The sequence below is a fragment of the Mobula hypostoma genome, chromosome 29, assembly GCF_963921235.1.
Source record: "Mobula hypostoma chromosome 29, sMobHyp1.1, whole genome shotgun sequence".
NCBI lineage: Eukaryota > Metazoa > Chordata > Chondrichthyes > Myliobatiformes > Myliobatidae > Mobula > Mobula hypostoma.
The window spans coordinates 22,943,681-23,056,023 of record NC_086125.1 but is presented as its reverse complement, the minus strand read 5'-3'; the positions used below and the strand labels follow the sequence as shown (position 1 = coordinate 23,056,023).

At 44.1% G+C, this 112,343-nt stretch overlaps 1 protein-coding gene across 4 annotated transcripts; it reads right to left on the bottom strand.

Moving 5' to 3' along the window:
- Window positions 1-19,467: 19,467 nt before the first annotated feature.
- Window positions 19,468-111,498, bottom strand: LOC134339243 (adhesion G protein-coupled receptor E2-like). Of its 4 annotated transcripts, none has more exons than XM_063035587.1 (22): window positions 111,402-111,498; window positions 90,637-90,732; window positions 84,157-84,276; window positions 83,346-83,483; window positions 72,423-72,563; window positions 71,431-71,571; window positions 69,991-70,131; window positions 64,078-64,218; window positions 48,194-48,325; window positions 46,176-46,261; window positions 44,218-44,304; window positions 39,015-39,189; window positions 37,011-37,130; window positions 35,841-36,043; window positions 34,700-34,870; window positions 31,765-31,959; window positions 30,173-30,408; window positions 28,604-28,670; window positions 27,221-27,312; window positions 24,112-24,280; window positions 22,129-22,215; window positions 19,468-20,504 (listed from the first exon to the last, which is right to left on the bottom strand). In XM_063035587.1, exons 1-22 carry the CDS (start codon window positions 111,439-111,441, stop codon window positions 20,463-20,465), a joined length of 2,820 nt encoding a protein of 939 aa, XP_062891657.1. In that variant the 5' UTR covers window positions 111,442-111,498; the 3' UTR covers window positions 19,468-20,462. The 4 variants fall into 4 exon arrangements, 3 of the variants coding, with proteins under 3 accessions (XP_062891657.1, XP_062891659.1, XP_062891658.1); XM_063035589.1 differs by having other exon boundaries at window positions 31,765-31,854; XM_063035588.1 differs by lacking the exon at window positions 111,402-111,498 and adding an exon at window positions 101,464-101,539.
- Window positions 111,499-112,343: the final 845 nt, after the last annotated feature.

The following is a 112,343-nucleotide window of genomic DNA, read 5'->3' as shown; positions in this document are numbered from 1 at the left end:
ACCTATCTATCTCTGCCTTAAATACACCCAATGACTTGGCCTCTACAGTCACTCATGGCAACAAATTCCACAGATTTACCACCCTCTGATTAAAGTAATTTCTTCATTTCTCAGTCCTAAATGAACATCCTTCAATCCTGAGGTTGTGCTCTCTTAGAAACATAGAAACATAGAAAATAGGCGCAGGAGTAGGCCATTCGGCCCTTCGAGCCTGCACCGCCATTTATTATGATCATGGCTGATCATCCAACTCAGAACCCAGCCTTCCCTCCATACCCCCTGACCCCTGTAGCCACAAGGGCCATATCTAACTTCCTTTTAAACGTAGCTAATGAACTGGCCTCAACAGTTTGCTGTGGCAGAGAATTCCACAGATTCACCACTCTCTGTGTGAAGAAGTTTTTCCTAACCTCGGTCCTAAAAGGCTTCCCCTCTATCCTCAAACTGTGACCCCTCGTTCTAGACCTCCCCAACATCGGGAACAATCTTCCCGCATCTAGCCTGTCCAATCCCTTTAGGATCTTATACGTTTCAATCAGATCCCCCCTCAATCTTCTAAATTCCAACGAGTACAAGCCCAGTTCATCCAGTCTTTCTTCATATGAAAGACCTGCCATCCCAGGAATCAATCTGGTGAACCTTCTTTGTACTCCCTCTATGGCAAGGATGTCTTTCCTCAGATTAGGGGACCAAAACTGCACACAATACTCCAGGTGTGGTCTCACCAAGGCCTTGTACAACTGCAGTAGTACCTCCCTGCTCCTGTACTCGAATCCTCTCGCTATAAATGCCAGCATACCGTTCGCCTTTTTCACCGCCTGCTGTACCTGCATGCCCACTTTCAATGACTTTCAATGACTCTCTTGTCCTATACTCCCCTACCATGGGAAATAACTTTGCCATATCTGATCTGTTCAGGCCTTTTAACATTCAGAATATTTCTATGATATCCTCCCTCATTCTCCTGAACTCCAGGGGATACAGCCCAAGAGCTGCCAGACATTTCTCATATGGTAACCCTTTCATTATTGGAATCTTTCTTGTGAATCTTCTCTGAACCCTCTCCAATATCAGTATATCCTTTCTAAAATAAGGAGCCCAAAACTGTACACAATACTCCAAGTGTGGTCTCATGAGTTCCTTATAGAGCCTCAGCATCACATCCCTTTTCATATATTCTATTCCTCTAGAAATGAATGCCACCATTGCATTCGCCTTCTTCACAACCAACTCAACCTGGAAGTTAACCTTTAGGGTATCTTGCACAAGGACTCCAAAGTCCCTGTGAATCTCTGCATTTTGAATTCCCTCCCCATCTAACTAATAGTCTGCCCCTTTATTTCTTCCACCAAAGTGCATGACCATACACTTTCCAAAATTGTATTTCATTTGCCACTTCTTTGCCCATTCCCCTAAACTATCTCAGACTGTTTGCAGGCTCTCTGTTTCCTCAACACTACCAGCTCCTCCACCTATCTTTGGATCATCCGCAAATTTAGCCACAAATCCATTAATACCATAGTCCAAATCATTGACATACATCGTAAAAAGCAGCGGTCCCAACACCGACCCCTGTGGAACTCCACTGGTAACCGGCAGTCAGCCAGAATAGGATCCCTTTATTCCCACTCTGTTTTCTGCCGACCAGCCAATACTACACCCATGCTAGTAACTCCTTGTAATTCCATGGGCTCATCTTGCTAAGCAGCCTCATGTGTGGCATCTTGTCAAAGGCCTTCTGAAAATCCAAGTACATCATGTCTACTGCATCTCCTTTGTCTACCCCGCTTAAATAATTTCCTCAAACAATTGCAGTAGGTTTGTTGGGCAGGATTTTCCTTCCAGGAAACCATGCTGGCTTTGGCCTATCTTGTCATGTGCCTCCAGGTACTCCGTAATCTCATCCCTAAAAATCAATTCCAACAACTTCCTAATCATCAATGTCAGGCTAACAGGTCTATAGTTTCCTGTCTGCTGCCTCCCACCCCTCTTAAATAGCGGAGTAACATTTGCAATTTTCTAGTCATCCGGTACAATGCCAGAATCTATTGATTCTTGAAAGATCATAGTTAATGCCTCCGCAATCTCTCCAGCTACTTCCTTCAGAACCCGTGGGTGCATTCTATCCGGTCCAGGAGATTTATCCACCCTCAGACCATTAAGCTTCCTGAGCACCTTCTCAGTCGTAACTTTCACTGCACAAACTTCACTTCCCTGACTCTCTTGAATGTCTGGTATACTGTATATATCTTCCACTGTGAAGATTGATGCAAAATACACATTCAGTTCCTCTGCCATCTCTGCATCTCTCATTACAATATCTCCAGTGTCATTTTGTATTGGTCCTATATCTGCCCTCAATTCTCTTTTACCCTTTATGTACTTAAAAAAGCTTTTAGTATCTTCTTTGATATTACTCATTAGCTTCTTTTCATAATTCATCTTTTCCTTCCTAGTGACCTTCTTAGTTTCCTTCTGCAAGTTTTTAAAAGCTCCCTAATCCTCAATCTTCCCACTAGCTTTGGCTTCCTTGTATGCCCTCTCTTTTTCTTTTACCTTGGCTCTGACTTCACTTGTCAGCCACGGTAGTGTCCTTCTTCCCTCTGAAAAATTCTTCTTATTTGGAATATATCTGTCTTACACTTCCCTCATTTTTCTCAGAAACTCCAACCATTGCTGCTCTGCTGTCCTTCCTGCAAATGTCCCTTTCCAGTCAACTTTGGTCAGTTCCCCTCTCATGCCATTGTAATTTCCTTTATTCCACTGAAATACCAACACATTGGATTTTATTTATTCCCTCTCGCATTTCAATGTGAACACGATCATATTGTGATCACTGTTCCCTAAGGGTTCCTTAACCTTAAGTTCTTTTATTACCTCCAGATCATTGCACAGCACCCAATCCAGCATAGTCAATCCCCTAGTGGGCTCAACGACAAGCTGATCTAAAAAGCCATCCCTTAGATATTCTACAAATTCTCTATCGAGGTCTATTACTAACCTAATTTTCCCAATCCTCTTTCATGTTAAAATCCCCAATGATTATCATGACATTGCCCTTCTGACACGCCTTTTCTATCTCCTGCTGTAATTTGTAATCCACATCCCGGCTGCTGTTTGGAGGCCTTTGCATTTGAATAGCTCGTTCTGATAGTATCCTTAACATCAATATCTCGTTTCTTGTACCTTTGTCTTTCACAAATCCACATTGTTCTTCTCCTACTTCAGCTTGTATCTTACTTTTAGCTCTTGTCATCAAAGTTCTTAGAAGTATCTTGGTGATATGACTCATTAAACTTATGGTCCTATGTAATTCACATTCTATTGCTCCAGGTTTCTTAGGAAGAGTGATAAATACTGATTTTTTTCATCTCTTCTGGTAGTATTCCAGTCTCATAAATGTCATTAATTAAATCAGTAAGTATTTCAATTCCATAATCTTCAAGGGCAATAATTTGTTCTATTACTGATTCATCAGGGCCTGCTGCCTTTCCATACTTCATCTTATTTATTGCATTACGAACTTCAGATTTTAAAATACTTGGACCTTCAAGGTTCTTCTTAATTTCTGGCTTTTTGCTTCGACTGTCTTCAAACAATTCCTCAATATACTCAGTCCATCTGTTCATAATCTCATCTTTTTCCATGATAATGGTACCGTCCTTTGCTTTCAAACATCCACCTGAAGAACAGAGGAGCTTTTTACCAGTGATATTCTTGATTTGTTGATGTAACCTTTTTGGATCAGTAATAGGGATTCTTTCTATTTGCTCACATTCCTGGTTTAACCATTCTTCTTTGGCTTTTTGACATAAGCTTTTAACTTTTTTATCTAAGGACTTACATTCTATAAGATTTGCTTTCTTCCATCTTCTTTCTTCCATTAGATTTTTGATTTCATCTGTCATCCATTTATTCTTTGTACTTTTTTCTTTTTTAGGAATCACTGACTTTGCTGATTCTGCCAAGGCATCCTTTGGAGAGTTAAACTTCATTTCTACATGATTGCTATCATCTTCAACAGATTCTATTTCTAGACTTTGAAATCTATTCCTTACTTCAATTGTAAATTTTTGTCTTAAGTTTTCTTCTTTAATTAATTGCGGGTAGTCAGGTGATTGTTCAGGTTTTTGCTTCTTTAGTTTTAGTGACATATTACTGGGTTATGGTCACTATTACAGTCTGCACCTGGATATGTTTTGCATTGAGTCACTGAGTTTCTAAATCTTTGGTTTATAGTAATAAAGTCAATTTGATTTCTGTTGTTATCACCTGGACTTTTCCAGATCCACAAGCGTCTTGGATGGTTTTTAAAGTAGGTATTCATAATGATCTGATTATTCATCTTGCACCATTCTACCCATTTCTCGCCTCTTTCATTTCTTTCCCCAGTCCAAATTTACCAATGGTATTTCCATCCGCACCTTGTCCTACTTTAGCATTTGGATCTCCCATGACAATAACAATACCTTGAGATTTGCATCCATTCTTTGCTTGTTCAAGCTCTTCATAGAATTTAACTGTATCTTTATTTGTTCCATCTGTTGCTCGTGCATATACCTGTATAATTGCTAAATCAAATGGTTGTCTCCTGAATCTAACAAGGAGAATGCTTTCTAATATTGCCCAATGTCCTAAAATACTTTTTCCATGGTTTCATCCATAAGAATTCCTACACCATTAGTATGGGATGTTCTACAAGAATAAATTAGTGTTTTATTTTTACTTTGACATGTTCCAGCACCTGTCCAATGGAACTTCGCTAATTCCCATGATGTTAATGTTTAGTCTTTCCATTTCATTTATCACATTGTCCAATCTTCCTGCTTGATATAGGGTTCTTACATTCCAAGTGGCAAAAATTTTCTTTTGTGTTACTTGAATTTTATGAGCAGTAGCTTGATGACGGTCAGGGATCCCCTGCTGCCCAAAATCAACCTTACTGAGCGAAGCATCTTCAGAATTGTCTTTAAGATCCTCTTGACGCTGTTGTTGTGCGATACATTTTGTGAGTTTGACCATGGTTTACTTAGCAAATAGATTCTAGGAAACCTAGTATCTAGCAACGGTGGTTTGCTATTGCCTTCCGTTGGGCGAACTGAAGAAATCGCCATTTCTCTTCCCAAATGTTCATCCACCTGTACTATAGCCATTGTCATTTAAGGTCCTAGCTCATCCACCTTCTCCGTCATAAGTTCAGTTACTGAACCTGCCGGATCTGCCATTGGCTTTCGCTCGTATCCTGAGCAGGAACCCTTGCAGGTGCTACCGTTCCAGGTCAGAGCGGCCCTGGGAGCAATGAATGACTGAGGGGTAACTCCGCTTTCCCAAAGCTCTGAAGGTCCTCAATCAGATCCTCATCACTGGTTGCAGTTTAGAGTCATACCCAGGACTTGTTAAATTGTGCACAGGTTTTATTTCCTGAAGACTGGTTCTCATTTTAGCTAAACCATAATTATGCTGTCCATAACTTCAAAACCCCAGAATAATCCCTAACAAGGTGGATCCAGATGAGGAGGTGTGATAGGCAGATGGAGAAAGGATGGGTGGAGTTAGCAACAGAGACTGAGTTACCAGGCTTAAAACATCTGCTGGTGTCTGGATTTGAGCAAAGCCCTCCATGGATCAGCTGGACTCTGATTAACATGACTATGCTGTGAGTCCCAGTGTGTCTCTGACTCATTGTCTGACACAGGCACCGTGCTTATTTGAAAGGAGATTTGGGAATGATAACGAAAGACCTGCAAAATGCTGGAGGAACACAGCAGGTCAAGCAACATCTATGGAAATTAGTAAACAGTTGACCATTCGGGACTAGGCCCTTCTTCAAGATTGAGAAGGGGGGAGGAAGACACCAGAATAAAAAGGTAGAGCACGGGAAGGAGGTTATCTGGAAAGTGATAGGTGAAGCCAAATGGGTGGGAAAGATTAAGGGCTGGAGACGAAGGAATCTGAAAGGAGAGGAGAGTAGACCACAGGAGAAAGGGAAAGAGGAGGGGACTCAGGGGGAAGTGATAGGCAGGTGAGGCAAGGTAAAAGTCAGAGTGGGGAATAGAGGAAGGTGGGGTGGATTTTTTTTCACAAGAAGGAGAAATCAATATCCATGCCATCAGGTTGGAGGCTACCCAGAAGGAATATGAGGTGTCACAAGAGGAGGCCATAGCCCAATATGTCAGAATGGGAATGGGAATGGGAATTGGAGTTTAACTGTGTAGCCATTGGGAAGTTCTGCCTGTGGTGGATGGACATTGGTGCTTGACAAAGCAGTCCCCCAATTTACAACTGGTTTCCCCAATTTAAAGGAGGCTGCACCAAGAGCACCGGACACAATAGACAACCCTTGCAGGTTTGCAGGTGGAGTGTTGCCTCACCTGGAAGGACTGTTTGGGGCCCTGGATGGAACTGAGGGGGGAGGTGTATGGGCAGGTGTAACACTTAGGCCGCTTGCAGGGATAAGCGGCAGGAGGGAGATTAGTGAGGAGGGATGAATGAAGGTGAAGATATGTTGTGTGGTGGAATCCCTTTGGAGATGACCTGTTGGATATGAAGGCTGATGGGGTGGTAGGTAAGGACAAAAGAAACTCCATCACTGTTAAGCCGCGCAGGAAGATGGAGTGAGCACATGTTCGGGAAACGGAGGAGATGCGGGTGAAGACAGCATCAATAGTGGAGGGAGGGAAAGACCGTTCTTTGAAGAAGGATATCTTTGATGATATGCAATGGATTTCTGCTTCCTGGGAACAGATGTAGCAGAAGTATAGGAACTGAGAAATGGGAATAGCATTTTTACAGGAGACAGGATAGGAAGGGGTATAGTCAAGATAACTGTGGGAATCAGAAGGCTTATAAAAGATGTAAATTGGCAGTTTGTCTCCAGAAAAGGAGGCAGAGAGATGCAGAAATTGATACTAGAAACTCTCTCCACAGATTCTGTCTGAACTGCTGAGTATTTCAAGATAAATTGGTAAATTAGTTCATCATTGCCACAGGAAAAAACATTTGCATGCCATCCATAGAGATTATTTAATCCCATCAGTGCATTGAGGTGCTACATGTGAAAACCATAGCAGAGTGTAGAACAACATTTTACAGTTAAGGAGGGAATGCAGAGCAGAGAGAGAGAGATAGATTATGAGAACGATTCGATCCACATTGTACTGAGAGGCTGTCCAAGAGTCCTGTAACTATGGGAGACCTGTGATTGTCAGTGATAACAATCATCAATGAAGATAATTAGTTGGAGAAAGTCTCCACCTCCACCTTTCTCTTCCTCTACCTTCTTCAGACCTAGTCACCTGCTGACCTCCCGTGTCAATGCTCCGATCTCAGTTCATCTCAGTGTTAGTGAAATTCACTCAGATCCAGCTATGGAAACAGGTCTGAAATATTGCAACATTGGCACTCAGGAGGTGCTGAAAATGTGTAAAACATTCTGTCAAATGTGTGTGGTACAGAGCGTCTGCCTCAAGGTGCCACTGTCCCAGGTTCAATCCTAACCTCAGAACTTGGTTAGTGTGGAATTTGACCAAAGAGAGCCACAAAATAATAACCTCAGTGATGGAACCACCTCGACATGTAATCAAACACAGACCAATGTAGAAAACAAACCAAAATATAACCACACACTGAACAATGATGGTCCTACCTCCGATATATTACACACCTCTGACCAATCACGGCTCCAGCCCAACAAAACCTCGACATTTGATGGAAACACAATAACATATAATCACAGGCCTGTCCAATCATAACTCTACCCTGAAAATATAACGACACCCTGACACTTGATGGAAACACGCTAACATATAACCACACGCCTGACTAATCATAACTCCACCCCGAAAATATAACAGCACCCTGACACTTGATGGAAACATGCTAACATATAGCCACACGCGCGACCAATGATAACTCCACCCCAAAAATATAACAGCACCCTGACACTTGATGGAAACATGCCAACATACAACTACAACTTGATCAATAATTGAAATACTTCAAATTGTTACCACAGGCTGACCAATGATGGCTACATTGTAACATATACCACATAAACCCGAGAGTCCGCGGATGCTGGAAATCTAAAGTAACACATACAAACTGCTACAGGAACTCAGCAGTTCAGGCAGGTCTATGGAAATTAATAAACAGTTGAAGTTTCAAACCGAGACCCTTCTTCGGGACTTGTAAACCAGAGGCTAACCAATGTTGGACCCACGTTCAATATACACTCATGGTCACTTTGTTCGGTACACCTGTGCACTCACTAGTTAATACACATCTAATCAGCCAATCATGTTGCAGCAAATCAATGCATTAAAACATGCATACATGCTCAAGAGGTTCAGTTTTTATTCAGACCGAACATTAGAATGTGGAAGAAATGTAACCTAAGTTACCTTGACTGTTGAATGATCGTTGGTACAGATGAGGTACTGTGAATATCTCAGAAAGTGATGATGTCCTGGGATTTTCATAGATAGCAGTCTGTAGAGTTTACAGAAAATGACACAATGAGCAAACAAAAAAAAAATCTAGTGAGCGTAGTTCTGTGGGTGAAAATGCCTTGTTAATGAGAGAGGTCAGAGGAGAATGACTGGACTGGTTGAAGCTGACAGGAAAGCAATAGGAACTCAAATAACCATATGTTACAACAGTGGTGTGCAGAAGAGCGTCCCTGAATACACATCACATCGAAGCTTGAAGTGGATGGGCTACACAGCAGGAAACCACACCATGTAGCACTGTTGTACCTAATAAAGTCACCACGAAGTGTGTAACAACACACCTGGCCAATAGTGGAGAAATTGCAAAATATAACCACATGCTGACCAATAACGGGCACATCTCAACACATAACCACACCCTGGCCAATATATGAATGACTGCAATTGAAAATCACACCCCGACTAATGACAGACACACTCCCACATATCAGCAGACACTGACCATTGATGGAAACACAATAAATAACCATACACAAAACAATGATGGACACTCACCAAACTTAACTAACTTGATTAATGATAGACCCACTGCAACATATAACCACGTCTACCCAAATGATGGAGTCACACACAACACACAACTCCCTGATCAATTACGGACTCGTCCCCAACATAAAACCACATCTTGACAAATGCTGGGCACACACACATCAGACCAATGATGGACACCCCAGCATATGCCTTGAACATATAATGTCACCCGTAATAAGCCCCCAGCACACAAGTGCACCATTGACCTATAAAGGACACACCCCAAACATACAATCACTGACCAATTATAGACCTATTCCCAACATATAACCACACTACTTTATTGCAATTTATTTATATTTGCATTTACACAGTTTGTTATCTTCCGCACTCTGGTTGATCTTTCTTTCTTTTTAAATCTTTTTATTAAATTAGTACACAAAAGGTAAACCATATAGGCCTTGATACACAGTTGCAATATAACTTTACAAAAGATATTAATACACAAAAAAGTTAGTACAAACAGTGCAGTTTAGATATAAAATAACCAGGTAATATAATAGTATACTAATTTTCAAACATACCAATAAGGAAAAGGAAAAAAACCCCAAAAAAACCCACCGTGCAACTAAACTAAAAAGCAAAGCAAAGCAATGGGCTAACTAGGTATCAAGTAGCGTTAGACAACTTAAAACAATCACGTCCTCAAACCCGACCTCCACTAAAAACAGTTAAAAAGCAAGAAGGGAATGTAGATATGGCCAGAGAAAAAAAGTTACATTAAAGGAAAATGTTGAATAAAAGATCTCCAAGTCTGATCAAATTTAACAGAAGAATCATAAAGATTACTTCTAATTTTCTCCAGATTTAAACATAGTGTCGTCTGGGAAAACCAAAAGAATGTAGTTGGAGCATTAATCTCCTTCCAATGTTGTAAGATACATCTTTTCGCCATTAAAGTAAGAAATGCAATCAATCTACGGGCTGAAGAGGAAAGATCACTGGAAATTTTAGGTAATCCAAAGATAGCAGTAATAGGATGGTGAGAAATATCTATATTCAATACCTTTGAAATAATATTAAAAATATCTTTCCAAAAATATTCCAAAGAAGGACAGGCCCAAAACATATGAGTTAAGGAAGCTATCTCCCCATGACATCTGTCACACAAAGGGTTAATATGAGAATAAAAATGAGCTAATTTATCTTTAGACATATCTGCTCTATGGACAACTTTAAATTGAATTAGGGAGTGTTTAGAACAGATAGAGGAAGAATTGACTAGTTGTAAAATATGCGCCCAGTCATCCACCGGAATAATAAGACCCAATTCCTTTTCCCAATCTGACCTAATCTTATCAAATGGAGCTTTCCTAAGTTTCATAATAGTATTATAAATAATAGCCGTTACACCTTTCTGACATGGATTAAGGTTAATTATAGTGTCTAAAATATATGTAGGAGGAAGCGTCGGAAAGGAAGAGAGTATTGTCCTTAGGAAATTTCTAACTTGGAGATATCTAAAAAAATGTATTCTTGGTAAGTTACATTTGTTAGATAATTGCTCAACAGACATAAGGGAACCATCTAAAAATAAATCCAAAAACCGTGAAATACCATTAGTCTTCCAAATTTGAAAGGCACGGTCAGTGGAAGAGGGAGGGAAGAATATGTTACCTAAAATAGGAATCGCAAGCCCAAATTGATGAAGATCGAAAAATTTTCAGAATTGAAACCAAATACGTAAGGTATATTTAACTATCGGGTTACAAACCAGTTTACAGCGTTTCAAATCAAAAGGAAGAGAAGAACCTAAAATGGAGCCAAGTGCATAACCTTGAGCAGATTGTAATTCCAATACTACCCATTTAGGAATGGATAGCGTATCTTGATCAAGTAACCAAAATTTCATGTGTCGAATATTAATTGCCCAATAATAGAATCTAAAGTTAGGTAATGCGAAACCTCCATCTCTCTTAGCTTTCTGTAGATGTATTTTACCCAATCTCGGGTTTTTATTTTGCCAAATAAATGAAGAAATTTTAGAGTCAACTTTATCAAAAAAGGATTTGGGAACAAAAATCGGTAGTGCCTGAAATACATATAAAAATTAATACATATAAGGAAACTTGCTTATTAATTGAAAAGAGTTCACTCTTACCAAGATTTAACTTATAACCTGAAAAAAGACTAAATTGTGCTAATAAATCTAAAGCACCAGGGATAGATTTTTGAGGATTAGAAATATATAAAAGTAAGTCATCAGCATAGAATGATACTTTATGGGACTTTAAACCACGAGTTATCCCAATAATATTTGGAGATTCTCGAAAGGCAGTTGCAAGAGGTTCTATTGCAATATCAGATAATAAAGGACTAAGAGGATAACCTTGTCCGGTACCTCGAAAAAGAGGGAAAAAAGGTGAGCTTAAAGAACTAGTACGGACTGAGGCCGTAGGAGAACGATATAACAATTTGATCCAGGGTATAAATTTCGGGCTGAAATTGAACATTTCAAGCACCTTAAATAAGTAAGGCCATTCGACTCTATCGAAGGCTTTTTCAGCGTCTAAGGAAATGACGCACTCAGGATCATTTTGTGAGGGGGTATAAACAATGTTTAACAGTGTGCGAATGTTATAAAAAGAGTAACGACCTTTAATAAAACCTGTTTGGTCTTCTGAAATAATATAAGGACGTGCTTTTTCTAATCTGTTTGCTAATAATTTAGAAAAGATTTTAGAATCAACATTTAATAAGGATATTGGTCTATAAGATGCACATTGAGCAGGATCTTTATCCTATAACTGCACTACTGATAATGACTGACACTCCCTCAACATATAACCACACCCTTGACAAATGATGGACACATGCCCAACGTATAACCATACTACTGACAATGATGGACACTCCCTCAACATATAACCATATAGGTTTTCACAAAGATAAACCATAGCAACTCAGTTATTGAACACCAAAAACTGAACACAAAGCGTGGTAAAATTCCTTTCAATATTTACATCATAATGTCAGAACAGGCTCTTAAGATGAACCCCATTCAATGTCAGTGGTTGTGAATTATTTATGTATCCACCAATTACGTTACCTTACATAACATCCCCACCCCCACCCCAGAATTCACTAAAGCCGGAGTTGTGAGCCTGACAGGAGCTCGGGCGAGCCGCCTGACACAGGTCCCATGTTACATGGGTGGAGGAACACCAGAGGCCTCGGCTCATCCAGAGATGTGTTGACACGTTCATGGTCACTTCATAGCAGCTAGGGCGTGGTAGCAGAATCCTCCAAATCTTAGTGGGCCAGTTTAAGGTGATCTATCGAAATACATGCCTGTTTACCTCTCTTATCTTTGATAAAATTCTCTTCTCTCAGTTCCAAGATGTGGAGCAGGCCATCATAAGGGGTCCTAAGGGAATGCTGGTGTGTGTCATGCCGGATGAAAACAAGCAAAGCGGAATTTAGGTCAACAGACCAATGGCTGTCCACCATGATGAGAGGTAGGAATATGTGCAAAGGAATTGAATTTGCTGAGGAAGGTGGAACACTGTTGGGAGGCCGACCAGGGGGTCATGGCGTAAGGAATAAAGTCAACTGGTACTCATAATGGCTGCCCGTATACCAGTTCAGCCATGGTCAGCTGCGGATCCTCTTTTGGAGCTATTCTGAACCACAGCAGGACCCACGGGAAACAATCATGCCAATATCCATCCATCAGGGAAACCCTCAGAGCAGATTTTAAGGAGTGATGAAATCACTTGCAAAGTCCATTGGACTGTGTGTGATAGGCCCCGGTGTGATGCAGCCTAATGCTACACGCCTCCAACCAACTGTTCGCGCACAACATCCACAGCATAGTAATGGCTATAGGTGCGTTGGGGAGCGGGTGCGCCAGTAGGGTCGCGTTGGAAACAGCTTGTCTGGTATCATCAAATTCCCTGGTCACATCTGCTGACCAGTCAAGCATGCGATTTGAGGTATTGTCTTTAAGCACACTCTACAGGGGGTGCATAACTACAGCAGTTCACAGAATCAGGCGGAGACAGAAATTTATCATACTTAAAAACCCCTGTCGTTTATTACTAACGTGGGGGGGTGCAAAATAGCCATCCATAACAGCTGCTAATTTTGATAGGAGGGGGTTTGCACCTTCTGCAGAGATGCCTGGTTGTCAGTGGTTGTCAACCCAAACTGGCTATGCGATGGAAAAATGTGCAGAGATGAGATAAGCGTTCGGAATTTGGATGCACTGGTGACAAGTCTGTCATTCAGGTAAGCAAAAAGAAAACCTAAGTCTTTTAATACAGAGTCTGTCAGCCATTGGAAAGTCTGTGCTGCATTTTTCAGCTCAACCGGCATGTGCAGAAACTCAAAGAGGTCAAATGGGATTATCAGAGATGTTATTGGAATGTCCTCTGCGCTCACAGGCACCTGACAGTAGCTCCTAACTTGACTGACTTTGAAAAATTATTAACTTTCCTGCTAAACTTGCCGAAAAGTCCTGGATGTGTGGGACCGGGTAACGATCGGAGTTGGTGGCCCCATTAAAGCAGTGGTAATAGCCACATAGGCAGCAACCACCATCAGAATTAGGGACCATATGGAGGGGCGAAGCCTGGGGTACTTGACAAGCATACAATGCCAAGTATTTCCATGTTGGCAAACTCAGCCTTCACGGTACATTACCCTACATAGGGTTTAGCCAAGGAGCGCATGCATGGAGTGGCAGGCCAGTTGTAGAAATGTAGTGCTTGACCCCATCTTTTGTGATGGTAGTGAAGAATGGGTGCTGGGTAGAGTTTTGGAATACACCCAGCAGTCGGGTAAACTCATATGTAGTGGTGAATGTGCTTGACAGAGACGTTGCGGGAACTTACTATGGGAGCAGGGTAATGACCCAGTGTCCTTGGCATCCACAAGCCGGCAGTTCTTAAGATCGACCAACAGTCCTTGGGCACACAGGAAATCTGCACCGAGCTGACGTCTAGCCAATTCAGCCAGGACGAGGTCACATTGTAACGTCACCCTCTGAAGCAGAGCGTCACCCGTCGTGTCCGGATCCCGCTGCCATTGGCAGCCTCCAGCGAGGTTTTGTCACTCTTTGCCTGACAATCAATAGGCGATGCTGGCAGCACGCTCGCTTGAGCGCCAGTGTCACGTGTGAATCGTCGCCCTAAAAGGAAACAGCGGGAACCCATGGTGTTCACAGATCTCTGATGTCCTGATCTCCTGGCACTTTCGAAGCTGCAAGGCCGTCAGCACCTCTTGGAGTTTGTACCTAAGCGAGCGTGGTAAAATCACAGGCCCGGCGTCGTCTGATCCTCAGGACTTTCTACAGGGGCACATCCTGACTGACTGTATCACTGCCTAGTGTGGGAACTGTACTTCCCTCAATCGCAGGACTCTGCAGAGAGTAGTGTGGACAGCCCAGCACATCTGTAGATGTGAACTTCCCACTATTCAGGACATTTACAGCGACAGGTGAGTAAAAGGGGCCCGAGTGATTGTTGGGGACCCGAGTCACCCCAACTACAAACTGTTCCAGCTGCTACCATCCGGGAAACAGTACCGCAGCATAAAAGCCAGGATCAACAGGTTCCGGGACAGCTTCTTCCACCAGGCCGTCAGACTAATTAATTCATGCTGACACAATTTCATTTCTCTGCTATATTGACTGTTCTGTTGTATATCTTACTGTACATACTATTTATTACGTTACTATAATTTGCACATTGCACATTCAGACAGAGACGGTAATATAAAGAGTTTTACTCCTCATGTGCATGATGGATGTAAGAAATAGAGTCAATTCAAAGGTCTGTTTTGCAGCTGTGGACGTCCTTGAGTTCTGGTCCTTGCTGACAGGGCTTATTAAAGTAGAGAAAGGAGAAGAAATGATGCACTGCTGCCTAACTGAGTGTAGACTATCAGACATGTTATCAAACTCCCTATAGTCCTTCACGGTTGGATTAGCGAGAGTTATGCGAACTTGATCAGGCATTTGCTGCATAAACAGAAGAATATGAGAAATAAGAGCAGGAGTAGGCCATCTGATCCATCAAGCCTGTCCCTCCATTCAATAAGATCACGGCTGATCTGACCATGGACTTGTGGTGATATCATGTGTCAGAACATGATTGGACAGAGTTCGGAGCATGCACAGAAATGAGAGAATGATCTAGAACATGTCTCCGTAAGAAACATGGTTTGGTTTTGCTGTTGTAAATAAAAGTTCTAGTTTTAATTCTTCCAGAATATGGTTTGTTCTTAGTAACCCACGGTACGTATAAAGAACACAACATGGTCTCAGAAGTTGGTCTAGAAGAGTAATATGTTTCACTAACATGGAAGAAGCAATGATAATCGGGAAAAAAAGAGCACAAACTGTTTTTGTGTGCTAACAGTTTTAAAAATGGAAGGTTTGAAACCCCCATCGACACTTCAGCTGACTGGTAACATAGCTGAAAACTGGAAAAGATTTAAACAATGTTTTGAAATTTATTTATCGGCGCTCAGAGCTGATAAAAAACGGGAAGAAATGAAAGCTGCAATTCTGCTCCACATAATGGGTGACAACACAATTGAGGTATATAACCATTTTACTTTTGAAGATGGAGATAATTTAAATTTCAAAGTGATAATGGACAAACTTGACGCATTTTGTGTACCGAAACACAATGTGATGTATGAACAGTACAAATTTTTTCAAATGTCAGCAGAGAGCTGGTCAAACAATTGATCAATTTGTTACGGAGTTGAGAAACCACAGTAAAACATATGAGTTTGGAGAACTGACAGACTCTCTTATTAAAGACAGAATTGTTTGTGGCATTTTGGACAATGGTCTAAGAGAAAGACTGTTAGAACAGCATTCAGAATTGGAAAAAGCTTTGGCGCTCTGCAAAGCTTCGGAAACTGTGATGTCGCAGGCTAAAGAGCTTTTTATTGAGAACTGCAACATACAACACTGTGCGCGAACATATTAGAAAAAATAATGAAGTGACAATGAAAAGAACAGAGAGCAAGACGTCATCTGAGAGAAAAAAGTTGTGTGATCGCTGTGGGTAGCAGCATCAGGCAAAACAGTGTCCAGCGTATGGGAAAATGTGCAACGACAGTTTTCACCCTGTTGCAGAAGTAGAAGGGAAATAAAACAAGTAAATGCAGTGCTTGAAAATTGACGTGAGGAGTTTGATACAGATGTGCTTTGTGAAAACAAACAAAGTAAGAATGACTGGACTATTCCATTGCAAGTGAACCAAAACAATATTCTGTTTAAACTTGATACTGGAGCACAAGTAAACGTTCTTGCAGAATCTGAGTTTAATGCATTAAAGCCAAGACCAAAGTTACATCAGACAAATATAAAAGTGACTGGGTATTCAGGTGCAGACATTTCAGTTAAAGAAACATGTGTGGCAAAAATATCACACAAAAATAGTGTGCACATGCTTTCATTTGTGGTCATGCCAAAAAATGTGCAGTCAATACTGGGTTTATCTGCCTGTGAGAGACTAAATTTGGTGAAAATAGATTTAGTCCTGGACAGTGACAAAGAGACACAAAGATACAGTGACTTGATGAAAGAGCAAGAGAGAACAGAATTTGATTCCAATGCGGCAAAGAAACAAGAAGTCATAAGGAAAGCTCCCAGACCCATCTCCCTTTGTTACCAGCATCTGACAAAGCATTGCCGGTACAGTACAATACTGATCTGAAGCCAAAGAGTGCTCTGGGTGCTGGGTGTCCTTAATAGTGGTAGCTGCCTTTCTAAGACTCTGCTCCTTAAAGATGTCCTGGGTACTTTGTAGGCTAGTACTCAAGATGGAGCCTACTAAATTTACAACCCTCTGCATCTTCTTTCAGTCCTGTGCAGTAGCCCACCCCCATACCAGACAGTGATGCAGCCTGTCAGAATGCACTCCATGGTACATCTATACAAGTTTTTGAGTGTATTTGTTGACATACCAAATTTCTACAAACTCCTAATGAAGTACAGTCACTGTCTTGCCTTCTTTATAGCTGCATTGATATGTTGGGACCAGGTTAGGTCTACAGAGATCTTGTTACCTAGGAACTTGGTACTGCTCACTCTCTCCACTTCTGATCCCTCTATGAGGATTGGTATGTGTTCCTGAAGTGCACAATCAGCACTTTCATCTTACTGACATAGAGCAGGAGATGAATAAGTTGTTGCTATGACACCACTCCACTAGTTGGTATATCTCACTCCTGTATGCCCTTTCATCTCCATCTGTGATTCTACCAACTATGGTTGTATCATCAGGAAATTTATAGATGGCAATTGAGTTATGCCTAGCCACACAGTCTTGGGTATAGAGAGAGTAGAGCAGTGGGCTAAGCACACACCCCTAAACTGCGCTGGTGCTGATCGTCAGCGAGGAGGAGATATTATCACCAATCCACACAGGTTGTGGTCTTCTGATTAGGAAGTCGAGGATCCAATTGCAGAGGGAGGTCGAGAGGCCCAGGTTCTGTAACTTCTCAATCAGGTTTGTGGGAATGATGGTGTTAAATGCTGAGCTATAGTCAATGAACAGCATCCTGACATAGGTGTTTGTATTGTCCAGGTAGTCTAAGGCCATGTGAAGAGCCATTGAGATTATGTCTGCCATTGACCTTTTGTGGCAATAGGCAAATGGCAGGAGTGCGTGTGTCTGCAGTGCCTGGGCTGTCACATGTGGGGGGGGGGAGTGGGAGGAGACATTGGGAGCTGCAGGAATGTGACCGCTCTCTGCACCATAACTAATAGACCGATGCAGAGTGAGTCCTCTGGAGAGGAAGGAAAGTTCATATGGACGCAGCTCTCAGCTGGAGAGTCTGTAATCCAGAAGGTGTCTGAGTTTAGAGAGGAGGAGGGCCTGTGAGAATTAGACCGGGCAGGGAGACCAACCCCAAACATAGACTCGAGGACCAGAGACTTGACAATGAACTCAGCAAGGTCAGAATCAGGCTTATTACACTGACATACAGTATTTCATGAAATGAATTGTTTTGTGGCAGCAGTACAATGCAAAACATAAAAGTGACTATATGTTATAAAAATAAATAAATAGAGCAGGAGATGAATAGTGAGGTAGAATTCATGGACCACTCAAAAATCTGATGGTGGAGGAGAAAAGGCTTTCTAAAATGATCGGTGAAGGGCTTCAGGCTCCTGTACCTCCTTCCTGATGGTAGAAATGAGAAAAGAGCATGTCCCAGATGGTGAGAGTCCTTAGTGATGGACTCTCCCTTATTAAAGCACCACGTCTTGAAGATGAAGACCCACATCTAATATTTCAGGAAATGTTTCTTCTTCTCCACCATCTGATTTCTGAATGGTCTATGAATCCATGAACAGTACCTCACTATTCCTCTGTACTGCTGATTTATGCATTTATTGTAACTGAAGGCCCAAAGAACAACAATAAACTCACCAAGATCCAAGTGCCAAAGGAGGTAGATTTTCACTTTGTGGTCTCCACCGTTTCCCACTCCACCAGAGCAGAGAGGATGGAGGGGGACCGTGGATGGAGGAGGAATCTATGAAAGATGAGGTTGGGGGAAACCACCAGAGGTGAAGTTAAGATATGTTAATTGGAGTGAGAAGGTCAGGAGGATGGGGGTTGAAAGGAGAGTTAAGTAGGGGGAAGTAGGGTCTTAGGAGAGGTCAAGAATGGGTGTGTACCTCAGCAGAGTAGAGCAACTTCAGTAGAAATGAGCCAGTAGCAATGTCCTCAATAAGACACCTTCATCTTCAGTAGGAGGTCCACAATGGAAGGAGCTAGTGGACAATAATGATTGTTCCTATAATTCCTTGTAGGTGAACTTCCACTCACAGAACAGAGGGAGTATCCTTAGGGCCAGGAGCCATTGACATGGCCCAAAACAAGATCTATGAACCAACAGAGAGAGACTCCTTCTCTGATTGCCCGAGTTCCCAGTTCTACTGGGCCTCCTTCAAGAGATGTTGGCGGGATGATAGGGGAGAGGGGAGAGGATGTTTGTGGTGGAATCTGGGAATCATTCCAGGGTCATCCATTCAGAAACATTGATCCCTGCAGCCCCAGCCCCAGCCCCAGCTGGTTGTTGGGAATATTTGGGCTGAAAGGTGGCTGTGTTTGGAGACAGGGATCTGGTCTCTGTGGGCGATGAAGGTGACAGCTGCTCTAATGAGCTGTACAAAGAACACATCTCGTGGGTCTTCAGGTCAGTCGAAGACAGACCCTGAGGTGACACCTCTGGCTCTTGTTGCCACATTTATCTATTTGGTACGACAGGGGGTCATTCCCCTCAGCAAGTGATAGTCCATGTAGAACCCTCTTTCCACAGTTCAAAATCTCATTCGCTTTTAATTATTACACATTGCACTATTAGTGCAATAAGATTTATTTATTTAAGATACTTTTATTTTATGAATTTTTATCAACAGTACAGTAATTTTCAAACATGAATAAAGTGACGAAGGGTCTCGGCCTGAAACGTCGACTGCACCTCTTCCTATAGATGCTGCTTGGCCTGCTGCGTTCACTAGCAACTTTGATGTAAAGTAGTAAATAAACAGCTTTATTCTTACTCCAAAAAACATAGATATTTCTTGTGCAGATGGTTTTAAAAAGGATATAGCAAACAAGTCTGGCAACAGTTTCCATTTATAAAGACAGAAGAGAGGAAGGCATGATGGTTCTCTCATGCTGGGATGCTCAATCACAGGCTAAAATCAGCACACTAAGTTGTGTATGTCTGTGTCTGTGTGCGTATGTGTATGTGTGTGTGTGTGTGTGTGTGTGTGTGTGTGTGTGTATGTGTGTGTGTGTGTGTCTGTGTGTGTATGTGTATGTGTATGTGTGTGTGTGTGTGTGTCTCTGCTGCACATTTTTGAGTTCTGTGTGTGCGCACGTGTGCACATGTGCATTTGTGTGTATGTTTCTGCTATACATGTGCTTCAGGTCTGTGCAGTGAGTGCCTATGTGTGAACATGAACTGCGCACATATCCAAGTTCTGTACCTATCTGCTACATGGTGTGCATTCTGTACCTCATCTTTATGCTGAAGTTGTAAAGATACAACATGATAGGACAAGGTCAAGTTCAAATCTGGTATCTCACATTAACTTTAGGTAAGATCTCAACTATGTTGACACCAGAGTCATATATCTCATAAGGAATAACAATCAAAATAACAGGATAACTCAGCAAAATTTGGAAATTCAGCAAAACTCCTGAAATTTATTTACAATCACATTCATTATAACATCAGATCTCACACATATTCTTATACAGACTCACTTTCATACACACACTTTCAGACTTTTACAAGTCAAATAATTCTGCAGGTATGACCAATCCTCCAACAGAACTCTCCGTGCTTGGGAGTGGGTTTTGAACCCACGAACTTCAGAGCCAGACGCACAGCGAGAGCGAAAGAGAATGAAAGAAAGAAACTCCGCTGAGAAGAATCTTGTTATTGGGTCTTGGATCCCTCTGATTGGTTTGTTCTATAAGTCTGGATAAAACAAAATGAGATTGCCATCTGAGATTGCGAAACAAGTGCTACACATGCCTTTACACTTCCTCCCTTACCACCATTCAGGGCCCCAGACAGTCCTTCCAGGTGAGGTGACACTTCACCTGTGAGTTGGTTGGGGTGATATACTGCGTCCGGTGCTCCCGATGTGGCCTTCTATATATTGGCAAGACCTGATGCAGAGTGGGAGACGGCTTTGCTGAACACCTACGCTCTGTCCGCCAGAGAAAGCAGGATCTCCCAGTGGCCACACATTTTAATTCCACATCCCATTCCCATTCTGACATATCTATCCACGGCCTCCTCTACTGTAAAGATGAAACCACACACAGGTTGGAGGAACAACACCTTATATTCCGTCTGGGTAGCCTCCAACCTGATGGAATGAACATTGATTTCTCTAACCTCCGCTAATGCCCCACCTCCCCCGCATACCCCATCCGTTATTTATTTTTACACACACATTCTTTCTCTCACTCTCCTTTTTCTCCCTCTGTCCCTCTGACTATACCCCTTGCACATCCTCTAGGTCCCCCCCCCCCCCGTCTTTCTCCCCGGGCCTCCTGTCCCATGATCCTCTCATATCCCCTTTGCCAATCACTTGTCCAGCTCTTAGATCCACCCCACCCCTCCTGTCTTCTCCTATTATTTTGGATCTCCCCCTCCCCCTCCCACTTTCAAATCTCTTACTAACTCTTCCTTCAGTTAGTCCTGACGAAGGGTCTCAGCCTGAAACGTCGACTGTACCTCTTCCTAGAGATGCTGCCTGGCCTGCTGCGTTCACCAGCAACTTTGATGTATGTTGCTGGAGATTGCTATCTATTTTGCTCCAGACAAAATCTAGTTAAAACAACTTCGAGGAGATAAAATTCTTCTATTCACTGCCCTGGGGGTTCTGCCAGGAGAGTCAAAGCTCCTTGGGATTCATGGTCAGCAGAAGGACTTGAATGGGAATGAGAACCACAGTGTGTTCATCACCTGTGTTGGCCCACAATAGTCTGTTGGAAAGCTGGTGCCTTCTTGTGTGTGGTGGGCAGAGGATGGGGCAAGGCCAGGATACCTTGCCGAGACCCTGCAGACACCACTCCCAGCAAGGGGAGCAAACTGACTGGTTATTCAATCATCAGATCACAGGCATGGTCTGAGAAGAGGGAAATAATTCACAGACAATGACTACTTTCATCAAAAGCACATCTATCAACTTACCCCTGAGCTTCAATGATGTTGTCTAGTCCCCTTCCATCAACATCCTGGAGCTGTCACCATTAACTGATTAGTACTGACCATAAACTAAAAGTACTGACCCCCTCCTTCCTCCCGCCATACAAGCAAAACACAGAGTGCATCAGTTTTTAATCAATTGCCCATTATTTCAAATGCCAACTCTGAGGTATTTCAGGTTGATTGTAGGAACGTAGGTTCCTGAGACATTCACTCTTTCTCCTTCGACAGATGTCAAAAGAGAACCATTAACGTTTTGGATCTTTCTTTCGAGCAGTGTTGAAGGAAGATCATCGACCCAAATCACTCAGTTTATTTCAACCTCCCACAGACACAGCCTGACCTTCTGAATGTTTTTGCCCTTCTGGAGAAAGCTTCTCACCTCAGTCATGTTCACCTCCATCTGTGAGGACTCTGTGGTGATGCCCTTCTGTTTACTAGTCAACCATTTCCGTAATTCATTAACCACCTTCAATGAAATAAGAATGATACATTAGTCATACCCAATTTTAACTAATTTAATTTATGCACGATTAAATTGGTTGCTTCTTCACATTAATAATGAACTTTGCACCTTTGTTCAATTTCACTTATTTATTTTTGTAATGGTTATCTCTACTTTTTGTAATGATTATGCAAATGTCATAACATGGTTATGAATGGTGAGAGAAACCTTTACACACTAACTATTATTTTGGAGCATGCTTTAAAGAATTTGTTAATTCCTACCTAGTAGAATAAAACTATCTTTCAATCACCCTTCAGAATCCCAAGGCCAAGTAAGAATTAAAATTTATATAGTCACTGTGTCCCATTGGCATCTTCAGTGGATCACACAGACAGAGGGAAATCTCCAAGATACTCGGTCAGATAGGGTTAGACTTTCCACATTGCCTCCCATGGAAGTAGTTCATGGAACCAATACTGGGACTGGAAAGTGCCTTGGGGCTTACAAGAAACAAATTGTTCAGGTCCTCTTGCCAAACCACCAACTTCAAAAGAAGAGGATAAATTCATATATCAAAAGACTAAATGAATGTACAGAGGCATAACTAGTACATAACTCTCCATGCTATCATCTTCAAGGATTTGTGAAACTGCATGTCAAGGGCTCCTTGTCCCTCAAAATTCCCTCAGAACATATCATTCATTGTGTATGTCCTACCCTTACTCGTTCTCATCACTTCACACTTACCATCATCAAATTTCATCTGCCAGTGTTCTGCCCATTTTGCTGACTAATCAAGGTCTGTCTGTAGCCTGAGACTGTCCTCTTCACTATCAGCAACACCACCAAATTTCTTTTATCAAAGAGGAATTAAATCACAATCTTTGAAAAAATTTTACAGAGAGGTGGAGAGCTTCTGGATAAGGAGGTGAAAGTTTATCAAGGGGATAAGAAAATGAACATTAGAGGTCACGATCATATCAGCTTGATCTTATTAAATGGCAATGAAAACCTAAAGGACCATATGGCTGACTGTTGCTTCAAATTCATAGTTCAGTAAAAGACTCTCTAACCATTCATCACTATGATGATTATATGTGGAGAGTAAGATCAGGAGGAAAAATTCATAGAGTTGTGGAGTTATAGAGCAATACAGTTTGGATAGAGGCCCTTTGACCCAACAAGCTCATGCCAGCCATGGTGCCCACCCCGTTAGATCCAAATTCCTGTGTTACACCATGAGACATTGAAGCAGAATTAGTCCATTCAACCCATTGAGTCTGCTCCTTTCAATCCACGACCCTCAAATCCCCAACCCTCCATGTACATAACCAAATATTTCTTAAATTATACCACTATACCTGCCTCAACCACTTCTTCTGGCAGCTCATTCCATATACTCATCACCCTCTACCTCTCAGGTCCCCTTTAAATGTTTCCCCTCTCATCCTAAATCTATGCCCCCTAGTTCTGGTCTCCCCAACCATGTGGAAAAGACTTATCACCCATCTTATATATGTTTCTCATTCGTTTAAACATTTCTACAAGGTTGACTCTCATTCTCCTACGTTCTAAGGAATAGAGATCTAAGCTAGTCAACCTTTAATCCCGGAAACATCCTCAAGTATTTTTTGTGCTCTCTCCAGTTTAAAAACAACTTTCCTACAACAGGGTGACCAAAACTATACACAGTATTCCAAGTGCATCCTCACCAACAACTTATGAAACTGCAAAATAATGTCCGATCTCCAAGGCTCATTGCCCTGACTAATGAAGGCCCGTGTGCCAAATGCCTTTTACACCACCCTGTCCACCTCTGACCCTGCTTTCAAACTCATACTCCTGGGTTCTTCTGTTCCTTTACACCCCGAGTGCCCAACGATTCACAGTATGTGTCTGTAGGGAAGAGATTCTTACCCGGTGATTGAAAACGCAGTAAATAAGGAAAACGAACAGACCCTGGAGACTGTTGATGACTGTGAATAAGTGGGAGAACACTGCAGTGCTCTTATCAACTTGAAATATTCCAAAGCTCCATGTGCATCCCAAAACAAACATCCGTGCTGCAGCCTTAATGGTTAGGGATCTGTAGAGAAGAAGGAAAAAGAGACCAGGTGAATGAAAAACACGGGAATGATGAAATTCCTTTCATGTGGGATCTTTCATACCCTCAGGGTTTTCTCAGCAGTCAACAGCATATTCTTGTGTTTATTCGATACATTGCTGGGCACCAGGCATCACTGGACAGGATATTGCTTATTGCATCAAAACTGCCCTTGAGAAGGCGATGGTGTGCCATTGCCTAGAAATGCTGCTTTCCTTCTAGTGCAGGTGCTCCCACGAAATGGTGGGAAAATGAGTCCCAGGATTTAGACCTTGTCACAGCAGAGGAGCAGTGAAATATTGTCAATTCAGGATGCTGTGTTACATTAGACATGAAACAGGAGCAGGATTGCCCCTTTGAACCTTCCCTGTGATTTGTTACGATCATGGTTGCTCTAATCTTGGCTTCCACAGTACCTTCCTGCTCTCCACAAGCCCACTGTCTCTCTCATTGCTCAGACATTTGTCAATTGCTGTCTAAAAAATATTCAGTAACTCCAATTCTGCATCACTCTGGGGGTAGAGATTCACCATGTTTCAAGGTAAGAAGCCCCTCCTGATTTGATTTTGAAATATTTCACCCCCATCCGGAAGCTGTTCTTTGCTGTAAGTACCTCCATCATCCTCTCACACTCTCTCTATCCCCTTCATAATCTTCTAACTTGGAAAGTAGGCCCTTCTCACCCTTCTAAACTATCATGAGTGAAGATCCATTCTGCTTACATGTCTCTCGAACATCAATCCAGCCTAGGAATCAGCCTGGTAAACCTTCTCTGCAGTGCTCACCGTTCAATTTGTCCACAAACAGTAACACAACAATATAAGATTATCAGGTCATGTTGATGTTGAGTAAGTTTGCCTCTTCTTTTCATGAAGAACCCAGAGGCCAAGAGTTGGGTTTAGCATGCCTGATGTGTCAGACACTCAGGATAGGCCAGCAGGTCTTTGGCCTGTTTCAGTGTTAGTAGAGAGAATTAAATCGACTGAATATTAGGGCCCCTTGCAAAAGGAGTTTGGGGAGACAGGGCTAGAGATGCTTCACTAGTGTTTAAGGTGGCTGATGGATTTGGCTGTGAAGCTGCCACTTATCCACCCTACAACCAAGGATGGAGCCTGTTGAGTGGCAAGTGACCTTCGGGGCCCTCAGAATCACTTCACCTCTCCATGCATATCTGTTCCCAGAAGGAGTACTTCTGTCATAAACAAAATTCCAAATGCCTTCTGAAAACCCAATGACTCCTCCTTCTCTACATTATTTATTATTAGATTGACGATAGGAAACATGAGTTTCCCTTCATGATACAATGTTAGCTCTGCTTGATTACGCTCAGATTGTTGAAGTGCCTTCCGAATTAGATCTCAATGATGCGTCCCATCTTTTGGTGCTACCATCAACTGTTATTGGTCATTGGGCTTGAGGGTAAATGGCAGCAATCGTGTCAGTCCTGACACTGTTTTCACATGCTACGTACACAAATACGTTTCCCCCAGGCATCTCTGTCCAATGACAACTTCCCCACTTCCAATGTCACCGTCGGCGGAGATCAGCTCCATGGACAGAGGCACTTCTTGGGGAAGCTGCTAACTCTCACCCCACTCGCTCACCAGGGATCAATTGTAAAACAATATACTAATATAAAAGACAGAGTTGATTTGATGTTACAAAACAACAAATATCATGATATGCACTCAGTGGTCACTTTATTAGACACACCTGTAAACCTGTTCATTAATGGAAATACCTAATTAGCCAATCATGTGGCAGCAATTCAATACATAAAAGCATGCAGACATGGTCAAGAGGTTCAGTTGTTAATCAGAAGGGGGAAGAAATGTGATCTAAGAACTTTATCTGTGGAATAATTGTGGTGACAGATGGGGAGGCTTGAGTATCTCAAAAACTGCTAATGTCCTGGTATTTTCACACACAGCACCTAGAAAATACAGAGAATGGTGCAAGAACAAAAAAAAAATCCAGTGAATGGCAGTTCTGGGGGAAAAAGCACCGTGTTAATGAGAGAGGCCAGAAGAGAATGGCCAGAGTGATTTAAGCTGAAAGCAAGGTAACGGTAACTCAAGTAACCACACATTACAACAGTGGTGTTCAGAAAAGATTCTTTGAACACACAACACGTCAAACCTTGAAGCAGATGGGCTACAGCAGCAGAAGATGTTGGTGTATCTAACAGATATGCCTAATAAAGTGACCATCAGTATGTCAGTGATAATGAAGTTTTTCAGTGAAAACAAACCTGATTCTGATTCTGAAAGGTGAGGTATATGCAAGGAGATCATGGTGTCCCCTCCCTATAATAATCCAAAGAGGATGCGAGTGCAGATATTTACTTTGTAACATCAAGGATGACTGAGACATTTAGGACGTAGCCACATGGGTCATGTGCTGTTGGCTCTCAGTAGGAGTGTCTCTGTGTTTTGCCAGATCATGGACAACAGCAGCTTCCTTGCCAGGAGTCTGCCCCATGTCAGGGTCCCGAGAGGCTGGGCTGGTGATGGACACATAGTGGAGCATAGAACAGAGAACACAGCACAGTACAGACCCTACAGTCCATGATGTTGTGCTAAACTTTCAACCTACTCCAAGATTAAGGTAACCATTCCCTCCCACATAGGGCTTCATTCTACTTTCATCCATGTGCCTATCTAATAGCCTTTCAAATGTCCTAAGTATACCTGCCTCTACCACCACCTCTGGTAGTGTGCTCCACACTCCCTCCGCTCCCTGTGTGAACAACTTACCTCCAAGATCACGCCCCACCCACTCCCACACCCCCCGCCATTACTTTTCCTTGAATCACCTTAAAATGATGCCATCTCGTATTAGCCATTGTTGCTCTGGGAGAAAGATGCTGGCTGTCCACTGTATGCCTCATATCATCTTATGTACATCCATTAAGTCACTTACTTGGTTTCCTTCAGCTTCGACACCTCCTTGTTGCGCGAGTTCAAATGGCGTCTCAGTAAATACAGAGTCGCAAATAAAAGGACTGTATTGACCTGGAGAGAGAGAGAAACAGAGAGCGCAAGATAGAGGGAGGGTTTGTGTGACAGAGAGAGAGTGAGGAATGATAGAGGGAAGAGTAAAAGAGGGTGAGAGAGAGAAAGAGTGAGTTTCATGAGGAAGACAGAACAGATTCTCCAAATCCCACACTCAATTCATCCCTCCCAGTTTACTATCTCACTCACTGACATTCACACTTTCCATGGATTTCACCATGACACTCTCTAATCTAAAATTCTGCTTGCCCCCAAACTCTCCACTTAAATATTTTGGAAAACCAAAATTCTTCGAGCTGTAACCCAAGGGATGGGATTTTCCACAGAATCCGGATGCATTGGGATGACTAGGAAACCCAGGAGAGGAATTAACTGGGAATTGTTCACCACTCACCACTATGATGAGTCAGTGGGATCTGTCAGCTGGGAATTCCAGGCCAGAAGATTGGGAAGCAGGCCCCCAGTTTCTCTGCTTCTTTCCTCCATCCTGCCCTGAATCAAAGACCCGGTGCCCCTCAACCTGCCTATTCCTCCTTGCTGCTCCTTTTAATTATGCAGATGGACACAACCAAACCCAAACCTCGGCCCACCCTACTCAGTGATAAATAATAGGACAATGAAGATGGTGGAAAGCGATACCATACCTTAACACAGTTTAACAACAGGAACTTGCTTTTAGATCAAAATCTTTCATTAAGTCCAAAGTGTGAAGCATTTTACGAACCGTCCCAACACTTGGGTTAAAGTGGTACCTAATCTGCAAATGTACCAATGCTCAAAGGGATGAAAGCAACCATGAAGAGTCCGTTATCACTGGGCCCAGTGCACACACGACTCAGAGAGGGTCTGGGGGGAGGGGGAGAATGACGGAGGAAACTACCCAGGACTTGCAGGCTGGGTGCATCCTTTGTGTTACTCAGTGGCTGGGGTTCAGGATAACACCATGTTGGGGTTGATGGAGTCAGTGGCTCAGGGTTAAGAGTGAAAGCAACAGATCAGAGGTCAAAGGCCAGCCCCTAGGTCAGAGGTGCAATTGACACACACACCTGAGGGCCAGGTTCTCTGATATTTCTTCAGTTATCAAATGTGCTGACCACACTGAGTGTCAGACACATTAACATTGAGAGGACACCGATGCTTCTCACAGTCCATGAGTGATTCGTGAGGGGTTGTGACACTGGACACAGCCCCTCAGCAGAGGCACCACCCCTGACTGTGATCCTTCCCCACTGAGCTTTTGGAGAATCCCGGTCTGGAACGGTTGCAGCGCAGAGAGAAACAGGAAGCTTACCAGAATCACGAAACAGACCGGGCCCTGGAAACTCCAGTTAAACCCCGACTCGTGCTTCAGCCAACAGCTGTGAGGATGGAAGAGTTTCGTCACTGGGTGGCAGTCAGTTTATGAAATACATTGAGAACGTCAGTGGATCTACAGTGCAGGAAAGCGGCAGCCAATCTCTGCATGGCAAGATTCCAAACAATAACAGTGCGCTGATGACCAATCAATGCCATTGGTTAAAGGATGTTGTCCTGAATGTGGGGGAAAATGGCCTGTGCTCTCCTTTTTTATAGTTTGTTGGGATAAGTTCTGTCTGTTCAAAACTACAGACCAGACTTGGCTCTGATATCTCCTCCAATGACAGCACCAGTGACAATGTGACTCCTTCTCAGCTCTGCACTGGAACTCAATCTCTGTCCACAGAGTTGGGCATCTGTCAGTAAACTGGGAGGGCAGAGCCACCTAGCACAGGAGAGAATTGAGAAGGACAGGGAGGGGCATCACCCCGTCTCCCTCCCTGCCCCACATGCAGAGACTGGGGTTGATAGTGACCAAGTCCAACAGCATCAGGCAGCTGGCGTTTCAACAGAAGCCTTGTTTGCCTCTCTCATTGTGGTCAATCCCAGAAGAAGTTGAGGGAATGATTAGCCATTAGCTGACCAGCTCAGCAATGTTCTGTGATGCTGGGATCTCAGCCAGACTCACTTCTGCAGGTCCCTGGATGGAGATCAGTGGTATATTCGATCACTGCAAACTCTTCTCTTTGATCACATGTCAACAGGCTGCTGAAGTAGATGGACACTTGTTGGATCAGGGTGTAAAGAGCCCTGGAGTTAAACTAGGATAATCGGTTCAGTCAGAGTTGATTGGTAAACATTTGGAGATGCCAAATGGTATTCTTCTGATGCCCCTATGATTCCTAGGATTCTCCTCCGGCCCATGGCCAATCTCAGACCTCTCAGTGGTTCAGCAGCTGAGATCAGTTGGGACAGGATCTGTCAGCGGGTGAATTCAAACCCTCCCCAGTCCCCGGGAGCAACTCAGACAATACCCACAATAACCCTCATGAGTCTTTTCCTTTTTACTAGTTTCAAGGCAGCTTCTCCATGCAATCACCATTTGGGGAATATTGAATGCAATATTATCAAGGTTTCAGATGAAGGGTTCTTGATGAATTTTATGCTTTGTTCTCAGAGCTGGTACAGGACTCAGCTCACGGCCTGTGTTCGGGCAGTGGATTCAATCCTAACCTTGGTTGCCATCCAAGTGGAGTTTGTATGTTGTCTCCATCACCGTGTTGGGCTTTCCCTTAGAGCTCCAGTTTGATCCCACATCCCAACGGTGTGTTATTGACAGTAAATTACCCCTTGTTGTGGGTGGGTGGGGAAGCATCAAAGGGCAGTTGATGGCCATGTGTGGGAGGATAAGATGCAGGGGTAGAGGGAGATAAGGAGAAGGGCAATGGGACTGATGGGCTAAGTCCGCAGGAAGCTAGCATGGACCTGATGGACCAAATGGCCTCTTTCTGTGTCACAGTCAGTTGTGTCACTCTACCACATTTCCTTATCATTTAATACTCACGCAGTTTCTGTTCCATAGCCTCCGGGGTATATTGCCGCTGAGATAATGACTATCACAGCAGGAAGAGCATAAGAGGAAATGTACAGGTATCTTCGTTTGATGATATGTGTGCGAGTGAAATTGGTGACTGTCAGGTTTCTGGACATGATGAAGAGCTGCAAACTGTCCAGGAACATCCAGACGAAGACGGCAAGGAAGAGGTAATGCAGACACCCGGCAATCAGGGCGCACACAACCTAAAGAAAGAGGCAACACAGTGGATAGTGGGCAACTCGGGACAAAAGCAGAGGGCAGTCAGAGACGGGGACGCAGGCAGGAACATGCAGAGACGGGTCAGAGACACACAAGTGGAAAGAAACAGAGAGAGAAAAACACAGCTAAAGACATTCTCACGGGCACAGAGAAAAACACATGGCATCAGAAATGGACTGACAACCTATTCCAGCTCCCTCTTACCTCTTCTCTTCTCCTTACCTGCCTAATACCTCCCTCTGGTTCCCCCTTCCCTTTCTCCCCTGATCCACGTTCTGGTCTGATCAGATTACTGTTTCTTCAGCCCTTTAACTTCTTCACCTATCGTCTCCCAGCTCTTTATTCATACACCTCCCCCCGCCACACACAGTCCTTCCGCCTCACCTCATCTCACCTATCACCTGCCAGTTTGTAATCCTTCCCCTCTCCTCTCCCTCTGATTCTGACTTCTGCTCCCTTCCTCTCCAAGGGTCTTAGCCTGAAATCTCAACTGTTTATTCCCCTCCATAGATGCTGCCTGACCCACTGTGTTTCTCCAGCGTTTTGTGCGTGTAACTCAGAGATACTAACACAGAGACACTGACATAAATCAGTACACAAACACCTGTACACAATGGAAGAGATAATCTGCAAACGCAAACATATAAAGAGCACGGTGGTGATATACACCAAAGATTTATTAATTAGTAGTAGTTTAGTAATAAAATTAGAATAATACACAAAGGAGATGGAGGAACTCCAAGGGTCAGTAGGTATCTATGAAGGGACACGGACATTAGACGTTTCACATTGCCTGACCTCTTCTGTTCCTCCAGCTCCCTTGTGATTTGCTCCAAATTTCCAGTGTTTGCAAACTCCTGTGAGTCCATAAACTTAGAACATCTTTGGTACTTTTTACAAAATATCTTGTTGCAGCTCCAGATCTGTAAAGTTTGCTAATGTCACTCATTCTCCAGTGACCGGGAAACTCAGTGACAGAAGTAATCCACTGCACCCCAGGGTGAATGTGAATGAGGAGGTTTGGAGTGCCCCATGAGGTCATTGGGCAGGAGGGCAGAGGGAGGGAAAGGGCAACGTTCTATGCTGACAGGACCTTGGGGAAGGGGTGGGTCTCCAATGCTCGGAGGCTTTGGCTACCGTTGCAATGAGGATCTGATTAAAGGGATGGCACGCTGGTCATAATGAGCCAATGGAAGGAGAGGACACCAGAGGAGAGTGGTGGGAGAGCAGGGGCTGAGATCCCACTACACCCACGTTAAGTCTGGCTTTGCTGCAGAATTTGACCAACTGCACATTCAGAAACTCTATGAGAATTAGAGGCGGGAATTTGGTTTTCTTACCGGCTGTTTAATCCGCATTCCGATCAGAAAGACGAACTGTGCCAGGAAGAGGGTAATACTCAGGTGCTTGTGAAGATTGGTGTTAGCATTCTGGATGGATTTGCAGTTGACAAATATGGCAATCGAGGCAGCGAGGCAGAAAAGGGAGATGATGAGGCCGATGTAGGTGATCATCTCCAAGTGCCAGTCGTCAGTCTGCAAGCACAAAGTGGGGAACCACGTTCAGGAATAGGCTGTGATAGAGTCTCCAGGGACAGAGTTACTGTGATAGATTCACCAGGGACAGTATTAGACAGAGTTACTGTGATCGAGTCTCCAGGGACAGTTACTGTGATAGAGTCTCCAGGGACAGCATTAGACAGAGTTACTGTGATAGAGTCTCCAGGGACAGAGTTACTGTGATAGTGTCTCCAGGGACAGAGTCACTGTGTTCCTCCAACCTGAGTGTGGCTTCATCTTTACAATAGAGGAGGCCCTGGATAAACATGTCAGAATGGGAATGGGATGTGGAATTAAAATGTGTGGCCACTGGGAGATCCTGCTTTCTCTGGCAGACAGAGCGTAGGTGTTCAGCAAAACGATCTCCCAGTCTGCATCGGGTCTCGCCAATATATAGAAGGCCACATCGGGAGCACTGGACGCAGTATATCACCCCAGCCGACTCACAGGTGAAGTGTCGCCTCACCTGGAAGGTCTGTCTGGGGCCCTGAATGGTGGTAAGGGAGGAAGTGTAAGGGCATGTGTAGTACTTGTTCCGTTTACAAGGATAAGTGCCAGCAGGGAGATCAGTGGGGAGGGATGGGGGGGGAACGAATGGACAAGGGAGTCTCGTAGGGAGCGATCCTTGCGGAAAGCAGAGAGAGTGGGAGGGAAAGATGTGCTTAGTGGTGGGATCCTGTTGGAGGTGGTGGAAGTTACGGAGAATAATATGTTGGAGGCTGGTGGGGTGGTAGGTGAGGACCAGGGGAACCCTATTCCTAGTGGGGTGGCAGGAGGATGGAGTGAGGGCAGATGTGTGTGAAATGGGGGAGATGCGTTTAAGAGCAAAGTTGATGGTGGAGGAAGGGAAGCCCCTTTCTTTAAAAAAGGAGGACATCTCCCTCGTCCTGGAATGAAAAGCCTCATCCTGAGAGCAGATGCGGCAGGGACAGAGGAACTGCGAGAAGGGGATGGCATTTTTGCATTCCCCACCCCCACCTTTTCCTTCTCCCTGGGCCTCCTGTCCCATGATCCTCTCATACTCCTTTTGCCAATCACCTGTCCAGCTCTTGGCTCCATCCCTCCCCCTCCTGTCTTCTCCTATCATTTTGGATCTCCCCCTCCCCCTCTTAAATCTCTTACTAGCTCTTTCTTCAGTTAGTCCTGATGAAGGGTCTCGGCCTGAAACTTCGACTGTACCTCTTCCTAGAGATGCTGCCTGGCCTGCTGCGTTCACCAGCAACTTTGATGTGTGTCATTAGACAGAGTTACTGTGATAGAGTCTCCAGGGACAGCATTAGACATGGTGATCACTGGTGGTACAAAGCAATTGTGCTCACCGCTATGCTACCATGTCATCCACATCTAATACCGTACTGTATCCCTGGCACAACTAATAAAGGTAGGAACGCAACAGTGCCACCCATAACTAATACCGTACCATAACCTTGGCATGACTAATAAAGGTCGGAGCAATAATTGATCTCTGGAGGATCTCAGCGGGTCGAGCAGTGACTGTTGGAGGAAAGGGACTGTCGGTGTTTTGGTTTGAAATCCTGAATCAGAACCAGAATGTCACCTCAGTCCTGATACAGGGTTTGGACCTGAAATTTTGACAATTCATTTCCCCCTACAGACGCTGCTCGACCTGTTAAGTTCCTCCAGCAGATTGTTTGTTGCTCCTCAGTCCAGCGTCTGTGGTTACTCGAGTATCTGTAATAAGGGTAGGTCTTACAGAGTGAATGGTGAGGACCTGGTGTGTGGAGGAACAGTGTGTAAAGTCAATGTGTTCCTGAAGGTGGAAATAGAGGTTGCTAAGGCAGTAAAGAAGGCATTGGTTACTTCCTGCATTATTCAGGGAATAAAATATAAATACAGTACAGGCAGGAAATGGTAAAACTTTAAGCAACATTGTCTAGACCACAGCTAGAGTGCTGCTGAGTGAGCTGCTGACTTGTTCTCTGTAACTGAGGCTACATAATTTCCTGAGAAATGGTGACAGAGGGACTCCTTCTGTTACAAGCCTCCTGCCAACATTTGGCGGTTTCCTGTCTCCCTCTGCACTATGGGAAAGTGTCATGAAAAGTATCAGTGGAGAAGGTGAAGAGGTGATTCGCGAAGCCCTAGCTCACCCAACCCATCCTCATAAGACATGCTTTCCAATCGTAAATCCCCTCTGAAGCCTCTCTAAATCTTCCACATCATTCCTATAGTGAGGCAAACAGAACTGAACACAGTACTCTGAGAGCGATCTAACCACATCTGACTAAGGAAGGCCAACACACCATATGCCTTCTGAACCACCTTTTGACTTGCATGGCATCATTGTTTTGTTTTTCTTGGAGCAGAGGATGCTGACGGAGCACAGAACGAATAGATACTGGGAAAATCTACACCATAGCAGAAATGTCGAAATGCAGACAGTAGAGGTTGAGCGCAAGGGGTATGAATTTTGAAGGGATTTGTGGAAGGATTGTTTCACCCATTGGGACACACTGCCTTGAGGGGGTGGCACAGGCAGGTGCATCACCACATTTCAGCGGCATCTAGAGGAGGATTTGTATCACCAATATATAGAAAGCTACAGAACAAATTTTAATGTAGATGACCCTTAATGGTCAGCATGGACAATGTGGGCTGAACGGTCTGTTTCTGTGTTTGTGTCTCTTTCAATCTGACTCTCTTCTTTCACCCCTTTTTATCTGACTACAGATTTTTCTATTGAATGATTTCTTACCTCAATCTTAACTGGAGCCATTAAAATAGCAAAGCTTGTCAGGTGGTTACACTGGCAGGTTACATGGGTCTGATTGGAATCGATCCGTTCACAACCATCAGATAACCAGACACTTTTCTCTTCGGTATTACTCCAATAGACACATTCTGGCTCTTCACCGACTTCCTTTTCCTGTTTCCAGGTAAGGATAAATTATTTCAACAATTATTGAAAACATTCTCATAACAAGTTAAATATTCACACGTCCCAAAGTAGTACAAAGGTGGAAATTGTTAGGTACGCCCTAATCCCATAGACACAGCAAACAGAATTATCTCCTGTTAGTAGGAAACAAGTCACATTGCACTTAACACAAAAGATGAAATATCATTCTAACCAATCCCATGACACTGTTCCATCAAACAGCCCCAGGACAGGAGACACTGGATAGAAACAGAGCGAAGCTCCATCTACATTGTCCCATGACATCAACTTGCGGAGGGAGAGACAAGGTAAATGGAAAATGGAACTCCCAGAATATCCCATCAAATTTGTGAAGTGCAGGGTCATAAAATTAGAAAAGATTGCCTTTATTTGCCTCATGAACATAAAACCATTGAAACCTACAGTGAAATGCATCATTTGTGTCAAAGACCAACAGAGTCTTTGATGAAACCCATGTGGTCATGAAGAGAAAGTACAAACTCCTTTCAGGCACTGGCGGGAATTGAACCCCTGTCTTATTGCTGGCACTGTACAGTGTTATGTCAACCACTCTGCTACTGTGCAAACTTGATGACTGAATGAGTAATTGCAGTAATGTGTATTTTCCTTTCAGTGAAATGGTGGTTGTACATTGTAACCAGTTACTCAATGATCTGAGAAATGACAGCAAGGGACTCCTCCTCCTCTGTGTCTCACTACCAGTCTCTAAACAATCCCCAGTCTCTCTCAGATCAGGGATCTCCACTTCCTCTATCAGGCCCCACTGAGTAATGGTGACTGGAAAGGCCACCATAAACTGACCTGAAATGGCCCAAACCCAGTCTCCATGGAAATGTTATACCTAAACCCAGGATCAGCACCTGTTCAACCTCCCATTTTGCATTTTAGTAGGAAGCTCATTTTCAATTGGGGAACATCACAGATTGTATCTACAAACCTGGTTGAGGTTCAGAGTCAAATTAAACTTTTCCTTCAGATTAGAGCTGACGGCTTTGTTGCTGATGGTGGCAGCTATCACCTTGGAGTTTAATGAGACATTGTTCTGAGATGGACGGCCGCCTTGGTTCTGAGATGGACGAATTTCTTGGTTCAGCTGGGATTCCAAGTCTTTGAATACAATAAAGGAAATGGCCTGAAACTCTGTGGAGATAATAGATCAGCCTTTGGTGAATGTGGAGAAACATCAGTGAAACACACCAGCAACTGGATATAAAGGCAGATCAACACAAAACACACCCATTGCAGTAGCGCTTTGTAAGTCTTTGAGTATTAAAATCAGCTCTCGATGGGGATGGACAAGGAGATCATCATGTGGGCTGCCTTATCATGGATGGTGTTAAGTTAATTTGTGTTGGTTAAGCTACACTCTCTTCTAGGTAAGTGGGAGTCTATCACATTCCTGACCTGTGTCTTGTGGATGGTTCAAAATCTGGAGATCCACAGAAAATGGTGCATTTCTGGGAAAGGAGATTAGACCATCAGACATAGTTGCAGAATTAGGCCATTCAGCCCATCGGGTTTGCTCCACCATTCTATTATGGCTGATTTATTATCCCCCTCAGCCCCATCCTCCATCCTTCTCCTCTTAAACATTGATGCCTTCCTAACCAGAATCAGAATCAGGTTTAATATCACTGGCATATGTTGTGAAATTTGTTGTTTTGCAGCATCAGTACATTGTAATGAGCTTGAACCTTCTGCTGACCCTCTACATGATCAGATAAGCAGATATCCTAAATTTAGCAAATATCTGTCTGTCTGTAAACTACATACCAAGGTCTCTCAGACTAATACAGAGTTTGATACCATAAATTGGATCTTAATGTCGAATTACACATGGATTAAAAACAGTGGCCAAGCACTGCTCATTCTGAATTACATTTGATTTCTACTCAAGGCAGAATTGTCTTCACTGAGGATTACACAATAAGGCCAAACACAGCAGCATATTTTGATTTAGGGGAACAGAGACTGATCCCACGGAGTAATAGTTCAGTCCAACAACTTGGGCAAGGTAGAACATCCCCTGTAAATGAGTCTGTAAATCCCTGGCCAAACTCATCCTTATACCTTGTACGCAAGCATGGGAAAGAGACAGAAAATTTACCAGTGTTATTTCCTCCAGCAATGGTTCTCCAGTCAATCTCAAAGGAATTATTCTGAGTTTCCAATTTCACCAGTTGGTCTGCACCCGCATTGTTCCTTTCAGGCACCATGACCTTAAGAACTATGAGTAAAGGTAAAGTAAGGTGAAGCATTCAGAGGCAAAAAGGACTTTTTTTCTTTCTCTCTCTCTCTCTACTCTACCTCTCTACCTCTGTGAATAATACTTCTCTGCAAATTCTTGATCGGGCTTTCTGAGAATCCCACCTGATGGATATAATTTGCAATTGGGCTTTCTTGGGCTGAGTTAGCTTATTGTAGCAAGAAAACAATGAGTCTCAGTTCCCACAGAACTGAGAGAAAATACTCATGCATGTTCTTCACTGTCTGGTGGCACTGATCAAAAGCAGGTAAAATGATAAATTCTGACTCAAGTGTGTTAGATCCCCAGGTCTAATATCTTATCAGCACTTGTTATCTGTGACACAGGCAGTGATCTCCCACTTCCATATTGTGAGCACAGAAATTACACTGACTTTTCATGACTTCAGTCTTTTTCTCAACTTTAGAATGGCCTCCAAGATGTTATTTTTGAAGAGTGGTGGAACTTCTATAAAGGATGATTGAGTTACTTTGTGTTTGGTTACCATGTTTAGAGGAAGTGCAGAGAAGATAGAGCAGGAAGATGCAGTCAATGAGGAACATCAGATCCATTGACAGACCAGAGAATGTGGCATTGTTCTTCTTTAGTAGTGAAGGTTGAGAGATAATTTGATAAAAACCTTCAAGAATGACATTGTTTTGGGAAGAGTGTCTGAAGAGAAAGTTCTTCCATTGAAGAAATGTGGAGAACCAACAACCAGAGTTTTAAGAGTGACTATTGTAGAACGAGGGCTGCCAGGGGAGAAACCCTTTCCACACAGTGAGTGGTCACAGAACTCACTGCATGGATAGGAAGTGGAACTGTTTCATTATGAGCTTTCAATTGGGAAAAAACATTCAATGTTGGAGAGAAAATAATTACAGGGCTATTGAGAAACACGAGGATGACTGGACTGTAATGCCCTTGTCGAGGCCTAGCATGTGTTCAATAGAATGGCCTTCTGCACAGTACGATAGTACTGTATTGGTGAATACCTTGGAGTGTTGCAGACAGTGAGGACACAAAGAGATAAAATAACCCATTATATAATGTGAATGAGTGTTTGGGGATAATCTTATCTGGAACATTTGGTATAATTCTCCTGGTCTTCTATGACATAGTGCTTGGTATTCCCACCAACAGAGCAAATCATAGAATGTCCCATACAAAATGAGGCACCTCTGACAGTGCAGCACCCCCTCAATTCTGCACTGGATGGGAGCCTAGACATTGTGCTCAACAGACAGCAGTGAGGGTGAGAACAGAGAGAATAGGACTACACTTAGTTGCTGGCAAAGTCAGCACCATACAAGCAAGAAACAGCCTCTTTCATCGATCATTTCTGCAGAGTTCTGGGAAACAGGAAACCTGGCTGACAGTGATCTCTTTATCAGACTTCCTGGGATGATGTCATAACAGGTGCAACACATGAGAACTGACTATCAGTGACACAGCATGTTTCAGCACAGCCTTCCAAAGCAACCTCATGAAATCAGAAATAAAAACAGAAAATGTTGGTAAGTTCAGCAGGTCAGGCAGAAACACTAGAATGTGAAACAGTTAACTTCTTCAACATGAACATTAACTGTTTCTCTTTCCATGGACGCTGTCTGACCAGTCAACTACTTCCAATATTTTCCTTTCTTCCATATTTCCAGTCGCTTGGTTGAATTTTAAACTTTAGACATATTAAACAAAGATTTCTATTAACAGCCAACATGTTAATTATTTTCAAAACCAGATGATTATTGAGAAAATAATCTCCACATTTCCTTCCCTTAACCTGAAACTAGTTTCACAAACTTGATAACTAGCAAACAGGACCTTTGCTCCAGTAGTCAATGTTTCCAGTGTACAATACTTTACCAAAGGAGCTTGTTTCTATGGTCTGTGGTTTTGAAGTGTTTTGTTTCAGAGCAATGGCCATTGCCATGTTCTCCAAGAGGTCCACTGTGGCCGTTGCCACCTTTAGCCTTTGAGTGGTGTCCATGCTATCCAGCCGCGAACTATTAAGAACATTGTTTACAAATGTCGTCAAATCCTATAGATAGAAACATAGAAACATAGAAAATAGGTGCAGGAGTAGGCCATTCGGCCCTTCGAGCCTGCACCGCCATTTATTATGATCATGGCTGATCATCCAACTCAGAACCCAGCCTTCCCTCCATACCCCCTGACCCCTGTAGCCACAAGGGCCATATCTAACTTCCTTTTAAACATAGCTAATGAACTGGCCTCAACAGTTTGCTGTGGCAGAGAATTCCACAGATTCACCACTCTCTGTGTGAAGAAGTTTTTCCTAACCTCGGTCCTAAAAGGCTTCCCCTCTATCCTCAAACTGTGACCCCTCGTTCTAGACCTCCCCAACATCGGGAACAATCTTCCTGCATCTAGCCTGTCCAATCCCTTTAGGATCTTATACGTTTCAATCAGATCCCCCCTCAATCTTCTAAATTCCAACGAGTACAAGCCCAGTTCATCCAGTCTTTCTTCATATGAAAGACCTGCCATCCCAGGAATCAATCTGGTGAACCTTCTTTGTACTCCCTCTATGGCAAAGATGTCTTTCCTCAGATTAGGGGACCAAAACTGCACACAATACTCCAGGTGTGGTCTCACCAAGGCCTTGTACAACTGCAGTAGTACCTCCCTGCTCCTGTACTCGAATCCTCTCGCTATAAATGCCAGCATACCGTTCGCCTTTTTCACCGCCTGCTGTACCTGCATGCCCACTTTCAATGACTGGTGTATAATGACACCCAGGTCTCGTTGCACCTCCCCTTTTCCTAATCGGCCACCATTCAGATAATAATCTGTTTTCCTATTTTTGCCACCAAAGTGGATAACTTCACATTTATCCACATTAAATTGCATCTGCCATGAGTTTGCCCACTCACCCAACCTATCCAAGTCACCCTGCATCCTCTTAGCATCCTCCTCACTGCTAACACTGCCACCCAGCTTCGTGTCATCCGCAAACTTGGAGATGCTGCATTTAATTCCCTCATCCAAGTCATTAATATATATTGTAAACAACTGGGGTCCCAGCACTGAGCCTTGCGGTACCCCACTAGTCACCGCCTGCCATTCTGAAAAGGTCCCGTTTATTCCCACTCTTTGCTTCCTGTCTGCTAACCAATTCTCCACCCACACCAATACCTTACCCCCAATACCGTGTGCTTTAAGTTTGCACACTAATCTCCTATGTGGGACCTTGTCAAAAGCCTTTTGAAAATCCAAATATACCACATCCACTGGTTCTCCCCTATCCACTCTACTAGTTACATCCTCAAAAAATTCTATGAGATTCGTCAGACATGATTTTCCTTTCACAAATCCATGCTGACTTTGTCCGATCATTTCACCGCTTTCCAAATGTGCTGTTATCACATCCTTGATAACTGACTCCAGCAGTTTCCCCACCACCGACGTTAGGCTAACCGGCCTATAATTCCCCGGTTTCTCTCTCCCTCCTTTTTTAAAAAGTGGGGTTACATTAGCCACCCTCCAATCCTCAGGAACTAGTCCAGAATCTAACGAGTTTTGAAAAATTATCACTAATGCATCCACTATTTCTTGGGCCACTTCCTTAAGCACTCTGGGATGCAGACCATCTGGCCCTGGGGATTTATCTGCCTTCAATCCCTTCAATTTACCTAACACCACTTCCCTACTAACATGTATTTCGCTCAGTTCCTCCATCTCACTGGACCCTCTGTCCCTTACTATTTCTGGAAGATTATTTATGTCCTCCTTAGTGAAGACAGAACCAAAGTAATTATTCAATTGGTCTGCCATGTCCTTGCTCCCCATAATCAATTCACCTGTTTCTGTTTGCAGGGGACCTACATTTGTCTTTATCAGTCTTTTCCTTTTTACATATCTATAAAAGCTTTTACAGATGAAAAGGAACACTTAATAAATTGAGAAGCAAAATACTACAGATGCTGGATGTAAAAAAAAAATGGAAAATAATGGTCTTTCAATGAAGGATCATTCAGCAAGAACATTAATTCTGTTTCCCTCTCCACAGATGCTGGCTGACATGCAGAGTCCAGCAATCTCCATTTGCCGTTCCCCCAGTTCTGTGGAAGGGTGACAGACACAAAATGTTGACTGGTCTCTCTTTCCACCGATACTGCCAGACTGGCTGAGTTTTTCCAGCATGTTCTACTTTAGTAGGGAGTAGTGATGGAAAGAGTGAGTACCTTCATGTTCCTGGGTGTCGACATCTTAGACATTCTATTCTGGGCCCAATACATTAATAAAGGCACATCAGTAGCTGTACTTCATTTGAAGTTTGAGAGATTTGGTATGTCACCAAAGGTTCCAGCAGATTTATTCAATGAATTCTAACGAGTTGCAGTACTGCCTTAAATGGAGGCTCAAATAACAGGACTGAAAGAGACTGAAAAGGGTTGTACACTCCGCCAGACTTATCATGGTACAACCCTCCCCACCACTGAGGATATCTTCAAAAGGTAGTGCCTCAGGAATGCAGCATCCATCATTCATGACCATCGCCACCAGGACATGCTCTCTTCTCATAACTACTATCAAGGAGGCAGAGAAGCTGAAAGATGCTCACTCAACATTTCAGGAACAGCTTCTTTCAATACCATCAGATTTCTGAATGGTCTGTGAACTCATGAACACTACTTCGATATTCCTCTCTTGCCCTATTTATTTATCATAATTTTAAAGTTCAAAGTTCAAAGTACATTTAATATCAAAATATATATACATTATACAACCTTAAGATTAGTTTCCTTAGAGGCAGTCACAAAACAAAGAAACCCAATAGAGCTCATTCAAAATGAGGACTGTCAAATTATTATAATAATTAGTTATGTCTTGTACTGTACTACTACTCAAAACAACAGATTTCACGACATGCCAGTGATTCTGTGATTCTCAACACTGAACTGACTCCACAACCAATAGACTCTCTTTCAAGGACTCTACTACTCAGTGTTATTTAATTACATTTTTCATTATTTACATAATTTCTTTTCTTTTGCACATTGGTCACCCTTTGTTATTTATAGTTTTTAATAAATTCTATCGTATTTTTTTATTTTCCAGTGAATGTCTGCAAGGAAATAAACCTCAGTGTTGTATATGGTGACATATATGTACTTTGATTTTAAATTTACTTTGAACATTGGCAATTCGATTAGCTTTCCAAGACTATTGATTTCCCTGGGACTACTGAAAGCCTACCTTTCAGAAGTTCTCTTCTTTATGGAAGGATTTGTATCCCTTCCTGTTTTTATTCCTACTGCACTAATTGTTGAATCTTTCTCCACCTTTTTTCTCCCCTTCTACTCCACTCCCTTTTTCTCTCCCTTTGCTTTCCATCTTTGACTTCCTTTCTTTCTCCATTGCCTTCTGTTCCTCTGCTCCCACTTTCCCAACCCTTACTCTTTCTCTAGCTCTTCATGACTCCCTTTGCCTTTTCTGTTATCCTCGGGTAACCATCCCAGTGCAGACACTGTGTGGGCAAGATCAATGAACATTGTCCCGTAAAGCTGTCATTTCCAATCCTGTGCTGCTCTGGATGTTGGTGCATCTTCTGCAGCAACACACACTACAAGCTGGAGGAACTCAGTGGCTGTCAGGCAGCATCTATGGAGGGAAATGGAGAGTCAACATATCTGGTCAAGCCCTTTCATCGGAGCTGGGCTTCTGCGATTCTGGGATGCAAATGCATTTTCTAGTGTTACCTCATTCTACCCAGATTCAATGTCTACTTAGGACACCTGTATCTCCAGTACATCTGTTCAACTGCCCATATTACAGCGTGGCAGAAATACAAGGCACATCAGATTGGCGGATGAAGAAACCCTCACCACATTTAGAAAGCACGATGCCAACACTGAGATGGGATGGGGTTGAATCGCACAGATACAATGGGCAGAATGGCCTCCTGTTGTGTTGTGAATATCCTATGATTCTGAGAGAAAGGTGCTATAAGGACATACCGCCATTCTGTAACACCCATGTGATCTAACTCCATCTGGTGACAATTCCCCCATCCCGTTACGACCTTCAGTAAACATCTTGGGTTTAGAATCAATCTTTGACCCAGCATTGATGGGTCACTGAGGAGTGTTCTGAGTTTCCACCACCATCTGAGTATACAAGTCTTTTCAAATTTCACTGCTGAAAGACATGGCTCTAACTTTCAGACTCTGCCCTCTTGTTCTGGATCTTCCTCTGCTCTCCCTACCCCGTCCACACCCCACACTCCCTCCCTTCACATCTGCTCCTCTCTAGCTCTGTTTTCCATAATACACAGATCATAGCACAGTACAGCACAGGAACAGGCCATTCAGCCCACAATATCTGTGCTGAACATGATGCCAAATTAAAACGAAGTCTCTTTGGTATCCACATGATCTATATCCCTCCATTCCCTGAAACTTCATGTGTTTATTGAATAGTGCAAAAACACCACTATTCCCACCATTACATCTGGCAGCCTGTTCCTGACATCCAACACTCTGTGTGAAAACCTGTCCCACACATCTGTTTTAAACTTCCCCACTCTCACCTTGAATGTATGTCCTACAGTATTTGACATTTCTACCCTGAGAGGAAGATTCTGACTGTTCACTCTATCTCTGCCTCTGATGCTCCAGAGAAAATGACCCAAGTTTGCCCAACGTCTTCTTATAGATTGTAATGTGAAAACAACAAATCACCTTGCCAGTTCTGGCAGAAAATATCCCCCCCTCCCCCAGGTAGTGTACTTTTTAGATACAGTATCTTTGCCTCTCTTTCTGACAATGTATTCAAGATCCTCTGGCTGAGGAAAGTGCCTGTTCAATTTCCTTCCCAACTTTCTTCCAAATACTTCTTGTCCATTGTTACTGATGTTTCTGGAGAGGTGAACAGACCTTTATATATCTTCAGTGCTCTCTGCTCCAAGAAAGCCAACTTTATCAATCATTCCTCATCAAAATCCTCCTGACTATATCCTTCTAAATATCCTCTTTACTCTCTCCACCTCAGGAACACACCATTCTTACCCCAGGATAAAATTGTTGGGCTTTTAGTTCCTTACCTTGGTATCGTTTTTCCTACTGAAATTCTGACAGATTTTATCACGGTAGCAATCAGCTAAATTCAGCACGTCTTCTGCAGAGTTTAACTGGGCAGAGGAACAAGACAACAGTTAAATATAATGCAACAACCAAACAGAGAAATAATCAAGAGTAACAAGCAATCTGAAAAAAATAATGTCTGAAAATGAAGCCCCTAAAACTCAAACACGAGGAAGTCTGCAGACACTGGAATTTCAAGCAACACACATAAAAGTTGCTGGTGAACGCAGCAGGCCAGCCAGCATCCATAGGAAGAGGTACAGTCAACGTTTCAGGCCGAGACCCTTCGTCAGGACTAACTGAAAGAAGAGCTGGTAACAGATTTGAAAGTGGGAGGGGGAGGGGGAGATCCAAAATGATAGGAGAAGACAGGAGGGGGAGGGATGGAGCCAAGAGCTGGACAGTTGATTGGCAAAAGGGATATGAAAGAATCATGGGGCAGGAGGTGTAGAGAGAAAGAAAAGGGGAAGGGGGGGAAGCCCAGAGGATGGGTAAGGAGTATAGTGAGAGGCACAAAAAAGAGAGAGAGAAAAAAATTAATAATAATAATAAATAAATAAATAAATAAATAACGGATGGGGTACGAAGGGAGGGTGGGGCATTAACGGAAGTTTGAGAAGTCAATGTTCATGCCATCAGGTTGGAGGCTTCCCAGACGGAATATAAGATGTTCCTTCAACCTGAGTGTGGCTTCATCTTTACAGTAGAGGAGGCCGTGGATAGACATATCGGAATGGGAATAGGACATGGAATTAAAATGTGTGGCCACTGGGATATCCTGCTTTCTCTGGCAGACAGAGGGTAGGTGTTCAGCGAAACGGTCTCCCAGCCTGCATCGGGTCTCGCCAATATATAGAAAGCTGCATCGGGAGCACCGGACGCAGTGTATCACCCCAGCCGACTCACAGGTGAAGCTTCGCCTCACCTGGAAGGACTGTCTGGGGCCCTGAATGGTGGTAAGGGAGGAAGTGTAAGGGCATGTGTAGCACTTGTTCCGCTTGCAAGGATAATTGCCGGAAGGGAGATCTGTGGGAAGGGATGGGGGGGGCGGGGCGAGAATGGACAAGGGAGTCACGTAGGGAGCGATCTCTGCGGAAAGCAGAGAGAGGAGAGGAGGGAAGGATGTGCTTAGTGGTGGGATCCCGCTGGAGGTGGCAGAAATTACGGAGAATTATATGTTGGACCCGGAGGCCCATTGAATCCATGCCCCCATCAACCACCTATTTACACTAATCTTGCATTCATCCCGTTTCTTATCCACTCCATATTCCCAACCACTGCCCTCAAACAGTAGCTTTCATTCACAACACCGGGGACATTTTACAGTGGCCAACTATGCAGCAGAACTCAACATGTTTGGGATGTGGGAGGAAACTGGAACAAGTGGAAGAAACTCACACAAACACAGGGAGAAGATGCAAACTCCACCCAATGTCAGGGTGGAACCTGGGTCTCTGGTGTGGCTTCACTAATCAGTAGAGTACTCCGTTTACCTCCCATATCCCAAAGAAGTGCAGGTCAGTCGGTTAATTGCCTGCTGCGAATTGCCCTCGGCGAGGGGTTGAATTTAAGGGAAAGCAGATGGAATGAAAAGGAATGAGTGTTGGATTAGTGTAAATTGGGATGGGCAACAAACATTTGCCGTGGCACCAACACCCATATCAAGAGAGTGAATTTAAACATGTGGTCGCTGGTCAAATGTAAAAGTAGCAAACTGGAATTACACAGAAAGTTCTCACAAAGACTGAGGAACAGTGTTTAATCTGATGGGTGAGGAAAAGAGGCATATGTAGAAAAGGGTGATGGACAGAAACAGGGAGAGTGATACATCTAGTGAGGAAAACATTCCTATAGATCCACGTCTGGGGTTAATGGAAGTTAAGTTTGAATCTTGAAGAAACGGAGTGAGTTCTCATACCTGCTGGGAGTTTGCTGAATAATCCAGGTTGCACTGCGACAGCGTAGAGTTCTGCTTCTCAGAGTCAGGACAGGAAAGTGGATCAACTGGAATGAAAATGGCATTTTAGAGATCTGTGCATCCACCTGGCAACTCTACCACTGCCTTCCTGGTGTTCACCAATCAGGGAGCGAAGCGCTGATCTCTGTAACTCCAAGCTGATGTACTCCCACAATGAGCAGCATCAGACCCAGACACACCGTACTGTGACTTGGCGCCACATCTTCCTGGTCCCAAGAAAAAAACTGTGAATGACTCGCCCAAGCCCACGCCCACTGGCACCCAAAGGAATTGATACCCCTAGCTGGCATTGTACTTGTAATGTTGGCACAAGCCACACTAACGAGGAAATGTTAGTATGGGCCTCATTGTTGGTTTGGGAGGGACAATTTGTCAACATCTCCACAGCCGTGAAACCAGTTAAATGTCGAAGTGATCCGCCCTCTCAGGTTGGAGGAGCAACACCTCATATTCTGTCTGGTTAGCCTCCAACCTGACAGCATAAAGATTAAATTCTCAAACTTCCAGTAATTTCTCAGCCTCCCCCTTCTCTCTTTTTCCGTTCCCCACTCTGGCTCTCTTCTTATCCCTTCTGTTCTCCTCAGCAACCTATCATCTCCCTCTGGTGTCCCTCCTCCTCCCCTTTCTCCCTCAGTTCACTCTTCTCTCCTATAAGCTTTCCTCTTCTTCGTCCCGATTTACTCTCTCCACCTCTCACCCCCCAGCTTCTTACTTCATACCCCTCCCCGTCCCACCTACATTCTCCCTCACCTGCCTTTACCAATCACCCATCAGCTTGTCCCCTTCCCTTTCCCATCTTCTTATTCTGGCTTCTTCACACTTCCTCTCCGGTCCCGATGAAGGGTCTCAGCCCAAAATGACAACTGTTTATTTTTCTTATTAGATGCTCCCTGACCGATGAGTTCCTCCAACATTTTCTGTGTGAGACATCAGGACCCATGTTTGATTTAAAGTTGTTTCAATGGGCTGGGGTGAGATCATTCAGCACCAAGTGACAAGCTGCTGAATTTAATTATCTTCTTTATACGTTAAATAATCTTGTCCACACTCCCCCATCTCCACAATCCCATTCTCTGCTCACTCATCACCTTCCCACCACTCACAGGGACCAGTCTAACTTGTTCCTCCTGCGACTGACCTGAGGACTGGAGCCAGTGGTATGAGCATCTGGGGTGAGCTGCCCGTGTCTGAGATCAGTCTCTGGATTGGGGCTCTGGGGTCATGAGGAATTCCTCATCAGAGGGCTGCAGACCTTTGGAATTCAGTGAGCCGTGGCTTCCCAAAATGCTATGTAAATTCAAGGCTGAACTTTGTAGTCCTTTGGACACCAAAGGTGCCGGGGATCGGACGGAGTCATGGAGTTTGGGGTGGGTTGTGGGGAGATGAACAATGGCCCTCTAGTGGAGCAAAGGGCTTGAGGACTGGGAGTCGGCAGAATCGTGGGGACTGTCTTCTCTGTATTAACAATTGATCATATCATCGAAGAATGTGCAGCGAAGAAGAGGAGGGGATTTGAGAGAAGGGCCAAAGCACAGGAACAAGAGTCGGGATGTATCCAGGCAGCGTGCAAAAAGGGAAGAGACCCTGATAAAGACAAGAGAAGCTTCCTTTACCATGCGTGAACACTTTAATCTTAACCCCTTTAACCAACAACAAAGGGCGGATGATACAGGCTTTCAAGAAACCCCCGAGAGGACCCCATGTTATACAAGAAGACTACAAGTCCTGATCGATTCTGGCGCTGCAGTATCATCTGTACTCCCTTATGTGGCATTACTTAAAGGCAGTATAAGTATTAATACTGCAGGAATAGCTGGAGTTTCTATGATAGAACTCCGTACGAGCCGGTCTTTGAAACACAAATTCTTTTTTTCTTGCATGGGTTCTCCATGACTTGTGTACTGTTTCCAGCATTGTTTGTTTTGATTCTCAGCTCTCAGTAATCACTCTATTTTCACCTGTACAGGCCAGCTGAGTGTCTCCCTGTTTCTGGTGATATCCCGCTTTGCAGACGCAGTAAAAAGACCCAAAGGAGTTGCGACAGGTCGTGTTCACTCCGCACGCATTTTTATCCTGGCATTCATCCACATCTGTTGTAGAGAGGAACAGAGGTACAAATATTACCAACACAAATGTAGTCATAGTGTCATAGAGGACTACAGGTCAGAAACAGGCCTTGCTGCCCATCGAGTCTGTGCTGAACTGTTATTCTGACTAGCTCCATTGACCTGCACCCAGAACATAGCCCTCCATACCCCACCCCCCCCATCTATGTACTTATTCAAATTACTGTTAAATGTTGAAATTGAACCCGCTTCCAATACTTCCACTGGCAGCTCGTTCCACTCTCACTCCACCCTCTGAGTGAAGATGATGAAAATTACAAGGACAGATCTTGACTGGAAAGTGAATGGTGTATGGAGTCCCACAGGAGCTTCCCTCATATCTTTGTTCCACGTACCCTACATCACACATTATTAACCATTTTCTTATACTTTATACTTTATTGTCACCAAACAATTCATACTAGAACATACAATCATCACAGCGATATTTGATTCTGCGCTTCCTGCTCCCTAGATTACAAATATTAAATATTAAAAATAGTGAAAAATAGTAAATATTAAATATTTAAATTATAACTCATAAATAGAAAATAGAAAAATGGAAAGTAAGGTAGTGCAAAAAAAGCCGAGAGGCAGGTCTGGATGTTTGGAGGGCACGGCCCAGATCCAGGTCAGGATCCGTTCAGCAGTCTTATCACAGTTGGAAAGAAGCTGTTCCCAAATCTGGCTGTACGAGTCTTCAAGCCCCTGAGCCTTCTCCCGGAGGGAAGAGGGACGAAAAGTGTGATGGCTGGGTGGGTCGAGTCCTTGATTATCCTGGCAGCACTGCTCCGACAGCGTGCGGTGTAAAGTGAGTCCACGGATGGAAGATTGGTTTGTGTGATGTGCTGCGCTGTGTTCATGATCTTCTGCAGCTTCTACCAGTCTTGGACAGGATGACTTCCATACCAGGTTGTGATGCACCCTAGAAGAATGCTTTCTACCGTGCATCTATAAAAATTAGTGGGGGTTTTAGGGGACAGGCCAAATTTCTTTAGTTTTCTCAGGAAGTAAAGGCGCTGGTGGGCCTTCTTGGCAGTGAACTCTGCTTGGTTGGACCAAGTCAGGTCATTTGTGATATTGACCCTGAGGAACTTAAAGCTTTTGATCTGTTCCACTTGCGCACCACCGATGTAAATTGGGTCGTGCGGCCCGCTACTCCTTCTGAAGTCAACACCAATTCCTGCATGGATTTCCCTGGATCTAGCATCAGGGAGGCACAGTGCTGCAACTACTACAGATGCTCCTCCACGGGCCCAGCACCCCAGGTCCAATCACAATTCAAATTCCAGCACAGCAGCTGCAATTTAGGAAATGATTTGTCATTGGGACATTTCTCACTAAAATGAACAAGTTGTCTCAAAAGGTCATCTGTAATATCCTCCTGGAATGAGCCCCTGGATTCACGATAGGTGTTCGGTGGTCAAGGCCTGGTGTTTGGTGATCGGTGTGCCCTGGAATCGATGCTGATGATTGAGGTCTGATGGTCCAATCTGAAGTCCAGAAGTCAAGGCCCATTGACTGGGGGAGGAAGAAACCTGGTGTCTGCAGTCCCAAGCCTGGTCCGCTCAATGTCTGCCTGCGATTAAAGGACTGTGTATGTGTGTTGGTGGGAGGGAGGAACTGGGCTTGCTTTTGCTGTTCTTGCTTTGTTACTTTTTGTGTTCTGTGTTGTTCTTCTGAGCATTGTGGGCCTGCTATGTTGGCACTGGAATGTGTGTTGACACTCGTGGTCTGCCCCTAACACAACCTCATGTACGCTGCTTGTTAGCACAAATGACACATTTCACTCTCGGTTTTATCTACCATCGAGAATCTTGAAACCTGAATCTTGGGAATGGAAATATGGTGAGCTTGTTAAGTCTATTCTGCGTGATGAGAACCACTAACGTATAACTCTCAAATTCCCCTGAGCCTGGAAGTAATGCAATGAGAGCATTTTTGGCAAATACAAATCAAGTCTGCAGTAAGTGCTTAGCAGATCAAGTTGCGTCAGAGAACAGGAAGTGTGAAGGGTGAGCACTCTTCAGTGTAGCTGCTTTCATCAGCGTTTTGATACTGAAGTCTACGAGTATAGGCAACTTGGCTCTGCTGTTTCCTTCAGAATTGGCTTGTTCTACTTTATCAGTGTGCAGTTCTTCACACTTCATGACCTCTGACATAACTTGATCTGCTCAGCACTTTTTGCAGACTTGATTTGCATTTCACTCTGAAGAGTTTGCTCAAGAGCTGACTACTTGTATTGGTGCAGTTGTTCTGGTAAAAATGCTCTGAAGTGCTGAGGGTGGGAATTGCCAGACTGTGTAATGGGGAAAGAATTACAAATTCTTTCCAGATCAGGGAGATGAACATTGCAGTTGATGGTGTTTTTCATCTGTTTGATGCCCTTTGCTGTGGTGATAGACTTCACAGGTTTATAAGGTTCAATTACACCAGAAAAAGGCGCTCATTGCTTGAGTTCCAGATCCTTTCATGGGAAATTTGTGAGTTACCACATTGGTGCTTCTCATCACACAGGTTTGTCGAAGCAAGGTCACCATATTTCTATCCTCGAGATTCAGGTTTCAAGATTATTGATTATTTGTCAAGTGTACATAAAACTTTGGAAACAGGAAACCACGCACACTTCTCAGCCCAGTTTTGTATCCTATCAATGTCCCACTGTAACCTCTGACAACACTCCACACTATCCACAACACCCACAACCTTTGTCTTGCCTAGGCTTGCGCCCTTAACTCCTGGTAGAGTCATTGGGGTGCCATCATGACAATCTTTGCACCAGTCTGTTCCATCTGTCACAGTTCTGTGCCAGAACCTGCGTCACCGCAAATGTTTTCCCTGTCCATTCTTTAATGTTCTCCATCCATCTTTTCCTATATCTGCCTCTCCTTCTTTTCCCCTCCATACTTCCTTGTGGAACGGTCTTTGCAAGGCCACTGGATCTTGTTACGTGGCCGTACCATCTCAGCTTTCTTTTCTTCACCTTTGTGAGAAGGTCTTCACGGGGGCCAATGTGGTGCTGGATGGTCTTGCGCACCTGTTCGCTTGTGACGTGGTCCAAGTATGAGATGCCCAAGATGTTGCGATAGCATCTCATTTCCAATGCCTGTATCTTCTTCTGTAGCTCTGCTGTGAGGGTTCATGTCTCGCATGCAACATGCAAGGCATGCAACCTTTGTGTCATCAGCAAATTTACTAATCCATCCCTCCACTTCCTCATCCAGGTCATTTATAAAAATCACAATGAGAAGTGGTCCCAGAACAGATCCCTGAGGCACACCATTGGCCTTGCATGGGGTACCTTATCAAATGCCTTGCTGAAATCCATATACACTACATCTACTGTTCTACCTCCATCAATGTGTTTAGTCACATCCTCAAAAAATTCAATCAGGCTCATAAGGCATGACCTGTCTTTGACAAAGCCATGCTGACTATTCCTAATCATATTATGCCTCTCCAAATGTTCATAAATCCTGCCTCTCAGGACCTTCTCCATCAACTTACCCACCACTGAATTAAGACTCACTGGTCTATCATTTCCTGGGTTATCTCTACTCCCTTTCTTGAATAATGGAACAACTCTCCAATCCTCCAGAACCACTCCTGTCCCCATTGATGATATAAGATCATCGCCAGAGGCTCAGCAATCTCCTTCCTTGCCTCCCATAGTAGCCTGGGGTACTTCTCGTCAAGTCCCAGTGACTTATCCAACTTGACGCTTTCCAAAAGCTCCAGCATATCCTCTTCCTTAATATCTATATGCTCAAGCTTTTCAGTTCGCTGTAAGTCATCCCTGCAATCGCCAAGATCCTTTTCCATAGTGAATACTGAAGCAAAGTATTCATTGAGTACCTCTGCTATCTCCTCCGGTTCCTACACACTTTTCCACTGTCACACTTGATTGGTCCTATTCTCTCACATCTTATCCTTGTGCTCTTCACATACTTGTAGAATGCCTTGGGGTTTTCCTTAATCCTGTCTGCCAAGGCCTTCTCATGGCTCCTTCTGGCTCTCCTAATTTCATTCTTAAGCTCGTTCCTGCTAGCTTTTTAATCTTCCAGAACGCTATTGTTAGGGATACGAATTGACAATAAACTGGACTGGTCAAAGAACACTGAGGCTGTCTACAAGATGGGTCAGAGCCGTCTCTATTTCCTAAGGAGACTGAGGTCCTTTAAAATCTGCCAGACGATGCTGAGGATGTTCTACGAGTCTGTGGTGGCCAGTGCTATCATGTTTGCTGTTGTGTGCTGGGGCAGCAGGCTGAGCGTAGCAGACATCAACAGAATCAACAAACTCATTCGTAAGGCCAGTGATGTTGTGGGGATGGAACTGCACTCTCTGACGGTGGTGTCTGAAAAGAGGATGCTGCCCAAGTTGCATGCCATCTTGGACAATGCCTCCCATCCACTACATAACATACTGGTTGGGCACAGGAGTACATTCAGCCAGAGACTCATTCCACCGAGATGCAACACAGAGCGTCATAGGAAGTCATTCCTGACTGTGGCCATCAAACTTTACAACTCCTCCCTTGGAGGGTCAGACACCCTGAGCCAATAGGCTGGTCCTGGACTTATTTCCTGGCATAATTTACATATTACTATTTAACTATTTATGGTTTTATTACTATTTATTATTTATAGTACAACTGTAACGAAAGCCAATTTCCCCCGGGATCAATAAAGTATGACTATGACTATGACTATTGTTACCTAGGTTTTTGAACCTTTCATAAGCTTTTCTTTTCTTCTTGACTAGATTTACAACAGCCTTTGGACACCACGGTTCCTGTACCCTACCATCCTTTCCCTGTCTCAATGGAATGTACCTATGCAGAACTCCACACAAATATCCCCTGAACATTTGCCACATTTCTGCCATACATTTCCCGGAGAACATCTGTTCCCAATTTATGCTTCCAAGTTCCTGTTTGATTGCCTCATATTTCTCCTTACTCCAATTAAACACTTTCCTAACTTGTCTGTTCCTATCCCTCTCCAATGCTATGTTAAAGGAGATAGGATTGTGATCACTATCTCCAAAATGCTCTCCCACTGAGAGATCTGACGCCTGACCAAGTTCATTTCCCAATACCAGATCAAGTACAGTCTCTCCTCTTGTAGGCTTATCTACATATTTTGTCAAGAAAACTTCCTGAACACACCTAACAAACTCCACCCCATCTAAACCCCTTGCTCTACAGAGATGCCAATCGATATTTGGGAAATCTAACATCTCCACCATGACAACTCTGTTATTATTACACCTTTCCAGAATCTGTCTCCCTATCTGCTCCTCGATGTCTCTTTTACTATTGATCTATAAAAATCCCCCAGTAGAGTTTTTGACCACTTCTTGTTCTTAACTTCCTCCCACATGGACTCAGTAGACAAACCCTTGATGACTTCCTCCTTTTCTACAGCCTTGACACGATCTCTGATCAGCAATGCCATGCCCCCACCTCTTTTGCCTCCCTCCCTGCCCTTTTTGAAACATCTAAAGCCTGGAACTCTAAGTAACCATTCCTGCCCCTGAGCCGTCCAAGTCTCTGTAATGGCCACAACATCTCAGCACCAAATACTGATCCATGCTCTAAGCTCATCTACTTTGTTCATAATATTCCTTGCGTTAAAATAGACACATCTCAAACCATCAGTCTTAGCGCATCCCTTCTCTATCACCTGCCTATCACACTGTCTACAAGCATTCTCTATTTGTGAGCCAACCGCCCCTTCCTCTGTCTCTTCAATTTTGTTCCCACCCCCTGAAACCTGGGAGGCAAACTATCATCTGTGTTTCTTTCCTGCGTCTACAGATTGCCTGTCTGACCCCCTAACTATAGAGTACCCTGTCTCTGATGCCATCCTCTTCCTTTCCCTACCCTTCTGAGCCACAGGGCCAGACTCTGTTCCAGAGGCATGGCCACTGTTGCTTCCCCCAGGTAGGCCGTCCCTCCAACAGTACTCAAACCGGAGTTACTTATTGTTAAGAGGGACAGCCACAGGGGTACTCTCTAGAACTTGACTCCTGCCCTTCCCTCTCCTGACTGTTACCCACTTCACACTTCTTGACCTCTGACACAACTTGATCTGCTCAGCACTTTTTGCAGACTTGATTTGCATTTCACTCTGAAGAGTTTGCTCAAGAGCTGACTACTTGTATTGGTGCAGTTGTTCTGGTAAAAATGCTCTGAAGTGCTGAGGGTGGGAATTGCCAGACTGTGTAATGGGGAAAGAATTCCAAATTCTTTCCAGATCAGGGAGATGAACATTGCAGATGATGGTGCTTTTCATCTGTTTGATGCTCTTTGCTGTGGTGATAGACTTCACAGGTTTATAAGGTTCAATTACACCAGAAAAAGGCGTTCATTGCTTGAGTTCCAGATCCTTTCATGGGGAATTTGTGAGTTACCACATTGGTGCTTCTCATCACACAGGCTTGTCTAAGCAAGGTCACCATATTTCCACCCTCAAGATTCTGGGTTTCAAGATTCTGATTATTTGTCAACAGTACTTTGGAAACAGGAAACCACACAACCTTTAGTACCACATCCAAAATGGTTGGCGGTTTTAGCTGCTGTGGTCATTACTACTCCAGTCCGGCATCCCAAATTGAAGCCAATGGTGAGAGGGTTACATTTTGGGAGCATCATCCGTGATGAATGTGCGACTGTGTCTGCGTAAGGATTGGATAGCCTGTTTACTTGTGTTCAAGTCAGCGTTACACCAGTGTTATTTTCTGTGCAATTTAAAGTGTGTCAAAATTAAGGTGATATAGATACCACACAGATTCGTGTTTAGTGTGATTTGCTCACAGAGCTTGTGTAACGAGCAATGTTTCTGATGATGTTAATAATGACACTTTAGTTAAAGCCTTGGGTCTTCTGAAAGCTCCGGGAAAAGTTACATTGAATGATCGACGTTTGAACAAATCATTTGGCAGATACTTTGTGCTAGTCCAGACCTGGAGTGATGTGACTGAACTCACTCTGCCTGGTGTGATAGGAATACCAGGGGAACAGTGACAGGGCCAGTTCATGTGTTTAGAGTTGCTCAGGAAACAACTCCAGATGCTGCCGAGGGTGAAGATTTTCAGTTCAAGTTGCTCTCTTTTCTGAGGAATGAAGGGAAAACTCTGACTGATGTCAAAAATCTACTAACTCCTTCAGTTGTTGATCTAAGTTCTAAGCTGGTTTCTGCTATCGCATCACTGGTGGAGAAATGCCAAAGTGTACCTGCTGATATCCAAGGTTACCATAAGCTGAGAATGTTCTCTGCAGTCAAGCGTAGTGAAGAAGGGTCAGGCTTGAGCTGAGCTGGATGAGTGGCAGTGCTCAGACAAAATAAAGACACAGAGACTGCTAGAGAGTTTAGAGGGTCCTGCTGCTGATTATGGTGAGGTTTCAAAAGGCAGAATATCCTTTTGCCACATCCGTTAGCTCTATGCAAGCTCTGAAAAACGCTTTGACACCACTGAAAGTTCAGCGGAACCCCTGGTGAGATTCAGATACACATTCCAAGAGGAAGGAGAGAAGCTCTCTGCTTCCCACCTGCAGCTGGATAAACTGCCGCATTGCTTGTGCCGCAAAGAACACATTCAACTTTCTGAGATAAACTGCTTGAGGGTGGAGCAAGTTATGAAGGGCCCACTGTCACAAGTTATGGTTGCTCTACGTATTCCAATGACCCACAAGATGTGTGATCCACCATCTTTTGCTGAGTCACTAAGAAAATAAGATTGAGGAGTGAAATGTTTCCAAAAGCCAAGTAATATCTTCTGTTGTAGGCCCTCTTGCTAAAGTAACCATTGCTGCCACAGAAGTATAATTTTTGAGAAATGAGGTGAGAAACGTTCAAGTTGATATTTCTCAGTACATGTCTGTTAATGTTGCAGATAAACATGACATTTATCTCACATTAGGCAGAAAATGGTGTTGGATACTGATGGGACTGAAGGCTGATGAATCCCCAAGACTTGATGTTCTGCATCCCAGGGTACTTAAGAAAGTGGCTCTAGAAATCGTGGATGCATTGGCAATCATTTTCCAATGTTCTATAGATTCAGGATCAGTTCCTGTGGATTGGAGGGTAGCTAATGTTATCCCACTTTTTAAAAAAGGAGGAAGAGAGAAAACGGGGAATTATAGACCAGTTAGCCTGACATCAGTGGTGGGGAAGATGCCGGAGTCAATTATAAAAGATGAAATAGCGGCACATTTGGATAGCAGTAACAGGATCGGTCCGAGTCAGCATGGATTTATGAAGGGGAAATCATGCTTGACTAATCTTTTGGAATTTTTTGAGGATGTAACTATGAAAATGGACAAGGGAGAGCCAGTGGACGTAGTGTACCTGGACTTTCAGAAAGCCTTTGATAAGGTCCCACATAGGAGATTAGTGGGCAAAATTGGAGCACATTGTATTGGAGGTAGGATACTGACATGGATAGAAAATTGGTTGGCAGACAGGAAACAAAGAGTAGGGATTAATGGGTCCCTTTCAGAATGGCAGGCAGTGACTAGTGGGGTACCACAAGGCTCGATGCTGGGACCGCAGCTATTTACAATATACATTAATGATTTAGATGAAGGGATTAAAAGCAACATTAGCAAATTTGCAGATGGCACAAAGCTGGGTGGCAGTGTGAATTGTAGGATGTTATGAGAGTGTAGGGTGACTTGGACAGGTTGGGTGAGTGGGCAGATGCAATTTAATGTGGATAATTGTGAGGTTATCCACTTTGGTGGCATGAACAGGAAGGCAGATTACTATCTGAATGGTGTCAAGTTAGGAAAAGAAGAAGTACAACAAGATCTTGGTGTCCTTGTTCAACAGGCACTGAAAGTAAGCATGCAGATACAGCAGGCAGTGAAGAAAGCTAATGGCATGTTGGCCTTGTTACACACCTCATGGATATCTTGTGACTGTCTTATGAGGATGATGTAATGGTCTTGCGGAGGTCACATGATGTAATTTTCCCGCCGAAGTGAGGTCACATGATGACCTGCTCTCAACAGGTATATATAAGGGTAGACCCCTGGTGACGCAGTTAGTTTTTTTCCCAGTTGAGTTTTCAGTTAGATTGTCAGTGAGATACTCCGCTATGCTGCATATTTGCCTTATGACACTGTTTAATTTTAAAATGGAGTTTTACTGTCTATTGTAAGGTACAGAAGTGTTGGGCCAGCAGTTTCACCAATAGCTGCCAGATTTGTCGATGTACCTTTTCAGTAATATTGAAGAGTGAAGACGGGAACCTGAACGAGTCGTTCGGCGGTTTTGGAGAGAATCGACCATTATTGAATTTGTTCAAGTAAGAGTGATCTGCATGAGATAACCTCTTCTAAAAGCAGCAGAAAAGGTTGTGTAGTATCTAGTCTACAGAGGAAAAAGGTCAGTGCATTTAAACCGTTTTATTTCTGTCGTCGTGAATCCTGCGGACAAGGCAGGTTCCGGCTGGGATCAGCGTAACGTCGTATCTTCGAGGAATTCTTTACTTCAGGAAAGTCTCTCCTAATTGACTGTATAAATCTCTTGGATTTTAAATTTACCATTCTAAGAACTGTGTTCCAATTTACCACTTTAATACTGTGTTCACATTTACCACTTTAAGAACTAGTACTTAGTTTAGCGGTTTGTTAAATGGCCGCATAGCAGTTTACCTCTGGTTAAGGTTTTCATTTGTTTATCTTTTTACTAATTTTAAGCAGAGTTTAATAAATGTTTATTTGTTTATAAATCCTGACTCATTTCTATATTCATTGTTGCCGGTCACATGACAGCCTTCATAACAAGGGGAGTTGAGTATAGCAGCAAAGAGGTCCTTCTGCAGTGTACAGGGTCTTGGTGAGACCGCACCTGGAGTATTGTGTGCAGTTTTCATCTCCAAATTTGAGGAAGGACATTCTTGCTATTGAGGGAGTGCGGCATAGGTTCACGAGGTTAATTCCTGGGATGGCGGGACTGTCATATGTTGAAAGATTGGAGCGACTGGGTTTGCATACACTGGAATTTAGAAGGATGAGAGGGGATCTGATTAAAACATATAAGATTATTAAGGGATTGGACACGCTAGAGGCAGGAAACATGTTCCCGATGTTGAGGGAGTCCAGAACCAGAGGCCACAGTTTAAGAATAAGGGGTAGGCCATTTAGAACGGAGTTGAGGAAAAACTTTTTCACTGAGAGTTGTGGATCTATGGAAAGTTCTGCCTCAGAAGGCAGGGAAGGCCAATTCTCTGGATGCTTTCAAGAAAGAGTTAGATAGAGCTCTTAAAGATAGCGGAGACAAGGAATATGAGAAGGTAGGAACAGGGTACTGACTGTGGATGATCAGCCATGATCACAGTGAATGGTGGTGCTGGCTCAAAGGGCCGAATGGCCTACTCCTGCACCTATTCTCTATTGTTTATTGTCCATGGGAAAGCCCAACCCATCTGTGAAAATCACAAAGCAGAGCAATGCTGCTGCATAGGGCAAAGGATAGGACTGGTATTTTCTGTTACAAATGTGGAGAAGATGGACATTTCAAATGAGATTGTGAGAGACAGGGAAATCTTCTAAAAGTAAACCAGTGGTTATAAGATGGGAAACAACAGAGGGACCCAGCAAAGGAACAGGCTGAAGTCCTGGAGCAAATTTGTTCCAAGCAATGTATCAACAGCAAAACTAAGGTGCAAAACTTTATTCCTGAAGGGTTAGAGGGGCCAAGTTCTGATGTCTCCAGACAGATTCAAGGTATTTATGCGAGAGTCATACTTGACACGGGTTCTCAAGTTACTTTACTCTACAGATCCTTTTCAACAGGGATTTGACACATTTACTGTTGGCTCCTATCAGTGCCCTTGAGGTTTGGGGGCTTAATGCTGATGATTGCCCTCATGATGGTTATTTGTCGTTGATACTGGGGTATTCAGGAGCAGATATTGCAGTAGCTGAGACTATTGATACACTTGTGTTGGTTTTCCCGGATCCAGTTGTCAAAGGTAAAGTTGCCATTCTTGTGGGAACAAACACTTCCACTGTGAGAAGGCTGATGGGAGCATGTAAAGAGAGAAAGGGAGAGAACTTTCTGAGAACTTGATCTGTTTGCCCTGTATTCAGAGCTGCTTTTGTGAATGTGCAAGTTTCTCCTGTGCAGGGTGATGAGAATGAAAGAGAAACTGTGTGGTATACTCAGTCTAAACCAGACACTGTACCTTCTGCCGGAGGAGTTAGAGTGACTGGAACACCAAGATTTTCAGGAGAGCCCAGTACCCCAGCCATTTTTGTGGATGCTCCTGACAATCAGGAAGAAAATCCACTTCTGCCTGCAGGAATGCTGGTGAGATCTGAACTGCAGAAATCTTTGGCTGTCTATTCTAACAGGAGAACAGTGATTGTCAGCAACACCTCAGGAAGAGAAGTTACTCTAAGACTTGGTATGCAGATTGCATATCTTTTTCCTGTGTCGGCAGTTTCTAGTTTCCCAGTAGAGAAAAAGGAAGAGAAACAGAGTCCTCTATCGAGAAAGTTGGCATTGAAGTTAGTCAACTTTGATGACTCACCAATAGCAGAGGAATGGAACAAAAGAATAACTGACAAGATGTTGGAGCACAAAGATATCTTTTCTACTGAAAAGTTTCACGTTGCTTGTTCCACAAGTACTCACCACACTGTCAGAGTAACAGATGACACACCTTTCCAAGAGAGATCTCACGGTTTAGCACCAGCGGAGATTAAATTCACAGTAATAGCTAACTCATTACGAGCCTACAGTGAGAGGGTTTCAGTTACATGGTCTATCTCTAACTCGTCCCCTTCCCTCCCTGGATCACACTGGTATCCCCATGGATTTTCCAGCCCCTCACTCAGTCTGCTCCCAGATGGTGACATTGGATTGTGTGAGAGTTGGTGATCTTGGATTGGAATAGTAACCACTACAGATAGCAATTCTGGACAGACTCGTTCCCGGAGAAATTCAGCAGGTCATGAAGTCCATGCCCATCACAATAACTCTTCTGTGGGACTTGCACAGTACAGTGCCTTGTGGGATCTGAAGGACAATGCTGTAGGGTTGATAATGGCAACCCCTACATTGAATTGATTCTCCACATCATGGTTATATTAAATCCTTACATTCACAGATCTTCCCTGCAGTGAGGCTGGCAGTTGCAGAAAATGCCAGAAACCCTATGATGAAGTTATACTGGTGGGAACCCACTGTGTTGTTACAAGTTACATATTAGTCACAGGGCGACTATTCACAATTGTCAATATCTGTGAGAAAGGACAAAATCTTTCACAATGATAAACACTGTTTGCTCCTGATTACAGGTGCACTCTGTGGGTCTGGATGGAGCAAAACATTGGCAAGTTGTTTAAACACAGACAAGACCTTCTTGGAACAAATAATTCAGTGATTTTCTTGGCAAAGGCTTTCAGAGTCGAGGCAGAAAGACAGGTGCGTGGAGTTAAGGCACAAACCACCCTAGATTGAATTGAAGGAGGGAACCAATAGCTTCCTACCTGCTGGAGCCCCAGATGGTTACTAGCCTGCTCTCCTGCTCATTGGATCTGGAAGCTGCCTATCAACACCTGCAGATCCCAGTGGAGGAATCAAGAGTAGCCCCACCTTCTCTGGTGATGTGACTCATTAGGATGCTAAAAATGTGCCATGGAGAACATTCTGACTGGTTGCGTTTCCATCCGGTTTTGAGGGGCCACCACACAGGAATAGAAAAACCTGCAGAGTTGTAAATATAGCCCACACCACTATGGGTAGTAGCATTCCCACTAATTGCAATGTATCATATATTTTATGTAAACAACAGGAATTCTTCAGATGCTGGAAATTCAAGCAACATACATCAAAGTTGCTGGTGAACGCAGCAGGCCAAGCAGCATCTATAGGAAGAGGTGAGTCGACGTTTCAGGCCGAGACCCTTCGTCAGGACTAACTTCAGTCCTGACGAAGGGTCTCGGCCTGAAACGTCGACTGCACCTCTTCCTATAGATGCTGCTTGGCCTGCTGCGTTCACCAGCAACTTTGATGTATGTTGCATATATTTTATGTATTGCACTGTACTGCAGCTGCAAAACAAGACATTTCATGACAGATGTGATAATAAACTGATTCTGATTCTGAAGGAGTCGTGTATTAATGACTGAGTGTTACTGGAGTGATAATGGGCAGTGGGGAGGTGTACTGGATGTCAGTAACTCTACTCATCTTTAATGTGGCCCTGAGAATGGGTTGGGGTTGATCACCTCCCAGTAGATTTCCCATCCTCTCCACTGAAAGTGCTCTGACAGTAAGATGTCATTCCATGTGGGAATTTGGGATGTAGGACTGGAGTAGTGATGACCACGGCAAGTAAAACTATCAACCAGACATGGTCCTAAAAGTTATGTTACATGATCTTGTTTCCAAAGATGCTGTCTGGTCAATAAATTCCTGTCCCGATATCTAAAAATATTTGGAATCAATGATAAAACAAAGAAAACCCAGTTGTTTACCAACCACGCGATTTGCACAAGGCAGACCCTGTGAGATACAGTAATTCTTTAATTCCAAGAATACTTGCAAGGCAATCCTGGAAAATTGACACCACCAACCCAGCCTTGTGATTTGTTCTCACTTTCACGGTGATATAAAGTCTGTACCTTCACAAAACCTTCCTGCAGTGAGGCTGACTGTCACTGGAGATGCCTGAAACCCTGCAATGCAGTTCCACAGGTAGAAACCCGACGTGTTGTAACAAGTTGTGAGAGAGTGACACGGAGAGGCTTCACACTCATTGATATCTCTTACTCATGTCTCACTTTCTCGTGGACATTGGTGTGGCTGTAGGAATTCACATGAGCCGAGCTACCCCTGAACTTCGTTGGACACGGTGAAGAGACCTTACTTCAATCCTGTCCAGACCATCTCCCTCAGCCTTTCTCCAGTCCATCAACAATTGCATTGATGCTGCTTCCTACAGTCATACAGAACTGAGAAACGTTATCATTTTAGATGCCTGTTTCCAAGCTGCTCTCATCTTTACATGGTCCATCACTGACTCTTCCCCTCCCTCTCAGGATCACATCCGTGTCCTCATGGATTACTCAGACCCTCACTGTACCTGTTCTGAGACACTGACACTAGACTGTGTGAGACTTTGGGAACCAAGATTGGAGTAGTAATCACCATGCCAGCTCAAGTCACACCAGTCCCTAGACCAGCGGTCCCCAACCACCGGGCCGCAAGGCATGCGCTACCGGGCCGCGAGGAAACGATATGCGTCAGCTGCACCTCCCCTTATTCCCTGTCACGCCCACTGTTGAGCCATTACGCACGCGTCATCCATGTCAGCGCGGGAAGGAGATCGACTCCTCGAGCCTGCAAGTGACGGCGGGCTGAAAAGTATGTTTGACATAACATCTCTGCCGGCATTCTGGATCAAAGTCAAGGCTATCCTGAGATAGACATGGAAGCACTGAAAACGTTGCTTCCATTTCCAACATATCTCTAATGAATGCAACGAAAACTAAATTGCGGAATAGACTGGACATAAGGAATCCATTCGAGTATCGCTGTCTCCCATCACCCCTCGATAGGACCGTCTTGTTGCAGGAAAACAAGTACTGACAAGGGCTCCCACTGATTCAGCGATATTGGTGCGTTGCAGTGATTTTATATGTTCATACGAGGAAAATATGCGCTGTGTGTTTAATGTCCAAACGTTACTTAAAATGTTATTATGCTATTGACTTATAAGTGACTTATATAACTATATAACAATTATAGCATGGATACAGGACATCTCTGCCCTTCTAGTCCGTGCCGAACGCTACTCTCACCTCGTCCCACCGACCTGCACTCAGCCCATAACCCTCCATTCCTTTCCTGTCCATATAGCTGTCCAGTTTAACTTTAAATGATAATATCGAACCTGCTACTGGAAGTTCGTTCAATACTTACTTCAAGCTCCTCTGAGAATTGACTTATCACTATATTCATGCGAGGAAAATATGCGCTGTGTGTTTAATATTAAATTCGTTAGATAAACCCTTTTAGAAACGAAATTGAGTGTATTAGCCACGTATCACCGACATTCCTGTCGTGATTAACACCCCCCCCCGACCAGAATCGCCAAAAACAGTTTGCGAAAAGAAATCGGCGGTGCACGCATGCGCACTAGTGCCCACGCAAGGCTTCATGGTCATTGTAGTCTTTTTTTGGAGTAAACACAACGTATTTGACTGCTACTCTTGTCCGTTGGCAACCCTACCCCGCCGGATCGGCCCCGCAGGATTATTGTCAATATGAAACCGGTCCGCAGTGCAAAAAAGGTTGGGGACCCCTGCCCTAGACGATGCAGTACTCTGGCTCCTGTTCTGAAAGGAACATGACTGTTCAATGAATTCATTTTCCAAAGGGTAAAATATAGAATCATGGAGTATTACAGCACAGAAAAAGACCCTTTGGCCCATCTCATCCATGCTGACCACAATGAGCTATTTTTATTTGCTTGTGAGTCCCTTTTCCCTTCCAACTTGAACTAATGATCAGATTTATCAAAGGACAAAATAGAAAAAACAATGATAACTTTCCCACCTTCCCACAGTGACTCCTCTGTGTAATTTGCACAGTAGAGTGTCTATTAAATTCTTCTTTAGTTGTGGGACTCCGCAGGAAAATTGTGCAGGACTGATATCCTCAATCAGTTGCGATTTATTCTCCATTTTCATGTTGAGACAAAGTCCTTACCTTTACAAATTTTCCCTGCTGTGAGGTTGGCAGTTGCAGGTAATGCCTGTAACCCTGTTTTGCAGTTGCACTGGTAGGATCCCATTACGTTGTTACAAGTTGCATGTTCGTGACAAGGTGAAGACTTGCATTCATCGATATCTGTGTGAACAGAGAAAATCTCTCTCAACAGTAAACATAGATTGCTCCCTTTTATACCTGGGCTCTGTGGGTTGGGATGGAGTAACCCAGCACTGTGTTGTTAAATCCAGAGAGGACCTCCACTGCAACAAAGGATTGAGTGACTATTCTTGGGAAGGGGCCTTATGGTTTGAGAAAGAAAATCAGGTGAATGGAGTGCAGATGGAATTGACTCAAGGGGCCAAATGGCTGGTCACCTCTCAGAAGCAGGGATGGTTACCACCCTGCTCTCCACCCCATGGGCTTATCGATAAACAGTGCAGAAGGTCGGCAGCAACCCTGCCTTCTGTACTGGAGCTGCTTTTCATTGGACGGGAGCAGGGAGGAAAGAGGACTCTCAGTGCTCCATTCATCTTTAATATGACTGTGGCAAGACCAGCTTTAGTCACATTTAAATTTCAGTTCATTGCCCACTCCCTCCCTGAATCTGCATTGGAAATACTCAGCAGGTCAGGCAGCATCTGTGGGTGAGAAAGAGAATGCTGGGAGATTCCAGCAACATCCCTGGTTTCAGATCCTCAGCATGCTCCACTCCGCATCCTACATTTTATTTTACTTTCTAACTGTGGTCATTCATCCACTACCTGGATGCATTATGTCTCCATTAACAACTTGGGCTCACCACTCTATCAGGGACACACTCTCTTGTCTCATATTCTCATTTTTCCAGTTTCTCATTCCACAGATGCTGTTGGATCCTCTGAGCCTCCCCACTTCCTCATTTGGGATCTCCAACTTCACAATTTGCAGTATTTAACATAAGACATAGGCCCATTGAGTCTGCTCCACCATTCCATTATGGCTGATTTACTATCCTTCTCAACCCCATTATCCTAACTTTCCGTGTAACCATTGACGCTCTTCCAAATCTATCATCTATCAACTTGCACTTGAAATACACCCAATGACTTGGCTATTTGAGGATAGTTCAAGGACTGTTCCTTGTTACACCTCGGCTTTCTAGGTCTGCATGTATAATTCACCTCCTTGTTACTTAAACAGAGAGCAGAACTCCACTGGAACAAAGGACTGAGAGATTGTACTTTGGGGGGGGGGACTTAAGGATTGAGGCAGAAAATCAGTTCAAATCACAAAGTAAGTTTTATTATCAACGTCCATATATGTAGCCATATACAACCCTGAGATTCACTTCCTTGTGGGCATACTCAATAAGTTTATAGAATAATAAACCAAAACAGAATCAATAAAAGATGCCCAACTTGGGTAGGTAACTAAAGTGCAGAAGACAACAAACTGTATGAATACAAAACCAAATTATAACAATAAATAAGCAATAAATATGGAGAACATGAGATGAAGAATTGTGCAAGTGAGTCTTCTGGTTTTGGGAACATGTCAATGATGGGGCAAATGAATTTGAGTGAAGTTAGCTCCTTTGGTTAAAGAGCTTGATGGTTGATGTGTATTAGCCATTCCCTAACCTCAGGCTCTTTTATCTTCTTCCTGATGGCAGCAGAGAAAGAAGTGCATGTCCTGCTTGGTGGAGGTTGCTGATAATAGAAGCTGCTTTTCTGCGACAATGTTTTATGAGATGCGCTCAATGGAAGGGCGGGCTTTGCCTGTGATGGACTGGCCCATATCCAGTACTTTTTGTAGGATTTGCTATTCGAGGGCATTGGTGTTTCCATATCAGGCTGTGATGTAGCCAGTCCATCTACTCTCCACTACACATCTGATGTTTGTGAATGTTTCTATGAAATGGAATTCAGGAATAAATTGAATTGACCCAAGGAACCAAATGTTCAGTTCTGTGCTGGAAGCTGAGATGGTTGGTACCCTGCTCTCCTATCTATGGGTCTGTCAATAACAATGTGGAAGGTTTGCAGTGGCTCCACTTTCTGTACTGCCACTGTTTTTCATGGGATGGGAGCAGGGGAGTTAAAAGCATTCTCATTGACCCATTGATTTTTAATATGTCTGCTCCAAGACCAAGTTTGGTCACATTCGAATCTTAGTTAATTGCCTTGTCCATCCCTGAATCTGCAGTGAAAATACTCAGCAGGTCAGGCAGGATCTGTGGGTGAAAATCCGAATGCTGGGTGCTTCCAGCATCATTTCTTGTTTCAGATCTCCAGCATGCTCTACACTGTACCCTACATTTTTATGTCTATTTCTTTCTAACCGCACTGATTCATCTATTTCCTGGAATCATTGTGTCCCCTTTATAAATTTGGTCTCCACCATTTCAGGGATCCCGCTCTTTCTCACTTTTCCAGTTTCTCTCTCCACAGCTGCTGTCTGGTCTTCCTTGTCTCCGCACTCTCCATTTCTAGTTCAAACCCCACCATTTGCAGTATTTAAGACCATGAAATACAGGAGCAGAATTAGTTAATTTAGCCCCCAGAGTCCACTGTGCCATTCCATCATAGCTGATTTACTATCCCTCTCACCTCATTCTCCTACCTTCTACTTCAAACCATTTACACCCTTACTAATTAAGAAACTATCAAACTTTACTTTAAATATACACAATGACCTGGATTCCACGGTTATCATTTTAGCTGCCTATCATCACAAGCTGCCCTCATTTTTACATGGTCCATCTCTCACTCTTGCATTTCCCTTTCTGGATCACACCGGTCTCCCCATGGATTTCCCAGACCCTCAGTAAAGCAGCTCCCATATGGTGATGTTGGACCGTGAGGAGTTTGGGATCAGGATTGGAATATTAACCACCATGCCAGCAACAGATGCCAGCTCTGGTCAGACCTGTTCCCAACCATCGTATTACACTGTCAGCTGTTCACAAAGAAACATGATTGTTCATTACATTCATTTAACAAACTAAAATATTCAGAGCTAATCATTAGTTGTGTCAAAACAAACAAAATAAAAATACAAAATGCTGGAGGAACTTAGCAGGTTATAAACTTGACAGCTAACACAGTGATTCTCCTGTGGGACGCGCGCAGAGCGCTGCCTGTGACATTCTCCTTTACTCCCAGGAATCTGCAGGACAAACCTGTCAGATTGTCAGTGATAACCTCTACTCAGGATTGATTCTCCATGGTTATATTAAGTCCTTACCTTCACAAACCTTTCCTGCAGTGAGGCAGGTGGTCACAGGCAATGCCTGAAACCTGCAATGGAAGGAGCCCACTATGTTGTTAGAAGTTGTGTGTTTATTACAGGCCAAGGATTCATACTCATCAATATCTGCTGTCTGAACAGATAAATTCCTTCACAATGATAAACACTAGTTGTTCCCTGTTACATGTGAACTGTGGGTCTGAATGGGGCAAAACATAGGCATGTTGCTTAAACATAGACCACGCCCTTTTTGAAACAATTTATTGGTTTTCTTGCAAAAGGCCTTAAAAGTTGATGCAGTAAAACAGGTGAATGGGATTAAGCAACAGGAAACCACTGGCTTCCCACCTGCTTGAGGCTGAGATTGTTGGGATCTCATTGGATCCAGAAGCTGTCTGTCATCACCTCAAGGCCCCAATGGGGAAGGTCAGCAGTAGCCCTGCCTATTCCAGTGATACAATGGATTACAGAAACGTTGATGAATTCCAACCATTCCATTGACTTTGTGAGGTCATCGATGGCCTAAGCTCCACTAGGAGCTAAAGGTTCAAGAAGAAGAACCATCAGGCTCTTGAACCAAAAGTGATACAGTCACTCAACTTAACTTGCCCCATCATTGAAATGTTCCCACAACCAATGGACTCAATTTCAAGGAGCCTTCATCTCATGTTCCCAATATTTATTGCTTACTTATTTATTATTATTTATTTTTTTTATTTGGACAGTTCATTGCCTTTTGCACACTGGTTGAATGCCCAAGTTGGAGCAGTCACTAACTGGGTTTTGTTATGGTTGTTATTCTATGGCTTTACTGAGTATGCCCAAAAGAAATTAATCTCAGGGTTGTTTATGGTGACATATATGTACATTGCTAATAAATGTATTTTTGACTTTGACTTCGACTATGATGTTGGTCCATGTGGGTATTTAGGATCCAGGACTTGAATAGCAATGACCATGGTAGCTAAAACTGCCAACCAGTTTGGATGTGGTCCTCAAGGTTGCATTCATGGTGGTTTTCACACAGCACAGTTTCTTCCTCTGTTTCACCAGACTGCTGAACGGACAATGAGCCCATGAACACTTCCTCACTATTTTCGCTTTTATTTCTCATTACGTATTTAATTTTTAATATATATTTCTAGTCATATTTTATGGTATATCTTATGTATTGCACTGTACTGCTGCTGCAAAACAAGACATTTCACGATAGATGGCAGTGACAACAAACTGGTATCTGATTCTGAGTCTGATGAAGTCGGGCATTAATGACTGAGTGATGCTGGGGTGACAATGGGCAGTGGGGAGGTGTACTGGATGCCAGTAACTCTGCTCATCTTTAATGTGGCCCTGATCCCGGGCTGGGGTTGATCACATCTTAGTCCCAATAGGCTTCCCAGCCCCTCCACTGAATGGGCTCGGACAGTAAGAGGTCATTCCATGTGGGAATTTGGGATGCAGGATTGGAGTAGTAATGACCACGGGAGTTAAAACTACCAATCAGATCAGACACAGTCCTCAAAGTTGTGTTGCATGATCTCTTGTTCCCAAAGCACCTACTTGGTCGATATATTCTTGTCCCGGTATGCAAAAATATTTGGAAAAAATGATAAAACAAAAAAAAAACCCCATCGTTTACCAGCCATGTGTTTTACACAATGCAGACCCTGTGAGATAATTCTATAATTCCAAGAATATCTTCAGGGCAATCCTGGAAAGTTGTCACCAACAGAGGCTTGTGATTAATTCTCACTTTCACAGTCTGTACCTTCACAAAACATCCCTGCAGTGAGGCTGACTGTCACTGGAGATGCCTGAAACCCCGCAATGCAGTTCCACAGATAGGAACCCGATGTGTTGTAACAAGTTGTGAGAAGGAGACGTCGAGAGGCTTCACACTCATTGATAACACTTACTCATGTCTCTCTTTCTTGTGGACAACAGTGTGGCTCTAGCAGTTCACATGGACTAAGCTACCCCTGAACTTTGGTGGAACACGATAAAGACATCTTGCTTCAATTCTGTCCAGAACATCCCCCTCTCCTTTTCTCCAGTCCATCAATGATCGCAATGATGCAGCATCCTACACAGAACGTTACGTGGCCCATTGCTGACTCTTCCCCTCCCTCTCAGGATAACATACATGTCCCCATGGATTACTCAGACGCCCAATGAATCTGCTCCGAGAGGGTGACATTAACTGTGTGAGAGTTGGGAACCAAGACTACAATAGTAATCTCCACGCCAGCTACAGCTGCCACTTCTAGTCACACCTGTCTCTGGACAATGCAGTACTCCTTCTCCTGTTCTTAATGGATCATGACTGGTCAATGAATTCATTTCTCAGACTCTAAAATATAGAGTCGTAGAGTAATCCAATACAGAAAAAGACCCTTTGGTCCATCTCATCCATGCTGACCACAATGAGCTATTCCCATTTGCTTGTCAGTTCCTTTTTCCCTTCCCATGTGAAGAAAAGATTGGATTTATCAAAGGAAACAATGGAAAGAAAACAATGATAACTTGTTCACCTCCCCACAATGACTCCTCTGTGTAATTTTCACAGAACAGTGCCCATTAAAAATCATTAGTTGTAGGACTCTACAGGAAAATTGTGGAGGACTCATATCCACAATCAGTTGGGATTTATTCTCCATTTTCATGTTAAGACAAATTCCTTACCTTCACAAACTTTCCCGGCCATGAGGTTGCTGGTTGCAGGTAATTCCCAAAACCCTGTGCTGCAGTTGCACTGGTAGGATCCCACTGTGTTGATGCAAGTTGCATGTTTGTGACAAGGTGAGGATTTGCATTCATCGATATCTGTGTGAACAGGGAAAATCTCTCTCAACAGTAAATATGGATTGCTCCCTTTCATACCTGGGCTCTGTGGGTCGGGATGGAGTAACTCAGCTCTGTGTTGGTTAATCCAGAGAAGACCTCCCTGGAACAAAGGATTGAGTGACTATACTTGGGAAGGGCCCTAATGGTTTGAGAAAGAAAATCAGGTGAATGCAGTTAAGGAACAGGAAAAGGCCTTAAGAATTGAGGTAGAAAGGCAGCTGGATGGAGCTAACAGTTAGATTGCTACAGATATACAATGTTGAGCATTCTGACTGACTGCATCACCATCAAATATGGAGGGGCCAGTGCACAGCACCAGAAAAACATACTGAGGATTGTAAACTCAGCCGGTTTCTATGGGCGTTAGTCTCACCACCATTTAGGGCATCTTGAAAACACACTGCTTCAAACGGGTGGCATCCATCATGAAGGAACCCTGCCACCCAGGACATGCCCTCTTCTCAATACTGCCATCATGCACGAGGTACAGAAGCCTGAAGACAAACATTCAACATTTTAGGAATATCTTCTCCTTCGCCATCAGATTTCTGAACAGACAATGAACCCATGAATATTACCTCGTTATGTTTGCTCTCTTTATTTGCTACTTGTTTAATTTTCTAATATATATTTATTACTCCAAGCTATAGGATATTTTATGTATTGCACTGCACTGCTGCAGCAGAGCAACAAATTTCATGACATATTTCAGTGATAGTCAACTGGAATTTATTTTTCATTCTGTTGGAGCCATGTATTAAGGCTTTGTGTTGCAGGGGGGAAGTGGTCGATGGGGAGGTGTACAGGGTGTCCGTGGCTCTATTGAACAGTAACGTGGCTCTGAGCCTTGGCTGGGGTTGAACACATTTCAATCCCAGTACTTTGCCCAGCCACTCCATGGAATGGGTTCTGCGAGTATGACTTTGCCCAAGTGGGAATTTGGGGTGCAGGACTGGAATATTAATGACCATGGCAGCTATAGCTGATGTTAACAGTTGTGTTGGAATTCAATCCTCTCTAGACTACCTCGCTGGTCTCCTGTTTCCAAGGGACCTGCTTGATGAATAAATTCATGTCCAAAATATTTAAAAGCACTGATTAATAAAAATCCCATCGTAATCCAACACACACAATTTATCGAAGGGATTTACACAGTGCAGACACTGTCTGTTTATTCTTTACTTCCAAGAATATCTTCGGGATAATCTTGGAGAATCGATGACACCAAAACTGCCTTGAGATAAATTCTCCATTTTCATGAAGATACGAAGCCCTTACCTTCACAAACCTTCCCTGCAGTGAGGCTGGCAGTCGCAGTAGATGCCTGATACCCCGCAACACAGTTGCACTGGTAGGAACCCAGTGTGTTGTTGCAAGTTGCAAGTTGGTGACACGGAGAGGATTCACACTCGTCAATATCTATGTGAACAGACAGAATCCTTCACAATCATAAACATTATTTGCTCCCTGTTAAACATGTCTCACATTCTGTGGGACAAAGGTATGGCTATGCTGTTTCACTAAGGCAAGCTAGGGCCGATAGTTGGTGGGATACGAGTCCTAGTTTCAATCCTGTCCAGACTATCTCGCTCAACCCTTAATTATGATTGCATTGATACTGCTTCCTACAATCATACAGAACTGCGAAATGTTATCAGTATAGATGACTCTTTCCAAGATGCTCTCATCTTCATATGGTCCATCGCTGACTCTTGCCCTCCCTCTCAGGATCACATCCCTGTCCCCGTGGATTACTCAGACCTTCACTGAACCACCACTGAGAGAGTGACATTAGACTGTCCGAGAGTTTGGGAACCAAGACTAGAATAGTAATCACCAGGCCAGCTACAGCTGCCACTTTTACTCACACCTCTCCCTGGACAATGCAGTACACTGTCTCCTGTTCTTAATGAAACATCACTGGTCAACAAAGTCATTTCCCAAACTCTAAAATATCGAGTCACAGACTTGTCAAACACAGAAAAGGACCCTTGGCCCATCTCATCCATGCTGAACACAATGAACTATTCCCATTTGCTTGTGAATCCCTTTTCCCTTCTCATTTGAACAAATCATCAGATTTATCAAAGAAATTAATAGTAAAACTAATCATAACTATCCCACCTCCCCACAACGACTTCCCTGTGCACAGTACAGAGTCCATTAAATTCTTCTTTATTTATAGGCCTCTGCAGGAGGATTGTGGAGGACTGATATCCACAATTAGTTGGGATTTATACACCATTTTCATGTTGAGACAAAGTCCTTACCTTCACAAACTTTCCCTGCCGTGAGGTTGATGGTCGCAGGTAATTCCCGAAACCCTGTGTTGCAGTTGCACTGGTAGGATCCCATTACATTGATACAAGTTGCATGTTTGTGACAAGGTGAGGACTTGCATTCATCGATATCTGTGTGAACAGGGAAAATCTCTCTCAATAGTAAACACAGATTGCTCCCTTTCATATCTGGGCTCTTGTGGGTTGGGATGGAGTAACTCAGCTCTGTGTCGTTTAATCCAGAGAAGGCCTCCACTGGAACAAAGGATTGAGTGACTATTCTTGGGAAGGGGCCTTAAGGTTTGAGAAAGAAAATCAGGTGAATGGAGTTAAGGAGCAGATGGAATTGACTCAAGGGACCAAATGATTGGTAATGTGTTAGAATCGAGGATGGTTACTACCCTGCTTTCCACCCCATGGGCCTATCGATAACAGTGTGGAAGGTCGGCAGCAGCCCTGCCTTCTGTACTGGAGCTGCTTTTCATTGGATGGGAGCAGGGAGGAAAGAGGATTCTCAGTGCTCCATTCATCTTTAATATGACTGTGGCAAGACCAGCTTTAGTCACATTTAAATTTCAGTTCATTGCCCACTCCCTCCCTGAATCTGCATTGGAAATACTCAGCAGATCAGGCAGCATCTGTGGGTGAGAAACAGAATGCTGCGAGATTCCAGAACCATCCCTGGTTTCAGATCCCCAGCATGCTCCACTCTGCATCCTACATTTTATTTTACTTTCTCTCTAACTGTGGTCATTCATCCATTAACTGGATGCATCGTGTTTCCTTTACTAACTCTGTCTCCCCACCCTATCTGGTACACACTTTCCTGCCTCATTTTCTCACTTTTCCAGCTCCTCTTTCCACAAATACTGTCTGGTCCTCTGTGCTTCTCCTCTCTGTCATTTGGGATCTTCAGTTTCACAATTTGCAGTATTTAAGCTATACGACCATAAAACATCGGCTCATCGAGTCAGCTCCACCATTCCATCATGGCTGATTTATTATCCCCCTCAACCACATTCTCCTGGCTCCCCCTGTAACTTTTGTTGTACTTGCTAACCTATCATTTATCAACTTGCTCTTTAAATAGACCCAATGATTTGCACTCCGCACCTATCTGAGGGTATTTCATGGATTCTTCCTGTTACTCCTGGGCTCTATCATCATCGCTTTGTTATCAGTGCCGGGAAATTCTTCAATCCATCTACTAAAACATCAAGAATTACAAGGCAGTACTTATAATAGTGCACGCACAGTAATTCGATAAAATTGAGTTATAGTTGGCAGAAAGAGTATCTTGGCACTGGGTACATCCCTTTGGGCATGGGGTGCCTTTTCCTGGATTATGTTCTTGGCATATCGGACATTGTCGGGCAACATTCTCCGCTACTTTCTCCAGGTCCGGATCCCACCATGATTCCAAACACTGCCTTACCTTTCCCTCCTTGCCAAGGTGAGTATTGGTATGTACAAAATCTACAATATAGCCCAGTACAGTTTCAGGTAAGCAGACCTGACGGGCAGGAGTAAGCCAGAGGTTCTCAGTCAGTGAGTAAAAACATCTAACCCATTCCCAGGTGGCTTTCTCTTTTTCAGAGGCATCTCTGTGTAAAATACACACATCCTCAATTCCAGGCATACTGGCTGATTTGGAAATAGGGCAGTCAGTTTTTCCCTGGTGATTCATCATTTGGGGAACAATCAGTGCTCCGGTAAGGGCATCTCGTTTCACGGCTGAGTCATCTCTGTTGTTTCCACGGTCAGTCTCAGTCGTACCTTTAGTGTGTGCAGAGCATTTAATAATGGCCAATTGTGAAGGAAGATAGGTGGTTGTCGATGTAAGTTTTATTAATGATGGGCATACCGGAGGAGGTAACATAACCCCTAGCTTTCCAAAGTTGGCCAAAGTCATGAGCGACTCCAAAGGCATAACTAGAGTCTGTAAAAATATTGGCTGATTGCCCAGTGGCTTGGATGCATGCTCCAGTGAGTGCAAAGAGTTCAGCTTGCTGTGCCAAGTCAGGAGAAAGAAAGCAAGTGGACTCCATGGTTTCTACGTTGGTAAAAACAGCATAGCCTGCACGGCACTGGCCTTGGTTGTCTGTAAAGGGACTCCCATCTACATTGAAGACTAAGTCTGGATTACCGAGGGGGGACGTCAGTCATGTCAGGCTGGACTTCTGTCAATTAGTGACTTATTGTTGCACAATCATGGGGTGGTGAATCTAGTTGCTCAGGTGGGCATTCTCAAAAAAAAGGTGGTTGGGTTCACAGTAGTACAAGGGAAAATTTGGAGAAGAGGGTTCTGCAGGGGAAGGACCTCATATCTCATGCAGTGGAAATTGACCAGGCCCAGGAATTTACACATCTGCGTCGGCGTAGTGTTTTAACAATGGGAGTTAATTAGTACAGGTCAAGGGCTGAATCTGGTACCTTTTGGACTATTAAAATCTGCACTACATTAATGCCACACTTGATAACAAATCCTTTTGAAAACAAATAAATCTTTCTTTCTGACAAACTGACAGACTAGATATTTTTAAGTAGTATCTTTATATTTGTTGCCTTCACGGTCAGTCTCAGTACTATTTTCTCATTTTTCCAGTTCTTCTCTCCACAGATGCTGTCTGATCCTCTGAGCTTCTCCACTCCCTCATTTGGGATCTCCAATTTCACAATTTCCAGTATTTAAGCCATAAAATCATAAGACATAGACCCATCAAGTCTGCTCCACCATTCCATCATGACTGATTTATTATCCCTCTCAAGCCCTTTGCCCTGTAACTGTTGATGCACTTCCTAATCTACCATCTATCAACTTGTTCTTTAAATAGACTAAATGACTTGACCTCCACAGCCATCTGAGATTATTTCATGGACTGTTCCCTGTTACCCTGTGATCCATGGGTCTGGATGGATAACTCACCTCCCTGTTACTTAAATAGAGAGCAGAACTCCGCTGGAACAAAGGACTGAGTGACGGTTCTTGGGGAGGGAACTTAAGGGTTGAGGCAGAAAACCAGTTCAAATTATAAAGTAAGTTTTATTATCAAAGTACAGATATATCACCATATACAACCCTGAGATTCATTTCCTTGTGGACATAATCAATAAGTTTATAGAATAATAACCATAACAGAATCAATGAAAGATGCCCAACTAGGGCGGTCACCCAGAGTGCAGAAGATAACAAACTCTGATAACAGAAACAGAAATAATAATAATAATGATAATAATAAATAAGCAATAACTATCGACAACATGAGATAAAGAGTCTTTGAAACTGGTTCTGGAAACATTAATGATGATGCAAGTGAAAGTTCGTGAAGTTATTTCCTTTGGTTCAAGAGCCTAATGGTTTAGCGGTAGTAGCTGTTCCTGAACCTAGTGGTGTGAGTCCAGAGGCTCTTACACCTTTTTTCTGATGGCAGCAGTGAGAAGAGAGCATGTCCTGGTTGGTGGTGGTCACGGATAATGTATGCTGCTTTTCCCATTATGGCCTTGTCTGTATCCACTATTTTTTGTAAGATTTTCCATTCAAGGGCATTAGTGTTTCTATCCTGGGCTGTGATGCAGCAAGTAAATCTACTCTCCACTACACATCTGTAGATGTTTGTCAACGGTTCTATGCAATGGAGTTCGGTAATAGATGAAATTGACTCAAGTTCATATACCCACCACTAAACATCTATGGAAGATTGTTAATGCTTTATGAAATGGAGTTTGGGAATTGACTCAAGGAACCAAATATTCAGTTCTCTGCTGGAAGCTGAGATGTTTGCTACCATGTTCTCCACCCCATGGGGCCGTCAATAACAATGTGGAAGGTCTGCAGTGGCTCCACTTTCTCTGTTGCTGCTGCTTTTCATGGGGTGGGAGTGGGAAAGGGAAAAATGACTCTCATTGCTCCATTAATCTTTAACATGACTGCACCAAGACCAGGTTTGGTCACATTCAAGTCTTAGTTCATTGCCTCATCCCTCCCTGAATCTGCACTGGAAATACTCAGCTGGTCAGGCAGCATCTGTGGGTGAGAATCATAACACTGGGTGCTTCCAGCATCATTCCTTGTTTAAAATTTCCAGCATGCTCTACACTGTTTCCTACATTTTTATTTCTATTTCTTTCTAACCATGCTCATTCACCTATTAACTGGATGCTTTGTGTCCCCTTCACAAATCTGGTCTCCACCATATCAGTGACCCCTCCTTCTCTTTTTTTCCAGCTCTTTGAACCAGTTTCTCTCTCACAGCTGCTGTCTGATCTCCTGAGCTTCTCCACTCTCTATTTGTAGTTCAAATTTCACCATTTGCAATATTTAAGACCATAAGACCATGAAATCTAGGAGCAGAATTCTGCCATTTAGCCCATAGAGCCTACTCTGCCATTCCATCATAGCTGAATTACGATCCCTCTTCACCCCATTCTCATGCCTTCTACCTGTAACCATTGGCACCCTTACTCATTAAGAACCTCTCAAACTCCACTTTAAATATACACAATGACTTGGCGCTAAGGGCTTAAGAAGAAGAAGAACCATTCGGCTCTTGAACCAAAGGCAATAATTTCTGTCAGTAGATGAATCACAGTGTTCTATATGCTGGCATATATGTACTTTGATAATAAATTTACTTTGACTTTGATTATGATGTTGATCGATGTGGGAATTTAGGATTCTGGACTTAAGCAGTAATGACCATGGTAACTAAAACTGTTAACCAGCTTGGATGTGGTCCTAAAGGTCGTGTTGATGGTGGTTTCCTGTTTTCAAAGGATCTGTCTGGTCAATATAGGTAGACGGAGCTAACAAATTGCTACAGATGTACAACAGAGAGCATTCTGACTGACTGCATCACCATCAAGTATGGAGGGGCCAGTGCACAGCACCAGAAAAACATACTGAGGGTTGTAAACTCAGCCGGTTTCTATGGGCGTTAGTCTCACCACCATTTAGGGCATCTTGAAAACACACTGCTTCAAACAGGTAGCATCCATCATGAAGGAACCCCGCCACCCAGGACATGCCCTCTTCTCAATACTGCCATCATGCACGAGGTACAGAAGCCTGAAGACAAACATTCAACTTTTTAGGAATATCTCCCCCTCCTCCATCAGTTTTCAGAACAGACAATGAACCCATGAATATTACCACACTTGTTTTGCTCTCTTTATTTACTACTTAATTAATTTTTGAATATGTATTTCTGACCAATTTATAGTACGTTTCATATATCGCACTGTACTGCTTCAGCAAAGCAACAAATTTCACAACATACCTCGGTGATCATAAACCTGATTCTGATTTCTGTTTGTGTTGGAGCCGTCTCCTGAGGCAATAAATTCCACAGATTCACCACCCTCTGCTAAAAAATATTCAAGCGACTACAGACCTAGAACCATCAAATGCTCCTCATATGTTAATCGTGTCATTCATGGGATCATTCTCTGGACCCCCTCTATTGCCAGAACATCTTTTCTTAGATAAGGGGCCCAAATACGTCCTGACCAATGCCTTCTCAAGCCTCAGCATTACATTCTTGCTTTTATATTCTAGTCCTCTCTTTTATTCAGAATTAATAACCAGAGCTGTCCAAAGATCTAAAACCCCCACTTTTTTTTTGCCTTACCCCATCTTTAATATTGCCTCTCAACGCAGCAGCCACGAGATTATTCTGTAATTTTAGGAAATGCCCCATCACTGTGAATCTCTTTGACTTACTACATATTTGTCCCCAGCTATCAGTGACAAAAAATCACTGTTTTTTGAACACAAACACACACAACTGACACTTCAGCAGAAACTGGTTAATTAGGGAAGCCATTTTTGGGACAACTCTTAAAGAACAAAAACTAAATTGAGAAAATAGCCTCATTTCCCTTCAGTATTTGGGACAACTATGCTGCTTAATTGGGGCAGGAGCCTTTCCAAACAGTTTCTAACTAGTGAGATTCACGTCCACTTGCATGGCCGTTAGACACTACATTATGCTCAAAGCAATCAGCCTTTAAGTAGCGCCAATTACATGTGTTTGTGTTCAAAAAGCAGTGACTTTTGTCGTTGAAAGCTGGAAAAAAATTAGCAGCAAGAAAATTCGGAACTGTTTTGCTCACCAGAGTTTCAACCGTTCAGGCTTGAAGATACCAGACATGGCCAAGAGGGAAATTGAAACCATCTCACTACTTCAACAAGTTAGGAATTACAAAGGTATAGACAATCATCTTGAATGTTATCAATGAAAATGAAGAATTGGAGGATGCAATTGTCCAAAGTAATCTATAACTGAGTTAATCAGTGACAACCAGGAAAGACTGGGTGACAACCGCGAAAAGAGTGGTGACGACTGGAGAGTCAGTGACAGCCCGGAGAGACGGCAACCAGGACAGAACGGGCTGGCAACCCAATCTGTGTCCTCTGAGAGGAGGACCCCAACAAAAGCTACAAAGAATCTAAGGAAAAGATACCCCCGGGGGGCCCGAGAGGGGGGGAGGATAAGCATCCGAGTCGCATGGACACAACGACATCAGACCCAGGCAATGAACAAATGACGATGAGGAAGCAGTGTGCATGTGGCAAAATCTGCAAGAGCGATCGCGGCTTGAAGATCCACCAAGCGAGGATGAAGTGTTTGGCGGGAGCAGGAGCAGCACAACGCGCAGGTGTCCAACCTGGTGAGACGAAGGAGGGGCCAGGCCCGGAGTCACCCCATAGTGCCTGGAACCTCCAAGTGTTGCAAACTAATCCCTCGAACATGAAGTCTAACAGGAGGCGGATCAAATGGCCTGCAGCTAACATGACTTCACTGTGGAAGCAGTTTGATGAAGATGTTAACCAAATTCTGGAGGCAACGGCGAAGGGAGGGGTTGATAGGAAGCTGCAAGCCATGACAACAATTATTGTCAGTATCGCAGCTGAACGGTTCGGAGAAGAAGAGAAGGAAGGCTCCAAAACATCTTACTCGAAGAACCAAAGAGCATTGAGGATCCACAACATCAGGCAGGAGATGAAAGCGCTGAAGTCCCAATACAAGGAGGCAGGAGAAGAGGAGCGCATTGGCTTGGCCCAGCTGATGTGCATACTACGAAAGAAGATCAGGGTCCTCCGCCGGGCAGAGTGGCATCGGAGGCTGCGTCGTGAAAGGGCTCGAAAACGTGCTGCCTTTATCGCCAACCCCTTCAAGTTCACCAAGGAGTTGCTGGGGGAGAAGCGCAGTGGGAAACTGGCCTGTTCACAGGAAGACATAGACCCACATCTTAAGAAGATATATAATGATCCTGAAAGAGAGCAGGAGTTGGGAGAGTGCGACATCCTAATAGACCCACATGAACCGGATGTGCAGTTCGACATGTCAGAGCTGCAACTAAAGGAAGTCAGAGAGGTCGTCCGCAAAGCAAGGGCAAGCTCGGCTCCAGGACCAAGCAACACCTCGTACAAAGTGTACAAGAACTGCCCCAAACTCCTGCTGCGTCTGTGAAAGATCCTGCGAGTCTTCTGGAGAAGGGGGAAGATCCCAGAACAGTGAAGAGTGGCTGAAGGGGTGTGGATCCCGAAGGAGGAAAATGCCACCCAGATAGATCAGTTTCGCATCATCTCCCTGCTGTGTGTCGAGACAAAGGTGATCTTCAGTGCAGTTTCTAACCGGCTGTGCACCTACCTAGCAAAGAACACCTATATTGATACATCAGTCCAGAAGGGTGGCATTTCAGGGATGCCGGGCTGTCTGGAGCACATCGGTGTGGTGACACAGCCCATCAGGGAGGCCAGAGAGAGCAGGGGCAACCTGTCAGTGTTGTGGCTCGACCTGGCAAATGCATATGGCTTCATTCCGCACAAGCTGGTGCAGCTCACACTGACCAAGTATCACGTCCCCAGCAGAATCAGAGAGATTATCGCTGATTATTACAGCAACTTCAGGATGAGGGTCTCTTCAGGAGCAATTACATCAACCTGGCACAAGGTGGAGGTCGGCATCATCACAGGGTGCACTATCTCAGTGACACTGTTCTCCCTAGCCATGAACATGCTCACTAAGTCTGCTGAACCAGAGTGCAAAGGGCCCAGAATGAATTCTGCTCAACGGCAACCACCTATCAGGGCATTCATGGATGACCTCACAGTCACCACAGAATCAGTCCCAGGCTGCCGGTGGATTCTGCAAGGGCTCGAAAAGCTGGTGGAGTGGGCCCGGATGCGTTTCAAACCTGCCAAATCAAGATTGATGGTGCTGAGGAAAGGGAAGGTGGAGAACAAATTCCGGTTCGGCATCGCAGGCACAGCCATCCCAACCATCACAGAAAAGCCAGTCAAGAGCTTAGGTAAGGTTTTTGACAGCTCTTTAAGGGACACAACATCCATTCAGGCAACCTGCACCGAGTTGGATGGCTGGCTGAAATCTGTGGACAAGTCTGGCCTACCTGGGAAGTTTAAAGCCTGGGTGTATCAGCATGGCATTCTTCCCAGAATCCTGTGGCCCCTCCTCGTCTATGCAGTTCCGATCTCGACAGTCGAAGCCTTAGAGAGGAGGGTTCGCAACCACCTCAGGAGATGGCTGGGGCTGCCAAAGAGCCTGAGCAGCATCGCACTCTATGGACACCACAACAAACTGCAACTGCCCTTCAAATCCTTGGAGGAAGAATTCAAGGTAACAAGAGCCAGAGAAGTGCTACAGTATAGGGACTCAAGTGACCCAAAGGTGGCTAGAGCAGGGATCCAAGTGAGGACTGGCAGGAAGTGGAGGGCAGAGGAAGCTGTTCAGGAGGCAGAGACGAGGCTGCGTCACAGGAGGCTGGTGGGAGTGGTCACACGAGGCCGAGCTGGGCTAGGATCCTTTCCAACTCCCCAAATGGACACCAGAGGGAAGGAAAGGCGTTGTCTAGTTCAGGAGGAGGTGAGAGCAGTAGTGGAGGAGATGAGAGCCTGCAAGACGGTGGGAATGAAGCAACAGGGAGCTTGGACAAGATGGGAGAATGCGGTTGAGAGGAAAGTGACCTGGGCTGATCTTTGGAAAGCCGAACCACACCGCATCCAATTTCTCATCCAGGCAGTGTACGATGTGCTTCCAAGCCCATCAAACCTGCACACATGGGGCAAGGCAGAGTCATCTGCGTGCCCACTGTGCTCCAAGCGAGGAACCCTGGAGCACATCCTCAGTGGCTGTGCAAGGGCACTTGGTGAGGGACGGTACAGGTGGAGGCATGATCAGGTCCTGAAGACCATCGCTGAAGCCGTCAGCGCAGGAGTTGAATGGGCGAAGTGGTCTCGACCCCCCAAGCAGACCATTGCCTTTGTCAGAGCTGGGGAGCAGCCAATACCTGCCAAAAGAACATCTGCAGGCATTCTGACCTCTGCAAGGGACTGGCAGCTGTTGGTGGACCTCGAAGGGCAGCTGAAATTCCCCAACCATATCACAGCCACCACCCTGCAACCAGACATTGTCCTAGTGTCTGAGGCTACTAAACAAGTGGTGCTGCTGGAGCTGACAGTCCCATGGGAAGATAGCTTGGAGGAGGCCTTTGAAAGGAAGCTCTCCAAGTACGCAGGACTGGTCAGCAACTGTCAGCAGGCTGGATGGAGAGCGAGGTGTCTCCCAGTGGAGATTGGTTGTAGGGGATTCGTAGCCCGTTCTTTAGTTAGAGCCTTCAGCATTTTGGGCATCGAGGGAGAGAGGAAGAGGAGAGCCATCCGCAGTACCACCGATGCGGCAGAGAGGGCCTCAAGATGGCTGTGACTCAAAAGAGGGGAGCCATGGAGTCATGAGTAGCTAGCCATCTGGACACAAGCTGGGGTCTGATCAGCCCCGGCTGGGTCACCTGGAGGAGGTTGTATGATGTTGAAAGACCCGAAACACCCGATGATTCCAGGAACATCACTGAAGGTGTGTCCAGAAGCATCAATAGACGTACGTACACAGTAACGGCAGTCTGTTGTCTGTACTAGCTGTCTGCACTGATTCTGTTCATTTACAGCCAATCAGAAGTACACAGCAGATTAATTCCTCTGTTGATAGCTGTTAAGAATTAATACACAGTTTTATAGTACTCTAGTAGTACTGGCGGCGTACTAATTCAAGCAACACACATCAAAGTTGCTGGTGAACGCAGCAGGCCAGGCAGCATCTCTAGGAAGAGGTACAGTCGACGTTTCGGGCCGAGACCCTTCGTCAGTACCTCTTCCTAGAGATGCTGCCTGGCCTGCTGCCTTCACCAGCAACTTTGATGTGTGTTGCTTGAATTTCCAGCATCTACAGAATTCCTCGTGTGTGGGTATACTAATTCATCTGTATTTCATTTAAATACGTATATTGTTACTCAGTTAAATGATAGTTTGACTTTTTAATAAGTTTTAATATTTCCATGAAACTTTGGCTAATGGGACAACCACTGATTGGGCCAAAATGTGCTGGTCCTGATGCGTCCCAATTATCAAGAATCCATTGTATTTAAAAACTCTGCTCTCAGCAGAGTATAGCATCTAATATACACACACGTATGAATGATTGACACTAGTTAGAAATTGTTCGGCAACCGTCTCCAGCCCCAATTAAATGGCACGGTGTCCAAAGTAACTGAAGGGAATCTTGGCAATGTTCACAATCAGTGCTCTCCCAAATAAGCGGCTGCCCCAATTAACCGATGGCCCAATTAATCAGAATCCACTGTATGTAATGTATGTTTTTCTTGTGAATGATGTTTATATCATGCTATGTGCCTGCGATGCTGCTGCAGGTAAGACCGTAAGATCAAAAGACATAGGAGCAGAATTAGGCCATTTGGCCCATCTGGTAAGTTTTACATTGTACTAGAGCATACATCTATTTGTGCATATTACAATAAACTGAACTTTGACTTTGACCTTGACCATCCTGGAGATTGGCAATTTGATCTTTATTCTATGTCACAGTTATTTATGGTAATTACCTTCACAGCTCCTCCTTCCACTGGAGCCAGCCTTCTCAGTCGACTGAAAACCTGTGCTGCAAATACACTTGAATGAACCATCTGTGTTCTGACAAGTTGCTTCATGGGCACACGGAGTGGAAGTACATTCATCGATATCTGTGCAGACGGAGAAACACTTCAGGGATCTTTCGACTACACATTAGGGTCCCTTCTTTCTTCAATATTCCCTAGTGTCCCACCATTCATGGTATATACCCAACCTTCAAGATCTCCACCCTCACACTTATCGGAGTTAACTTTCATCGACCACTACCGTGCCCAGACTTCTGTACAAACTCCTTACAGAATGCACTGGAATTGAACTCCAAACTCTGAAACACCGAACTGTAATAGCGTCGCACTAACCGCTACTCTACCGTAGCGCCCCCTAGAGTCATGGAAAAGTACAGCACAGTAGAAGCATCAGCCCAGCTCGTCAATGCCGATCCATTTAAACAGCCTACTGCCATCAACCTGCACCGGTAACCCTCCATACCCCTGCTATCCATGTACCTACCCAAACTTCAGGTGCTGACAACTCCTTCCACACTCTCACAACCCTCTGAGCGATGAAGATCCCCTCATGTTTCTCTGTTTGTAGTCTCATCCAGCCTCAGTGGAAAAATCCTGTTTGCATTTTCCCTATCTACAATATACCCCTTGTAATTTTGTTTCATTCACAGTCTCTAACATAGTGGTCGCCAACCAGTCGATTGCGACCTAACATTCACAACCAACAATTCAGATCTCAAAAATCATTCTTGATTTCATAGTTATTTAAATTCCTCACCTTCACAGTCCTGATTGACTGTGTTGTACCCTTGCTTGCATTGACACCTGTAAGAGCCAGCTGTGTTCCAACACCTTTTGCGAGGTCCACATATAGCAACATTTTTACATTCATCGATATCTGTGTAAAGAGGAAGAATTCTTTACAGTCGTAAACATTTTGCTCTCCATTACAAGTGGATTCTACTGTAGTTGATGGAATTTAGAAAACAACATCAGGGATGCCACGGTAATGTAGCGGTCAGCACAACGTTATTACAACTCAGGCTATTCCGAAGTTCAGAGATCAATTCTGACACTGTCTGTGAGGGACTTGTACATTCTCCCCAGGAGTGTGTGGATTTCCTCCAAGTGTTGTGGTTTCCTCCCAATGCCCAAAGATGTACTGGTTGGTAGGCTAATTGGTTATTGTAAACTGTCCTGTGATTAGGCTAGAGTTAAATAGGTGGGTTGCTGCAGTGTGGCTCATTGGATCAGAAGGCCTGTTCCATGCTATATCACTAAATAAATAAATAATATTAAAGTTGACTTTTGTAGCGATATGATTTTTAAAAAGTGCCAGATTTTCTTCAAAACCATTTGGTTCATACATACCCTTCATAGAAGGCCACCCACTGTCTTCACTGGTTGATGTGTCAAGTCCAGACCCATCAATGTGCTTGACATATACAGATCGATCCCATCTTCACACCAGGGACACCCCCCTGAATATTGTGCAGCACTCCCATCACATTAAATCAACTGGTTAAAAAGGCCTCTGGTGTGTTGGCCTTCATTCATTGAGAATTTGTGTTCAAGAGCTGTGAGGAAATATTGCAGCTCTATAAAACTCTAGTTACACCATACTTCACAATTATCCATACTTGAATTTATTTATTTACCGGAGAGGAACTCAGAGGGATCAATATACAGTGCTGTGCATTCAGAGATGCCCTTCTACACACCATTGTTGTAACACATGGTTATTTGAGTTACTGTCGCCTTCCTATCAGCTTGAACCAGTCTGGCCATTCTCCTTTGACCTTTCTGTTGTGTATTTAATAGCTCAGAAATATTTGAGTAATATTGTAAATATATTGTTTGAGTAAGTGTTCTGGTTCATTTAAACAAAACTAAATGTACATGAGTTATCCCTGGCTCTGGCTCTGTGGTTTTGCTTTTAATTTGTTTTGTGTTTTGGAGTTACAAAACATAACACTTTCTCATTACAAGGTGTTTTCACTCACAGAACTGCTGTTCACTGGATGTTCTAGAGTCTGTCGTGTGTGAAAATCCCAGGAGATCAGCAGGTTCTGAGATACTCAACCCACCCTGTCTGGCACCAGCAACCATTCCACAGCCAAATTCACTTACATCACATTTCTACCCCATCCTGATCTTTGGTCTGAACAACAATTGAACCCTTTGACCATGTCTGCATGCTTTTGTGCATTGAATTGCTGCACATGATTGGCTGATTGGACATTTGCATTAATGAGCAGGGGTACATGTGTACCTAATAAAGTGGGCACCAAATGTACATTCACTGAAACCATTAATTGAACTGTATCACCCATTTAAACCTTGTTACGAGAATACACATAAAATTAAGATGTTTGCTGGCCTGGGCTAGCATCAGTGGCATCAGCAGTTGGTCTGCCACCTGCCCTCAGGGGAAGGAGAGATAAGGAACAATGGAGCAGCGTCTGGAGATGTGTAATGAAGGGATGTGGGAGGAAGAGCTGTCTGGAGCGGCTCCCCCCTTTGAGCCCTGAACTGTTTGAAGTGATGGACAGGCGATACCCCAGCAGGGGGATAAAAAGGGACAGGTTCGCTAAGACAGACACACACGCCACCCGAGGTAACGAGACCCTGGAAGCGGTGCGCTTCTCACGAGTGGGTGAGAAGTGCCAGACAACGACAAGGGTGGAAAGGTACGATCAGCGGGAACCCGGTGTGTGTCCGCCCTTGCCTGGGTGCCGGGTTCACTGCAGAGGATCGACCGCATCTGGAGGAGGGGTCACAGTCGGTGACCTCAGGTGACATCACCAAGGACCCGCCCAAAAGCTGTTTGTGAGCCATCTCGCTGGTCTGTGAGTGAAGCTGTGCTGAATGATGAGTTGTTCCTATTCTATCTCTCTCTTCCCCACCTTGTCCATCGCCATGGCAACGATTACTGCGAACTGAACTACTAAACTGGACTGAACTTTGAGTCATTTTGAAATTGGTCATTTACCCCAAGACAACGATAGAGCTTGATTGATGCTGTTATCTTAATTCTGTGCACATGTGTGTTTATCATCACTGAACTGTTGCATTTATTATCCTTTCGATTACTGTGTTGCTTGTTTCTTTGATAAAACTTTCTTAGTTCTAGTACTCCAGACTCCAACTGAGTGATCCATTTCTGCTGGTTTGGCAACCCAGTTACGGGGTACGTAACATAAGTGGGGTTCTCGTCCGCGATTTTGAACGCTAAATTTGGGACGGAGTAAATTGATTGGGTTAAAATTCCCGAAAGAAAGAAAAGACAAACAGCAGAAATGGAGGTTGAGGAATTTATAAAGGCGCCGACCTTGGAGGCATTAGAGGATGCCAGGAAATCGGAATTGATAGCTGTGGCAAAACGGGTGAATCTTGCTAAGGTGAAGTCGACAATGAGGAGAGAGGAGATACACAGAGCTATTGTAGAGCACTATGTATCTAAAGGTGTGTTTCCCCAAGGTGAGCTGGGGGAGGTGTCTATTGAAAAACCTGCTGGAGACGCGGTACAGGTACAGCTTGAAAAACTGAGACTCGAGCACGAGTTCCGGGTACGGCAGTTAGAAAGGCAGGAGAAAGAGAGAGAGTTAGAAAGGCAGGAGAAAGAGAGAGAGTTAGAAAGGCAGGAGAGAGAGAAAGAGGTAGAAAGGCAAGAGAGAGAAAGACAGTTGGAGAGAGAAGAGAGAGAGAGGGACAGACAGTTGGAGAGAGAGGAGAAACAGAGGGAAAGGGAATTTGAGCTGGAGAAGTTAAAGATAAGGGCCGAGCAGGGGCTCGTGCCGAACCAAGGTGGAGGGTTCCGGGCGACCCAGGAGGTTAGGCTGGTTCCCCCATTTGACGATACCGATGTGGATCGGTACTTTCTCCACTTCGAAAAAGTAGCTATAAGTCAGGAATGGCCGAGGGATAAGTGGGTTGTCTTGCTTCAGAGTGTACTGAAAGGGAAAGCCCAACAAGCTTACTCAGCTTTATCCGCGGAAGATGCCCAGAAGTATGAGGTGGTGAAGGAGGCCATCCTCAGGATTTATGAGTTGGTCCCGGAGGCATACCGGCAGAGGTTCCGGAATGCGAGGAAGCGGTGGGACCGCACGTATTTGGAGTTTGCTCGTGAGATGCAAACATATTGTGAGCGTTGGTGCGCCTCGAAAGGGGTAGAGGGGGATTATGACAGACTGCTGCAACTGGTTCTGATTGAGCAGTTTAAAGGTTGTGTCCCTGAGGGTATGAGACCCTACCTCGATGAGAAAGAGGCAGCCACGTTAGCCGCAACTGCTAAGTTAGCGGATGAGTATGCGTTGACGCATAAAATGAAGGTTGCCCCGAGTAAAGGCTACCAGAAGGGTAGTCAGGACGGCGGGGAGAGTCCACCGGAAAAGTCAGAAAGTAAGCCGGGGACTAGTGAAAAGGATAAGGTAGACCGGGAGCAGTCTGGTAGGAAGTCTCCTGGGGTCGTCTGTTATAATTGTGGGAAAGTCGGACACTTTGCGTCCAGGTGCTTTGCCCCAAGGAAAGAGACGGGGAAAGGAAAAGCGGAAATTTGGAATGGCTGTATTGAGCTGTTAAGCGAACCGCTAGGGAAGGACAGGTCTGAAAAAGTCCAGGAAGGGCGCGAGAGGTTTATCTCGGCCGGACTGGTGTCAGTGAAGGAGAGGTTAAAACCAGTTCCAGTGCGGATCTGGAGAGACACGGGAGCGTGTCAGTCACTAATACTGAAGAGTGTATTAGAGTTTAGCTCAGAGACCCAGATTGGGGAGGTAGAGGTCAAAGGTGTTGGGGAAGGGACAGAGTCAGTCCCTTTGCACCAGATACATTTACAGAGCAACCTGGTCTCTGGACTAGTCACGATCGGGGTGAGGTCCGAATTACCGATGAAAGACGTGGAAGTCTTGCTCGGTAATGACATCGCCGGAGGAATCGTGTTCCCAGTCGTGAGATTGACGGGTCAGCCTGCCAGCATGGAGGCCCCGCCCGCGATGGTGAATTTGGCTGAAACATTTCTGCCAACCTTGTATGAGACAGGGTGTAGTGAGATAAGTGGTAGTGAGGGAGCTGGGACGGACGTAGCAGTAGCCGGGAAAGAATTTGTGCAGACGCAGGAGCGAGACGAGGGGCTGATGGTTTTGGCCGAGACAGCTCTCTCTGACACAGCCTTGACAAGGGAACTAGTAGGCTATTGTGCGGATGAGGAAGTGCTAAGGAAGAAAGGGAAATCAAGTACAGCATCCGCAGATGAGGAGTGGGGGGTGGTGCAAAAGAGTTATGGGGATGAGGTTTTTAACATGGCCCACGAGGTACCCCCCGGTGGACATTTTGCGGTGCTGGAGGAAACAGTTGGTGGAATCATGAAAGAGAGTTACCGGCTGCCCAGGGGGAAAAATGTTATTGATCATGACCGACGCGAACTGAGACGGTCACCGGCTTTTGATATGCTAACAAACCTAGTCGGTGTTAGCGTGGAAATCAATGAAGCTAGGGGCCCCTTGATAAGAGGAAAAAACCATTTTGAAAAGATTAGGATGGGATCGGTCAGATGGGAGAAGGCTATTGTTTTGGCCAGGTCTACTGATAAGGTCTCTCCCTTAATCCCCGAAGGAGTAATTAAACGACTCGCACCCATGTGTTTGATTGTCCCGAGGAAATGCAAAGAACTGGGACGTTGGGTTATGTCTGTTACAATAGGGCGGCCAAGCAAACAACACCCATATTTTTTGAGTAATTCAGTGACTAAAGGGCTGATGAACACAGAGGTGTGTATTGGCAATTTAACACGGCTGTCTGAAGCCAGCGTGATAGTGAGCCTTGGAAAAAATGAATTCGGCCACACGAATGTCACTTACCTGGGAATTGTGGTGACACAGGGGCAGCTGGCAGTGATGCAAGCTACAGTGCAGGCTATCGCTGACCTCCCAACCCCGACAGACAAGAGGGCCCTCAGAAGGCTTTTGGAGATGGTGGGGTACTGCAGGAAGTTTTGCAATAACTCTGCGGTCAATACCCGTCCCCCTCCTACTAAGCCCTTGCGAGAGAAAATTGAGTCGGAATGGGACGACCCTTGTTATTGTGGTCCGGGACAAAACCAAATGAGAGGTTACATTGGTCGCAATTCATCAGTGTTTTTGGCCACTATGAAGTTTGCTGAGTTGGAGCCTGGTCTAAGGGATTATTAATAACACGTGTAAAAGGAACAGAAAATGTGATGACTGTCTGTCAAGGTGTTGACAGCTTCAAATTCTCTGTATTAGCTAAATAACTGTTAAAGATGTATATTGTGTATGTATCAGATAATGTAGTCATGTTTGTAATTTTTACCTCCCGGTAAAAATCCTTAAAGGGGGGAAGTGTTACGAGAATACACATAAAATTAAGATGTTTGCTGGCCTGGGCTAGCATCAGTGGCATCAGCAGTTGGTCTGCCACCTGCCCTCAGGGGAAGGAGAGATAAGGAACAATGGAGCAGCGTCTGGAGATGTGTAATGAAGGGATGTGGGAGGAAGAGCTGTCTGGAGCGGCTCCCCCCTTTGAACCCTGAACTGTTTGAAGTGATGGACAGGCGATACCCCAGCAGGGGGATAAAAAGGGACAGGTTCGCTAAGACAGACACACACGCCACCCGAGGTAACGAGACCCTGGAAGCGGTGCGCTTCTCACGAGTGGGTGAGAAGTGCCAGACAACGACAAGGGTGGAAAGGTACGATCAGCGGGAACCCGGTGTGTGTCCGCCCTTGCCTGGGTGCCGGGTTCACTGCAGAGGATCGACCGCATCTGGAGGAGGGGTCACAGTCGGTGACCTCAGGTGACATCACCAAGGACCCGCCCAAAAGCTGTTTGTGAGCCATCTCGCTGGTCTGTGAGTGAAGCTGTGCTGAATGATGAGTTGTTCCTATTCTATCTCTCTCTTCCCCACCTTGTCCATCGCCATGGCAACGATTACTGCGAACTGAACTACTAAACTGGACTGAACTTTGAGTCATTTTGAAATTGGTCATTTACCCCTAGACAACGATAGAGCTTGATTGATGCTGTTATCTTAATTCTGTGCACATGTGTGTTTATCATCACTGAACTGTTGCATTTATTATCCTTTCGATTACTGTGTTGCTTGTTTCTTTGATAAAACTTTCTTAGTTCTAGTACTCCAGACTCCAACTGAGTGATCCATTTCTGCTGGTTTGGCAACCCAGTTACGGGGTACGTAACAACCTCAACCAAACTCAGTCACCTGAGGGAATTTAAAACTCACCGAAACATTTGTTTTGTGATGATTCAAATCGATGACCTGGTTGACAGTTGTGATTTTGGGACAGAATGTCTTGGAACATACCACAGCACAAGATAACTACAAGAATGAAAATGAAGCAGTTAGACTTTTGTTCTGTCATTTTTACTCCTTCCCTCCTGGAACACAACACCCCAATACTGAACATAGCCAGGGCTGATGACAACCATGGGAGGGAGAGAGAGTTAATAGCCCCACCTCCTGAGATGGGCAAAACCAGTCTTTGGATTGATGGCGTTGAACACAGGAGTGTCTGGGCTTTGTTCACAGTGACCAAAATCCAGCCACCGGTATTGACTTCTGACACTGGTCTCCAAAGCTCACATGACTCCACATCACCTGTTGAAGTTATCTGCACTGGTTCAGGAGGCTGCTGGTTATAGGATAATAACTTCCTGAACCTAGTAGTGTGAGAACCAAGTTTTGCCTTCTTTTGTACTTTGGTTGTTTGTTAGTTTTTGTTTATATAGAGTTTTATGTAAATTTTACTGTATTGCTTTATTTTCTTGTAAATGTCTTCAAGAAATAAATCTCAGGATAGTACATGGTAACTTTCATATACTATGATAATAAATTTACTTTGAACTTTGAAGTGATAAATATTAACTAATATCCAAACAAGGTGTTATGAGATAGTATTCGTGAGTTCATGGACATTTCGGAAATCTGATGACAGGACTGATGGCAGCTGTTTGGAAAACATTGAGTGTGGGTCTTCAGGCTCTGTACTGCTTTGTTGATGGGACTATTGAGAAGAGGAAAAGTCCTGGATGGTGAGATACAGGAGCCTTAGGTCCCAATATCTGTTCAGGAACAGTTATTACCCAACAACCATCAGGCTCCTGAACTACCATGGGTAACTTCAGTCTCCTCAACGATGAACTGATTCCACAGCCTATGGATTCACTTTCAGGAAGTCTACGTCTCATGTTCTCTGTATTACATATTTACTTTTTATATTGACATGATTTGAACTCTTTTGCAGATTGCTTGTTTGTCAGTCTTTATTATTTATAATGTTTCATAAATTCTATTGTGTTTATTTATGTTCCAGTTTATGCTTGCAAGAAATTGATTGCCAAGGTAGTATATGGTGATATATACTTATTTGATAATAAATTTACTTTGAACTTAAGATTTCCAGTTTAAGTGTAATTTTCTCTCAACAATGGAACTAATAATTTTCCATCCCATCTCTCCAAAAGATGAACTCCAATGATTGGAGTGCTGCACCATTGGAATTCCCAGCAAATTCCACGGCATCAACATCAACACAACATATCCTGGGCCCAATACATTGATGCAGTCATGAGGAAGGGACATCAGTCGCTGCACCTTGTTAGGAATTTCTATGGAGGAGAGTGGTCCAACGGGTTGCATCACCACCCAGGATCAAAAGAGTCAGCGGACTCAGCCAGTTCCATCACAGACACCACCCTCCCATCATCAAGGACATCTACAAAAGACAATGCCTCAAAAGGCAGCATTCATCATTTGGGACCTACCCCCTTCTCATTACTACCATTAGAGAAATGGTGAAGATGCACACTCAACATTTTGCGAACAGCTTCTTCTCCACTATCTTCAGATTTCTGAATGGCCCAAGAACCAATGAACACTACCTCATTAGTCCTTCTGTTTGTACCATGCATCTATTTAATAATTTTTAGTAATTTTATGTCTGCTGTATAATGCTGACATAAGGCACGAATTTCATGCTATATAAGACAGTGATAATGAATCTGGCTCTGATCCTTTTGTGCCAGTTTCCCAAGGACTCAATGCCTTGATTTTGCAAATATTTACAGTATCTATTTGCACCTTAAATATTCCTAATGATCCAGCCTTCACCATCCTTGGTGAATTCAGAGCTTCAGAGGTTCATTGCCCTCAGGGAAGAAATTTTTGTGCATCACAACATACCACCACGGGGGGTAAATTAGGTTACCATGGAATTTGGAAAGAAAGATTTGGAATTCTTCTCCCCAGGACAGAAACAGACAAGGGGTTAGAGTTGCAAAACAAGGGACAGTCATTTCCCTTGTAACTAAAACATGAGAAAATCTGCAGATACTGGAAATCCAAGCAACACACACAGAATGCTGGAGGAACTCAGTGGCCAGGCTGCATCTGTGGAAAAGAGTGAACAATGTTTTGAGCCAAGACTCTCCAATAGGATTGGAACGGAAGGGGAGAAGTCAGAGTGAGAAGTTGGGGGGAGGGGAGAAAGAAGTACAAGGTGGCAGGTGATAGATGAAACCGTGAGAAGGGGAGGAGGTGAGGTAAAGAGCTGAGAAGTTGATTGGTGAAGGAGATAAAGGGTTGCAGAAGGGGGAATCTGACAGGAGAGGACAGAAGACCATGCAAGAAAAAGAAAGGGGAGGAACACCAGAGGGAGTTGATGGGCAGGTAAGGAGATAATGGGAGAGAGGGAAACTGGGAATGGGGAATAGGGAATGGTGAAGGAAGTGGCAGTGGGGGGGGGGGCGGGGGAGGGGAGAATTACCGGAAGTTTGAAAAATCAATGTTCACACCAGCAGGTTGGAGGCTACCCCGATGGAATATAAGATGTTGCTCTTCCAACCCGAATGTGGCCTCATCGTGGCAGTAGAGGAGACCATGAACTGACATGTCGGAATAGAAATGGGAATGCGATCCAGAATTGAACTGGGTGGCCACTGGAAGATCCCATTTTGTGGCAAATGGATCAAAGGTGCTCGGTGAGGCCTTCTCCCAGTCTACGTCGGGTATCATCAATATACAGTAGGCCACACTGGGAGCACATGGCCCCAGCAGACTCACAGGAGAAGTATCACCTCACCTGGAAAGACTGTTTGTGGCTCTGAATAATAGCGAGAGAGGAGGTGTAGGGGAAGGTGTGACACTTGTTCTACTTACAAGGATAAGTACCAGGGGCGGAGATCATTGGAGGGGGATGAGTGGACAAGGGAGTCAAGTAGGGAGTAATCCCTGTGGAAAGAGGAAACGTGGGGGGGGGGGAAGATGTGCTTCGTGGTGGGATCCCATTGGAGATGGCAGAAGCTACGGAGAATTATGTGCTGGAAGTGGAGGCTCGTGAGGTGGTAGGTGAGGAACCCTATCCCTGGTGTAGCAGAAGGAGGATGGGGTGAGGGCAGATGTGTGCAAAATGAAAGAGATGAGGGTGCGGGCATAAATGGTGAAGGAAGGGAAGTCCCTTTCTCTGAAGAAGGAGGACATCTCAGTTGTTCTGAAACGAAAAGCCTCAGCCTGAGAATGGGTGCAGGATACAGCACCAACGCAGTCGTCAATGTAGTGTAGGAAGCATTTGGAGAGTAATGTTAGTGTAGGCTTGGAACATGGACTGTTCCACGTAGCCGATCAAAAGGCTGGCATTTCTGGGTCACCTGCGAGCGCCCATGGCTACATCTTTAGTTTGAGGGACGTAGAATTAACCAAAAGATAAATTATTGAGGCCAAAAACCAGTTCTGGAAGACAGAGGAGAGTGGTGGGAAGGGAAATGTTTGGGTCTGTTGTCCAGAAAGAAGCAGAGAGCTTTAAGGTCCTCCTGAAGGGTGATGGAGATGTATTGGGAATGGACACTCATGGTGAAAATGAGACTATCAGGGTCGGGGAACTTAAAGTCATTGAAAAGATCAAGAGTGTGTGAAGTGTCATGGACGTAAGTTGGAAGGGACTGAACCAGGGGCTCAAAACAAAGTTGAGGTATGCAGCCCCAAGTTCAGTGGGACAGGAACAGGCAGAAACAATGGGGCTACCTGGACAGTCAGGTTTATGGACTTTGGGAAGGAGGTAGAAACGGGAGGAGTGGGGTAAGGAAACTCTCAGGTTGGTGGCAGTGGGTCAGAGATCCTGAGAGTCGATAAGGTCAGCAATGGCACACGAGACAATGGCCTGGTGCTCCTTAGTGGGGTGCTGTTCAACGGGCAAGTAAGAGGAGGTGTCTGAGAGTTGCTGTCTGGCCTCAGCAAGGTAGAGGTCAATCTGCCAGACTACTACAACACCCCACTTACCTGCGGGCTTGATGGTGAGGTGGGATTCAGTGCGGAGAGAGTGAAGAGCTACACGTTCAGAGGGACTGAGGTTAGAATTGTAGAGATGAGTGTTGAAGTCGTTATGGTTTATGTCCCATTGGCAGTTAGAGATAAAAAGACCCAGAGCAGAGTGTCCAGGAAGAGAAGGAGGGTTGAAGACAGGAGAAGGGGTCATCGGTGCAGGCTGAAGAGTTCTTGCCAAAGAAGTAGGGACAGTGATGGCGACAATGGAAGAACAGCTCGGCTTCACTGTGGGCATGGCGGGTGCAGGGGCACAAAGGTGAGGCTCTTACTGAGGGCAGGATGTTCCACCTCAGAGAGGGGAAGGTCAGAGAGAATTAAGAATATCCGGTATGGATGAGAACTGTGATCAGAGAAGGGAAGAAGTTTGGTAGTACCTGAGGAGGGAGGAGGGTTGGGGTGTTCAGTTATCACCTCACTGTTCCAACTCATTGCCTGTAAGACACCACTAAATGTCTCTAGCAATAAGGAGAAAGTAGGCTTTCTGATGGAAGAGGGAAGAAGAGGGAGGCTCCGTGGACCCAGGAGACACGGGGTTGGGGAGAGGTGGTGGTTGGTGGTGAAGGGGAAGATGAGAGACTGGGGTCCTAGCGGCAGCGTGTAAAGTCTCAGCCTGGTTGTGCTGTCAGTTCAGGTCCAGGCTGGAGTCGGAAAGAGAGGTTGTGCAATTAGCAGTTTGAAGGTGTCCGGGGTCATTAGGACCAGCTTTGACAGCGGTGGAATCCAGGTTCTGAATTTGCTCGGGATTGCTGGACAGAATCTCTTGTAACTATGTCTCTTTGCCCTTGACTCTCCAGGTGAAAAGAAATCCCAGACTTTCCTTCCAAATTCCATCAGAGCCCAATTTAATCCCTGCAGCGCCAAATTGCGGTTCCTTGTATCCCATGGAAACCATTCTTGTGGCAATGCCTGATCTCCACTTCCTGCTGGAGACATTTAGTGGTGAATTACAGGCAGTGAGTTGGGTCAGTGAGGTGATAAAGCATTGATCAATACGAAATGTAAATGTAAACTAATTTGCCAGTAACTTTAGTAAAACTGTACACCAGCTTCTTTCTGATGTGCTCGCAAGTGCTGAGGAGGAATCCATCAGTCCCAATATCCCACAGAGTAATTCCAAGGCCATGTTGTCTGCTTCGTACTATCTCATACTCCAATGTCTAACAGGAGGTGGAGATCAGTGAGGGCACATGGACACAATTTGCTTGAATGTTTGCATTCAAAATATGAAATAAGATAATTACAGTATATTCAGTTTAAAAATATGTAGTTCCCCTTTACAAGTAACCTCACTTGAAGAAGTGGTTTGTTATCTATGTGCCGATGAATAATGTTTACTGACAGACCGAGAGTTTCACAAGGGTGGGGAAGATATCTAGGATCAGCAGCTTTAAAGCTCTTATTTTTGCACAGGGTTGAAGGAGTCTCTGCTGGCTCTCAGAGCAATCCCAACTATTGGCCAATCACCCATACTCTGTCCTACCACACACCTACAGTCAGGGCAAATTACAACGGCCAATTAGCCTCCAACCTGCACGATTTTGGGATGTTGGAGGAAACAAATTCATCATCAGGAAAACTGCAAACACCAATTCTTACGTTCTTGGCTCAACTCTTCAAAGATTAAACAAAAGAGATGCTGGAAATATTGAGCAACACGCACAAGATGCTGGACGAACTCAACAAGTCAGGCACATCTATGGAAGGAAGCAAACACTCAACATTTTGGGCCAAGACAGTCCTGATGAAGAGTCTTGGCTTGAAACTTCGACTGTTTACTTTCCTCCAACGATGCCGTCCGAGTTTCTGAGTTCCTCCTTACAGTTTAAAATCTTTTTATGCTAAGATAACTCAACCGAGGAATTGCTAGACATAAATAAAGAACTGTATAGCACAATACAGGCCCTTCGGCCCAAGATGTTGTGCCGACATTTTAATTTATTCTAAGGACTATCTAACTCCTCCCTTCCACATAACCATCCACTTTTCTTTCACCCATGTGTGTTCCTGAGTGTATCTTAGTGTATCTTCCAGTTTAAGATGGTGCTGGTGAACCTCAGTGACCTCTGTCTGGGGTTAACGAAACAAGGATAGCAACTAAATATTGTTAACCACACTTGTTCTGGAAAACAATCATCACAAGTAATTGTCTGTAACTTCCCTTTGGATTTGGTGGCAATTTGATGTGGCAGAACTGAGGAGAGGTGAGGTGGCGGACCCATCAACAAGACAGTGGTAGAGTGTGAAAGGTCGGGAATAGGGAATCGAAGCCACAGGGTCCAGGCACCAGACGGTATCAACACGACTGAATACGATGTGCAGACGGAGGTCTGCAGGCTGAATCGAGACGGCAAAGTCAGCGTATCCATGTGGCAGTACGCGGTGTTCGGATGGAGAGTTAAGTACTGGGCCAGATTGAAAAGGTCAGGGTGTCGAGGCTTGGGACGAAGTATGAGCTGGTACTGATCGCTGCCCCACAACGTTTCCTTGGCTCTGTGCTGGACTCTGGGACTCGCTTTACGGACTTCAGTTCAGAAACACTATTTGTGGTTACTGTCTGCATGATGTTTGCTTTTCATTGCACATTGTTTTCTTTTTATGGGTGATTTTACTCTTTTATCTTCTATGGGCATGATGTGGTTTTGTATTCTCTGCACGTTGGGTGTTAGGCAGTTGTCCTTTTATTTATTTATATATATGTGATTTGTTTTGGGGTTTTTTTGTCCTGTTGGGAGATAATCTCAAGGTTCTATAATGTGCACGTACTTTGGTAATAAATGTACTTTGAACTTTGAACCACCACCCCAACAACATATTCCACTCACCCAGCAATTGTTAGAGTTGGAATAATACTCATTCCCGACATTTATTCAGATCAAGGATCAAATGGATATGCTCAGAAACTGCAACTAAATGAGGGCAGGGATTTGATCATCCACTCAGTGTCACAAAGTAAATGTAGAGAGACAGGGCAGGAGAGGGTTAAACACAATATAAATCTCCCTCTATATCAGGTGTTCACAACCTGGGGTCCATGGACCCCTCGGGAAAAGGTCAGGCTCCATGGCATAAAAAAGGGTCTGGAACCCCTGCTCAACACTACCCCATCAAATACTTCCAGAGCAGTGATGGCATGGGTTAAATACAGAGTAACACTCCCTCTGTGCCATCCCATCAAACATATTCTGAGCAGGGATATCATGGGTTAAATACATGGTAAATCTCCCTCTGCAATGTACCACAAGCACACCTAAGGCAGGGACATCATGGGGTAAGTACAGAACGAAGCTCCCTTCACATTGTCCCATAAATATATCATGGGCAGAGACAACATGAGTTATATTCAGAGTAAAGCTACCTCTACCACATCCAATCAAACAGATGTGAGGGGGCAGACCAGAGGCTGAGGTCTGGGATGGAATTCCTTCAGAGAGACACGGATATGAGAGTCCAGCCTGTCTCAAGCTGTGGAGGAGCCAGTCCCGGGACAAAGGTACCAGGGTTTGAAGAGCCCACTAACAGACCTGCAGCTCATAATGCACTAAAATGTGCAAAGGCCACAGATAATTTGGACTGTGAATCTCTCCAACACTACTCAAATCAATAACACGAACTGAACTGACTTCATTTACCCATTATCGTAAGACTGTATCCATTTACATCCTAAGCTTGAAGAAGCTTGGGTTTTATATATTTCCACACTTATATATGCATGAACTTTGCTAACCTGTTTGATTTATCTGATTTTTATATTATTGTATTGCATAGGTAGCTTTGGGTAACTTTAGGTAACTTTAACTTTACGTAATAAGGTAGCTTTAGATAACAGCAATACCAGACTCCAGGTGTTTTTCCATTTCTGCTGGTTCTTTAACCCATTACGGATATGTAACAAGGCTCTTCGGTATTCTGCTAAACTAATTAAACTAGTAATTAAACTGAACTAATGCGCAGGGGTGCTGCAGGGGTCAGTACTGGGCCCACAACTGTTCACGATAGACATTAACAATCTGGAAGAGGGGGCCGAGTGTGGTGTATCTAAGTTTGCTGATAATACTAAATTGAGTGGTAAATCAAACCGTGTAGAAGATATGGCGAGTCTGCAGAGAGTTATAGATAAGTTATTCAGACATTTAGAGATCGTACATTTTGATGGAGATGTAATGTGAAGATTTTTACTCCTCATGTATGTGAAGGATGTAAGAAATAAAGTCATTTCAATTCAATTAAGTGAGTGGGCAAGAGTCTGGCAGATGGAGTAAATGTTGGTCAATGCAAGATCATCTACTTTGGAAGGGAAAATGAAAGAGCAGATTATCATATAAATGGTAAAAAAAATTGCAGCACGCTGCTGTGTAGAGGGACTTGGGAGTGCTTGTGCATGAATCACAAAAGACTGGTTTGCAGGTGCAGCAGGCTATCAAGAAGACAAATGGGACGTTGGCCTTCATTGCGAGAGGGATTGAATTTAAGAGCAAGGAGGTTATGCTGCAACTGTACAGGGTACTGGTGAGGTCGCATCTGGAGCACTCTATGCTGTTCTGGTCTCCTTTTCTTGAGGACGGATATACTGGCTTTGTAGGTGGTGCAGAGGAGGTTCACCAGGTTGATTCCAGAGATGAGGGGGTTAGACTATGAGGAGAGATTGAGTCGCCTGGGACTGTACTTGCTGGAATTCAGAAAAATGAGGGGAGACCTTATAGAAGAACATAAAGAACATAAGTTGCAGGGTTGTTTACGGTAACATATATGTACATTGAAAATAAATTTAGTTTGGATTTGAACTTTGAACTTTGATTTATATTCTGCTGTATCCTTTGGCAATCTTTTATACTATACATAACACCACCAATATTTTTTAAAATGATCTGCGAACTTACTAACCCACCCCTCCACATTTTCATAGAAACATAGAAAACCTACAGCGCAATACAGGCACTTCGGCCTACAAAATTGTGCCGAACATGTTCCTACCTTAGAAATTACTAGGCTTACCCATAGCCCTCTATTTTTCTAAGCTCCATGTACCCATCCTAAAGTCTCTTAAAAGACCCTATCATAACCGCCTCCACCACTATTGCCGGCAGCCCATTCCATGCACTCACCACTCTCTCAGTAAAATACTTACCCCTGACATCTCCTCTGTACCTACTCCCCAGCACCTTAAACCTGTGTCCTCTTGTGGCAACCATTTCAGCCCTGGGAAAAGCCTCTGACTATTCACACGATCAATGCCTCTCATCATCTTATACACCTCTATCAGGTGACCTCTCATCCTCCGTCGCTCCAAGGAGAAAAGGCCGAGTTCACTCAACCTGTTTTCATAAGGCATGCTCCCCAATCCAGGCAACATCCTTGTAAATCTCCTCTGCACCCTTTCTATGGCTTCCACATCCTTCCTGTAGTGGGGGGAACGTCGACTCAGACTATGAGGCCAGTGTCGGGCACTTTCATGCCTTATAAGGCGCAGATTGGAAGCCTGTGTGAGGCGCCACTCCTTGCGTTCCTGTAGTGTGGCGACCAGAACTGAGCACAGTACTCCAAGTGGGGTCTGACCAGGGTCCTATATAGCTGCAACATTACCTCTCGGCTCCTAAATTCAATTCCATGATTAACGAAGGCCAATGCACCGTACACCTTCTTAAACACAGAGTCAACCTGCACAGCTGCTTTGAGCGTCCAATGCACTCGGACCCCAAGATCCGTCTGGTACTCCACACTGCCAAGAGTCTTACAATTAATGCTATATTCTGCCATCATATTTGACCTACCAAAATGAACCACTTCATACTTAACTGGGTTGAACTCCATCTGCCACTTCTCAGCCCAGTTTTGCATCCTATCAATGTCCCGCTGTAACCTCTGACAGCCCTCCACACTATCAACAACACCTCCAACCTTTGTGCCATCAGCAAATGTACTAACCCAATCTTCCACTTCCTCATCCAGGTCATTGATAAAAATCATGAAGAGTAAGGGTCCCAGAACAGATCCCTGAGTCACACCACTGATCACTGACCAGTCTGTGTTTTCATTAAAGTTATTTCTATATATCATGAAAAACTGAGGTCTTAGCTTTGATCCCTGTGGAATACCACTGGCTACAGACCTCCAGTCAGAATAACACCCCTCTACCACTACTTACTGTCTTCTATGATCAAGTCAACTTTGAATCCAATCAAATCGCCTGGGTCTGTACTCGCTGGAATTCAGAAGAATGAGAGGAGATCTTATAGAAACATGTAAAATTATGAAATGGATAGATAAGACAGAGGAAGGAGAGTTGTTTCCACTGACAGGTGGGACTAGAACTAGGGGACGTAGCCTTAAGATTCAGGGAAGTAGATTTAGGATGGAAATGAGGAGGAACTGCTTTTCCCAGAGGGTGGTGAATCTGTGGAATTCTCTGCCCAATGAAGCAGCGGAGACTACCTCAGTAAATATATTTAATACAAGGTTTGATAGATTCTTGCACAGTAGTGAAATTAAGGGTTATGGAGAAAAGGCAGGTAGGTGGAGATGAGTCCATGGTCAGATCAGCCATGACCTTATTGAATGGTGGAGCAGGCTCGACAGGCCAGATGGCCTACTCCTGCTCCTATTTCTAATGTTCTTATGTTCCTATGTATCAGCTCTTCATCGATTCAATGTGCCTTAATCTTCTGGATCAGCCGACCATGAGAGACCTTGTCAAAACCTTTCTAAACTCCATGTCTATAAGATCTATAGCCTTACCCTTAACAGTCATCTTCATGATCTCCTGGAAATCTCAAGCAAGTCTGTAAGACTTCCCTCACAAATCCATGCTGGCTCTTCCCAATGTCAATGCTTTTCCAGTTGTGAATTGCTCTGTCCCTCAACATTTTCTCCAGTGGTTTCCCTACCACTTATGTAAGGTTCACCAGCCTGGAATTTCATGATTTGCCTCATTGCCCTTCTGAAATAGCAGAACAACACTGAAGTTCAAAATAAATTTAGTATCAAAGTACGTACATGTCACCATATACTACCTTGAGATTCATATTCTTCAAGCATTTTCAGAACAGAGAACGACAATGGAGTCAATGAAAAACTACACACATTTATTGTTATTTATCCATTTAATTATTTACTTTTTGTATTTCATAGTTTGTCTTCTGTTGCACATTGGTTGTTTGTTAGTCTTGGTGTGCGTTTTTCATTGATTCTATTATACTTCTTTGTCCTACTGTGAATGCTTGCAAGTAAATGAATCTCAGGGTAGTATTTGGTGACAAGCAATTTATTTTGACCTTTGAACAGAGACTGACAAACAACCAATGTGGAAAAGAAGACAAACTCCCAACTATTCTCCAGTGTTCTGCGAACTCACCTGTAGCTAAAAAGGATAAAAACGTCTCTGTCAAGACCCCAGCAATCTTAAGGTTATAAATGTAACCTTATAAATGTACGGTTGTACATTTCGGAAGAAGAAATAATCAGGCAGATTATTATTTAGATGGGGAGAAAATTCAAAAATCGGAAGGGCAAAGGGACTTGGGGGTCCTCGTGCAGGATACCCTAAAGGTTAACCACCAAGTTGGATTGGCGGTAAGGAAAGCGAATGCTATGTTGGCATTCATTTCAAGAGGAATAGTGTATAAGAGTAAGGAGGTGTTGATGAGGCTCTATGGGGCATTAGTGTGACCTCATTTGGAATACTGTGTGCAGTTTTGGGTCCCCTATCTCAGAAAGGATACACTGATGTTGGAGAGAGTTCAGAGAAGATTTACGAGGATGATTCCTGGAATGCAGGGGCTAACATATGAGGAGCGTTTGTCGGCTCTTGGATTGTATTCATTAGAGTATAGAAGAATGAGAGGGGATCTCATAGAAACGTTTCGAATGTTGAAAGGGTTGGACAGAGTAGATGTGGAAAGGTTGTTTCCCTTGGTGGGTGAGTCCAGGACAAGAGGCCATAGTCTTAGAATTAGAGGGTACCCAGTTAAAACAGAGATGAGGAGAAATTTTTTTAGCCAGAGGGTCGTGGATTTGTGGAATTCGTTGCCACATATGGCTGTGGAGGCCCGATCATTGAGGGAGTTTAAGGAGGAGATTGACAGGTATCTAATTAGTCAGGGTATCAAGGGATATGGGGAAAAAGCCGGAAATTGGAACGAGATGGGTGAATAGTTTAGCTCATGGGAGAGCTGTGGAGCAGACTTGATGGGCCGAATGGCCTACTTCTGCTCCTTTGTCTTGTGACCTTGCGATCTTGTGATAAACCTTTATGTTTATAGCATGGAAACAGGCCCTTCAGCCCAACTGGTCCATGCTGAATACAGCATCCTCCCTGCTAGTTCCAGTTGCCTGCATCTGGCCCCTAACCCTCCAAGCCCTTCCACACCTCCCCCCATGTACCTATGAAAATACCTCTTTAATGTTGCAATTGTGCTCATCTTGACCACTTTCTCTGATAGCTCACTCCAGGTGCTCACTACCCTCCGTGGAAAGAAGTTACCTTTACACGAGTGTAGTGAGAATTCCCCATCGCACATCAATGACCCCGTCTCATGTCTTCAACCACCCTCCTCTTCCTGGACACCTTGCTCTGCTCTTCAAAGTTCAGAGTAAATATCTTACTGTACCAAAGTACGTAGATGCTACCATATACTACCCGGAGATTAATTTTCTTGTGGGCATTCACAGCAGATGCAAAGAAGCACAATATAATCAATGAATGCTACACACAAAGATGGACAAACAACCAATGTGCGGAAGAAGACAAACTGTGCAAATCCAAAACAAAACAAATAATAATAAATACATAAATAAATAAGTAAAATTTGAACCTCGTGCCCTTTGAGTGTACTGGCCTCCAGTCTCTCCGCCCCAATCCCAACCTTTCCATCAAAACTGCTGAAGAAGCATTTAAATTAAAGTTTGGACTTCTGGTTAGCAGCGGCATGACGGGCGCTCTGTCCTGCTTTTTATCTCCACACTCCTTCTTCCTCCTTTGCTCATACCAAACTGTTGGACTTTTTGTTCTTCCCCCTGCCTGCGACTGTGCTCACTTCACAATGACCTCAAAGAGTACTAAACGCAGGAGAAAAGACGATTCGGCAGCTGGCTTGACAGTAGAGGCTTATCTCCACGCTACTGGACCAACACCCTGAGGCATTAGCGGCCGAATTTAAATCTTCTTTCAGCCTGCTGGAAATGAAACTTGACCAAATCCAATGCAAAGTGGAGGACCACAGGCAACGCCTACCCTCTTTCGAGCTCGCTACGTACGACCTGAGCCAGCACGTCAGTGAGCTGGAAAACATCTGCTCCAGCTTACGTGAAAACAATATCAAGCTAAAGTTACTGACTGGGATGGCCGGAGCAGACGGCAGAATCTACTGAAGGCGGACGTCCTACTGAATTTTTTTCCAGTCTGCTTTGTGAGATCTTTGGGAAGGAGATGCTCCCATCCCCACCGGAGATTGATAGAGCCCACCGTTCACTAGCAGCTAAACCAGCCCCCAGGACAGAGATCACGCCTGGTCATTCTTCGCTTGCACCGCTACCAGATTGAAGATCTCCTGGTTAGAGAGGCCTGGCGGAGAGGGAAGCTAGAATATCGCGGCCAGCAGATTCGGGTTGTGGAGGGCTACTCTCCCGAAGTTTTGAGCCTGTGAGCCCAGTACAGAGAAGTAATGATGGAACTATACAACCCAGGACTTAGGCCTTCCCTACTATACACTGCATGGCTCTGTATCACACTTCCCAGCAGTGACAAGAACTGGCTATGCTCGGTAGACGAAGCACGGAAAAACATAGAAAACATAGAAAATAGGTGCAGGAGTAGGCCATTCGGCCCTTCGAGCCTGCATCATCATTTACTATGATCATGGCTGATCATCCAACTCAGAACCCTGCACCAGCCTTCCCTCCATACCCCCTGATCCCCGTAGCCACAAGGGCCATATCTAACTCCCTCTTAAATATAGCCAATGAACTGGCCTCAACTGTTTCCTGTGGCAGAGAATTCCACAGATTCACCACTCTCTGTGTGAAGAAGTTTTTCCTAATCTCAGTCCTAAAAGGCTTCCCCTTCATCCTCAAACTGTGACCCCTCGTTCTGGACTTCCCCAACATCGGGAACAATCTTCCTGCATCTAGCCTCTCCAATCCCTTTAGGATTTTATACGTTTCAATCAGATCCCCCCTCAATCTTCTAAATTCCAACGAGTACAAGCCTAGTTCATCCAGTCTTTCTTCATATGAAAGTCCTGCCATCCCAGGAATCAATCTGGTGAACCTTCTTTGTACTCCCTCTATGGCAAGGACGTCTTTCCTCAGATTAGGGGACCAAAACTGCACACAATACTCCAGGTGTGGTCTCACCAAGGCCTTGTACAATTGCAGTAGTACCTCCCTGCTCTTGTACCCGAATCCTCTCGCTATAAATGCCAGCATACCATTTGCCTTTTTCACCGCCTGCTGTACCTGCATGCCCACTTTCAATGACTGGTGTATAATGACACCCAGGTCTCGTTGCACCTCCCCTTTTCCTAATCGGCCACCATTCAGATAATAATCTGTTTTCCTATTTTTGCCACTAAAGTGGATAACTTCACATTTATCCACATTAAATTGCATCTGCCATGAATTTGCCCACTCACCCAACCTATCCAAGTCACCCTGCATCCTCTTAGCATCCTCCTCACAGCTAACACTGCCGCCCAGCTTCGTGTCATCCGCAAACTTGGAGATGCTGCATTTAATTCCCTCATCCAAGTCATTAATATATATTGTAAACAACTGGGGTCCCAGCACTGAGCCTTGCGGTACCCCACTAGTCACTGCCTGCCATTCTGAAAAGGTCCCGTTTATTCCCACTCTTTGCTTCCTGTCTGCTAACCAATTCTCTATCCACATCAATACCTTACCCCCAATACTGTGTGCTTTAAGTTTGCACACTAATCTCCTGTATGGGACCTTGTCAAAAGCCTTTTGAAAATCCAAATATACCACATCCACTGGTTCTCCCCTATCCACTCTACTAGTTACATCCTCAAAAAATTCTATGAGATTCGTCAGACATGATTTTCCTTTCACAAATCCATGCTGACGTTGTCCGATGATTTCACCGCTTTCCAAATGTGCTGTTATCACATCTTTGATAACTGACTCCAGCAGTTTCCCCACCACTGACGTTAGGCTAACCGGTCTATAATTCCCTGGTTTCTCTCTCCCTCCTTTTTTAAAAAGTGGGGTTACATTAGCCACCCTCCAATCCTCAGGAACTAGTCCAAAATCTAACGAGTTTTGAAAAATTATCACTAATGCATCCACTATTTCTTGGGCTACTTCCTTAAGCACTCTGGGATGCAGACCATCTGGCCCTGGGGATTTATCTGCCTTTAATCCCTTCAATTTACCTAACACCACTTCCCTGCTAACATGTATTTCGCTCAGTTCCTCCATCTCACTGGACCCTCTGTCCCCTACTATTTCTGGAAGATTATTTATGTCTTCCTTAATGAAGACAGAACCAAAGTAATTATTCAATTGATCTGCCATGTCCTTGTTCCCCATAATCAATTCACCTGTTTCTGTCTGTAGGGGACCTACATTTGTCTCAAATGCATCGACAGCCTCCCCACTGCACCAAATTATTCATAAAATACTTTTCTCCGATACCCTCTGCCAGGTAACATTAGCAGTGCTTGGACAGCGAGGTCTGGTCTGACTTGGCCGGGTTAGCTACTGACTACCACGATAGGTGGAACAATAATCACTCAGACTGTTCTCCTGAGAGAATATTTCCTTTTACCTTCAACTCAGTGAACTCTACAACCTTTTGTGGGAAGAGCACTGGGTAAAGTCTGTTTATTTTTTATTTTTTTCTTCAAATATCAGTTTATATTTCTGTTCTATGGTTCATTTTTCAGAGCCATGTTTAATAAACTTTGGGGGAATTGTTCTGTCTCTCACTAAGCACAATATCAGTTTAGGAGTGTTGAATTCTTACTGTTTCCTTTAAATATCAATAACGGAGTTGAAGATGACGCTACGGGTGACAGGAAATTGTACTGTTGGATTGTTATTGTTCTTAAGAACTTGCTGCTGTGCTCTCTGACAGCTGTCTTGTTGTGGGTTGGGGAGGGGGGGTACTCCAATGCCGGTACTATTTTAAGAATCCTTAGAAGTCCTTGTTATACTGGATTTATTTCTGCCCTGTTTCTCTTTGCCTCAGAGCTGATACCTGAAATCTTGACACCGCTTATGCCTATCAACCTGTATCTCTTTTAAAGGACAATGGTTAGACCGTTAAATTTTGTAAACTGGAATGTCAGGGGGCTGAATCACCCTGTTGAAAGAAGGAAGGTGTTCTCACATCTCAAACAGATTAATACAGCAATTGCATTTCGACAAGAATCACACATTCTCAGTGCTGACAATTCCCGTCTTATGTCACGATGGGCGGGGCAGTACTTCCACTCCATTTTTCAGGCTAAAGCCGGGGGGGGGGAGAGGAGTGTCTCAATTCTCATAAATCAAAACATTCCCTTTGAGCTCCACAACACAATATCAGATACAAATGACCATTTTGTCATTGTCTCGGGGAGATTATATAATATATTGGTAGTGATGGCTAACATATATGCTCCTAACTCAGATGACGTGGACTTCTTTGAACATTTTTTTTCTGCGCAGCCTGATCTGAGTTCATACTCTCTTATAGTAGGTGGAGACTTCAACTGTTGGTTAGATCCAGTGTTGGATTGATCGTCTCCTATCCCCGAGTACTAAGCAAATCTGCCTCATTAATTCAGTCCTTCCTCTCCAGCTATGGCATCTCTGATGTATGGTGCTTTCTCCACCCAAATAAGAGAGATTATTCTTTCTTCTCACACGTCCATCATACCTTTTCTAGAATTGACTAATTTTCTAATTGATAACCAGCTGATTCCATCTGTCCATTCCTGAGCTTATCTGAGTATAGTGATATCAGACCATGCTCCTGTTGTCCTGTCTATAATTCTTCCTGGCCTTCCTCAAATAAATAAGCATTGGCATTTTAATTCGACCTTACTGTCAGATAATGATTTTGTAAAATTTATGGAGGACCAGATAATCTTTTTTCTTAATACCAATACGTCACCTGAAACCTCAGGCCTGCTTGTTTGGGACCCTTTGAAAGCATACCTCAGGGGTCAAATAATTTCCTACACTGCGAACATGAAAAGAAAGACCCATAAAGAACGATTAGATCTGGCCAATCAAATTAAGGAAATAGAGCAACAATATGCTCAAATTAAAAATCTGGAGCTGTACAAAAAGCGAGTGAAACTTCAAACTAAATTTGATCTTATTTCCACTCACCCAATTGAACGCCCACTTTTGAAGAGCAAGAGCCAGTTCTATATGCATGGTGACCAATCTGGTAAATTTTTAGCCAACCAATTAAGGGGCCTCAAAGCCAAACAACACATCACAAAAACCTCGAATCATTCTGAAATCAGCAACACATTCAGGAATTTTTACTCCCAACTTTACACTTCTGAATCCCCAAATGATAATGTTTCAGTCGAGAATTTTTTAAACAGCTTAAATATCCCCACACTTTCTCCTGATCTCAAAATGAGACTGAATGAGCCAATATCATTCGAGGAAATATCCTCAGCCACCTCGTTACAGCAGACTGGTAAATCTCCAGGACCGGACGGGTTCCCTGTAGAATTCTTTAAATCATTTTCGTCACTGCTCTGACCTCAACTAACCTTGGTTCTATCTGATTCGTTTAAACAAGGTAAACTGCCAGCATCATTTAATGAGGGAATGCATCATTCTTCTAGCGAGGAGAGGCAAAGATCCAACAGAGTGCTCCTCATAGAGGCCAATCTCTCTGTTAGATATCAATGTCAAAATCTTAGCTAAAAGTTTTGGCCGGTAGACTGGAGAACATCTTACCCTCAATTATTTCCGAAGACCAAACCGGTTTTGTCAAAAATCGCCTCCCCTTTTTTAACATACGCCACTTCTTGAATATTTTATACACCTTCATTTGGGATCCCTGAATGTGTCATCTCCTTAAACGCAGAGAAAGTGTTCGACCGTGTGGAATGGGAGTACCTCTTTGCTGTTTTAGAAAAATTTGATTTTGGACCATGTTTTATCACGTGGATTAAACTGTTATATTCGCGTCCCACCACCTCTGTTTTGACCAAGTCTCAGCAATCCCAACCTTTCAACCTCAAACGTGGAACCTGCCTTGGTCATATCGTCCTACCTATGCCCTTTAAGCCGTGTACTTTTCGTTCTGGCCGTAGAGCCACTGGCAATTGCGTCCCGCACTTGTGCGGATCTGACGGAGATTTGGAAGGAGGGAGTTAAGCACAGTCTCCCTTTATGCTGACGATTTTTACTTTTTATATCAAACCCGATCACCTCCTTACCCCCCCACCCCCCCCCCATGTTCTCACTCCTTAACAAATTTAGCCAGTTTTCAGGATACAAACTTAATTTACACAAGAGCAAACTTTTTCCAATAAATGGAGAAGCGCAAGCATCAGAGTTTCATAACCTCCCTTTTAAGGTAGTGAATAACCAATTTGCTTACATTGGCATCACAGTAACAAGGATACATCAGCGTCTTTTTGGAGAAAATTTCATTAATTTGTTAAATCATACAAAACAGAGCCTAGCGCAGTGGTTACCCCTGTCCATATCCCGGATGGGCCGAATTAATGTTGTCAAAATGAACATCCTTCCTAAATTCTTATATCTTTTTCAATCTATACCAACTTTCATTCCTAAAGCCTTCTTTGACTCGCTAGACTCAGTCATATCGTCGTACCTATGGAAGGGCAAGCATCCCCAGCTGAATAAAGTCTGTCTTCAAAAATCTAAAAGTGTTGGGGGCATGGCTTTGCCCAGTTTCTGTTTATATTACTGGGCAGCTAACATACGCTGTCTCATCTTTTGGTCTCATTCTTACAACCAATATGACTGCCCAAAATGGGTGGCAATGGAGCTGAACTCTATTAAGAATTTCTCCATCTTCACACTTCTTGGATCCGCACTCCCTTTTCTTATGCCTAAACCAATTGTTAATCCTGTTCTCAGGCACACCCTGAGAGTATGGGCTCAGTTCAGAAAGCATAGTGGTCTCCGTGGCTTCTCTCTTTCAAGTCCTATTCTGTATAATCATCCCTTCCAACCTTCTATACATGTTTCAACATTTCGAGACTGGTACGAAAGGGCACTTTAAAGATATTTTTATAGACAACTGCTTTGCATCATTTGAGTAACTGTCTGTAAAGTTTAATGTACCCAACACTCATTTCTTCAGAAATTTGCAAATTAGACCTTTTATCAGCCCTTTGTTATCAAACTTCCCTGAGGCACCCGACATAAACGCTGTTGATATGTTTCTCTGCATGAATCCATTGCACAAAGGTCTAATATCTGCTATTTGCAACAAGCTAGCGGTCCTGAGGCAAGCCCCCCACCCCCCGACAAAATTAAAACTGCCTGGGAGCAAGATTTAAATTTCTCACTGTCAGACGATGTATGGGATTCAGTTTTTAAGTTAGTTAACTAACCTCTTTATGAGCCCGCCACTGCTTGTTCAAGGTCATCCCATATGTCTAAAACTAAATTAACTGGTATTTACCCAAATGTTAATCCCTGCTGCCACAAATGCAAAAAGGGCAAGACTTCCCTTATTCACACGTACTGGACATGCCCTAGCTTGGAAAAATACTGGAAAGATGTTTTCCAAACTCTATCCCAAATACTTAATTACAATGTGGAACCTAACCCTTTGATTGCTCTTTTCGGCACCTCCGGAGAGGGGGATACGCACCTAAATCCGACCAAACGTTGCACACTGTCTTTTGCATCTCTGTTAGCCAGGCGCGCAGTCTTGCTCCGGTGGAGGGATGCTGCCCCGCCCACCCACACGCTGTCGCTCAGGGACATCATGTCCAGTCCAAACCTTGAGAAGATCCATTATTCAATTCTCAACTCGGACATAAAGTTCCAAAAGGTGTGGGGACCCTTTCTTGAATATTTTCAGAACTCCCAGCCAAACTAAAGGTCCCATCCTTTCTTCCTTTCCTCTGCACATAAATCCCTGACTTCCAGCATTTCCCGGTAAAATTCTACGGAACCAGACTCGTAAACATACATTAGTCTATGTATTAGGAAAATACACCTTCTCTATACCAATGCAGCTCTGTGGGGACAAAGGTTCTGTTTAACCCTTTTTGCTAATTCAATGATGGTTTGGAGTTGGGGATTGGGAGGGGTGGGCCGGGGCAGGGTGGCAACCAAAGCATGATTGTACTATGCTGCATCTCTTTCATAGGTGTGAATTGTACGTTTGATACATTTGTTATGAACTGCACAAACCTCCTTTATACTATGCTCTCTTTATTTAAAAAAACAATAAAAATATTTTAAAAACTGCTGAAAAAAGGGGGTACTGTTGTAGTCTTGAAAATGCAAAGGAATAGACAAGCAACAGGAATATGATGAGGAAAGAATGGAGAGTGGACGAAGGGGGAGGGGAGGGAGAGTCTAGGAAAATGGGAAATAGAGGGGAGGGGAGGAAAGGAAGCAGGGAGGGGGAGGGGAAGGGAGGGAGAAGAGTGGAGAGGGGAGTAAAAAGAGTGGACCAGAGACAGAAAGAGAAATATTCCAGAATTGACACTTACCCAGAAGAAGCAGGCAGCTGCTCATGTTGCCGAGACCCATTCTCTGCACACCTCACCCTTTCTAGTGTCAGCTGTCACTGTGAGCTCTGGGTTTTATACTCTGTATAATCTCACCATCACACTGACTACACAGTGGAAAAGGAAATGAAACTCTCTTCCTGAAAACGTCGAAAGGCAAGAGACCTGATTCAACTCCTTATTCCCCTCCATAAATGCTGAGTTCCTCCTGCATTTTGAGTGTGTTTGACTGAATTTTCAGCATCTGCACAATCTCTTGTGTGAAGTTGGGCATTGTGGGGTTGTGGCCCAACCATCAATTCAATAGGGGACAAAATACCTGGTCAGGATCAGTACACCAAGTCATCAGTCTGGCACCTGGGAGCATGGTAGATACAACACTCTCTATCCCAGTGAATAGATCAGTGTGAGCAGGGTGGACTTGTTAATTAGCAGCCACAGGAATGTATCTGTCATTCAGGGGTGTCGGTTCACAATAACAGAACAAGTGAGAACAAGTAAACACAAGTTTATGCAAATGCTGAATATCTTGAGCAAAGCACACAAAACACACTGGAGGAACTTAACAAAATAATTGAATAGCTACATTAAACAAGTAGAGCAAAATTAAAAATAAAAACAGTCGTGAGATTATGTTCATGTTTCAATGGCCATTCTGAAAGTGATGTCAGAGGGGAGGAATTGTTTCTGAATCGTTGAGTGTTTGCCTTCAGGCTTTTGTACCTCCTTCCTGATGGTAGCAATGAGAACAAGGCATGACCTGGGGGTCATTATGATGGATGCCACCTTTTTGAGGCATCACTCCTGGGAGATGTCATGGATACTATGGAGGCCATTGCTCAAGTTGGAGCTGACTGAGTTTACAACTTTCTGCAGTTATTTTGATCCTGCGCAATAGCTCCCCCACCCCCATACTAGACGGTG

What these genes read in the sequence shown, in the direction of transcription:
- LOC134339243 (XM_063035587.1), bottom strand. Translation starts at nt 111,441, where the DNA reads ATGGGTCTCGGCAACATGAGCAGCTGCCTGCTTCTTCTGG. An exon ending in CAGCTGCCTGCTTCTTCTGG is followed by an intron (nt 90,733 to 111,401) that starts GTAAGTGTCAAT and finishes TCATTCTTGTAG; the next exon opens with TTATCTTGTGCTGTGGTATG. An exon ending in GGCCGGGAAAGTTTGTGAAG is followed by an intron (nt 64,219 to 69,990) that starts GTAAGGAATTTG and finishes CTGTTCACACAG; the next exon opens with ATATCGATGAATGCAAGTCT.